At 44.4% G+C, this 144,179-nt stretch overlaps 2 protein-coding genes across 4 annotated transcripts in view; one reads left to right on the top strand and one right to left on the bottom strand.

The window, feature by feature from the left end:
* Positions 1-7,266, bottom strand: part of pipox (pipecolic acid oxidase) — a 16,728-nt gene extending 9,462 nt beyond the window's left edge. The window contains exons 1-4 of the mRNA XM_021582866.2: positions 7,036-7,266; positions 5,250-5,398; positions 3,173-3,383; positions 583-765 (exon numbers count right to left, since the gene is read on the bottom strand). Coding sequence (XP_021438541.1) covers positions 583-765; positions 3,173-3,383; positions 5,250-5,398; positions 7,036-7,143 — 651 coding nt within the window. The 5' untranslated portion in view covers positions 7,144-7,266. The remainder of the gene's footprint in view (positions 1-582; positions 766-3,172; positions 3,384-5,249; positions 5,399-7,035) is intronic.
* An 18,296-nt stretch (positions 7,267-25,562) lies between these two features.
* Positions 25,563-141,694, top strand: LOC110504052 (seizure protein 6 homolog). Of its 3 annotated transcripts, XM_036961260.1 has the most exons (18): positions 25,564-25,950; positions 83,777-84,547; positions 86,356-86,489; positions 102,126-102,318; positions 120,176-120,361; positions 122,016-122,184; positions 123,212-123,378; positions 125,961-126,155; positions 126,446-126,584; positions 130,123-130,319; positions 131,074-131,268; positions 131,964-132,155; positions 136,745-136,939; positions 137,072-137,110; positions 137,302-137,410; positions 139,226-139,331; positions 139,795-139,803; positions 140,472-141,694. In XM_036961260.1, exons 1-18 carry the CDS (start codon positions 25,878-25,880, stop codon positions 140,499-140,501), a joined length of 3,099 nt encoding a protein of 1,032 aa, XP_036817155.1. In that variant the 5' UTR covers positions 25,564-25,877; the 3' UTR covers positions 140,502-141,694. The 3 variants fall into 3 exon arrangements, with proteins under 3 accessions (XP_021438539.2, XP_036817154.1, XP_036817155.1); XM_021582864.2 differs by lacking the exon at positions 139,795-139,803 and having other exon boundaries at positions 25,563-25,950; XM_036961259.1 differs by having other exon boundaries at positions 25,563-25,950; positions 139,795-141,694.
* Positions 141,695-144,179: the final 2,485 nt, after the last annotated feature.

The raw sequence follows: 144,179 nt of genomic DNA, 5'->3' as shown, positions 1-144,179 counted from the left end.
GCTTGGCTGGCTCCCTCCCTACCGCCCTCTGTAAAAGATAGTCTATGAATGGGTTTGTTTAGTTTATTCCTCATAGCAGACTGAGTGTTCCGCCAGCACTGGGCTGCAGACTCTTCCTCTTGGTTTGCCTTGAACCAAACAGAGCTATGACGGGTCATCACTCCCTGCTTATAATCTGGGGGAGGGAGGCCTATATTGAGGGAGATTGGACTTGTTTTTCGACCTGGGGTTGGACAAAATGTTGCCCTTATCTACTGACATTAATGATGTGATGGGGTATGGGTTTTATGGTTGCGTGCTGAACTTTGGAATAGAGCTTTAAATCCTTTATGCTTTAAATCCTTTCTTAAATCTTGTGTTGTCAAATACATGCTCCATAAAGCTCAATTGCAACTGCCTTATTGTCTATTTGTGTTTGAGTGTATAACATTTGTGACACTGCGGTTTGACAATATCAAAGATATGGAGCATCTCATAGTATGCCTTGTGTGACAGTAGTGGACTGGATTCCACTGGAGTGCTTTGGAGTGTGAGCTCATGTTAGAGGTAGTGAGTTGGCTGGTTCTACAGTGAGTAGCCTACCTGCAGTGGTAGCTGAAGGCCTGTGTGGGACAGCAGGGTGTTGGCCCAGGGTCCAGCTGTGATCACCAAGCGCTTAGCTCTGTACACCCCACTGACTGTCGTCACGGTTACCACAGAGCCCGGTGTGATGTCAATCACCTTCTGTCCGTCCTTGATCACGCCCCCCAGTTTCTGGAACTGTCCCTGGTGATGGAGAGAAAGAACACCTTAGTGTAAGGTGTGTTCAAAATGAATGAGACCAAACTGACACAGAGGAACCTTAGTAACTGAAGTGGAATAGTATCAAGCAGGTAACATGTAAATAAACCTAACACAATGCAAGTGAAGTTTACAGTCCATGTAAGCATCCCAGTCACAACAAATCCTGAGGTGAACTTCTCCTCCATTGAGGGTTAATTCAACTTTAACAGGAAGTGAAATGTGGATGTCTAGGCAGGTATAAGACAGACAACCAAGGGGCAGGGCAGCTGAAACCGTATTAAAGCAGTCTTAATATCTAGTAGATTAGAGTGCAGGTAAGAGACCTGGATGCCTATGTGAGCCTGAGAGATACAACCTATCTGCTGATTGTGATGAATTGTCTATAGAGCTCCAAGACAGGATTGTGTTGAGGCACAGATCTGGGGAAGATACCAAAAATGTCTGTAGCATTAAAGGTCCCCAAAATCACAGTGGCCTCCATCATTCTTACATGGAAGAAGTTTGGAATCACCAAGTAGTAGTAGCTGGTAAGTTGTAATAAGCTGTAATAAGTAGCCCATGTGCCTAACCCTAATAATTGGGTCCCTTTCCCCCTCATAACTTGGTGGTGCACATGTAGCCTATAGTCTGTTTTAGAAAAATGTAATAATCGAATATTATAAGAGCTTTCATTGTCTGCTTATATGCCCCCTTATTTATCCTATGGTTTTGACTTGGTGTACAGGGAAAATATTGTAAGAACGACCCATGTTATGAATTCTGTCGCTGTACATTTTGAAATTGCTGAACAGTTATATTGACTACGTCTGTCCTAGCTAGCTCATTAATGTCTTCATCGAAATGACGTATTGCCTCTTGTGCGCTCATTGTTCCCTTATGTCATAGTTTCCACATCTCAATTGTCAGTAGTAACCACATTTGTTTAAGCAAGTCAGCCATATCAGCTATGTTTTTAAAAAAGCACTAAATATTGCTGAATTAACTATTTCGCTGCCAGACAAGGCCCCACTGATAGCCAGGTGTAGTGGTGGTAAGGATTCACTCCATGGTGCTGAAAAGAAAACTCTGCTGTTGGGACAGCTTTATGTAAGCCCTAACAGTTTGTGGTTACCGTTTTGCTGGCATGCATCAACAACAAAAAAACATTGAGTTTGCCCCACCAAGATTTACATGCTAAAATCACCACTGCCCGATTAGTGGAAAAACACTCATGGTTATGCACATGTGCAAACTCTCAAAGACACAGACACCCCACCCCTTCACAAAACATCAATGAATCACGATCGACGCTGGCAGATTGTGAGACAGAATGTTGATAGGAGGTTATGAAACTAGACAGACAGAATGAGAATACATGGTGGTAATCTTGGCGGCTGTAGAAACATCTATTATCACGACTAATGACAAGTTGTAATGTATGCTTTATGCCTGATCTGAACAGCCGAGAGGAAAAATCTGTTCAATCAATACAAGACAGGATAATTGTTCCGAGGTAGCAGTAAAATAATGAAGCATTTCACTTGGTGTTTTCAGGCTGTTTCTCTCCAATGCTTTGTTTCCCCCTGCCAATGTCTGAATAAACTCAATTCAATGCTATAAAAAGTTCCTATGTCGGTAGTTATCGTTGTAAAAAAAAATACTACTTTTGTCATTGTAGTATGTGTACCTAGGCATATGAATTAAATATGGTATATGAGAGCTATTTGTCATTGTTCAGTTCATATTTTCTTGGTCTATCTGTCTCCCTCACGCCATATACAGTATTCCCAAATTGTGTGTACAAGCCATCATGTATTTCCTAATTAGTGGTCAAAACACAATTACCTAGGTGCTGATAAACACTAATGAATGATCATTACAGAGTCAGACACTCATTGGGGTAATGTAAAGGACAAACAGGACACCACTAAAGGAAAGGGAGAGCTGTACTTTATGGAGGTCTTATCACACCCTAGAAGAGGCACTGAGACAATGTGGGTTAAAGGTACATGGCCAATCAATTAACTGCATCTGGTAATAATGACCTCTAGGATGCAAACATAATGCAGAATGCCTTTTACAGATTTGTAAGCAATACATACCAAACTGTTTGCCACTTTTACCTGGACCGTTTTGGGTGTGCGGTCAGCGTACAGCATCTTACCTGTACCGTTTTGAGTGTGCGGTCAGCGTACAGCATCTTACCTGTACCGTTTTGAGTGTGCGGTCAGCGTACAGCATCTTACCTGTACAGTTTTGAGTGTGCGGTCAGCGTACAGCATCTTACCTGTACCGTTTTGAGTGTGCGGTCAGTGTACAGCATCTTACCTGTACAGTTTTGAGTGTGCGGTCAGCGTACAGCATCTTACCTGTACAGTTTTGAGTGTGCGGTCAGCGTACAGCATCTTACCTGTACAGTTTTGAGTGTGCGGTCAGCGTACAGCACTCCGGCAGTGGTGTCCACCAGGGCTGCGTTTCCCTGGGACAGGTTAACATGGGGGATGTGTTGGCTGAACTCCTCTCTCGGCAGGATCACTATGGGAACCTTGTTCCTCTCCAGGGTGGACTTGAACACCTGGTAGTCCCCCTGCTCTGGACCCATCACTAGCAGACCTGTACGTCTGGGAGAGGAGGTCCTAATCATCATGTAGTGAATGTCCTGTTTTCATTTGTGGAAATAAATAAACTAAGATAAACTAATTCCTAGATTTAATCCGTATCACGGAAGATCCGCACAATAGCACAATTAAAATGTAGAATCAAGTTTCCGGAGACTGAATTCACGGTATACGTTATGTTGGCTCAACCGGAAATTACCTTTAAATTACAATTGCACTATAATGTGGATCTTCCGTGATGCGGAATTGATCTAGCGCTAAACTAAAATCATTGGGGTTCAGAGAACCATGCTCACATGATGAATAACCATGTCTGAGACCTGAAGACATGCGTTGGCCCCCCGAGCTAAGGGTTTTAGCTCAGCAGACTAACACAGTCTTGTGATACCACCGGAGGCTGCTAAGGGGAGGATGGCTCATAATAATGGCTGGAACGGAGCGAATGGAATGGCATTTGAAACCATTCTAACAATTCTGCTCCAGCCATTACCGTCCTCCCAAATTAAGGTGCCAACCAACCTTCTGTGTGTGATACATAGAAGACCCTGGTGAAAACCCAGTCGTCACATTTGCAAGTGGTTTGAACCACACAATCAATCAACAGCTTACCTGTAAGTACACTGTAAATCACAGATGGCCTCTTACAATCTAATCTAATGAAGGCAATCTGATGAAACAACAGTTTGTAAACCGAGTACACTGAGAATATTTTATGTTGTAAAATCCTAGCCTGTGGTAAGTTATAAGATCTCAGAGTGAAAGGTTATGAAAAACAGGGGGCCCTAATGCAGCAGTCTGGTTGATGGATGGCTGGCCTGCCCTATGAGAACAGTGCTTTCTAAAGGCTGCTCCAACATCTGTCAACCGACATGATGCATCAGCCAGCACCTGCTAACGGCCTTACCCGTTCATCAGAGAATTTTAGGAGTGTGTGTGACTGTGTGTGTGTGTGTGTTTGTGTGTCCACATGTGTGTGAGAATGAAGGAGAGAGTGAAGCGTGAGTGCATGTAAGGTCCTAAACATGATGCATGCTTCCATGCCACCTATGTCACGCTGTGTGATGACTGAGTGAGACTGGTTTGCTGGTTGCAATGTATGTGTGGCCATACCACTATGCATAATGGTCTGTGGTCAAAGGGCATTTGGTTATCGTCCAACCCATCTCAAAGTCTATCCTCAGGGCTGAGAAATACAAATAAAAATTGCTCAGAAAGATTCACGCAGCCATAGCTTCAACATTTCTCATTGTGCTGTAGTTTTAGCTAGCCCAAGGGCACAGGTGGCCTTAGTGTGGGGACCGATCAGTCATCTGCCGTGGATGGCTGCTCCGAGGGAGGGAGATCTATAGCTATTGTGTGCTTGCCTTGGGAACATAACATGGGTGCGGTAGAAGACTGGTGATTGATCCATCAGTCATCTAACAGTATAATGACCAATTTGTTATGCAGCTGACTGATACTGACAACCAAAATGGGTTTCAAACTAAGACAATGGTTCAGGGAAGCTTTAGGTGGGGAGGCACAGGTTGAAGGCTCTGACTGTTTGACTCTAACTTTGATTCTGCTGTAGTATTTACAAGAACAAACCCTCCTCGCTCTGGGAATGAGAATTGGGGTTTATTGAGATGAAAAATCCTTGTTCCACATTCAAAGGCAGACAGGGAGCTGTCTGGGGTGATTCAGTGACGTGTGAGGTAATGAGAAAGTCATCCATCTATAGCTCACACAGATTGAGTTGCTGCTTGAACACTGGTGAAACAGATTGAATGTGACAAATCTCAGTGTTCTGGTATAAAGCTTTCACAATGTTCTTCTAACGCTGCTTCCCCCTATTGAGACAGACCTTGTACTTTTTCTTAAGGTCCTCACCTGTACAGCTTGACGTTGGCCTCTTTCTCCAGCTGAGACCAGAGCTGATAGCACTCCTCCATCATGTGGGTGTAGTAGTCCTCGTCATAGGCCTTGCGGATGATGCGTGTCTGGCCATGAGAGCTGCCACGAGAGTGCGGCAGGACAAACTGAGGAACAAGGCATTCAGAAACAGAGTTGGAGTTGCCATTGTCATATTCACAGGACCTTTTTCCCTAGCCTTTTGGGGCCCTAAGCAAAACTTTGTCATGGAGCAAAGAGAAAACGTTGCTGTTTTAAAGCAAGTTTGCACAATTTTACACATTATACCATGGGGTGGAGAGAAGATTTAGCAGTTTTATAAATCATGCAATTCTACTCATTATACCATGGGGTGGAGAGAAGATTTAGCAGTTTTATAAATCATGCAATTCTACTCATTTTGCCATGGGGTGGAGAGAAGATTTAGCAGTTTTATAAATCATGCAATTCTACTCATTTTGCCATGGGGTGGAGAGACGATTTAGCAGTTTTATAAATCATGCAATTCTACTCATTATGCCATGGGGTGGAGAGAAGATTTAGCAGTTTCATAAATCATGCAATTCTACTCATTTTGCCATGGGGTGGAGAGAAGATTTAGCAGTTTTATAAATCATGCAATTCTACTCATTATGCCATGGGGTGGAGAGAAGATTTAGCAGTTTTATAAATCATGCAATTCTACTCATTTTGCCATGGGGTGGAGAGACGATTTAGCAGTTTTATAAATCATGCAATTCTACTCATTTTGCCATGGGGTGGAGAGAAGATTTAGCAGTTTTATAAATCATGCAATTCTACTCATTTTGCCATGGGGTGGAGAGAAGATTTAGCAGTTTTATAAATCATGCAATTCTACTCATTTTGCCATGGGGTGGAGAGAAGATTTAGCAGTTTTATAAATCATGCAATTCTACTCATTTTGCCATGGGGTGGAGAGAAGATTTAGCAGTTCTATAAATCATGCAATTCTACACATTATACCATGGGGTGGAGAGAAACGTTTGCAGTTTCACAGCAAATTTTCTGCAATTCTACACATTTTGCCATGTTCATATGATTTCTGAGTGAGTGACTAAGAAAATCAATGGGGCCCCCCTGGAGGTCAGGGCCGCTGGCTGTCAGTAATTGTAACATGATTACTATATTACTAAGGGGTGGCAGGTAGCCTAGTAGCCTAGATCGAATCCTGGAGCTGATAAGGTTCAAATCTGTCATTCTGCCCCTGAACAAGGCAGTTAACCCACTGTTCCCCAGTAGGCCTTCATTGTAAATAAGAATTTGTTCTGAACTGACTTGCCTAGTTAAATAAAGGTACAAATAAATAAAAAATACTACAAGTTTAGAAAGCTGACTAGACTGATTTACCAATCTAAAAAATGTTAGCTGACATGGTCTGATTTAGACATAACATTTCGAAATTGCCGCATATTCACATGGAAGTTTGAAACATGCTGAAACTATACCTAGGCCAGTCCAAATATGAAAATACAAAGAAAAACGTTATCACTTCTAAATAAATAATAACCCCGTCAATCGTGCAATTATGCGATGTAGGCTCAGTTGGTAGACAGGTCGATTCCCTCGAGTTACCATCACGACGATGTATGTACTCACTACTGTAAATCATTTTGGATAAAAGCGTCTGCTAAATTACAAAAATGTAGTCTACCAACAAGTCGTTGCATTGGAGTTGACACCATATAAATTATGTTGTTGGTTGACACGTTGTAACTGTTGCCAAATTGCTTTATAAATTACAAACCTGTTCAAGTAGAAGTGTTTTCTTGTTATTTTTCGCAAGGTTATAGGCAGTGAAAGAGCCCTGAACCCCGGCTCCTATCACTATGCAGTCGTAGTCTTGGGAAGACATGTCTTGAGTCTGATGTAGCCTGTATTCACAGGGCACCGCGACTCCTCATTTGACCCGTGTTAGGTTACTCCAGTTCAGCTCCCTGGCCAAACTTTCCGTTATGTAACAACGACTGACAGCAGGCTCAAGTCTACACTACATTTGCGGCGTTCAGAACAACTGTGGACTCGAATAATACGAGGTTAAATCATGACTTCAGTGATCTTCACGTCGGAAAGACGGAGCTCTAGAAAGATTTGGAATTCCGAGTTGGATGACTATTCAGATCAATTTTTCCCAGTAGGAGCTCATTTTTTTCCGACTTCCCAGTTATTTTAAAAGCACTGAAGTCGGAGATTTCCGATTTCCCAGTTCTGAGTTCCCAGTTGTTTTGAACGCGGCAACTCTCCCCACAGCGTGCATGCTAAATATGGCCGTATTTAAATTACACATAAGATTACTGAATTAAAAGCTCTTGTTCTTACATGATCTACATTCAGAAGAAATGTTGGCGAAGAAATCAGCTGTAGGCCTACAAAACTGTTTCTTTGGTCAGTCCTGCATACAATTGCGGTGCGCTTGTGAACATGGAGAACCAAGCGGGTCTAGGAATTCAAAATGATGTTATTTGACCAAAAAAAACGAATATTTAAAATAAAATTAAAGCTCATAATTTCATACAATTTCCAATCTGTATAACTTCAAAAAGCAAGAGGAAAAAATGTTATACAACATTAGTAGAGATGTCAAGTTTGCAACCCTCTTGCCTTGAACATTTTGAGAGGGTCAGTCTTGTTGGCCAAATAGATGGTGAAATAGTGTATTCTCACTCATTTTACACGGCAGCAAAGTCAAATATATCAAGGGTTAGTTAGCTCAGACAGAGCCATGGATAGCTAGGCCTATTTAAGATGATTGATCCTGTTCCTGTTGCCATGGTTATACGAGGTCCCCCCCTTCCCAATTTGCTATGAGGACATCTCCATGCTCCAATTGTTCTTATGGTTACAATAATTGCACACCATTTATGGGTTAGTGTAAAAGTAAAGATAGTATCTTCCAACTCAACCAACAACCAGGCACAAACAAATTGTGATAATTTATTTTTTCATTAGCTTACTTAATTTCCAGAATTCACAACTCTAGTGTTTTACATAGAGTCACATCCTGACCAAATTGGCATCCTAAAAAATAAGAACAACAAAATAACAACAGTGAAATGTGTTGTTTTACAGGGTCAGACTTTTTATTTATTTTTGACTTAACCTTTATTTAACTAGGCAAGTCAGTTAAGAACAAATTCTTATTTACAATGACAGCCTACCTCGGCCAAATCCAGTTGTTGCTCGGCCAATTGTGCACCACACTATGGGACTCCTAATCACAGCTGGATGTGATAAAGTATGGATTTGAACCATATTGACAGATTGTTCACCTTGTCAGCTCGGGTATTCAAACCAGCAACCTTTCGGTTACTAGTTCAACGCTCTAACCACTAGGCTACCTGCCACCTGCTATCTGAGAATCATATTTGCAAATGCACACAACCTTCCATTCTGCAGCTTAGAATTGGTCTGGCTGTGACATATATTGAGAGAACAGCACATTGATTTTCCTTCCTTCCCTCCCTCTCTCTCTCTCTCTCTCTCTCTCTCTCCCTCTCTCTCTCTCTCCCTCTCTCTCTCTCTCTCACTCCGTGGACAGACAACTCATTTCTCTGAATGGCTCTCATTTGCAATCGATCAGCACACAGATAGCTCATCCCCATCGACCCCCAGACAGACAGACAGACAGGCAGACAGACAGAAGAATAGAGGGGCCATGGCGTCGAGGTGAGGCATAATCTCCTTTAAAAACACACAACAGCAACCAGCACATTCTCCCCTGCAAACTCACACCCTGACACTTTTGACCAAAAGTATCTTCTTTTCAACACACTTTTTGAGACGAAGAGTGTCATTTCAAAGATACCAATCTCCTACACTGTGACATGATAAGACCTGATGAAACTGATATTGAGCCCCTCTAATTTTTAAGCACATGAAGTAGTTAACCTACTGGTAATGAAATGGTCAGCAACCCGGTCATGATTTGGAGGGAATTAGAGATATTGATATTATTACCATATATCTGCAACCCATCATAGCTGTGGGTCTGTGTGGTTGGGGATGTGGGTGGAGGAGGGTGGAGGGCAGACCATAGTGGTGGCTCTGTGTGTAGCGCTCTCTTTTGATGACTTCTGTAACCGTAATAGCCTTGGTTTCATGCATGTTAACATTAGAAGCCTCCTCCCTAAGTTTGTTTTATTCAATGCTTTAGCACACTCTGCCACCCCGGATGTTCTAGCCGTGTCTGAATCCTGGCTTAGGAAGACCACCAAAAATTCTGAAATCTTCATCCCTAACTACAACATTTTCAGACAAGATAGAACGGTCAAAGGGGGCGGTGTTGCAATCTACTGCAAAGATAACCTGCAGAGTTCTATCCTACTATCCAGGTCTGTACCCAAACAATTTGAACTTCTACTTTTAAAAATCCACCTCTCTAAAAACAAGTCTCTCACCGATACCGCCTGCTATAGACCACCCTCTGCCCCCAGCTGTGCTCTGGACACCATATGTGAACTGATTGCCCCCCATCTATCTTCAGAGCTCGTGCTGCTAGGTGACCTAAACTGGAACATGCTTAACACCCCAGCCATCCTACGATCTAAGCTTGATGCCCTCAATCTCATACAAATGATCAATGAACCTACCAGGTACCACCCCAAAGCCGTAAACACGGTAACCCTCATAGATATCATCCTAACCAACTTGCCCTCTAAATACACCTCTGCTGTTTTCAACCAAGATCTCAGCGATCACTGCCTCATTGACCTGCATCCGTAATGGGTCAGCGGTCAAACAACCTCCTCTCATCACTGTCAAACGCTCCCCTAAACACTTCAGCGAGCAGGCCTTTCTAATCGACCTGGCCGGGGTATCCTGGAAGGATATTGATCTCATCCCATCAGTAGAGGATGCCTGTTTTTTTTTTTAAATGCCTTCCTCACCATCTTAAATATCCATGCCCCATTCAAGAAATTTAGAACCTTAACCAACACAAAAACATCCTATGGTGTTCTGCATTAGCGTCGAACAGCCCCTGTGAAATGCAACTTTTCAGGGAAGCTAGAAACCAATATACACAGGCAGTTAGAAAAGCCAAGGCTAGCTTTTTCAAACAGAAATTTGCTTCCTGCAACACAAACTCAAAAACGTTTTGGGACACTGTAAAGTCCATGGAGAATAAAAACACATCCTCCCAGCTGCCCACTGCACTGAGGATAGAAAACACTGTCACCACCGATAAATCCACTATAATTGAGAATTTCAATAAGCATTTTTCTATGGCTGGCCATGCTTTCCACCTGGCTACTCCTACCCCGGTCAACAGCACTGCACCCCCACAGCAACTCACTCAAGCCTTCCCCATTTCTCCTTCTCCCAAATCCAGTCAGCTGATGTTCTGAAAGACCCCTACAAATCAGCCGGGCTAGACAATCTGGACCCTTTCTTTCTAAAATTATCTGCCAAAATTGTTACCACCCCTATTACTAGCCTGTTCAACCTCTCTTTTGTGTCGTCTGAGATTCCCAAAGATTGGAAAGCAGCTGCGGTCGTCCCCCTCTTCAAAGGGGGAGACACTCTAGACCCAAACTGCTACAGACCTATATCTATCCTACCCTGGCTTTCTAAGGTCTTCGAAAGCCAAGTCAACAAACAGATTACCGACCATTTCGAATCCCACTGTACCTTCTCCGCTATGCAATCTGGTTTCAGAGCTGGTCATGGGTGCACCTCAGCCATGCTCAAGGTCCTAAACGATATCTTAACCGCCATCGATAAGAAACAATACTGTGCAGCTGTATTCATTGATCTGGCCAAGGCTTTCGACTCTGTCAATCACCACATCCTCATCGGCAGACTAGCCTTGGTTTCTCAAATGATTGCCTCGCCTGGTTCACCAACTACTTCTCTGATAGAGTTCAGTGTGTCAAATCGGAGGGCCTGTTGTCCGGGCCTCTGGCAGTCTCTATGGGAGTGCCACAGGGTTCAATTCTTGGACCGACTCTTTTCTCTGTATACATCAATGATGTCGCTCTTGCTGCTGGTGAGTCTCTGATCCACCTCTACGCAGACGACACCATTCTGTATACTTCTGGCCCTTCTTTGGACACTGTGTTAACAACCCTCCAGGCGAGCTTCAATACCATACAACTCTCCTTCCGTGGCCTCCAATTGCTCTTAAATGCAAGTAAAACTAAATGCATGCTCTTCAACCAATCGCTGCCAGCATCTGCCTGCCTGTCCAACATCACTACTCTGGACGGTTCTGACTTTGAATATGAGGACAACTACAAATACCTAGGTGTCTGGTTAGACTGTAAACTCTCCATCCAGACTCACATCAAACATCTCCAATCCAAAGTAAAATCTAGAATTGGCTTCCTATTTCGCAACAAAGCATCCTTCACTCATGCTGCCAAACATACCCTTGTAAAACTGACCATCCTACCGATCCTCGACTTCGGCGATGTCATTTACAAAATAGCCTCCAATACCCTACTCAATAAATTGGATGCAGTCTATCACAGTGCCATCCGTTTTGTCACCAAAGCCCCATATACTACCCACCACTGCGACCTGTACGCTCTCGTTGGCTGGCCCTCGCTTCATACTCGTCGCCAAACCCACTGGCTCCAGGTCATCTACAAGACCCTGCTAGGTAAAGTCCCCCCTTATCTCAGCTCGCTGGTCACCATGGCAGCACGCACCTGTAGCACGCGTACCAGCAGGTGCTGGTCTCTGGTCACCCCCAAAACCAATTCTTCCTTTGGCTGCCTCTCCTTCCAGTTCTCTGCTGCCAATGACTGGAACGAACTACAAAAATCTCTGAAACTGGAAACACTTATCTCCCTCACTAGCTTTAAGCATCAGCTGTCAGAGCAGCTCACATATTACTGCACCTGTACATAGCCCATCTATAATTTAGCCCAAACAACTACCTCTCCCCCTACTGTATTTATTTATTTTGCTCCTTTGCACCCCATTTTTTCTATCTCTACCTTGCACATTCTTCCACTGCAAAGCTACCATTCCAGTGTTTTACTTGTTATATTGTATTTACTTAGCCACCATGGCCTTTTTTTTGTTGCCTTTACCTCCCTTATCTCACCTCATTTGCTCACATTGTATATAGACTTATTTTTCTACTGTATTATTGACTGTATGTTTGTTTTACTCCATGTGTAACTCTGTGTTGTTGTATGTGTCGAACTGCTTTGCTTTATCTTGGCCAGGTCGCAATTGTAAATGAGAACTTGTTCTCAACTTGCCTACCTGGTTAAATAAAGGTGAATAAAATAAGTAAAAAACAGGGTTATGGTCTGTGGCATGGACAGTGGGCAGGACAGCAGGCTGAGCAGATGGGTCCTGTGGTACATCAGGCCTGCAGAGGGTCAGCTGGTCACGCCCCACTGTTCTGCCCCGTCATGCACAGCTGAAGGGTGAGCGCCCCCCGCAGACTCTGGGCTGCCATATCACACCTAATTAACCAAGCAGAGAGCACATCCTTCCTCTTTATGTCTGTCACACCCCCACTGAATTGTTTCTAGAATGATTAAAAGAGTGACTAAAAATCTTTCCTGTTTTTTGATGAGACTTTCTGACATTACAGTATATTTAGACATACAAGGTTTTCATGAGCCATCTGCATTTAACCCTATTTACACTCTAATCCTTTAACCATATGGTTAATGTACAATTCCAGATTACCTGTGTCTGCTATTATTTAATTTTGAGGCATGTGTGTCCTGATCATGTGTCCATCGCCTGCTCATAGTGGCATCGCTGGTCGTCATGATTGTTCCCAGCCAAGCCTTATTCCCCAGCCAGAGACCAGCTATACTGCTAAACTCTGTGGAGAGATGAAATGAGACATTGTGTTGTTTACGACTGGAAAGCCTTATTGAGACACTGAAATCCCCATCTGCCGGCAGTGAAAGTTTACTCCCTGCGAGTGCATGGCAGAAGAGTGCCGCTGAGACACCAGCGAAACACCCCCTGCTGTAATATGATGAACGGCATTTACCTCTTTACTTTGTAAAGTCTGCTCCCCTTTCTGCTCTGCCTGCAGCTAGCAGCACATAAAACTGCAGTGTCAGGACATTCTAGGGAACATTACCATGTCTCAACATCAGGAACTGTTTGAATGGATAAGAATGATGTTGTTGCAAAAGTTTTAGTGACTCAAGGGAAAAAGATTTGCATTCAACATTTCTTTGATGTTGGGAGCTACTCTATTACGTAAGCTCTGTTTACATTTTCCACTTAGAAGTTTCCAGAGAAGATTTGCAGGCTTTTTGCGACCTTTACAGTTTAGACAAAAAAATATCAATGCTTGGTAGACTTTTGGTGCTAGGTCTAAATGTTTAATGTATGGCTACTGTCATGCTTCTAGACTTCTCCTCATTTTCGCTCTTTGGTCACCTGGATAGATTGTCACCCAGAAAACAAGATGTAGGACAGCTCCATATTGGAAAAGGTCAAGCTTGAAAATAAGATTCCGTACAAGGCAGAACCTTTTAGTACCATTCTAGTGCTATTTACCTGGCATTTACGGCCAGCTATTTATACCAAGTCATGTTTAAATATAAAGTACCTGGTGTAAATATTCATGATTGCCAATGCCATTACAGGAGGAGGCTCAGGTCTGTCTAATGAATAACTGAAGTCCATGAATAATAAATAGTTTGCGCTTACCCCCCTCTGCCTCACAGACTGAGTATCTTTCAGCTGGGAGCTGTGCCAGTAGAGGCAAGAGAATGTAAACACAAAACTGGGGTCTTATAGGCTATGTGATGGTGCACCATAAGAGCAAATGTTTTACAATTCTCCCAAAATAAATCTGTTCTGTTTGACCCAAATCATTCCCCCTTCCCCCTACTGTATGTCTCCGTTGGGCTAATGATTCCACTGGATTGCCCCTCTCCTCTGTACATGGATGGGTTTAGGATTAGATGGCGGACGTTCCGTCTCTCCATGGCCCTATTTCTAACAATTTAATGGCTGGTCTTTGATGCACATCTAGTGAGGGAGGGAGAATGGGATTACCTTCACTTCTGGAGTGCACTCTTGGATAAGTGGTAATATGTGTGTGTGTGTGTGTGTGTGTGTGTGTGTGTGTGTGTGTGTGTGTGTGTGTGTGTGTGTGTGTGTGTGTGTGCGTGTGCATGCGTGCGTGTGTGTGTGCAAGCGTGCGTGTGGGTATGTACATTTCCATGTGTGTGTGTGCATGTGTGTGTATGTGGGTGCATTTATGAGTCCACGTGTTAATGTGTAACCTTGAATTATAAAACCAGTGATCTGCCATATACAGTTGAAGTCGGAAGTTTACATACACTTAGGTTGGAGTCATTAAAACTCATTTTTTAAACACAAATTTCTTGTTAACAAACTATAGTTTTGGCAAGTCGGTTAGGACATCTACTTTGTGCATGACACAAGTCATTTTTCCAACAATTGTTTACAGACAGATTATTTCACTTATTATTCACTGTATCACAATTCCAGTGGATCAGAAGTTTACATACACTAAGTACACTGTGCCTTTAAACAGCTTTGAACATTTCTGAAAAGTATATAATGGCTTTAGAAGCTTCTGATAGGCTAATTGACATAATTTGAGTCAATTGGAAGTGCACCTGTGGATGTATTTCAAGGTCTACCTTCAAACTCAGTGCCTCTTTGCTTGACATCATGGGAAAATCAAAAGAAATCAGAAAATAAATTGTAGACCTCCACAAGTCTGGTTCATCCTTGGGAGCAATTTCCAAATGCCTGAAGGTACCACGTTCATCTGTACAAACAATAGTACGCAAGTATAAACACCATGGAACCATGCAGCCGTCAGGAAGGAGACACGTTCGGTCTCCTAGAGATGAACGTACTTTGGTGGCAAAAGTGCAAATCATTCCCAGAACAACAGCAAAGGACCCTGTGAAGATGCTGGAGGAAACAGGTACAAAAGTATCTATATCCACAGTAAAACGAGTCCTATATCGACATAACCTGAAATGCCGCTTAGCAAGGAAGAAGCCACTGCTCCAAAACCGCCATTAAAAAAATCTACGGTTTGCTACTGCACATGGGGACAAAGATTGTACTTTTTGGAGAAATGTCCTCTGGTCTGATTAAACAAATATAGAACTGTTTGGAGGAAAAAGGGGGAGGCTTGCAAGCCGAAGAACACCATCCCAACTGTGAAGCAGGGTGGTGGCAGCATCATGTTGTGGCGGTGCTTTGCTGCAGGAGGGACTGGTGCACTTCACAAAATAGATGGCAACATGAGGGAGGAAAATTACGTGGATATACTGAAGCAACATCTCATGACATCAGTCAGGTATTTAAAGCTTGGTCGCAAATGGGTCTTCCAAATGGACAATGGCCCAAAGCATACTTCCAAAGTTGTGGCCAAATGGCTTAAGGACAACAAAGTCAAGGTATTGGAGTGACCATCACAAAGCCCTGACCTCAATCCTATAGAAAATGTCTGGGCAGAACTGAAAAAGCTTGTTTGAGCAAGAAGGCCTACAAACCTGACTCAGTTACACCAGCTCTGTCAGGAGGAATGGGCTAAAATTCACCCAACTTATTGTCGGAAGCTTGTGGAAGGCTACCCGAAACGTTTGACCCAAGTTAAAAGGCAATGTTACCAAATACTAATTGAGTGTATGTAAACTTCTGACCCACTGGGAATGTGATGAAATAAATAAAAGCGGAAATAAATCATTATTTTGACTATTATTCTGACATTTCACATTCTTAAAATAAAGTGGTGATCCTAACTGGCCTAGGACAGGGAATTTTACTCTGATTAAATGTCAGGAATTGTGAAAAACTGAGTTTAAATGTATTAGGCTAAGGTGTATGTAAACTTCAGACTTCAAATGTAGCTATTTGGTGGAATATGTTGTTTACAAATATTTGTAATATTTATTAAGCCAGGCGTTTCAACCCTGCATTTATGACATTTCTTCCAGGAATAGTGCACACGCCATCATTAAATAACACATCTCTGGGTAGCCTGTGTCTCAACGTGGGAGGTAGGGACAGCTGTCGATATCTCTCCCTCTGGAGCTGCCAGACATGCATAGATTCACTAATGAAAAACACAGGGGGACCAAGGCTAGAATCAACCTACAAAGGATTGTTTTATATTTAGTAACTTACATAGGTAACTTCTACTGTTCAATGGAATTTGGTGTCAAGAATGGTACGACTATGTTCATGTTACACACATTGTATTGAAATCCATCCATTTTGTACAACCTTAAATCTCATAGAAAGTTACATAATAACACTTGTTATAGTGAATGCCTGTGAGCTGCTTCTTCTTCTGTAGTGGACTTGATCTGAGGATCCACTGGGTCCACTTCAAATCAAATCAAATCAAATTTTATTTGTCACATACACATGGTTAGCAGATGTTAATGCGAGTGTAGCGAAATGCTTGTGCTTCTAGTTCCGACAATGCAGTAATAACCAACAAGTAATCTAACTAACAATTCCAAAACTACTGTCTTGTACACAGTGTAAGGGGATAAAGAATATGTACATAAGGATATATGAATGAGTGATGGTACAGAGCAGCATAGGCAAGATACAGTAGATGGTATCGAGTACAGTATGTACAAATGAGATGAGTATGTAAACAAAGTGGCATAGTTTAAAGTGGCTAGTGATACATGTATTACATAAGGATACAGTCGATGATATAGAGTACAGTATATACGTATGCATATGAGATGAATAATGTAGGGTAAGGAACATTATATAAGGTAGCTTTGTTTAAAGTGGCTAGTGATATATTTACATCATTTCCCATCAATTCCCATTATTAAAGTGGCTGGAGTTGAGTCAGTGTCAGTGTGTTGGCAGCAGCCACTCAATGTTAGTGGTGGCTGTTTAACAGTCTGATGGCCTTGAGATAGAAGCTGTTTTTCAGTCTCTCGGTCCCAGCTTTGATGCACCTGTACTGACCTCGCCTTCTGGATGATAGCGGGGTGAACAGGCAGTGGCTCGGGTGGTTGATGTCCTTGATGATCTTTATGGCCTTCCTGTGACATCGGGTGGTGTAGGTGTCCTGGAGGGCAGGTAGTTTGCCCCCGGTGATGCGTTGTGCAGACCTCACCACCCTCTGGAGAGCCTTACGGTTGAGGGCGGAGCAGTTGCCGTACCAGGCGGTGATACAGCCCGCCAGGATGCTCTCGATTGTGCATCTGTAGAAGTTTGTGAGTGCTTTTGGTGACAAGCCAAATTTCTTCAGCCTCCTGAGGTTGAAGAGGCGCTGCTGCGCCTTCTTCACAATGCTGTCTGTGTGAGTGGACCAATTCAGTTTGTCTGTGATGTGTATGCCGAGGAACTTAAAACTTGCTACCCTCTCCACTACTGTTCCATCGATGTGGATAGGGGGGTGTTCCCTCTGCTGTTTCCTGAAGTCCACAATCATCTCCTTAGTTTTGTTGACGTTGAGTGTGAGGTTATTTTCCTGACACCACACTCCGAGGGCCCTCACCTCCTCCCTGTAGGCTGTCTCGTCGTTGTTGGTAATCAAGCCTACCACTGTTGTGTCGTCCGCAAACTTGATGATTGAGTTGGAGGCGTGCGTGGCCACGCAGTCGTGGGTGAACAGGGAGTACAGGAGAGGGCTCAGAACGCACCCTTGTGGGGCCCCAGTGTTGAGGATCAGCGGGGAGGAGATGTTGTTGCCTACCCTCACCACCTGGGGGCGGCCCGTCAGGAAGTCCAGTACCCACTTGCACAGGGCGGGGTCGAGACCCAGGGTCTCGAGCTTGATGACGAGCTTGGAGGGTACTATGGTGTTGAATGCCGAGCTGTAGTCAATGAACAGCATTCTCACATAGGTATTCCTCTTGTCCAGATGGGTTAGGGCGGTGTGCAGTGTGGTTGAGATTGCATCGTCTGTGGACCTATTTGGGCGGTAAGCAAATTGGAGTGGGTCTAGGGTGTCAGGTAGGGTGGAGGTGATATGGTCCTTGACTAGTCTCTCAAAGCACTTCATGATGACGGAAGTGAGTGCTACGGGGCGGTAGTCGTTTAGCTCAGTTACCTTAGCTTTCTTGGGAACAGGAACAATGGTGGTCCTCTTGAAGCATGTGGGAACAGCAGACTGGTATAGGGATTGATTGAATATGTCCGTAAACACACCGGCCAGCTGGTCTGCGCATGCTCTGAGGGCGCGGCTGGGGATGCCGTCTGGGCCTGCAGCCTTGCGAGGGTTAACACGTTTAAATGTCTTACTCACCTCGGCTGCAGTGAAGGAGAGACCGCATGTTTTCGTTGCCGGCCGTGTCAGTGGCACTGTATTGTCCTCAAAGCGGGCAAAAAAGTTGTTTAGTCTGCCTGGGAGCAGGACATCCTGGTCCGTGACTGGGCTGGATTTCTTCCTGTAGTCCGTGATTGACTGTAGACCCTGCCACATGCCTCTTGTGTCTGAGCCGTTGAATTGAGATTCTACTTTGTCTCTGTACTGACGCTTAGCTTGTTTGATAGCCTTGCGGAGGGAATAGCTGCACTGTTTGTATTCGGTCATGTTACCAGACACCTTCCCCTGATTAAAAGCAGTGGTTCGCGCTTTCAGTTTCACGCGAATGCTGCCATCAATCCACGGTTTCTGGTTAGGGAATGTTTTAATCGTTGCTATGGGAACGACATCTTCAACGCACGTTCTAATGAACTCACACACCGAATCAGCGTATTCGTCAATGTTGTTGTCTGACGCAATACGAAACATGTCCCAGTCCACGTGGTGGAAGCAGTCTTGGAGTGTGGAGTCAGCTTGGTCGGACCAGCGTTGGACAGACCTCAGCGTGGGAGCCTCTTGTTTTAGTTTCTGTCTGTAGGCAGGGATCAACAAAATGGAGTCGTGGTCAGCTTTTCCGAAAGGGGGGCGGGGCAGGGCCTTATATGCGTCGCGGAAGTTAGAGTAACAATGATCCAAGGTCTTTCCACCCCTGGTTGCGCAATCGATATGCTGATAAAATCTAGGGAGTCTTGTTTTCAGATTAGCCTTGTTAAAATCCCCAGCTACAATGAATGCAGCCTCCGGATGAATGGTTTCCAGTTTGCAAAGAGTTAAATAAAGTTCGTTCAGAGCCATCGATGTGTCTGCTTGGGGGGGGATGTATACGGCTGTGATTATAATCGAAGAGAATTCTCTTGGTAGATAATGCAGTCTACATTTGATTGTGAGGAATTCTAAATCAGGTGAACAGAAGGATTTGAGTTCCTGTATGTTTCTTTCATCACACCATGTCACGTTAGTCATAAGGCATACGCCCCCGCCCCTCTTCTTACCAGAAAGTTGTTTGTTTCTGTCTGCGCGATGTGTGGAGAAACCCGTTGGCTGCACCGCTTCGGATAGAGTCTCTCCAGTGAGCCACGTTTCCGTGAAGCAAAGAACGTTACAGTCTCTGATGTCCCTCTGGAATGCTACCCTTGCTCGGATTTCATCAACCTTGTTGTCAAGAGACTGGACATTGGCAAGAAGAATGCTAGGGAGTGGTGCACGATGTGCCCGTCTCCGGAGTCTGACCAGAAGACCGCCTCGTTTCCCTCTTTTTCGGAGTTGTTTTTTTTTTGGGTCGCTGCATGGAATCCACTCAGTTGTCCTGTTTGTAAGGCAGAACACAGGATCCGCGTCGCGAAAAACATATTCTTGGTAGTACTGATGGTGAGTTGATGCTGATCTTATATTCAGTAGTTCTTCTCGACTGTATGTAATGAAACCTAAGATGAGCTGGGGTACTAATGTAAGAAATAACACGTAAAAAAACAAAAAACTGCATAGTTTCCTAGGAACGCGAAGCGAGGCGGCCATCTCTGTCGGCGCCGGAAGTCAAAAAAGTCCCCTTGAACACTGTTCTCCAAAATGAGTGAAACTGTACTCAGTGACTTCTCTGTGTGGTGGTTTTACCCCCAGGCTGTGTCCAGGACAGTACAGATGAACTTTGCCCTTTAGCTTTTATTTGGAGATGAGGAATGTCAGTGCAGATCAGATTTGCTGTAGGCTCTGCAGCGCACAGTGACAATACAACTGCTGGTCTGAGAAAGCAGGAAGATGTGTAGAGCAATGAGTCTGTTGACAACTGTCAGGACTTTACCTGGTAGAGTGCCCTATGCCTTGACAAGATGTGCAACAGTTTGTGCATCATTTTAAGGAAGTCATATTATATGATGTGTTATGCTGTTTGAAACACCAGTCAGCTAAAGCAGAGGGTTTTGTTAGACTTTTTCGTCACATCATAGTGAGACTTTTTTGGCGTCTGGGATGCTTTCAGTTCAAGGAGATTACCGGCTCACCTGAAGAGATTGTCAAAACTGGCGGGCATGCAAAATAAAACGCAACAAATTAGTTTTGAGCACAGAAGTTGCAAGTTCAGTGGTTTTCATCCTCTCCCAACTAATTCAAAAAAAGTATTCTACTTTTTTTGTTGAACCAGTCAGAATACACAGAAGCGCCATGTGAAACAATTATTCTTTGGGACAGGTGTCGCCATGGTGCAAGGCTCTCCATTCCTCCAAGCTAAATGTTTTCTGCTTCCTCTTGCATTTATCTGGGAGACCAAGCACACGGACGTCGGCATAACAAATATCTGGCCAGTGGAGATGAATGTATCCCTGGGGAAGGAGGGTGGAGGTGGGGGTGGAGGTGGGGGTGGGGGAGAGTAATGTGTCCCCAGGGAAGGAGGGTGGAGGTGGGGGTGGAGGTGGGGGTGGGGGAGAGTAATGTATCCCTGGGGAAGGAGGGTGGGGGTGGAGGTGGGGGTGGGGGAGAGTAATGTGTCCCCAGGGAAAGAGGGTGGAGGTGGGGGTGGTGGAGAAGAATGTGTCCCCAGAGAAGGAGGGTGGCGGTTTAGTTTAGTTTATGAGGATCCCCATTAGCTACTGCACATGCAGCAGCTACTCTTCCTGGGGTGCACATAAAACATACAAATGCATGACAAACTACAGAACAGTAACAGAAAAGAGCAACATCAAATATTACATTACATTACATTCAAAATAAAACATGTAATAATCCAAGTAATCCTGGCACCAAATGGTGGGGGAGGTGGAGATGAATGTGTGCCTGGGGAAGGAGGGTGGAGGTGGGGGAGGTGGAGATGAATGTGTGCCTGGGGAAGGAGGGTGGAGGTGGGGGAGGTGGAGATGAATGTGTGCCTGGGGAAGGAGGGTGGAGGTGGGGGTGGTGGAGAGGAATGTGTGCCCAGGGAAGGAGGGTGGAGGTGGGGGTGGTGGAGATGAATGTGTCCCTGGGGAAGGAGGGTGGAGGTGGGGGTGGTGGAGATGAATGTGTGCCTGGGGAAGGAGGGTGGAGGTAGTGTTGGTGGAGATGAATGTGTCCCCAGGGAAGGAGGGTGGAGGTGGGGGTGGTGGAGAGGAATGTGTGCCTGGGGAAGGAGGGTGGAGGTGGGTGTGGTGGAGAGGAATGTGTCCCCAGGGAAGGAGGGTGGAGGTGGGGGTGGTGGAGATTAATGTGTGCCTGGGGAAGGAGGGTGGAGGTGGGGGTGGTGGAGAGGAATGTGTCCCCAGGGAAGGAGGGTGGAGGTGGTGGTGGTGGAGATGAATGTGTCCCCAGGGAAGGAGGGTGGAGGTGGTGGTGGTGGTGGTGCAGATGAATGTGTGCCTGGGGAAGGAGGGTGGGGGTGGAGGTGGGGGTGGGGGAGAGGAATGTGTCCCCAGGGAAGGAGGGTGAAGGTGGGGGTGGTGGAGAGTAATGTGTCCCCAGGGAAGGAGGGTGGAGGTGGGGGTGGTGGAGATGAATGTGTCCCCAGGGAAGGAGGGTGGAGGTGGTGTTGGTGGAGATGAATGTGTCCCTGGGGAAGGAGGGTGGAGGTGGGGGTGGTGGCAGGAGGAGAGCCAGAGGATGAGGATCTGTATCTGGGGCCTTGTGTCTTTTCCTTCTTTTTCCAACACTAGATCAGAGACAGGGGACTCCAGACAGCTCCTCTCTCTTGAGTAATAGCAGTGTGACAACAAGGTTGATGAGGGGAGTCTTGGGTATGCAGGTCACACCTGGTCAAGGTGCAGTCAGTCTACCTCGCACTGAGAGAGGGGAAAATTACCAGGGCACTCTCCACTGAGCAGAGCATAGTTGGAATTTTCAAACAGCAGAAATTCTTAATGGATTAAAAACTAGCTGTGGATATAGCATACAAATTGTTGGATTATGTCCCTTTAAAGTTGTTATTTTATAATCTATTTCTAGCTAATGGATGAACAACATAACAAAAGCAATTGGTACATGATATTCTATGACCAGAAACATCGATATCTCAAAACCCTAATGATTCCCTCTGTCTCACCTTGATATATTGTGTACAGACTTCGTATTCCATTTAGCAAGCAGGCCGTGTCTGTATTGAGGCATAAAGAAAACTAGTTATGTATACCACATAGCATATCATGCTGAATAAAACCTTGATTAGATTGCTTTTTATCTCTTTTTCCCTTATTCCCTTGTTGTACCAGACAGGCCGTGCAGCCAGAATATCTTCATCAGGAAGGAAGTGCCTGGGGATCTATCCTTGGGGCAGAATGGAAATGAATTCAGGGGATGGATGTCTAATAGAGCTGGCAAGGACACTTTTCCTTATTAAGACAAATAAGCCCCTGAAGGTGGAGAGATGCTTTAATATAGGAGGAAGGGATGAGGGGGAGGGAAGGAGCGGGGAGGGGAGAAGTGGTGGTGGAGTGGAGTGGAGGAAGGGAGGGAGGGGAGGAGTGGGGGAGGCTAGGGGGAGAGGAGGAAGGGAGTGGGAGTGGGGGGGGTGGGGGAGGTTAGGGGGAGAGTAGGGGGAGAGGAGGAAGGGAGGGGAGGAGAGTGGGAGGGTAGGGGGAGAGGAGGTATTTTGTGCCAGTATTACTTAGATTACTCTCATTTTGCATTTAATTAAATAATGTGTAGCCAATGAGGTGAGATAATTAGTGTTTCTTGCAGGAGGGAGTATAAGGATCTGATTTATTTATTGGATAATATAACACAAGGCCTACTTTTGTAGTTGGTCACCCAGTCGTAGGTCAACCCTATGATCTAAAAAGCAATCAAGTCCAAAACCTTGGATATGTACGGTTTCTCACTCCTAGCCTTTTGCAGCCTTTCATCACAGAACACAATGAAGAGCTTACAGTGTATGTATTTGACTGATTTGATTTGCTGTTCCAATAGCTGCTGTCTACGCTGGGACAGTAAGTGACAGTGTGATTGGCAGACTCTGAATGGAGAGGAAATGAGGGAGAGCGTAGGATTTCAGCAGAACCAGAGCACAGCAACATCTAAAGACAGCTAACTCCCTGAGCACAGAGCTAAACCATAACTGGCACAATGCGATCTTGGGCTTATTAGATTCCTCAAGACATTACACAAATTGACAAAGAGACAACTCTTTTTGTGGAAGAAGCCTCATACAGGAAAGGATTGTAGAACCTGAGTATTTAAATGTATCAGATGCTATGAAATAAGATATCACTCTTGTGCATAATTTTAAGGCAGTATGAATGCAATTATTCATGGAGTCGTCTTTTGATTCGAAACATATTCGTAATATTTGAGTATGCATGACCATATTTGTTTACAGTGTGTGTGCGTGTGCATGTGCGTGTGCGAGCGTGCGCGCGTGTGTGTGTGTGAATCCTTATAGTTTATTTTGTATACAAGGCCAGCATTGAGAATTTAAGCCTAGTTTCTATGCCAGAGGCTACTTTGAGACACAGCATACATTTGTTTGTTTGGATTCTAATGTTGTTTCAGTAAAAACACCATACCACACAATGTTGTTGACATCATTCGAATGGTGAGACAATCGATAGCTGAGGGTCAACATGCTGGGAGGACGGAACCAGAACTAAGGTGCATCAGAGCTGCAAACTAAGACAGTAGTTGTGACTGAAATGGCACCCTATTCCCTATCTAGTGTACTCCTTTGGACATAACCCTATGGGCTCTGGATTAAAGTAGTGCATTATATAGTGAGTAAGGTACCGTTCAGATACAGCCATTGATGTAGCCAGTGAGACCAGTTACCCAGAGTCTGCTCTGTGTCAGCACAGTGGGACCACTCTTGTTCAGTGCTCATCACTCTCAGTTGTAGTAAAGCAAGGCATACCTATTTTACATTAATGTCTTCTGTCAGACACTTATCCAGGGCGACTTACAGGAGCAATCAGGGTTAATTGCCTTGCTCATGGGCACATCACCATATTATTTTCACTTAGTGAGCTTGGGGATTTGAACCAGCGACCTTTCAGTTATTGGCCAAGTTCTCTTTCGCAAGGGAGCCCTGCATACACAAAATCTACAAAATACAACACACACACACACACACACACACACACACACACACACACACACACACACACACACACACACACACACACACACACACACACACACACACACAAGCTAACACACAAAAAAAGCCTGGAAAAACAAATCCGATGTGAGGCAAGACTCTACTACACATCAAGAGTTTTAGAGATTAAAGTCTTCAAACGATTTCCCTCTATTTAGCCATAATTACCAGTTTCATGAACAGGCTTTGAATGGTCATGAATCTGAGCCAGTGCACCCAGTGTGTGGTCCCACAAACAGCCAAGAGGTTTCAGGAGAAAGAAAGCACGTCCCCTCAGAAACCGATACACTCCAAGAGGAAACGCACAGTGGAGAGACGACCTGCGTTACCATTCAATCAATACCATTCCCAATATCTTAGCACTAGCAGCATCACGTAACAATTATACATTATGTCCATAAACCCCTCTGTCTACTGCCATGTTTGATTTGAAAGTGTTGCTCTCTCTCTTGTGCAGATTTAGCTATTTCCAGAGTGCAACATGCTAATGAGAAATAACTCACTGTATAGGTAACATCTGTAAAATATGTTTTTCAAGACTTTATATTTTCTTCTCCAACATGTTTTTGCATTTTGGTATAATAATCCAGATATAAAAGTGTTAAAGGAGTGATTATAGTGAAATGTTTATTTTTCGAGTTGTTTGTCTTGAAACTCCAAATACTTTTTCACTAATAACATAAGCAACCTATTTACAGTTCTACGTGTAGGAGCAATATGATGTTTTCATTGCAATGCTAGTGCTGCATCGTGCCTGTTAACAAGACTGTTAGCGTTCACAATAATTGTTAGTGAGTTTGTAATGGATTGGAAACGGCTGTAATCGATGTGTCTATTGATGTTGTTATCAAAGTTAAGGAACTAAGCACAGCCATTGTCATACGAAGGTCATTTACATGAGGGCAGTATTACATTATATACGGTAACGATACAAACTTTCCACAGTGCTGAATTCAGTTGTTCCAGTTGCTGTCGCTAGGAGCTGTCCGCGGTGCTGAAACGACGATGGTGAGCTGACTTGAGAAAGAGAACGGCATACCCAACGAGAAATCGACTTAGCGAGCGTTGGAATTGAACAGTCTCTGTCTATCAGCTGATAACGACACCAGGACAAAGCTCTCATAAGTGTGGAGCGCCTGTGCTGCGCAGTGTGCGATCCCGAGGTCTCACGGCAAGTGGCTTTTGCAGAGCACGAGCAGTCTCTATTTCGTTTTAAGGAAAAGTGTTGATCCCAAGGACATTATTTTCTGTTAGCAGAGGACCGCTACTGAAAGGAAGCATGAGTGCGGCACGAGATTACAAAGTCGTTATGATGGTTCTATTTGCAATGATGACGGACATAGGCGCTGAAGGTAAGATGCTCAATCATATAACGGAAGGCTATTTGGTCGCTTGTGCACATGTGTATTGCAAGCAATTCTGTTTCCGACCCGCCGGTGTTATCTTGCCACTGTATCCAATTATGTGTGACTCTTTTTTGTTGGTAGGCCATCTGGGAAACTACAGATTAAGATATGTTTGTGGGAGGTCAGTCACAGTTGGCTATCGGTTGTGTTTTCTCCTATACTGAGGTTTAAATGGTCCCCTTACGGCAATTCTTCTCAAAGAACTCATGTGGAGAAGAGGATATATCGTTATATTAACGGCAGATGTTGTAGCCTACTATTATAATTGTTAGGCTACATTATAGTGTTAGGCGATACAGTAGCCTATGTGTTGCCTGCAATGAAGAATTCACCACAAGCCATACTAATTGCAATTGGCTATCCGGTTAGTTAAACACATTCATTTAAATAAGTTATACATTAACAACTGATGGTAATTTAGAAATCGTTTAAGCAAATTCCAAATCCAAACTTTAAATAATTGTAAGTATTGTAACAACTTAAACAATCGTAGACTAATAAAGTGTGGTAAACTTATCTTAATTTGTGTCAAATATCATGTCATTTGAAGTGTATTTTAATCGGTAATCATTATAGGCCCATATAGAACCTACATGGATGGAAAATGCAATTAATTCTTGCTTGGCCGTGGGCCAATCATTTTTAATAATTCATGAATATCGTGTCAATGTCTATCTCATATTTTAAGAAATGTGTTCAAAGGAGATCTAATCATGAAATAAGATGTATATTAGTTCTAAGAACGTTGGAATGACCTACATTGGTTTTACAGCTGGCTGCACTATTCCTGCCTTTGATTTGACAACATTACTGAATAAAGTACAGAGCTGCGCACTGTAGGGGTTAGGATAGTTTGGAATAAATAAACCTATAAAGACAACCAGGCAATATTTTCTTGGCCTGCATCTGATAATTCTACCCACATAAATATTTGTTAAAAGGTTGGTCTTGACTTGCACCCACGGTGTACTTCACACGATGCTCACGTAAACATGCATGCCACACAACGTCGATCATGGCAGACCCATCATACATGTACAGTATATCCAATCTGCAGAATATGTTTGGTTCTGTTTTTTCCTCCATATTTGAGTGCCCCTGTGCGTCAGTTTGTGTCACATCAGGAAGGATTGAAATTCCAATGAAACAATTCAAATCCTAATTGAAGATAAATACGGTACAATATTTAAATAATTGGTCTTTCAATTCATATCCTGAATTTACTGAGATAAAAAAATGATTTTGAGGAGATGTTTAATAGAATAGAATGGTATGAACAAAGGAAGAAAAAAAGGAGGGTATCTATGTTGTGGGAAAAGACGTCAGACTTTGGCAGAATCATGTACATATTTATCTGATAAAGTAATACATAAACCTATTATAACCACAATTTAAACAGATGTTTAGATCCACGAATACATGTCCGATATTATAAAGAATAGCTATTAAACGGCTCCTTCACGCCTGCAGCTGGGAAAACCTGGCCCCAGAGGGAATGTTCATATTCTGCATTGATCCCACATCACTGTATCAGCCTGACCTTTTGACCTCAGAAGTCCATGGGCCTCCCTGTCCTTATCAGTCACCTTCTTTCTATTGAACCTCTGAAGCTGCAATTTACTGCAGAACAGAAGCACCTGTAAAAGCACTCTAGCTAATGTGAGGCTCCATCAATCCAGTTTGAGCACTGAGCGAGAGGCTCAGTGAGCTAAAAGCTGGAGCCCATATTAAATTGATAGCATTGTGCTGTGCTAAAAATGGGTGACAAATTGATGAAGAATGGGTGAGGGTAAATATAGGTTGACTTTAGGTTGGTCAGTAATACCCCATCTTTTTGTTGTTGTTGAATCAATGTACTGTCCACTGAGTGTACAACATATTAACAACACCTGCTCTTTCCATGACAGACTGACCAGGTGAATCCAGGTGAAAGCTACGATCCCTTATTGATGTCACTTGCTAAATCCACTTCAATCAGTGTAGATGAAGGGGAGGAGACAGGCTAAATAAGGATTTTTAAACCTTGAGACAATTGAGACATGGATTGTGCCATTCAGAGGGTGAATGGGCAAGACAAAATATTTAAGTGCCTTTGAACGGGGTATAGTAGTAGGTGCCAGGCGCACCGGTTTGAGTGTGTCAAGAACTGCAACACTGCTGGGTTTTTCATGCTCAACAGTTTCTTGTGTGTATCAACAATGGTCCACCACCCAATGGACATCCAGCCAACTTGACACAAATGTGGGAATCATTGGTGTCAACATGGGTCAGCATCCCTGTGGAACGCTTTCAAGACCTTGTAGAGTCTATGCCTCAATGAATTGAGGCTGTTCTGAGGGCAAATGTTTTTTTTTGTACCCTGAGTGTATTTACAATCTGTCCATAGATATAGTTAATCTCATAGGCTGCATTAATTGAGGGCAGGATGCAAAAGCCTGCGTAGTTGTGTGTCAGGGGCTCTAATGTCAACATGCTGTTTCACAGCACATTGTGTGTTTCTACTGGTTTCATGTTGTGTTTGTGAGAATCATAGGGGAGGAAGAAGTTTGTGTCTGCTCACAGCGAGAAGGCATAACCCCTGCTACTCCTCCCTAATTATAATGAAAATTACAATACAATCTCAGCACTATCATTGATAGTGCAGAGTGCTGTGTCTTTATTGGCCGATAGGAGGCACATGAGGCCAGTGATGCTGCCGCTTTTGAGCGTCCCCTCTTGATATGGTCCTCGGGGTGGACTGTAATCATAATGGGAACAGGAGAGAATCAGTTCCCTCTCCCGGGAACATCCTATTCCTCTCTGCCCCTTATACTGTCCCTGTGCAACGGATCCCTGTGCTCGGACACTTCCCACAACTATCCGGCACCACCATGAACTATGAGTGGGAGGACAGTGGACTGGAAAGGGGAGTTTTGATCTTATTTTATTAGGATCGTTTACTCCTCATTTGGACTAATCTTCCAAGAGTCCTTAAACATGAAAATACAATTTTCACATATAACACTGTTACAAGCATACATAACACACTGTTACAAGCATACATAACACACTGTTACAAACAAACATAAAACACTGACATATTGACCAGATAAATACTCTAACAGTCTGAAAAGATAGATTTGTTCCTTCATCTACCATAGCCCTGCACAACCTTCCAATGTATTATATTTAAATGATTCTAAAGTATTGTTTGAATTTATATATTGAAAGGTTTCTGGTTTGCTCAGATACATTATTCAATTTCTTTATTGCTCTAAATCAAAATGTTATTTTGCCTATTTCTCTTTTCTGTCTGGATAACACAGAATGTGGACAATCTATTCCTAGTATTTACTGAATGTCTGCCTCTTACCAACTGAATACTGTTGTGACTAGAGTTTGACCGTTTTAAATGAAATAAGCCTGTTCTTTTCAATTATCTTGTTGCTTGATGACCAACCAAGAGCATTGAGCATGACTACAACAGAACAACCATATCTCCACCTTAAAACAATCCTTGTTGCTTTGTTCTGTTCAATCTGCAGCCTCCTAATTGAACTTGCTGATGTCCCCAGACCACAGAACAGTAGTTCACCTGACTCTCAATTAATGATTGGGTTGTTTGCTTAAGAATCTTTCCCAGTAAATATTTAGCTATCCTTCTGATCATGCATTAATTTTTGTATTTTTTATTTTTTACATAGATTAATTATTTGAGACAACCATGATAAGCAGTTGTCTAGCTGCACACCAAGTAGTTTGGTTTCTTCCACTTCCTCAATTTGTACTCCCCCCATACTTAATTGCATTCCCATGCTGTGTTGACCTTTTCCTGGTGGAACAGACCAACATAACCTTGGTTTTCTTAGTGTTCAAAACAAGTTTGTTCTGGCAAACCCACTCCCTGATATTTGCAAGATGTACTTGTAGAGCTTGTTGTACCTGTTAAACTGATTGTCTTGCTGTATAAATTGTAGTATAATCTGCAAATATAGTAGCTTGAGTTTCAGATAAGGCATAAGGAAGGTTGTTGGTATATATTAAGTAAAGAAGATGTCCAAGGCAGCTGCCCTGCGGTATTCCACAGTTTAAAAGGGGAACAAAATGAACCATTGATATAAGTGGACTGTTTCCTGTCAGTTAGATATGACTGTACCCAATTCAATGCTGTTCCTTAACAGAATGCAATAATCTTGTCAAAATGATTTCAGGGTCCACTAAATCAAATACTGCACTAAAATCTAAAAATAGTACACCCACAAACCTTCCATTATTCATAGCATTGAGGTACTGGTCAGTCATATCAACCAATGCAGTGGTAGTGGAATGGTTGTTGCGATAAGCATACTGATTGGCTGTAATCAGACCATTCTTTTCCACCTACTCCTATATTTGTCTACTCACAATACCCTCCAATATCTTACTGAGTGAAGGGAGCAGACTGATTGGTCGCCTATTGGCAAGAGTAATGGGTTCTTTGCTGTCTTTCAGGATTGGACACAGTTTAGCATGCTTCCATACATTTGCAAATATCCCCTTTTCCAGTGACCAATTAAATCTGTATTTCAGTGGAGCTGAATTCTGGGGAGCATTATGGCAAAGTAAAAAGCAACAAAATGATTGACAATATCAGCTGTTTTTGTTATTGTTCTCCCGTCAACATCCACACTAGATGGGCATGATGAAATAGATGTACCAAGTAATGTCTGTGAGCTTTGGGGTGCGGCTCTGTGTCTGTTTTCTCCATATTGATGCCCTGATAAAAAACCTAGCCTAGCGCTGAGCTGAGCTAGAGGGCTGGAGGGCTGGTGGTCTGGAGGGCTGGTGGTCTGGCGGTGTGGAGAGCCGGGGGACTGGAGGGCTGGGGGTCTGGGGGTCTGGAGGGCTGGTGGTCTGGCGGTGTGGAGAGCCAGGGGACTGGAGGGCTGGGGGGCTGGGGGTCTGGAGGTTTGGAGGGCTGAAGGGCTGGGGATCTGGAGGGCTGGCGGTCTGGAGGGCTGGTGGTGTGGGGGTCTGGAGGGCTGGCGGTCTGGAGGGCTGGAGGGCTGGAGAGCTGGTGGTCTGGAGGGCTGGTGGTCTGGGGGTCTGGTGGGCTGGTGGTCTGGAGGGCTGGTGGTGTGGAGGTCTGGAGGGCTGGTGGTGTGGAGGTCTGGAGGGCTGGTGGTGTGGAGGTCTGGAGGGCTGGGGGGTCTGGAGGGGTGGTGGTCTGGAGGGGACTCCCTGCACTGCCACCTCTGTCATCTACTGACACAGGTCTGATAGGAGATTAGTACGGCTAGCTGAGGGAGAGAGAGAGAGAGAGAGAGAGAGAGAGAGAGAGAGAGAGATAGAGAGAGAGAGAGAGCTGAGACAAATGGCTGGTGCAGGAAAGACTGGCTACAGCTAGAACAACATCAAACACATGCATACACACACACACACACATGCACACCCTTGGAGTCCACACACACACATGGAAACACACATGCATGTACACAGAAATGGATCCTCCTGTTTTAAATTATTGAATCGAGTAGATCTGGACACAGAAAAATGTTCATGTGATGTAGTGGATTGAACAAAAGCGCCCGCCCAAATTCCCCGTTGGTGTCTGTGTGGGCGCAGAGCACAGCTTTTCATTTTCAATAATCAATTACCCCAGACAACCATACGTGTGCTGAAGGGTAGGTTTGAGAACAAGCTTTTGTGTGTGTGTGTGTGTGTGTGTGTGTGTGTGTGTGTGTGTGTGTGTGTGTGTGTGTGTGTGTGTGTGTGTGTGTGTGTGTGTGTGTGTGTGTGTGTGTGTGTGTGTGTGTGTGTGTGTAAAAGCAAGAATAATCCGTTTGAGAGATGTTACATTTTCCAGATTTGAAGTTGTCATCAATCACTCTGTATTGCAATATTAGAACAAGTGTCATCAAGTCCAATTACGAAGGCCTCATTTTTGATGTCTTTTATGTTTTATTAAGTTAAGCTTTCCATGTTGGAGCTCTGAGCTTGACCTGAATATGCCACTATCACTACTTTCTTCTAATTGTAGCGGTTGTTTTTCACCCTATAGCACGCAAACACTGCATCTGTGTGTGTGTGTGTGTGTGTGTGTGTGTGTGTGTGTGTGTGTGTGTGTGTGTGTGTGTGTGTGTATGCATGCAAACACACACACACACACACAAACGCTTGCAAGGAGAAATCATAATCGAGCTCTGCTCAGCTTTTTTAGTTCCCCCCTAATTACTGGCTATTAAAAATGTATACAACCATCTTCTAAGCTTGTCTTTAAGAGTAACATTTTACTGCCATTCATGTTATATAAAAGAGTACGATAGATCTTGGAGGTTGTGATGAGAGGTGATGTTCTAGAAAGAGTATTTCTCATCGTCCGAGAGGATGTCACATTCCTTGACACGCTGCAGCAGGTGTAGATATTGCAGTGAAGATGACAGACCTTTTATGAAAATGATCAAGGCACAAGGCGAGTCCCAGATGCAGACAAAGGAGGCAGATGGTTGGAGTCTTACATTGTTTATTAATCCAGAAAGTGGTAGGCAAGAGAATGGTCATGTACAGGTTAAAGGTCAAAGCCAGTTCAGTGTCCAATAGGTACCTAAGGGCAGGCAGATTCAAGATCAGGGCAGACAGGATGATCAGGCAGGTGGGAAAGTAGTCCAGAGTCAGGCAGTGGTCAAAACCGGGAGGACTAGCAAAAGAGAATAGAAAAAGAGTACAGGGAAAAACACTCTGGTTGACGTGACTAAACATACCAGATGAACTGGCACAGAGAGACAGGAAACACAGGGATAAATACACTAGGGAAAATAAATGACACCTAGAGGGGGTGGAGACAATCACAGGGACAGGTGAAACAGATCAGGGGCGTGACAGAAAACAAGGATATTGAATATAGGCTAAACAGGCTGAACTTCCACCCAGCTTCCTTACTTCCATCCTCTCTCTCTCTCTCTCTCTCTCTCTCTCTCTCTCTCTCTCTCTCTCTCTCTCTCTCTCTCTCTCTCTCTCTTCTCATTCCTCTCTCCTTGTCCCCGCCGCAGAGAAAAAGCAATTTGCTCTGTGTGTCAGTGATCTGACGCAATCAGCATTACTTCACGGCATGTTGGGGGGGGAAAAAAAGCTGGAAAGAGGGGACATCTCCTTTAATTAAACACCATAGATGCTTCGAGATTTGATGAAGATTATATCATTTGGAGGATTTAAAATGTTCAACACATGCTTTTCTATTACCGGTGATTAACCTGTCCCAGTGAGCTCCTCCTTGTGCCATCAGAGTCTATTCAGACCATGAATACCCTTCAAATTGTTTCAGAGTTTCCCTTTTGACACACTCAATTGGAAATGAGTGTTATTGTAAAGCAGCTGTTGGTTCCCGTCTCCCGGGGAAGGAAGGAAGAGGGCTCAGTCTGATCCCGTCTCCCGGGGAAGGAAGAAAGAGGGCTCAGTCTGATCCCGTCTCCCGGGGAAGGAAGAAAGAGGGCTCAGTCTGATCCCGTCTCCCGGGGAAGGAAGAAAGAGGGCTCAGTCTGATCCCGTCTCCCGGGGAAGGAAGGAAGAGGGCTCAGTCTGATCCTGTCTCCCGGGGAAGGAAGGAAGAGGGCTCAGTCTGATCTCGTCTCCCGGGGAAGGATGGAAGAGGGCTCAGTCTGATCTCGTCTCCCGGGGAAGGAAGGAAGAGGGCTCAGTCTGATCCCGTCTCCCGGGGAAGGAAGGAAGAGGGCTCAGTCTGATCCCGTTTCCCGGGGAAGGAAGGAAGAGGGCTCAATCTCATCCCGTTTCCCGGGGAAGGAAGGAAGAGGGCTCAGTCTGATCCTGTCTCCCGGGGAAGGAAGGAAGAGGGCTCAGTCTGATCCCGTTTCCCGGGGAAGGAAGGAAGAGGGCTCAGTCTGATCCTGTCTCCCGGGGAAGGAAGGAAGAGGGCTCAGTCTGATCCCGTCTCCCGGGGAAGGAAGGAAGAGGGCTCAGTCTGATCCCGTCTCCCGGGGAAGGAAGGAAGAGGGCTCAGTCTGATCCCGTCTCCCGGGGAAGGAAGGAAGAGGGCTCAGTCTGAATAGATCTTTTGACACATCCCAGGCGGTGCGGCGAGGCACTGGGATGACGGTGGAACTGAATGCTGTCATTCTCTTCTCCTCCGTCTTCTCCCCTCTGCATGCGTGTCTCTCTGAATCAAGCCACTGCCCCTGAGAAATGTTTACCCCAGCTGCTGTCAGTCAAAGCAGGTTTCCTGAAGGCTGTGTTCATCAGGTTTACTATATCTCCATCACTGAATGGAACAATACGTCTCCTTTGTGACAAAAGTCCTCGAGTTATATTATATAACTCACAAATCTGAGTAAACATCAGAGTAAACATCAGAGTAAACATCAGAGTAAACACACAAGTTAACATCAGAGTAAACATCAGAGTAAACACGCACGTTAACATCAGAGTAAACATCAGAGTAAACATTCAAGTTAACACCAGAGTAAACATCCGAGTAAACATCTGAGTAAATATCCGAGTAAACATCAGAGTAAACATCCGAGTAAACATCCGAGTAAACATCAGAGTAAACATCTGAGTAAACATCAGAGTAAACACCCAAGTTAACATCACAGTAAACATCAGAGTAAACACGCAAGTTAACATCAGAGTAAACATCAGAGTAAACACGCACGTTAACATCAGAGTAAACATCAGAGTAAACATTCAAGTTAACACCAGAGTAAATATCCGAGTAAACATCCGAGTAAACATCCGAGTAAACATCCGAGTAAACATCCGAGTAAACATCTGAGTTAACATCCGAGTAAACATCCGAGTTAACATCCGAGTAAACATCCGAGTAAACATCTGAGTAAACATCCGAGTAAACATCCGAGTAAACATCCGAGTAAACATCCGAGTAAACATCCGAGTAAACATCCGAGTAAACATCCGAGTAAACATCTGAGTTAACATCCGAGTAAACATCCGAGTAAACATCTGAGTAAACATCCGAGTAAACACCCAAGTTAACATCACAGTAAACATCTGAGTAAACATCTGAGTAGTTCTACCTGTTTACGCTCCATTACTGGGAATGCAGCCCCCTGTCATCTTCAAACGTAATTTATGCTCCAGTCTATTTCTGCATGGCTTGTACCGTTCCAAACAAGAAACAAACCTGTTCCTCTCTTGTCCTGCCTCTTTGTTACATACTGCACAGTACCATCCTGTGGCTCTCCAGTTATTTCTCCTGTTCTACTTGAACACTCAGTACCGTGGGTCTGGTCTGAAAGCAGAGCTATAGAACATTAACACTATTCATGTGTGAATGACTGGTGATGTCACATAGCAGCCTTTGGTTTCTCTCCCGGCTAGCTGTCTGCTGAGAGGCTTGGGGACGTTCATTACAAATCAATGGCCAATTTGGTCTGCACTCTGGCCATATGTCCCCATGCATTACTCTCCAGGCTGTCTCCGCCTGGCTCTACTCCATAATGTAAATAAATCCTGCCTCTCATTTATATTGTGTTGCTTGGGCCAATGACCTGACGTACACAGTCAGTAAGAGACATAACATCATGCTTGAATTGAAATCCACTAGAAAAGTTTCCGGAGCTAGACAGTTTTCTTTTTTCTTATGTGTTCTTATTAAGATGAAGTTTGGTGTTTCTTTTTTCTCACACTCCTCATCTGCTTTTCTATTCCCTCCTCCATCGCTACCTCATCCGTCCTCACCATGAAGCTCAGTCAGTCTATCGATCTGACCACTGAGGAGGAGAGCAAACGTTAGTGCAGGGAATCAGTACCAACCCATCCTCTCCTCTCCTCTCATGGATTGGGAAACTGTGTACACCTGGCTAATTGGGGCTGGCGTGTGGTATACATGCAGAGCTGAGGGCCTCTCTGGAACCATTAGGCCCTTGGACAGCTCTCTTTCTTTCCCCCACGTTTGGTTCACACTGCCAGGTCGTGTCTGGAGGGCTCTTCATCTAGACGGGCGAACCAGGATCAGACCAGACCAGACCTGAGGGAAATCAGCTGTGGTCGTGTGCACAGGCAGCAGGTAAGAACTTTCACAGGAAGCAGGTCAACACTTCCACAGGCAGCAGGTCAACACTTCCACAGGCAGCAGGTCAACACTTCCACAGGCAGCAGGCCAACACTTCCACAGGGAGGAGATCAACACTTCCACAGGCAGCAGGTCAACACTTCCACAGGCAGCAGACCAACACTTCCACTGGCAGCAGGTCAACACTTCCACAGGCAGCAGGCCAACACGTCCACAGGCAGCAGGTCAACACTTCCACAGGCAGCAGACCAACACTTCCACAGGCAGCAGATCAACACTTCCACAGGCAGCAGGTCAACACTTCCACAGGCAGCAGACCAACACTTCCACAGGCAGCAGACCAACACTTCCACAGGCAGCAGACCAACACTTCCACAGGCAGCAGATCAACACTTCCACAGGCAGCAGGTCAACACTTCCACAGGCAGCAGACCAACACTTCCACAGGCAGCAGACCAACACTTCCACATGCAGCAGACCAACACTTCCACAGGCAGCAGATCAACACTTCCACAGGCAGCAGACCAACACTTCCACAGGCAGCAGACCAACACTTCCACAGGCAGCAGGCCAACACTTCCACAGGCAGCAGATCAACACTTCCACAGGCAGCAGGCCAACACTTCCACAGGCAGCAGGCCAACACTTCCACAGGCAGCAGATCAACACTTCCACAGGCAGCAGACCAACACTTCCACAGGCAGCAGACCAACACTTCCACAGGCAGCAGACCAACACTTCCACAGGCAGCAGGCCAACACTTCCACAGGCAGCAGATCAACACTTCCACAGGCAGCAGGTCAACACTTGCTTAACTCATCTGAAAGTAAACAACACACTTTTTTTCTTCTCATCAGACATGTTTTGGACCTTCGTGTTTTATGCAGGAGGGGTCAAGTAGATAGGGGTGACAGTGCTGTTTGTTTGTTCTTAGTTGGTCAACTTTTTTATTTACCATGATGACAACCACAAGACTGACTGTCCTGAATCCATTTGGTGAAATATGGGCCCTATACCACTTGTACTGTAATTGTTATTTCCCACCATCACACCCATCTCACACTTGGCTTTTACCATAAAGTCTCTCAGTCCCCATAAAGATGTGATTAATGTGTTGCTGTGGATTTTCCTCACTTCACTCTATATACTTTAAGGCAGTCCTACGGGACTCTTGCTCGGAGTACAACTCAGATGTCCATGGTTTACGTCAAGGACATCACATTGTTACTAGCAATAGGCCGAAACGCAAAAAGATTGTTAGTTAAAGCTGTTACTAGATAACAAGAGACCTTCCTCCCTCTCCATTCTCTCTCTTTCTGAATGAGCATTTTTAGTGAGCGTTATTTGCCAGCTCTGTTCATGCCCTTCGTAGTGGGGATGTATTCAGCACTGACAGACTCAAGCTATGATGTGGAACAGTTCTAGTAGTTCTGTTGGGGTTATTCTCAGTATCCCTCCGTTCATTGCCACATATGTACATACTTTGTAGTCAAGCTGTTTCCCAGCTTTTGCTTATTAACAGTTAGCCAACCCATCATGCTCTCCTTGAGGATGATATGAAAGCAGAGACTGTCATGCAAGCTGCTGTGGGGAGATGTTGCCATATGAATACTATAGAGCCCCCCCCCCCCCCCCCCCCTTCTGTTTTCAAATATGTACATCACAGTTCTAAAACAGGTTTTTTATTGTACATGGTTGTAAATGGTGGAGTGTAAGACATGGTAAGTTTAAATGGATGCTTTGCGCCTGTGAATTTGATTCTTCAAAACTGATTTAGGGAACATAACACAGAGGTTGTGAGTGAATGTTGGTCCTGAACCTTTTGAAGGATATTATTTTAGGAGGAATCACTCTGGGCTTATCAAGGTTGGCATTGGCAATTATATGAGTAGAAAGGGAGACTAAATGTCCCTTCTCCCATGACTGTGGAGCAGAACAGTCTGTCTGTCATGAACTGACCATATGAAGCACTCGTGTCAGATATCCTTGGAGCCCTAGTCTCTACGGTAATAAAGATGAATAATGCAAATCCTTAGAAACGGCGGCGGATCCCATCGGAAGGAATCAGCATCGTCGTTATTTACCTTGCTGTCAGGCTGGCTCTAGCTCGGCACAGAGAGGTAAACAGATGGCCACTGAAGGCCCCAAGAATGGAGATGCATAAGTAAGACAAATGCTGCAGCTCAGGGTTTAGGTGTTAATCTTACGACATACACTTTCAGTTCAGGTTGTATACAGAATAGTGGGGTTTTACACAGAGGGATTCATAGAGACACCTGAGGCTGGACTTTTAGCCTGTTCATTGAGCATAGCTTACCTAATTTAGATAATGTGAAGAATATTTCAATGGCTAAAGTTTATTCATTTTAATCTTCCTTTTCAATGTTGACACAAAAGCTGGCACTGCTAGTTATGTTGGGAAGACTGCTGCATTCCACATCAATAATAGTTGAATTTCAAACAAGTTTTTTTTCATAGGACATTTCTGAAAGTCAATGAAAAGAGGTTATTTACCCAGTATGCAGGACACATTAACTCTGCAGGGAAAATGCTATGTCTTGAGTGGTTAGAGGATGTGAATGAGCCACACGCAGAGGGAGAGGGAGAGGGAGAGGGAGAGGGAGAGGGAGAGGGAGAGGGAGAGCGATAGAGAGAGAGAGAGAGGGAGAGAGAGAGACAGAGAGAGAGAGGGAGAGAGAGAGACAGAGAGAGAGAGGGAGAGAGAGAGAGAGACAGAGAGAGAGAGAGAGAGAGAGAGACCCTACTACAGAGAGAGAGAGAGAGGCCCTACTACAGTGACAACCACCTGCATTCATCCACAGAGCATCGAGTTCTATTCCAATGTTGAAAATTACCAGCTGTCTTCTCTCAACATAAAGACACTCAAGCAGCCTTTTCAATCAATCCTCCATTTCCTCTGCACCACCTGGGCATGGATGGAGGAGAAAGGCAAAGGAAAAGCACTTAGTTCAATCCGTTCCCCAAACACTTATTTATTTAGAATTATTCAACAGGTGGGTCTAATCCTGAATGCTGATTGGTTAGGGTAATTTGCTTAATATTTGTAGAAAGCAGGCAGGCCTGTGGGACTGTACATGGTTATTTGGACATTGGTCTTTGTGTCTTTCTGCCATGGTCAAACATCCTGTCTCTATTGGTCTCTCAGAAACCTGAATAAAATACAGGGAATCTCTGTTTTAGAGATATTTCCCTTCCCTGAAAGTAGTAATTTGAGGGATACAATTAATCTAGTACTATAATTGAACATAAGGTTGCCTGTTTGGTGGTTTATCCAACCCCCTCAGCAATAGTGTTTCTCTTAAATCTTCAATCTGAAGCTCTTCAGGGATTTTCATGGATCTCTCTCTGTAGCCTGGTTCCTTTCCTCGCTGACTATACACATCTATCCCATAGGAGACAGCTATTGACATACACTATGCTGTCTGAGATATTGATTACTTACCAGGGGACACATTGCTGTGCCCCTGTTGACCTCAGACTTCTGGATGTCTCTGTGAAACCTGTATTTCAGAGAACTGCTCACCCAGAAGAAGTGCTATATTTCCTCCAGCTCAGTCACCATCAAACTGGAAGAAACATTTCCTTTGACGTGACAAGCCAGTTCAAGGTACATAAGTTGCTATTGGGGTATATAACTGTCAAAGCACACAACCTTCCATTTGAGATAATATCTGAACTAAAATACACAAATCAATTTGTGGTTAGAAGGCAAAGCCATAAACTAGCAGTGCTCTGGGTCTTGAGGACCAGTGAAGCTTGCCACCCCTGATGAAGGACAAATAAATGTTAGAATCCATAATTGTTAGATCCATTAGAATACACAGTTTGAAAACACAACTAAATGAGGGCTCAACTCTGGAAACTCAGGGTCTGAACTGTGCAGCTCCCAGGGAAATTGACCAGCTGCTCACTGTGGCCCTGCAGCTCTGCAACCCTGCCCCCGGTGGAACCTCCATTAAACAACGTGTCGTCCTCAATCCCCAGCCGGCTCCACAGAGTCACAGAGCCACCATGGCTGCCGCAATGCAATCTACTGCCACCGCAGTCAGTTGACCGTGCTGAAACTGGCCCTAACCTCTGTCATAAAAGATTGGAGGTGTGTACGAGGGCCCTCTGTACTCTGATTTAAAGGGTTCTCGAGTGGAAAAGATGGAGAGCGCTGGAGAGATCGGTCCTCTTTTGTGAAGGCCATGGCTATCGATCTTGAATGGGTCCACTGCATTCATTGTGCGGAGGCTAGGGTTTAGCAAGTGAATGCATTTTTATTCCCGTAGCTCATAGAAGTGGGCTGACCAGAACTTTTAGATTGAGATACTTGAAATCTGTGCTTGAAATGTTATTCTAGTGCACAGTCATTTCCCGATAGAAGATGCAGCTTCAGCTGTCAGTGTTTCATTGTTTTGTGGTGATGGTGGCCCCCATCGTCCACCCTGTGATTAAAAGGCAATCTGATTGTCAAACTTACAACATCGTATGACCTTGTATGACAGGGTGAATTGCCAAATCGTATTGCTTTGACTTTAGTCCCCATGACAACACAGCCAGGTACAGTTAAAAGACTGAGGGCGGATACTATTGTACAGAGGGATAGAAACACCTTTGAAATGACTGACAGGCACCCTCATGCCATGGAGAGAATGAAACAAGGATGCTATTACTCTAAGGACAAATCAAATCAAATTATATTTATCACATGCGCCAAGTACAACTGGTGTAAACCTTACAGTGAAATGCTTGCTTACGAACCTTTTCCAACGATGCAGTTTAAAACATTATTATATATTTTTTTATAGTAACTAACATAAAAAAAACTAGAATGGAGCTATATAGAGGCAGTAGCAGTACCAGATCAACAACCCTGTGAAAAGGAAGGATGTGCCAATTAAATGTGTTGTTGCTAAGGGACTCTGTGTCTAGTCCTTCAGCCTTATTTAATTTTGTGTGGAATTAATAACAGTCTTGCTTTATGTTTGTTGTATGGAAAGAGTTGAGACAAAATGTGTTGTGACAAAATATAATATGCACCGCATCCACAAGACGGTAGCTGCTAATTGGTAGGACCTGATCAAAAAAGGCAGGATCTCTACCATGAGTAACACTTAGAAAGTCTTGTGCTGTCATGCAGGAAATCTGTGCATCAGTCCTTTGAAAAAGGCACGTTTTCATTCATGAGTGAAGGGCTATAGCAATCTCCCTGTTGCAGGAGCCCTCTGTAAGGAAGAAAGGACAAGGGGGTGAATAGAAAATGAAAAAGAGAGAGTGGAATGTGGTGTTTGAAGGAGAAGAGTTCCAGCCAGGAATTGCTTCATTCCATCTATGTAATTGTCCTTGGTTCCATTGCTGGTAGTGCTGATGGAGGACTGTGACACGCGAATGCACGCACGCAGGCACGCACGCACACACACACACACAAACACACACACACACACACACACACACACACACACACACACACACACACACACACACACACACACACACACACACACACACACACACAGACAAGTGTTTAGAATTCCAAAACAGCCTTTGCCTTCGACCTCCCTCCAACCCACTCTGGGAGCAGGCAGATTACATTGATAGTGGTATATTGTTTTCATTGATTTGCTTTAATTTGCAATATGTCACTCATCTGTGTTTAACTGGGCGCACTGAAAGCTGTCCAGGGAGTACAGTGGTGGACCAGTGGCCCTCAGCAACAACACAGCCTGGCTTCAGCTCAATTACCCACAGTTAATTAACAGTCACTCTGCTGTTGGAACTACTGTGAACACAAATGACGAATGCACTCTTTATGTACTGTACTGGATGAATGTTTAGGACTTATTATGGATGTGGAATTGCTGAAAACATAATATTTCTGGACTATTAAACATCATCGATATGCGGCATTAATGTACATCAGTGTACATTAGGCTGGAAATGAAATTAGAATCTGTATGTCTGAGGCATACCTATTTGAACAGTATATGGTCTGTCGGTAATTGTATTGATTTAAAAAGTAAGCATAGCAAGCCATCCTTTCCCCTCCATCCCTTTTACCTCCTTTCCTTTTCATGTATAGCAGCTGGTCCTCTCTGCCCCTTCTCTTCTCTGCCTCCATTACATAACCTCTTCACCTCTCTCTTCTCTGCCTCCATTACATGACCTCCTCACCTCTCTCTTCTCTGCCTCCGTTACATGACCTTCTCACCTCTCTCTTCTCTCCTCTGCCTCCATTACATGACCTCCTCACCTCTCTTCTCTCCTCTGCCTCCATTACATGACCTCCTCATCTCTCTCTCCTTCTCTCCTCTCCCTCATTACATGACCTCCTCATCGCTCTCTTCTCTCCTCTGCCTCCATTACATGACCTCCCCATCTCCTCTGCCTCAAATACATGACCTCCTCATCTCTCTCTCCTCTGCCTCCATTACATGACCTCCTCATCTCTCTCTCCTCTGCCTCCATTACATGACCTCCTCATCTCTCTCTCCTCTAGCTGCAGTGCATGACTTCCTCATCTCTTCTCTCCTCTGCCTCCATTACATGACCTCCTCATCTCTTCTCACCTTCTCTTCTCTGCCTCCATTACATGACCTCCTCACCTCTCTCTTCTCTGCCTCCGTTACATGACCTTCTCACCTCTCTCTTCTCTCCTCTGCCTCCATTACATGACCTCCTCACCTCTCTCTTCTCTCCTCTGCCTCCATTACATGACCTCCTCATCTCTCTCTCCTTCTCTCCTCTCCCTCATTACATGACCTCCTCATCTCTCTTTTCTCTCCTCTGCCTCCATTACATGACCTCCCCATCTCCTCTGCCTCAAATACATGACCTCCTCATCTCTCTCTCCTCTGCCTCCATTACATGACCTCCTCATCTCTCTCTCCTCTGCCTCCATTACATGACCTCCTCATCTCTCTCTCCTCTAGCTGCAGTGCATGACCTCCTCATCTCTTCTCTCCTCTGCCTCCATTACATGACCTCCTCATCTCTTCTCTCCTTCTCTCATCTGCCTCCATTACATGACCTCCTCATCTCTTCTCTCCTCTGCCTACATCACATGACCTCCTCGTCTCTTCTCTCCTTCTCTCCTCTGCCTCCATTACATGACCTCCTCATCGCTCTCTCCTTCTCTCATCTGCCTCCATTACATGACCTCCTCATCTCTTCTCCCATCTGCCGCCATTACATGACCTCCTCATCTCTCTCTCCACTGCCTCCATTACATGACCTCCTCATGCCTCTCTCCTCTGCCTCCATTACATTACCTCCTCATCTTTTCCCTCCTCTGCCTCCATTACATGACCTCCTCACCTCTCTCTCTAGCCTTGATAAGAGAAAATCTATAAGGAAAGGCAATTTGGAGCAGCATTAACCGTGGCTTGACCTCTGATCCTGCTCCATGTTGTTAAGCATCCTACAGTAAAGTGCTGTGCTGTTGTCCAACACACACACACACACACACACACACAAACTAACCCTGTGGAGTTCTTCACCTGCTATCCTCACGCAGAGACAGGGATTATCCCTTCCCTTGCTGTAAAACTTTTCTCTTTCTCTATTCTGTTTCCCCCTAAAACATGACCTTTTACCTGTTCAACAAACGCTGACCACTGTATGTAGTTCATGTGATTGGGCTCCAGTTGATACCCCTTTCTTAATAAAATGTTGTGCAATGTCTCTTTGAATTACAGCAGTTAGGGTGTGTCTACATTGGCAACTACTGTGTAGACGGTAGCTATAGAATCGTTTGGAAGACAAAAGTAAATCTCAATATGCAATATAAAGTAATTTCTCTAAGCCTAATTTCTCAATGTTCACCTTATTTGAAAGATGGAGTGTGTTGAAAGCAGTGGTGGAAAAAGTACCCAATTGTCATACTTGAGTAAAAGTATAGATACCTTAATAGAAAGTTACTCAAGTAAAAGTGAAAGTCACCCAGTAAAATACTACTTGAGTGAAAGTCTAAAAGTATTTGGTTGTAAAAGTAAATGGAATTGCTGAAATATACTTAAGTATCAAAAGTAAAAGTATAAATCATTTAAAATTCTTTATATTAAGGAAAGCAGACTTGTCTTGTTTTTAAAATGTATGGATAGCCAGGGGCACACTCCAACACTCAGACATAATTTACAAAAGAAGCATTTGTGTTTAGTGAGTCTGCCAGATCAGAGGCAGTAGGGATGACCAGGGATGTTCTCTTGATAAGTGCATGTATTGGACCATTTTCCTGTCCTGCTAAGGACATTTGTCATGTAACGAGTACTTTTGGGTGTCAGGGAAATGTTTGGAGTAGAAAGTACATTATTGTCTTTAGGAATGTGGTGAAGTAGAAGTTAAAGTTGTCAAAAACATAAACAGTAAAGTAAAGTACAGATTCCCCAAAAAACGAGAGTACTTAAATAGTACTGTGAAGTATTTTTACTTAAGTACTTTATGTTACGCACGCCTCTATGAAGAGAGAACCACTTCTACAACCACTTCTTACAACTGGTTGTAAGATTGTCCCTGCAGTAGTTACCTTCAAAAGCGGTTGCAGTAGGTAAACTGACGGGGGCAAGAAAGTATGTTTAACAGAAAACAAAGTGCGCTGACAATAACCTCTGGGTTTTCACCTTGTTATGAGCTCCAACTTCTTTCACTGATGCTCAGCTATCTGGAGGATTCTTCCTCAGAGAGTTCCGACTCGCGGTGACAGCTTATTTTAACCAAATGCAATCTTTGTCAGTGTAGGCATTAAAGCCACTGAAAAGAGAGAAACTCTTACTCCTTTAGTTCAGTGCACCAGCCTTGGCCTCAAAATGTCTCCTATATTATTAATGGCCTAGCACTGAATTAAGGTAGAAATGTCAAGAGGAACCACCCATTGCTGGAGCATGTTTTTTTCAGGCTGTTCTTTAGTTTTTAATAAAAGACTACCAGCTTGCTTCAAGCAACTACTAACTGTAAATAAACAAAGCTGTGCTTCAGAATGAGTCACACTGTGTGGTGATTCACAACATGCTGGTGCAAACACATACCATCTATGATTACTCCTCATTAATCTACACTTCACTACTAACTGTAAATAAATGTCCTAACCTGCTCATCCTGTCCACCATCATGGTAGATGGTACGCCATAGTTGCGTCTCGTCATAAAGTGTATAGCAGAGGTCCCAGTCAGCCCCGTGCTGAAGAGAAGGCAACACTGTGTAATAATGACTGTTTTCACACTCAGACCATATGAAGTAGAAACTGCAATTAGCGTGTTTCTCATGGCTCATTGAGTCCATTCTCACTCTGAGGTGGACTCCATAGAAACACAGACTGAATCCACTGAGGTTTGTCTCCAACAGTCCCCATCAGTTCCCCATTAAAGTGTCGTTAAGCCCAGGTCATGTTCGCTATCTCTGTCTTACTTGGTTCACTATGGCTGTTACCACCTACACGCCATGAGGACGATGCCACGGACACTACAGCAGTATGAGTAAATGTAATTCTTTGCCACGTTGTTTAATGACACTGCCAACACACTGGGGCTGTAGCCAACATCTGACTGACTTTTATACATATTAGGCCTACATATTTGACACTCAAACCCCTCCATTTGCCCAGAATTCTATGAAGCACACTATGTTGTTTCCTTGAAAAAGATGCATTTCACCTCAATAGGACAACCTGGTATTGTAAGAAATCATATTGTTTCCATGGAGTTTTAGGGTGATGAAATGTAATGGAAAGCAATAGGGAGGTACAACTTTGCACAGACTTCAAAGGGAAGTGAAGCTCTGACCCGTGCTTTCAAAGTGATACCGCTGTTATAGGCTCAGGCTCTCTCTTTCTCTCTAGCTGTTGCATCTGGTGGTTCTCCAGCTAAACCATGCTCCTTGATCTCGGTTTACAGAGAGGAGTGGAGGAGTGGACTCCTAACAGGAGAGAGCCAGGTGGCTGGGAGATCAAAGAATTGCTCTGCCTCAGAGCAGAGGTGAGCTGGGGAGGCTGCTGTTTCACTCTGGGGCTGGTCCAGCTGGTGGGCTGGCGAGGCGGGGCTAGCTAGGGAAGATGGTGTGTACACATTCATTACAGACACACATCCAGTACTACACGTTTTCTCACCAACTTGGAATACAAATCTATTTCTGTGTGTTGAAGTCACTGTTGATCCCAGGCCAAGCAGCCTCCTTGCTGTGAGGGAGACTGCCTTCTCTGCTCCTACTAATTCAATCCGCTCCAGTTGAATGGACTGTGTAGACCGTTCTCTCAGAACATGATCAGTTTCTCCAGCAGAACGGGGGGGGGGGGGGGGGGGGGGGGGGGGGGGTGAACGCTCTGCTGGGCTGATTCTACCATCACCTTCTGGCATGACATGTTTTCACTGCTTTATTGGTGTGAATTTGCTTTGCTCTGTTTCTGTGTTTGTCATCCTTCTTAGGGGCTTTCACACCAAATTGGTTTGGACCGGTTTTTCATAAATCTGGCTCATTTTCCTCCTTAATTCGGTTATATCTCCACTCGGGAGCACACTAAACAACGCTCCGTGGTTCCTTCAGAAAGGATGGTCTCAGTCCGATTCCATTCCTACTGTGGTGCGTTTTTTATGTTATTTTTTATAATACTTTTTTTATTGTCTCACAAACTGTGTTGTTTTATAGTGTGAACCATAGTAGTATGGCACCCCTGGAGCAAATTAGAGTTAAGTGCTGTCGTGTCTTTGGCTATGCCAGATTAAGTGATATGACATGCTATTCTATAAAATCATTTCTCTGAATAAATATTGCCTGCTTAAGCTAATCAGGTAAATGTAATTAACTAGAAAGTCGGGGCACCACGAAATAATGTTTATAGAGCTGTTATCTTCCGAATAAACTCTTAAAGACCTAGTAATCTTTTACATCAGTAGCAGTCAATATTTAATCATCACTTTATTCAGTCTCATCTGAAAGTTATACATTCTTGGTTATCTTCACTAACCCTGGCTAACAAGTTGAATCAGCAATACAAAATTTGGTTTAATTATTTATTTACTAAATACTCAGAATCAGAATCAGAACAGAATTACATCTACACAGAATGGATCATACATTGATTAAAAATGATGTCATAAAGGAAAACGTCACAAGCGGACGGAACAGATATGACGGCTGGTTACACAAAGAAAGGGGGTTGGGTTTTGAATGAAAGAGCGGGAAGGCTGAGTAACAAAGAGATTTTGTGTCTCTATCGGGCCTTAGGCAGCTATGCTATCGTAAATACAGTATCTTATGCATTCTAAATAACAACCCATTTGAAATAGGAAAATGCAATAAATATTTACTCTAAGCTGGGCTTTGGTAGATTGGTCGTTGACAGACGGTCGGGTTGTCCAGCATGGATCTCTTGTCCTCTGAAGTGGTGAACTGGAGCGCGGTAGAATGGATACTCTGTCCGTCCTCTCCTAGCCCACGTTTACAGCTGTGGTTGCTAACGCAACGGCTAGGAGGTATCCCTTCTTTAGTGAATAAGAGTTCAAAGTTCATACCAAGTTGCCGTACTTCAAGCTCATGCTATATTCTGGCTGGTTTAGTCGAAATTCATCCATTCAGCGTGTTGATCGTCATCTTCACGTTGAAATTCGATGCTAATTTCGTTAGGTTCTTGTCGTTCAACCAGAGCTCACACTGAGGTTGGCTTAGTTCTATTGGTGATCTTTGTCTTTTTAACGTGGGGACCGCCGTCCTCTCGTCCTTGGAACTGAAAGTTGAATTTTCGTCAATGGGTTTATATAGTGGTGAAAGAAGGGCGTGCGTCATAGTTTACAACCAAAGTCTGTTCACTTGGGCGGGGCCTCTGAGTGAGCAGAGTTTCTCTATGACAAACCATTCTCTCATTTAAGAAGCTAAAATTACATTTAATCTTTTCACAAATAGTTTCATATTTAAACATTTAAATTAAACAACAATTCCATGTGAATCGGATAACTAGAATGTGTCGACTTTCCAAGATACAGTTTATGTCATCCTGTCATTAGTATTAATGTCTCAGACAACAACTGATCTGAGATCATATTCATTAAGTATCAACGCATATTTTCAACTGGTTGGATTAACGAAATATGGTTTGGTTTCCCACCTTTCGATGTTACCAGACTCTCTATGTTACAAAGGCATTTTCAGTAGTCACATTGGTAGAGTGGAGAGAGGAAAAATGGGGAAAGGTCAACGTCATGACAGTGCCTTGCTCAAGGGCACATTGGTAGATTATTCACCGGCTCGGGTAATCAAACTTTTCGGTTACTGGCCCAACACTCTAAACGCTAGGCTCCCTGCCCCCCTACCAGAACCAGAGCTGCGCAGTATAAGGCCTATTGGTTGCCTGACTGCCAGCGTGTGATTAAATGCACAAAGTACCATACCTTGATTTCTCTGAAACATTATGTGAGTAACACTAGCAGCGCATTTATGAGTGCATCTGATGCAGATTAGAGGAGACAAGGGCTATACCGGGGATATAGGCTAATGAATATCTTCTATTCCCGTTGCAGTCAGAACGGCTATTTCCTCCCGCATGTTGTTGGAAGACCAAAGAGAAAGTAATATAAGGTTTGGGACACAAGCTATGCTTCATGATAATCATAGATGGATTTAACGTGAGGATATACAAATGACTTGGATGAACACGTGGTTTTGTTTAGGCATTTTAGTTTGGCAATGTGAAACCAACCCGGACCAAAGAAAAAAAATACAAAGTAACAAATAACCAAACTTCAGCTCAAAGCCATGTGTGAAAATGCTCTTAGTTACAAAGAGGACATGGACTGATAAGTAAAATGTCCGGAGAAGCATTACATTCTGCCAATCAGCTAGTGAACCTACCCTAGTCCATGCATATGAAAGGGGGAGAGGAGTGAGAGGAGAGGAACTGGGAAGGAAAGGAGTGAGGGGAGAGAGGAGGAAGAAGGAGAATGGAGGAGAGGAAAGGAGAAGTGAGGGAGAGAAGAGGAGTTAGGGGAGAGGAGGAGGTGGGAAGAAGAGTCTCCTGTAGAGGGGAGAGAAGGTGCCCGCTGTGATAAAACAGGAAAGGAACATTCCTTCATTTGTCGAGACCATTATCTATGTGTAATTATCTATGTTTAACATGCTGTCAGTGGTTTAGGCAGCACTGCTTTCACTCTGCACTTACGCAGAGCTACTGTATTAGTAGGGCACAGTAGTCAACTACTTTTTTAGATTAGCTTCTATTGAAGTCTCTGGTTTGAAGAGTTGTTTGTATAGACATCTGGCGTTAGAGTAAGCATTAAGCTCACTAAAGACGTTTTTGTTCTGAACCTCTTGTGGTGTTTAGTTTATTTGTGTCTCAGATTGTGACAAGAGTGATGTGAGCCATATGATCTCAAAGCTCCTGCTTCCCACAATAGCAGAATGTGGAGATGGTTTCATAATCAGTTCATTATGATGAGTCCTTGGTTGCACTGTGGTGTTTTAAGCTCTATATGTTTGACCAGTGAAGCAAGTCCAGACTGTGGTTTTCTCACAACTGCTGTCTAATGGCTGCATGTTTTCACAGACGTCATTAGACGCAGCAGCCCAAATAAATCATAACAAACATAATTGGGTTTTAATGTGCGTCTCTGGTTGTTTTTACCCAACGTTGCAAGAGCCTGTTTTTAAATGAGCACTACATGTTAATCAGTAGCATCTTGATTATGATTAGTTGAGCCTCAGTAATGGTGCTCCCAGTCACGAGTCATTTCATTATTAATTAAGAAACACTTCCAAATTCTCTGGAAAGCAGAAGGATGTTGGGTGATAGCATCAGTTCTCATCACCCACCCTCCCCTCCCCGACACTTTGATGATGCATATTGAGCCGTCTACTAGGCAGAAGCCAAAACAAAACACCCACATCACAATATCAACACAAAAGGATGCATCCCCAGATGTATACATTCATTTAAGTTTTTGTATCAAATAATCTATACCAAATGATTAAACCCTATCACATTAACCCTAATAATCAGCAAAAAAAATGATCAATGAAGTGTTGCTTTAATTTGTAATTTATATTCCCTTCAAAAGAGCTAGACTAGAGAATAGGCCTACAGCTCAGTCATCTCCAATCTGATTTAGACCACATTTTCTCCAAAGTTTTGACTGGTGTCTAATGGCCTAATGCAGATTACATAAATAAAACGGATTCTTCCTGGAGATGTCAGGAGCTCCAGTATTAATACGAGGGAGACGAGGAGGGAAACCTCTCTTTGCTCCAGGCCGTTCCACTCCCATTCATTTAACAGCCTCTCTTATAACGTGCTCATACTGTACAGTGATATTGATTAGTCCAGTCAAGCACATTAGCAGTGAAAGAGGATTGCTGTACCTGTCATGGGGACCCAGCTCTGTGTCAGTCAGTCTATAGGGACCAGACTTCTCTGCATCAGTATCTATGTCTCTACTTCCAATGGGGTGTTAGATAGCAACCTTGACTCCAAAGACTAACGGGGACTAACGTTGGCTCGTCTGTTAGTTTGGGAGCATTAAGTCCCAGCTGTAGGGAATCCAGCCCTGAACACGAGCCAACTTGTACACAACGTATACTGTGTGTACTACAGTGTGTGTGTATGTGTGTCTATACAGTGTGTGTGTGGGCAAAGTTATTGACTATTTTCTAACGTCTTCCAGGTTTATGGGTACAGATGGGAGGCTCTTTGACACTGAGCCATCACTCACTCACCGTTCCTTGGAAAGCATTCCATTAGGCTGCGGTACGGTGGTGAAATCCCCTCTGCTGGCATGTTAGTTCAATCTGCTCTCTTGCTCAAGGTCAGACCATTTCATTGGCCTCCTGAGAGCGGGCCTTGACAGCTGATCAGGAAGTGTATTGACACACAGGCACATAGCCAGGTTGAAGAAGAGAGCATAGCAGGTGTCTATAGCTCCAGTACAGGCAAATCTGATCTGTGGTCCATTTCCTCCAGGGGTCATGTGCTTTACGGCTTTGACTACCTGCCCGATCTATAATGTTGCCCCCTTGGGTCTTCTTCTCCCAATCTCATCGCTGGCTGCCTCTACATCTCTACATGTTGTTGCACTTCCTACTATATCTCCAACCCCAATTGGATTTCAGCATTTCAAACAGAAGAGATGTTTGTCAACATCTCCTGAGGACGCTCTCCACAGAACAAAGCAGGAAGATCCTCCATTAAGACACTCAGAATCACCCCACTGCAAGTGTCATCATTGTTTTTGCTAGTTATGGAGATCTGTATGACGCTCTTACCCTCAAACACACAGAGAGAGGAAATCTGTGAGGAAGGCCTACAGGGGTAAAACTGAGGTCACGGGAGGCTCTCTCTACTGGGCTATAGGTGTGAGGTTGAGTATTTCCTTAGAAAATGGTGGCCTTGCTAAACCCCACATCCCTCCAGGGAGCTGGTGGGGTCGCTGGGCGGTATTCATTACATTTAAAGGGCTCCGTGGCTTCTGCCTCTGTCCCGGTGTGGCTGGACTCCTCCTGGAGAGACCAATGCTACATACTCCTCCTGGAGAGACCAATGCTACATACTCCTCCTGGAGAGACCAATGCTACATACTCCTCCTGAGAGATCAATGCTACATACTCCTCCTGAAGAGACCAATGCTACACACTCCTCCTGGAGAGACCAATGCTACATACTCCTCCTGGAGAGACCAATGCTACATACTCCTCCTGGAGAGACCAATGCTACATACTCCTCCTGGAGAGACCAATGCTACATACTCCTCATGGAGAGACCAATGCTACATACTCCTCCTGAGAGATCAATGCTACATACTCCTCCTGAAGAGACCAATGCTACACACTCCTCCTGGAGAGACCAATGCTACATACTCCTCCTGGAGAGGCCAATGCTACATACTCCTCCTGAGAGACCAATGCTACAAACTCCTCCTGAGACACCAATGCTACATACTCCTCCTGGAGAGACCAATGCTACATACTCCTCCTGGAGAGACCAATGCTACATACTCCTCCTGGACAGAACAATGCTACATACTCCTCCTGGAGAGACCAATGCTACATGCTTGGCTCCACACACTCTTTAATTATGTGAAATCATGGCACTGCAGACAGATCTAGAGGACTTTTCGTAATGCAGACAGATCTAGAGGGCTTTACATCATGCAGACAGATAAGGAGGGCTTTACGTAATGCAGACAGATCTAAAGGACTTTACGTAATGGAGGCTTTACATAAGTGCCTTAAACACAGCTCAATAGATTAGATTAGTCTTTCACCTAGAGCTGTCTTTGGACCTGAAAAACCCTGCAAACGATGTGTGTGTGTGAGTGTGTGTGTGTGTGTGAGTGTGTGCAGTGGTGTAAAGTACTCAAGTAAAAATACTTAAGTAATTCTTAAGTTGTTTTCTTGGTTGTCTGTACTTTACTATTCACTTTACTAACTTTTACTTTTACTTTCCAATATTCCAAAATAAAATATTGTACTTTTTACATTTTCCCTGACACTCAAAAGTACTCATTACATTTTCAATGCAATTCACACACTTATCAAGAGAATATCCTTGGTCATCTCTTCTGCCTCTGATCTGGTGGACTCACTAAACACAAATGTGTTGTATGTAAATTATTTCTGAGTGTTGGAGTGTGCCCCTAGCCAGCCGTAAAAAAAAACATAAAAGTTGTGCCTTCTGGTTTGCTTATATAAGGAATTTGAAATTATTTATATACTTATATACTTAAGTATATTTGACTAATTTCATGTACTTTTGATACTTAAGTATATTTAAAACCTAATACTTTTAGACTTTTACTCAAGTTGTATTTTACTGGGTGACTTCCACTTTTACTTGAGTCATTTTATGTTAAGGTATCTTGACTTTTACGCAAGTATGACAATTGGGTACTTTTTACAGCACTGTGTGTGTGAGTGGCTTTCACTGGTAGAAATCAGAGGAAGCTTAGGAAGAAAGAATGAAGAACCTCTGGGACCTGACTGAGACGTGATAAATAATTGTTTGTGGAAAGGCCTTGGCGAGTGGCGTGCGGCATGGAGGGAGGGTGGTGGTAAGGGGGTGGATAGCGGGCAGCCAATTGAAATGTCAGCAGGATTATGTATTGGTGGCAGCCTAGAGGCCATGGAGCACAGCCTGCTCTTCAGGAGCAGTTTACTACCACTCACCTGGCTGTGAGGAGGAAAGGTCAGCAACACAGGGAGGGAGCTCTGCCTCCTCCTCCATCTCCTAGCTAACTCCTTATTCCTTCTGAGGAACACATCACTGCCCATGTATGAATATTTAAATTCCTCATTACTTTGGAATGATTACTTTAGCATTCACGCCATCTGAATACATATGAGTTCCTGGTTCGGGGTTGTGTGTTCAGGCGGATTCTTTAAATTCATAAAATGCACCCCCTATTAAATAATATGACTTCCAGGTTTGGGCTGATTTGTATTCAGGCAGAGCAGGAGAGGCTTGGTGATTTCCAGGCATGCTAAGCACACAGGCCCAGGGTGAGGAAGAGTGCTCTCAGAGCAGTATAATGAGATGATGATGTTCCACTGGAGAGGACGCGCTCAAGCCATGGAATGATTAGCACGGCCAAGTACAGAAGAGGCTCAATAAGTTACTGCTCAGTGAAGCAAGCACAGGTTATTTCCAGGCTGGTCTTACGGCTGTATAGTGTACATCATAGGGGCCAATTTAGGAACTGTTTGCACCTGTACAATGTCTGCTTTTTTCAGAGAGGACTGAAGAAAAAAATCAAAGAGAAAACTTGATACTTTTTCCGTTATTTCATTTGCACCCTTTCCTTGTAATTTTCATCAGACCTACACCATTTTGACTGCAAGTCTCCCTTGGTCTTGTATCAACGACTGGGGGCCTATCCATCTGACACTGAAGCATGAATCAGCATTTCTCCTCTAGTTTGTGTCATCCTGTTTTTTCCGCTTGAACAGCAGCAGCTAGTGTCTTAAATATAACTGGTCATTATCATTCAGGTCCTAACCATGGGGATGTGGAGGGGATTTGCACTATCTGGCCCTGGATGACAACGGTGAAATCCCATTAAACCTCCTGCACTTCCTGAGACAAAATACTCTCCTTCCTAACCGCTTTCCTTTCCGTTTGGACTTGATATCAGCTTCCCAGAGCCCCCTGCTGCTGTGGAGAGATACTTTGCTGTTGACATTCTGCTCTATTTCCATGCTCCCTGGTTTTTTGTTTGAACAGTATCATAGTAATGATCTGATTCAGCACAAACATCTGTCATCATACCATAGATCTCAGGGACGGCATCTTCTGTCTGCAAAATAGTCCCAACAATCTACTAAAAGAAGAAAAAAGTTGTCTTTAAAGTTGTCTTGCCATAAATGTCACTTTAATGGGCAGTATTTGTCTCTCTCCTACCTGACCACCACAGGGTTGATGCTGGCTAATGCTATAGATCCCATTTTTGCCCAAGGGAGGGTAGATTTACTCGCTCCACTTTTAACCTTTTAGCTGTTTTGTTAGTATGACTATTACAGATGTATACACCACTGCCACCCACCATATTGGTTTAGTATGGAAATTGGCACCCAATCTTAAGAGAAACACTTGCTCAGTTGTCAGCTTTTTTCCTCCAATCTATCCTCCAGTGTTTAATGAAGATACTATGGCATGGTGTGGGAAGTGAGATTCTGATGAGTACTACTACCCACAGTCACTTTTAAATAGTACAGATCACAGCCTTGAGGGTATTTGTATATCAGCCTTCCCTCTCTGTTTTATCTCTGGCAGATACTTTTGTGTCGGCAGCATCAGTTTTTCAGATAAATCCTGCAATGTCCTGGATAAACATCTGAAGAGAAGCTTTGTAGTTCTAATTAGAATAGCGCAGTGAGCTACAGGCTAAGGGGCAGGCAGACATGTTTCCTGCTTTCTTCTTCTGGAGTTTGACACCTCAAACAACAGCAGTTATCTTGTCGGCTACTGGCTGCAATACACCGTTTTGATCTTAAATGGTGCTCCAACAAAAGAGTGAAACAGCTAGTTATGTGAAAACGACACCTTCCTGTACCTGTGCTTGTATCATTAAGAATGATTGTCAGGATTGAGAGAGCCACAACTCCAGATAGTCTATCTGACAGTGTTTGGCTTCACATCTCTGTAGATAAAGCCAGTGTAGTTGTGGTACCTTCTCCCAATGATCTGATCCCACAGTAAATACAGCAACATACTACAGTGTACCAAATCTAACCTGATGTTCATGTCTGGCTCTGGAAGGCTAGGACTTTTTGATGCTCTGAGAGAATAGTGCTACCAGTAGTAGGCTACCTATGCCCAATTTTTGTCCTTCGAAATTCACATTGAAGGATGAAATTAAAATTACATTTAAGCTGTTCTTCAAATCCATTCTTGGGAGGAGATATTCACAAGTATTGCAGTGCTTCAAATAATACTTTCCATATCTCCATGTCACTGTGGCTGTAGGCTGTTTACAGGGTTTCTGATAAACAGATGACCTTCTCTCTGTGCTTGCGGTAAACCTTTGAGTTTAGCTCTATCTGTTAAAGGTCAGTGTTTCTGTGAACAGAGTAACAGGCTGCAGAGGATGATTACAACCTGGCGGACAGTACTCATAACTCTACAACACACACATACACACTCCTCTTTCTCTCAACTCCTCCACTCAGCACAGGAAGAACCCACTCACGCTACCTCACAGAAGAGCTGAGGAGAGAGGGAGAAAAGTAGATGGATTGAGTGGCAAGAGGAGGGCCAAGATAGATAGGCAAAAAGGAGCGCAGGAAGAAATGAAATCGAAAAGGAATTGAAAGACAGGTATTGGACACTGTGAGCGTTGGAGGAGGGGGTGGAGTGGTGGATGCATCTGTGGCTAGTCTACACATCAGGAGAAACAAAACTGAAGCTGGAGTGGTTGTGAATAAGAGAGGGAGAGATGAGAGAGGGTGGAGGAACAACAGTTAGTGAACAGCATGGGAGAGCCCAGAGGCTGCAAATGAGAAAACCCTGTAAGGATGTGAGGAGTACTCAGCTCTGAGAGGACCCTTTAAGAATGTGAGGAGTACTCAGCTCTGATAGGACCCTGTAAGGATGTGAGGAGTACTCAGCTCTGAAACACTGACCTGTGTGTCTTTTTATGTGTGTGTCTTTCAATTTGCTCTGTTTATTAAAAAGAGAGCACAAATTAGGGAGTGGGGAGGGAGAGGAGTAAAGATGAGGGATGGTCTTGTTGTGCAGCAGGATCTCCACAACCAGACTGCCTGTTGGGGAGTATCTACAACCCATAGATGTTACCTAAGGGCCTTTAACTCAGACCCAGACTATACCTACTCCTACACTAAAATTCATCTAATTTTAAAGTGCTTTTGTGACCGTTATTATGCGTCATCTGGGTCCAGGAAACCAGCCCCTAAAATATTTCTTTTGTGGTGAGATTCCAGTCGGCTGAATCCTCAGTCTGCCTTCAACAATGATGTCTGCAATGTCCTCTCACTAGGGCTATAGACAGCACTTATCAACATAATGGAATTCTCCATACTGTGAAGGCAGATCTGCTCCCACCAGACGTATTACCTGCGTGTTATATTCTTTAGACCATTACTGCAGTCTTGTCACTAGGCTTATTATTCAAGGTGCAGGCTTTTGAAAGCGCTGTCAAACTGTGAAAATATTCGATTCAGTGCCTTTGTCAAAAGACCTCTCCTTAATATGAGTGTCAACCCAAAGCCTTTGTTTGAACCAAGCAGGTAGAGATGTGCAGTCCTCAGATGACAGAAAAGGAAGGTGTTTAAAGTATCTGTCTCTGTTTGACTTTAACTAATGGAAAAGCCTGACTGACCCAGAGACCTTGAACTGGGTATCAGTGACAGTCTATTAAAGAGGAAATGGCAAGGATTCTGCTTTCATATTCTCGTTCTCATATATTATTCTCATCCATGAGCTCATATGTTGGAGTGAATGTAGGAGCCCCCATCCTGCCCTCATATCTGGCAGCAGAACTGGATTGACTATAGAGACACTGGATTGACTGAGTTTGTTAGGTTGTGTTTTTCACTCCAGTGTAGACAAATCCAACAGTTTTTTTTATCAGTTTCTCATCACTCAAGGGCAATCCCGGTCAGTCTGTCTCCCAAATCAATAAGTTTATCAGCTCACTTGCCTCCCAGATCTCTTCTCCTTTAGGCTGGAGAGATCTGGAGAGATCTGGAGAGATCTCCACTCCACCTCAGAATGTTTGATCTCCATCACAAGTAGAGCTGTTCCCATGTTCTCCACATGACTGATCTATCCATTTTATGGATCCTTTATTCATACAGGTGAAACCATTGAGATTGCTTGTGTTTAAAATCAAAGAAAATGTTATTTGTCACATGCTTCGTAAACAACAGGTGTAGACTAACAGTGAAATGCTTACTTACGGGCCCTTCCCAACTATGCAGACAGAAAGAAAATAAATAAATAATAGAAAAGGAATAACACATAATAATAAATACACAATGAGTAACGATAACTTGGCTCTATACACATGGTACCAGTACCAAGTTGATTTGTACAATTTGTACAGGCATACAAGGTAATTGAGGTAGATATCTAAGAATAAAGTGACTAGGTAACAGGATAGATAACAAACAGTAGCAGCAGCGTATGTGAGTCAAAGTTAGTACAAAAAGGGTCAATGCAAATAGTTAGATAGTTAACCAATAGCTACACGGACTAACTATTTAGCAGTTGAATTACTTGATGGTAGAATTCTTCAGAGTCCTGTTGGTTCCAGATTTGGTGCATCGGTACTGCTTGTCGTTTGGAAGCAGAGAGAACAGTCTATGACTTTCGGTGGCTGGAGTTTTTGACAATTTTTTGTGTCTTCCTCTGATACCACCTGGTATAGAGGTCCTGGATAGCAGGGAGCTCGGCCCCAGTGATGTACTGGGCTGTGTGCACTACCAGCCTTGCAGTTGGATGCCAAGCAGTCGCCATACCAAACGGTGATGCAGCCAGTCAAGATGCTCTCGATGGTGCAGCCGTATAATTTTTGGTGGATCTGAGGTCCCATGCCAAGTCTTTTTAGCCTCCTGAGGGGAAAGAATTGTTGCCGTGCCGTCCTCACGACTGTGTTGATGTGTTTGGATCATGATAGATTCTTAGTGATGTTGACACAGAGGAACATGGTGTTTAAATGGGAGTGTGTCAGTTCCAGTGAGTTTAGGGGGTACAGTATGTTGTGGTGCTAGAAATAGGAGCCTGATGGAACATCTTTGAGGACGTGCACCACCTGCACAGCCATCACCCAGCTGCAAATAAACAGCTGCAATCCACTGTCACCGCCATGCACAAACAAGCTTATTGAATTAAGGCTAAAAGCCGACCGGCCTGCAAGCTCCATAATTATAAGCCAAGAGTAATCAGAGGAGAATAATTTATGCTTTCTTAGAGCCAGAAACTAAAGTTGGGTGGCAGAAGTGGTTGCTTTCTGTTGTCACAACAGACCCACTGGCCACTGACGTCAGTTTAACGTCTAGTTTTGATTTACAATTGGTTGAGTTGTCAACTAACGTGAATTCAGAGTGAAATCAACAAAAAATGTCATAATGTCTTTGTATTTTGGTTAAAAGTTGGATGAAAATAATAATAATGCCATATGTTGAAGACTTTTTGCAAATCCAATCAGTTTTCCACATTGATTCAAGGTCATCACATAGATTATTTTGGTGGAAATGACGTGGAAACAACGTTGATTCAACCAATTTTTGCCCAGTGGGAATCATGCTATGCTGCAATGGGTAGATAGCTAGGTGCTAAACAGCAGCAATCTGGAATCTTGACGTTTGCTAATTTTCCAAATCAAACATTTGTCCCATAACAATTGTAAATGATTATTTAGAGATGTTTCTCTGTGCTAGTTCACAGCACATGGCAACATTGGAGAAAGCTCCCCCAGTATTTCCAGTTATGGTATACAGTCTATCTCTCATCTCTCATCCCTCAGTCGATGAAGGTGTCACGCCTGCTCCCGCTCTTACTCCCCCTCTCCCAGCCTGCTTGCCCAGCGCCCATGTCTCGGCCGGCTCGCCCAGGTGGGACGCCCCTAGAGGGGGTGGGGGTACTGTCATGCCTGTTCCCGCTCTTCCTCCCCCTCTCCCAGCCTGCTTGCCCAGCGCCCATGTCTCGGCCGGCTCGCCCAGCTGGGACGCCCCTAGAGGGGGTGGGGGTACTGTCATGCCTGCTCCCGCTCTTCCTCCCCCTGACGCTCGAGGGCGCCAGGCTCTCCAGGATTACGCAATCAAGCCACCATCAGTACGCACACCTGCCTTTCCCCATCACTCGCATCTGCTCTCATTGGACTCAGCTGAACTCTATTACTTGTGTTATTGCCTTCCCTATATCTGTCTGTTCCCTATCTCTGTTCCCTGCTTCGGGATTGATGTTTGTTATATGTCCTTGTTTACCCGTGTGCTGACGCTGTTCCTGTCGTGTTCTATGTCTGTTCCTGATTAAATGTTTGACTCCCCGTACCTGCTTCTCATGTCCGGCATCACTCCTTACAGAAGGTGGGTATTTGTTTTGGAAGATGAGGAGCTTGAGGGGGCAGGCAGGAGTGGTTGTGTGCCCATCTGTGATTGAATCACTGTGTGTGTGTCTGGTCTCAGTTATCTAGATGTGTCAGACAGACAGCCAGGTGGTGGTGGTGCTGTGGCATGTCTGTCTGGCAGGCTGCTCTGATAAGACTGCCACATCTGTCTGGCACAGGATGCTATCACACAACACACAGTTTGATCCCAACATAGATGTTATCCTACCAGATCACAGGGCACCTTCTCTCTTGTGATCCTGTAAAGGACACAAACAATGAGAGAGCGCGAGAGAGAGAGAACGAGCGACAGAGTGAAAGTGAGTGAGACAGAAAGAGAGAGACAGTGAGAGAAACAGAGAGCACACAGATCCTGTGTTGTGGAACAAATTAGCCTTGACAGTTGCATTTAATGCCATTAATTATATGGGAATGGCTCCATTTACAGGGACACTAGTCCTGGAGCCTCACCAAATGTGAACAGTGCAGTGCATGGTTGGTCGGCAGAGCCAGTGGATGTGTTAATTCATTTGGTTCACTGTAACAGCCCTCTGCTCTGAGACTATAGGCCTACAGTAAACATCTGAAAGCAAGCTTTTTATCAGATTGAACAAAGAACAATAGTGTGTTTAGATCCCCAACAGATCAGTTTTGAAGCCTTCCAATTGATATTGCAGAGCTCTCTAGTCTACACCCACTGGTGAAGTCGATATTTTGCCATGTCAAATCTTCAGTAAAAACCACATTTCTATTTCAGTCTCCCTCAGTCACTCTGCCCTCAACAATGATACCTGCTGTATACACTGAATTATTTATTTGAATATGACAAGTGGTGAAATACAATTCAATTGATTTGAACTGGGCCTTTGGTTGCAATATCTTCTTTACCATATAGGATTTATAATTTAACATAAGCCATGATTCATATTGCATATGATAACTTTCTGTCTTTTCAGCTTTCTGTTGGAACAGTGAATCATATATATATATATATATATATATATATATATATAAGATGAATAATGAAAACATGTTGTGGTATCGTACATCGAACCCACATTAATGCAAAACTCTGGGTGCATTCAGGGTCAGCCTGAGAGTGTTCTGCTCTGCAGACCTGTCCGTAGCCCGGGGCTTTGTGAGTTCTGTGTCTACTGCCTTCCCTCCCTCTGTCCTTGTCCATTGAATCTCATTCTGCTTTTTATGCTGATATGCAGAAAGCTTTGGTGGTGGAATTTGAAAGTCATTATCAGCATCTAATACTTCCCTTTTTATTTAGCTCCAATTCTAACTTTTCTAATCACGAAAACCCCCAAAGAACATAGCCCCTAGACAAACAGACTGCAATGTTTGTTTATTTTTCTAATGTTTTATCCCTTCAGTCAACTTCCCTCCCACACTGCCGTGATTACAGCTTGCACTTGGGAAATCAAGAAAAAAACTTGCACTCAGGCAAGTCAGACAAACCACACGAAATAACACAGGTGACTTGATTGCCTATTTTCCTGTTGAGTGCTCTTGCAGTGGACAGACACCACGTCTAGTTCATTAGTCATTCCTAGCCACAGTGTTTCCTCTAGGTCTGTCCCCTGTGTCAGACAGATCCTTGATGCCTCCTCTGTTTCATACCACTGAACACACACACCCACTGCTGCACGCACACACACGTTATCACACCAGCTAGTCCGCCTCATTGCTCACAAGGCCTGAATGTCTACCAACACCACATTTCAGTAGGTCCCGCCATGTTGTGCTTACTGGGCCACGATCAAATCAAATCAAATGTATTTATATAGCCCTTTGTACATCAGCTGATATCTCAAAGTGCTGTACAGAAACCCAGCCTAAAACCCCAAACAGCAAGCAATGCAGGTGTAGAAGCACGGTGGCTAGGAAAAACTCCCTAGAAAGGCCAAAACCTAGGAAGAAACCTAGAGAGGAACCAGGGGGGTGGCCAGTCCAATGTGGGGTGGCCAGTCCTCTTCTGGCTGTGCCGGGTGGAGATTATAACAGAACATGGCCAAGATGTTCAAATATTCATAAATGACCAGCATGGTCAAATAATAATAATCACAGGCAGAGCAGTTGAAACTGGAGCAGCAGCACGGCCAGGTGGACTGGGGACAGCAAGGAGTCATCATGCCCGGTAGTCCTGAGGCATGGTCTTAGGGCTCAGGTCCTCCGAGAAAGAGAGAAGGACAGAATTAGAGAGAGCATACTTAAATTCACACAGGACACCGGATAGGACGGGAGAAGTACTCCAGATATAACAAACTGACCCTAGCCCCTCGACACATAAACTACTGCAGCATAAATACTGAAGGCTGAGACAGGAGGGGTCAGGAGACACTGTGGCCCCATCCGATGACACCCCTGGACAGGGCCAAACAGGAAGGATATAACCCCACCCACTTTGCCAAAGCACAGCCCCTACACCACTAGAGGGATATCTTCAACCACCAACTTACCATCCTGAGACAAGGCCGAGTATAGCCCACCAAGATCTCCGCCACGGCACAACCCAAGGGGGGCGTCAACGGTGAAATAGATTGACACGATAAGCCCTCACATTTTCTGAACAACTTTACACACTGAAGGCTGGTTAACAGATTAGACATATCACAGGTATAGGATCTTAATTTCATCACCCTGTCGTTGCAGGAAATTCCTTGCAAACTGTAACAGGTGCACGGTGTTTCCTACGACACATTGGTGCGGCTGGCTTCCGGGTTGGATGCGCGCTGTGTTAAGAAGCAGTGCGGCTTGGTTGGGTTGTGTATCGGAGGACGCATGACTTTCAACCTTCGTCTCTCCCGAGCCCGTACGTACGGGAGATGTAGCGATGAGACAAGATGGTAACTACTAAACAATTGGATACCACGAAATTGGGGAGAAAATGGGGTAAAATAAAAAAAAAACACAAAAACAACAACAACAAAAAAACATGTCAGACTTGATTTGCCCGACAAGAAATCTATCAACCCCTACAAAGAAAGTCCATTAATTATAATGCACACAATAAATCACATTTCCTGTTGCTGCAGGATAATATTCTTGCTGTGAGAAACTGTTCAAATAAAGATCCTACATCCTATGTGTATGGAGCATACTGTACAGTATCTTTCAGATGAAGATCCTACATCCTATGTGTATGGAGCGTACTGTATAGTATCTTTCAGATGAAGATCCTACATCCTATGTGTATGGAGCGTACTGTACAGTATCTTTCAGATGAAGATCCTACATCCTATGTGTATGGAGCGTACTGTACAGTATCTTTCAGATGAAGATCCTACATCCTATGTGTATGGAGCGTACTGTACAGTATCTTTCAGATGAAGATCCTACATCCTATGTGTATGGAGCGTACTGTACAGTATCTTTCAGATGAAGATCCTTCATCCTACGTGTATGGAACGTACTGTACAGTATCTTTCAGATGAAGATCCTACATCCTATGTTTATGGAACGTACTGTACAGTATCTTTCAGACGTCAGTAGAGCTAGTGTAGTGCGCCCACTAAAGGGTAAGCTATGGTCAAGGTAACTGCACTAAGGAGACTTAACCTGCCAGATTGTAACTCATTAAAACCATATTTTTCCTCTGTCTCTCCTCTCCGTCTTTACTTTACTTCACTTCCCTTATTCTTATTTGTCACTTTCATCATCCCTCCTCCTGTCCATACTCTGCTGTCACGGCTGTTGAAGGAAGAGGACCAAGGTGCAGCGTGGTGAGCCAACATATTCCTTTATTTTAGAAAAGACGCTGAACAAAACAATAAACACTACAAAACAAACCGTGAAGCTCAAGGCTATGTGCCATAAACAAAGTCAACTTCCCACAAACACAGGTGGGAAAAAGGGCAGCCTAAATATGGTTCTCAATCAGAGACAACAATAGACAGCTGTCCCTGATTGAGAACCCTACCCGGCCAAAACATAGAACTACACAACATAGAACATAGAATACCCACCCCAACTCACGCCCTGACCAAACCAAAATAGAGACATAAAAAGGATCTCTAAGGTCAGGGCATGACAGTACCCCCCCCCCCCCCCCCAAAGGTGCGGACTCCGACCGCAAAAACTAAACCAATAGGGGAGGGTCTGGGTGGGAATCCACGGTGGTGGCTCAGGTGCGGGACACAGACCCCGCTCCACCACTGGCTCACCCCACTTTGGTGGCACCTCTGGTGTGGGGACCCTCGTCGCCGAGCCCGGACTGGGTATCCTCGTAGCGGGCCCCGGACTGGGCACCCTCGTTGCGGGCCCCGGACTGGGCACCCTCGTTGCGGGCCCCGGACTGGGCACCCTCGTTGCGGGCCCCGGACTGGGCACCATCGTTGCGGGCCCCAGACTGGGCACCCTCGCTGGGGGCTCCGGACTGGAGACTGTTGCTAGAAGCTCCGGACAGGAGAACGTCGCTGGAGGCTCCGGACTGGAGAACGTCGCTGGAGGCTCCGGACTGGAGAACGTCGCTGGAGGCTCCGGACTGGAGAACGTCGCTGGAGGCTCCGGACTGGAGACCTTTGCTGGAGGCTCCGGACTGGAGGCCTTCGCTGGAGGCTCCGGACTGGAGGCCTTCGCTGGAGGCTCCGGACTGGAGGCCTTCGCTGGAGGCTCCGGATTGGAGGCCTTCGCTGGAGGCTCTGGACTAGAGGCCTTCGTTGGAGGTTTCGTGCAATGACTCCTCACTGGAGGCTTCGTGCCATGGATCATCACTGGAGGCTTCTTGCCATGGGTCATCACTGGAGGCTTCGTGCCATGGGTCATCACTGGAGGCTTCGTGCCATGGATCATCACTGGAGGCTTCTTGCCATGGATCATCACTGGAGGGAGGAGACGTATGGGCAGTCTGGTACGTTGAGCTGCCACAGGGCTCACCAGGCTGGGGAAACATACAGGAGTCCCTGTCCTTCTGGGGACAAGCACAGGATACACTGGGCCGTGGAGACGCACTGGAGGTCTTGAGCGTAGAGCCTGCACAACCCGTCCTGGCTGGATGGTTATTTTCACCCTGCAGATGCGGGGCGCAGGCACAGGACGCACTGGGCTGTGCAGACGCACCGGAGACACAGTGCGCAGAGCCGGCGCAGGATTTCCCGGGCCGTAGAGACGTACTGGTGGCCAGATGCGCTGAGCCGGCATCCTCTGACCTGGCTGGATGCCCACTCTAGCCCTGCCAATTCGGGGAGCTGGAAGGTTGCGCACCGGGCTGTGCCTGGGGCAGGCGATCTTTCCCGGCCAGGATCTCCTCCCAAGTCCAGGATCCCTTGCCATTCAAAATGTCCTCCCACATCCATTCCTCCTTACCACGCTGCTTGGTCAAAACATAGAACTACACAACATAGAACATAGAATACCCACCCCAACTCACGCCCTGACCAAACCAAAATAGAGACATAAAAAGTATCTCTAAGGTCAGGGCGTGACATCTGCTCTATCTATTTCCCCCCTCTCTCACTCTCATTTGTGCTGTGATCTGAGACCTCTCTCATCCTGTTGGAATAGAGAGGCCCATCTCTAGGCTCATCTTGCTGTGCCTGAAAGCAGTAAACTCTCATGTTTGCGTATGTTAGTACACTGAAGACAGGCAGCCATGTGGAACACCATTACACCAGTGACACTCTGTCTCAGCAGTGAGAATAGAGTTGGCTCCAAGGGTTTTGAAGCAGCATGCTCCACCCAGAGAACAATGTTATTCCTGTTTACGCTATTCTGTCATATATTGATATCAAATCAAACTTTATTTGCCACATGCGCCGAATACAACAAGTGTAGACTTTACCGTGAAATGCTTACTTTCAAACCCTTAACCAACAGTGCAGTTCAAGAAGAAGAAAATATTTACCAAGTAGGCTAAAATAAAAAGTAACACAATAAGAATAACAATAACGAGGCTACAGTATATACAGGAGGCACCGGTACTGAGTCAGTGTGCAGGGGTACAGGCTAGTTGAGGTAATCTGTACGTATAGGTGGGGGCGAAGTGACTATGCATAGGTAACAAACAAACAGTGAGTAGCAGCAGTGTACAAGGGGGGGTGTCAATGTAAATTGTCCGGTGGCAATTTTTATGAATTGTTCAGCAGTCTAATGGCTTGGGGGTAGAAGCTGTTGAGGAGCCTTTTGGTCTTAGACTTGGCGCTCCGGTACCGCTTGCTGTGCGGTAGCAGATAAAACAGTCTATAACTTGGGTGACTGGAGTCTCTGACAATTTTATGGTCTTTCCTCTGACACCGCCTATACCAGGCAATGATGCAACTGGTCAGGATGCTCTCAATGGTGCAGCTGTAGAACTTTATTGAGAATCTGGGGACCCATGCAAAATCTTTTCAGTCTCCTGAGGGGGAAAAGGTTTTGTTGTGACCTCTTCACGACTGTCTTGGTATGTTTGGACCATAATAGTTTGTTGGTGATGTGGACACCAAGGAACTTGAAACTCTCGACCCGCTCCACTGCAGCCCCATCGATGTTAATGGGGGCCTGTTCGGCCCGCCTTTTCCTGTAGTCCACGATCAGCTCCTTTGTTTTGCTCAAAATGTGTTGTCCTGGCACCACACTGCCAGTTCTCTGACCTCCTCCCTATAGGCAGCCTTATTGTTGTCGGTGATCAGGCCTACCACTGTTGTGTTGTCAGCAAACTTAATGAGTCATGGGTGAATAGGGATTACAGGAGGGAACTAAGTACACACCCCGGAGGGGCCCCGGTGTTAAGGATCAGCGTGGCAGACGTATTGTTGCCTACTCTTACCACCTGGGGGTGGTCCGTCAGGAAGTCCAGGATCCAGTTGCGGAGGGAGGGGAGAGTCCTTAGCTTAGTGATGAGCTTCGTGGGCACTATGGTGTTGAACAATGAGCTGTAGTCGATGAACAGCATTCTCACATAGGTGTTCCTTTTGTCCAGGTGAGAAAGGGCAGTGTGGAGTGCAATTGAGATTGCGTCATCTGTGGATCTGTTGGGTCAATGCTGTGTGTTTTCTGTCTTGAAATGTGAGAAATTGATGTGTACTTTTGACGGGTAACCTTAGATTTTATTCAATGTTATTCAAACTATACCTGTATCCCTTTTCTTTCCTAAACACTTGAGCATGCTGTCTCTGATCAACTTTTTTCATCATCTCTCTCAGAATGATCTAACCAGTCAGGCTTCAAGACGGCCGGGACCGTTCTTCTGTCCTGGCACCCCAATGGTGGAACCAGCTTCCCCCTGAAGCTAGGACAGCAGAGTTCCTGCCCATCTTCCAAAGCCCTACCTCTTCAAACACTATCTTAATAATCCTCCTCACCTCAACCCCCCCCCCCCCCCCCCCCAACAAAAACACTTAACCAGCGCTTGACCCCCCCCCCCCCCCCCCCAGCTCTGATTCTACTGACAACTACATTATTGAGGAACACTTTTACATTCTATGCCTGTGATATGAGGTTGTTCCACCAAGCTATGCACTAACTGTAAGTTGCTCTGGATAAGAGTGTCTGCTAAATTACCAAAGTGTAAACAAATGCTTGGAGACAGACAGGAGTAGAGACAGTACAGGTGCTGAAGCTTCTATTACAATTAAGGGCTCAGGACAGGTGCATCTGCTCCTGGCTCCAGATATCCCACTGCAGTGCACCTGAGGGACAGGGCTTCAGAATGGTGAGACTGTATTTGATAGCAATATAAATAGTGAAATTGAGTGACTGTGACAGTCAGGCTCCAGGCTGGTTTACTTAGGGGGTCAACTAAAGTATATTGTCAAGAAAAGGCTTACAGGTTCAATAACATTTTCTGTCCAGCTATGTATCTAAATAGAAACATACTTATACTCTTATCTCAGTCTCTGCAGCAGGGCTCTCCAACCCTGCTCCTCTGCAGCAGGGCTCTCCAACCCTGCTCATTCTCCAGGAACTGGGTTGGAGAGAACCTACACCACGGTAGCTCTCCAGGAACAAGGTTGGAGAGCGCTGTTGTACGGTATGTATTCACGGAACCAGACGACAACCATGACTGTGCTGAGGAGATGTTGATACATTTCACAGCACGTTAGTTCTTCCATTACATACCAGGCAGCCAATGTCTCAAACAGTGATGAAGCCAGATGCGGCAGCTGTTGCAAGTGGCTACGGTGCCATTATGTTATGAGAATTTTGTTATCAATGTTCATAAACTTCAATTAATCTACTCAGCCTGCAACCCAGAGTTTGTAAGGTTATAGTTAAATGAAACAGACAAGAGTTCCCAGCTTACAATAGTCAAAACGTTTATTCACAAGAGCACTCTGAAGTCCATTATACAAAGACATCCATTTTCATTTTATACTTGCTCCCTACTTACGCACATACTTCCACACAAACAGTAGGTATCCTACACACATACAGTGCCTTGCGAAAGTATTTGGCCCCCTTGAACTTTGCGACCTTTTGCCTCATTTCAGGCTTCAAACATAAAGATATAAAACTGTATTTTTTTGTGAAGAATCAACAACAAGTGGGACACAATCATGAAGTGGAACGACATTTATTGGATATTTCAAACTTTTTTAACAAATCAAAAACTGAAAAATTGGGCGTGCAAAATTATTCAGCCCCTTTACTTTCAGTGCAGCAAACTCTCTCCAGAAGTTCAGTGAGGATCTCTGAATGATCCAATGTTGACCTAAATGACTAATGATGATAAATACAATCCACCTGTATGTAATCAAGTCTCCGTATAAATGCACCTACACTGTGATAGTCTCAGAGGTCCGTCAAAAGCGCAGAGAGCATCATGAAGAACAAGGAACACACCAGGCAGGTCCGAGATACTGTTGTGAAGAAGTTTAAAGCCGGATTTGGATACAAAAAGATTTCCCAAGCTTTAAACATACCAAGGAGCACTGTGCAAGCGATAATATTGAAATGGAAGGAGTATCAGACCACTGCAAATCTACCAAGACCTGGCCGTCCCTCTAAACTTTCAGCTCATACAAGGAGAAGACTGATCAGAGATGCAGCCAAGAGGCCCATGATCACTCTGGATGAACTGCAGAGATCTACAGCTGAGGTGGGAGACTCTGTCCATAGGACAACAATCAGTCGTATATTGCACAAATCTGGCCTTTAAGGAAGAGTGGCAAAAAGAAAGCCATTTCTTAAAGATATCCATAAAAAGTGTTGTTTAAAGTTTGCCACGAGCCACCTGGGAGACACACCAAACATGTGGAAGAAGGTGCTCTGGTCAGATGAAACCAAAATGTAACTTTTTGGCAACAATGCAAAACGTTATGTTTGGCGTAAAAGCAACACAGCTCATCACCCTGAACACACCATCCCCACTGTCAAACATGGTGGTGGCAGCATCATGGTTTGGGCCTGCTTTTCTTCAGCAGGGACAGGGAAGATGGTTAAAATTGATGGGAAGATGGATGGAGCCAAATACAGGACCATTCTGGAAGAAAACCTGATGGAGTCTGCAAAAGACCTGAGACTGGGATGGAGATTTGTCTTCCAACAAGACAATGATCCAAAACATAAAGCAAAATCTACAATGGAATGGTTCAAAAATAAACATATCCAGGTGTTAGAATGGCCAAGTCAAAGTCCAGACCTGAATCCAATCGAGAATCTGTGGAAAGAACTGAAAACTGCTGTTCACAAATGCTCTCCATCCAACCTCACTGAGCTCGAGCTGTTTTGCAAGGAGGAATGGGAAAAAATGTCAGTCTCTCGATGTGCAAAACTGATAGAGACATACCCCAAGCGACTTACAGCTGTAATCGCAGCAAAAGGTGGCGCTACAAAGTATTAACTTAAGGGGGCTGAATAATTTTGCACGCCCAATTTTTCAGTTTTTGATTTGTTAAAAAAGTTAGAAATATCCAATAAATGTCGTTCCACTTCATGATTGTGTCCCACTTGTTGTTGATTCTTCACAAAAAAATACAGTTTTATATCTTTATGTTTGAAGCATGAAATGTGGCAAAAGGTCGCAAAGTTCAAGGGGGCCGAATACTTTCGCAAGGCACTGTAATCATTATCTTTAAACGTTTAAATTATTTTATCACATTCAAACTCTCAACAGCTACAATAATCATCAGCATAATTATTGTAGCTGTTGAGAGTTTTTCTTCCTCTCCTTCACTAGTGCTGTGGTTTACTTTTTTGCGCGGTGACACCGTTTACTTTACCTTTGTTTTAAAGACGTAATGAGTATTTATTCAGGCAGACAAGCAAACCCATTCCCAAAGAAACCTTTGGCATTTCTGTCTTTGTTGCCAGTGGGGTACAATTGGCTGTGTTGTATGTTTAGCGAGAGGGGCCTCTGACGTGTGATGTGGGGGATACGTGGAGCTGTATTGACAGACAGCTGCATTATGGTGTTGTTACCCTAAAGCATTCTCTTCCTACACTGACTTTCCATCTGTTGGCTGCTTGGCTTCCTTTCAACTCCACTCATCCTTCAACCAGTTTAGCTCCACACAAACAGGTTTATCAGCAGATTTGGCTATCACGCTAATTTGCACCTGTGGTCCCTCATCTGGAATTTTTAGAGTACAGCACCCTGTGTGTGTGTGTGTGTGTGTGTGTGTGTGTGTGTGTGTGTGTGTGTGTGTGTGTGTGTGTGTGTGTGTGTGTGTGTGTGTGTGTGTGTGTGTGTGTGTGTGTGTGTGTGTGTGTGTGTGTGTGTGTGTGTGTGTGTGTGTGCGCGCGCGTGTGTGTGTGTGTGCGCGCGCGCGCGCACTGCTGACATGGCCTTGCCATAAATCCACTCTGATCCCAGCCCTGGCTGATGGAGTAATCACTCTACCCCACAGTCCTGTTTCCTGAACCTGTCAGGCTCTTGGCATCAAACAAACTGCAGTGATGGACTAAGTGGTTTTTATGAGCCACAAAAGCCCATCTGAGCTAATTGCCTCATTGACCACATAATGGTTTGGACCACTTCTATGGTATTTAACACCAGCTAATCAGCATTGGCTTTGAATCAGATGCTAATTGATCATGTGGCTATAATTGTTTAAATTATGTATTTTTTTAACGTATGTCCTCAAGCAAGAAGAATATCAAACCAGATAATTTAACTGTGCCTACAGATGTAGGATCTTAATTTGATCATCAGTTTGCGATAGAACTTTCTTGAAATGGTGAAAATGTAAAACTTGTAGAGTGTTTGAGGTTGTACACTCAACAGTCCACATTTTCATTATAGCCCTGGACAAACACACCTCATTCAGATCAAAGGCTTCATGATTAGTTGGCAAGTTGAATCAGCTGTGCTTGTCCAGTGTTACAATTAATAAAATATGTACTGTTGTGGGGTACTCGGGGACCAGGTTTGGGAAACACTGGGATAGATGAATCTCCAATCTCCCCAACACACTAACTCTTGAGGGACGTTTTGAGTTCCAGTGGCAGGCAGACAGTTGTTGGCTGTAGAAGTGACTGAGCTTAGTTGAGTATGAATTCTCCTAGATTGCTCCACTGTGAGCACTAGCCTAGCAGGCCCGTTCTGTCGTTCTCTGTGTTTTGGCACAACCAGGCAGCGAGGGGAAATTTAAATGAAATGAAAGCGTGTCTGGATTAGAGCTTGTTAAGGCAGAGAAGAGCCTTTAATTGCCCTGGCTTTGTGCAGCTTCACAAAGAGCCAGCATCGCTAATCTGGAGCTCAGGGGTGAATGTTTGCAGCAAACAAAACAAAGACGTACACTAGACAGGCCTATCTAGAAGAAGAAAAATAACGTTTCCTGGAAGACGATTTAGAAGGAATTGGCATAAAACTGCAGGATTTCAATTAGAGAAGCTGCTGATAGCAGAATTTTTTTTTCTTTTAAGGATTCCAGGAGGGTCTGGTTTTATAATGATATAAAAGCACCTGGTTCTTTGAGGAGTGGAAATGTGTTGTTTGAACGTCATTAATTTCGGGAATAGGTTAATTGAACGTCTTATATTTTGCTCTTTGGACATAGCGTATATCTCTCTGCAGTATTTTCTTAGTGTATACTGGTAATCTGAGATGATTTTTCATAATACATTATTACCTTATGTTCCCAGCCTCTCCAGTTGTGATGTGGTGGTCTGGTCATCCAGTTTCTCTGAGTTCTTAGAGGCTGCATCACAAGAACAGTAATCCAGCTTGACATGCCCTGGTGGTGTATCTTCTCTGTCTGTATGCCTGGAAAGCAAAGTAATTGCTCAACTTTCCAACTCAACACCAAGCTGAGCAAATCGGTCCAACACAGAAGGAAGAGGGACTTGATCGGGCGGCAGACACAAAAAAAACTTGGTTTTGATGAACCACTTTTTTAAGAGTAAGCATTTGACCAATGGGTCCACTTTACAACCGTGTCCTGGCTATCACAGGGTTCAATATGATGCCTTCTCTGATATACTGTCACGTTCTGACCTTAGTTCCTTTGTTTGTCTTTGTTTTCGTATGGTCAGGGCGTGAGTTGGGGTGGGCAGTCTATGTTAGTTTTTCTATGATTTGCTATTTCTGTGTTTGGCCTGGTATGGTTCTCAATCAGAGGCAGCTGTCAATCGTTGTCCCTGATTGAGAACCATATTTAGGTAGCCTGTTCTCTATTGTGTTTCGTGGGTGATTATTTTCTGTTTTCTGTTGTGTGTCTGCACCAGCCAGAACTGTTTTTGGTCGTTCTCTTTGTTAGTTTTGTTATTTCCGTGTTCATTTAATAAATTTGGACACATACCATGCTGCACCTTGGTCCTCACCTTCTTCCACCAACAACGGCCGTTACAGAATCACCCACCACCAAAGGACCAAGCAGCGTGGTAACAGGCAGCAGCAGCAGGAGCAGCGCTATAAGGAGGAATGGACATGGGAGGACATTCTGGACGGCAAGGGTTGCTACACATGGGAGGAGATCCTGGCTGGAAGGGATCGCCTCCCATGGGAACAGGTGGAGGCAACCAGGAGAGCGGAGGCAGTAGTTAAAGGGTGCCAGCGCTTTGAGGGAACACGGCTGGCAAGGAAGCCCGAAAGGCAGCCCCAAAAATGTATTGATGGGGAACACACGGGGAGTGTGGCTAAGTCAGGTAGGAGACTCCCCATGCCAACTCCCCATGCTTACCGTGGAGAGAGAGGGACGGGCAGGCACCGTGTTATGCCGTGAGGCGTACAGTGTCCCCGGTGCACAGGCATAGCCCGGTGCGGTACATAGCAGCGCCTCGTATCGGCCGGGCTAGAGTGGGCATCGAGCCAGGTGCCATGAAGCCGGCTCAGCGCATCTGGTCTCCAGTGCGTCTCCTCGGGCCGGGGTACATGGCACCAGCCCTACGCATGGTGTCCCCGGTTCGCCAGCATAGGCCAGTGTGGGCTATTCCACCTCGCCGCACTGGCCTGGCTACGGGGAGCATTCAGCCAGGTAGGGTTGGCAGGCTCGGTGCTTGAGATCTGCAGTGTGCCTCCAAGGTCCGGTCTATCGGTGCCGCCTCCACGCACCAGCCCTCCGGTGGAAGCCCCCCGCACCAGGCTGTCTCACCGTCTCCTCCCTACAGGTGCTCCCGCCTGTCCTGAGCTGCCAGAGTCTCCCGTCTGTCCTGAGCTGCCAGAGTCTCCCGGTCTGTCCTGAGCTGCCAGAGTCTCCCGGTCTGTCCTGAGCTGCCAGAGTCTCCCGGTCTGTCCTGAGCTGCCAGAGTCTCCCGGTCTGTCCTGAGCTGCCAGAGTCTCCCGGTCTGTCCTGAGCTGCCAGAGTCTCCCGGTCTGTCCTGAGCTGCCAGAGTCTCCCGGTCTGTCCTGAGCTGCCAGAGTCTCCCGGTCTGTCCTGAGCTGCCAGAGTCTCCCGGTCTGTCCTGAGCTGCCAGAGTCTCCCGGTCTGTCCTGAGCTACCAGAGTCTCCCGGTCTGTCCTGAGCTGCCAGAGTCGCCGGTCACCCAGGAGCTGCCAGAACCGCCCGTCAGCCAGGAGCTGCCGGAATCGCCCTTCACTCCGGTGCTGCCGGAGTCTCCCGCCTGTCCGGTGCTGCTAGGGTCCCCAGTCCGAGGTCGGTGGCGAGGGTCGCCGCTCTAAAGAGGCCACGGTGGCTGCTAAAGAGGCGGACAAAAACTATGGTGGAGTGGGGTCCACATCCGGCTCCAGAGCGGCCACCGCGGACAGACGCCCACTCAGACCCTCCCCTATAGGTTCAGGTTTTGCGGCCGGAGTCCGCACCTTTGGGGGGGTTGGGTCCTGTCACGTTCCGACCTTAGTTCCTTTGTTTTGTCTTTGTTTTAGTATGGTCAGGGCGTGCGTTGGGGTGGGCAGTCTATGTTAGTTTTTCTATGATTTGCTATTTCTGTGTTTGGCCTGGTATGGTTCTCAATCAGAGGCAGCTGTCAATCGTCGTCCCTGATTGAGAACCATATTTAGGTAGCCTGTTTTCTATTGTGTTTCGTGGGTGATTATTTTCTGTTTCTGTTGTGTGTCTGCACCAGCCAGAACTGTTTTTGGTCATTCTCTTTGTTAGTTTTGTTATTTCCGTGTTCATTTAATAAATATGGACACATACCACGCTGCACCTTGGTCCTCACCTTCTTCCACCAACAACGGCCGTTACATATACAAACATCACATTGTGTCTTCTCAGTCAATTGGATTGTGTTTTGTGGTACATTTTCCCTGATAGAGATGTTTCAACATACAGTAACAAAAATATAACAAAAATATAAAAGCAACATGTGTTGGTCCTATGTTTCATGAGCTGAAATAAAAGATCCCAGTAATTGTCCATATGCACAAAAAGCTTATTGCTCTCAAGTTGTGTGCACATATTTGTTTAAATCCCTGTTAGTGAGCATTTTGTCCTTCACAAAGATAATCCATAAACCTTACAGGTGTGGCATATCAAGAAGCTGATTAAACAGCATGATCATTACACAGGTGCAAGTTGTGCTGGGGACAATACAAGGCCAACCAATGCCACAGATGTCTCAAGTTGAGAGGGAGCGTATATTTGGCATGCTGACTACAGCACTGTCCAACAGACCTGTTGCCAGATAATTAAATGTTAATTTCTCTACCATAAGCCTCCTCCAACATCATTTTATCAGACACGTGTGACCATGCCAGCCCAGGACCTTCACATCCGGCTTCTTCACCTGTGGGATCATCTGAGGAGGGGAAGAGGGGGTGCTGAGGAGAATTTCTGTCTGTAATAAAGCCCTTTTGTGGGTGTCTTGCCTGCTCGCGCTCCCCCTCTCTGGCGCTCAAGGGTGCCAGTCTGCCCTTCATTATGCACACCTGTGCACACCTGAATAGTTATGCACGCTCAAGTTTTCTGTTATTTTTTTGTCTTATTTCTTGTTTGCTTCACAATGAAAAATATTTTGCATCTTCAAAGTGGTAGGCATGTTGTGTAACTCAAATGATACAAACGCCCCAAAATGTATTTTAATTCCAGGTTGTAAGGCAACAAAAAAGGAAACATGTCAAGGGGGTGAATACCTTCGCAAGCCACTGTACTCAGAACATTAGAAGGAAGCAAAGAATATTGCTGCATTCTTGGAGCTAGAAACATAAGCATTTTGCTGCACCTGACATAACATCTGCAAAACTGTGTATGAGACCAGTCAACTTTGATTTGATGATTTCAGATCGAAACATTGAAACAATCCTGCAAGCAAGCTCTTGTATGATATTTTTGAAACGGTTCAGAACTTTATATTGCTGGTCGGAACAGTGGAACGGTTCCAAACCCTGTTCCAGACAGTGGTTTCTCTCTCGCACCTCCTTCTGAACCGCACAGTTTTCCTCCTTATCAATCACCCCACAAAGTCACACACGCACGCACACTTATCGTGAGGAGCATCTTGACCAATGACATTCCTATTATGGAGGACATATTAAAAGTGCACTAGAGATATAAAACCAGTAAGAATGAAGAGGAAAATGGAAAACTCTGACTGTGCCTCAAATGTAATGTCTTTGATTTGTGTCCTGCTAGATTGTTTCGCCCACTTAAGTATAACACACACAGGGCCTGATAATGAATCTTTTGAGATGGTACAGCGATAACGATGTGCTGCTAGTCTACTCTAATTATGTGGGCAGAGAAATCAGAGAGACGCTATGCTTTAGCCCAGTTATCATTTACATTACACAGACCAAGGATTTCCACACAGCGCAGAGCTACAGACAGCATGCATAACAGGGCACTAGACTCACACACACAACAGTGCCGTACCCTAGTTTCGCGAGGCAATAATTCAAATACATTTTAAGATTTCAGAATAGCAGAGACATTTTCTCTCCAGCCTTACTTCGTCAAAGTATGATCATCTGTTGTTTTGGAAGCACATAGAACATATTTGACATGTTACAGTTTATCACAAACAACAAAAGGTCATAAACAGCACCGGCATGAGATACTGATTCAACATGCAAACAGGAAGTGAGAAGGCAATGATGGGAAGCTTCCAAGCTTTGAGCAAGTTAATCAAGTGGAGTGTGAAAATAAATATCAACCAAAGATGTCAAAATAGTGTGTTCTGCATGGCAACATGCACAATAAGACCGTCTGATTAGATTTCTCTCTGTCTTTGGAGCTCAATTCAAATCAAATTGTCCGTTATCCTGTCTGAACAGGTTCTGCTTCCCTCCCTCAGAATATGAGGAGTAGGTAGATAATATCGTATCAACCATCAATTTCACAGTTGCATGTCTGAAATGTAATATTGACTTAACAAAAGTCAGACAATATAGGGCTAGGGGATAGCTCATATTGATTAGTTATGGTAGCACACAAACTAATAGAGACCCACAGTGGAGGTGTCATAATACCCTTAAACCGCTAGGTTTTATGGGTATTATGACTCATACTGTGCTACTCTACAGGAGAGAATAGAGGCTGAGGCCAGAACACATTCACTTCACTTGCCATTTTCCCTCTGGTCCTGTAAAACCACGTCCTTTACACTCACCCAATTACACCCAGCCAGGCACCTTTGGAAAAGGTCATTCTCTCATCTCCATAATGACCGGGGACAAAGCCCAAGCAGGTTATCTCTCATCTCCATAATGACCAGGGACAAAGCCCAAGCAAGTTAGATCAATGCAAGGACACCCACTATCAGTGGAGCTGTATTGATTTGTGGATCTGAGAGGAGAACACTGATGAACACTGCTGAGGTGAACTGAGCCTGCTACTTTACCTAGGCAGGAGAGGAGAGGGCAAGGACATGCTCCTTTCTTACGTACAGTTTGTCGTTCCTTTCTGCTCCTTTTTAAACTTCTGAAATCATAATTGTTTTACATTTAGCTCTTCATTAAATGACTTCACAAATCAGGCTGTGTGGATAAAGCAGCTTGCTATGGAGCTACAGCTAAGCTATATCTCAGTGAGTTGTTTACATGCGTGATGGAAAGACAAGTGTAGGGCGTGACAGACATTTTGCGGGTAGGGAGAGAGCGAGAGAGGGTGAAGGACGAGGCTTGGCTTGAAACGCTGGACATCTTGGAAGGACATGCATTATCTAAATTAAAGGCGCTACATGTTCAATCTTCTGCAGAAGTCAGAGCATTCATACTTCTTGCGTTTCACGGAGCAGGGCAGGGCTGTTGTGAAGGAAGATATCAAGGAAGGCGAGTTTGTGTTTATAAAGGACCCCTCCCCCCTACTGTCAACCAATCATGTCAATGCGGAGCTATACAGAGCCCTCCGCATTGTTACAAAATTTGTGCGCCGCACGGCCTCTGCATGCCTCCGGAGGCATCACACCACCCATACAGCGCCTCCCACCACATTTTCAGATAAAGCATAAATTGGCTTTTAGGCACACATAATACCTACTTAGTGCCGGCTTCTGTGGAGGAACTTTAAATGTCTTTGAACTTCAGAGTTGGCTTAACATTGGACCAGAGAAGCTAGCTTCACCAGGATTAAAAAAACAACAACCTTTTTTGTAGTTAAAAACCTCTTTGGGCAAGGTGGGACTCTAGCGACCCACCTCGATAACATCCGTTGAAATTGCAGAGTGGGAAATTCAAAAATGGTCATATTAAACATTCATGAAAATACAAATGTCTTACATTGTTTAAAAGCTTAATGTCTTGTTAATCCAACCGCGTTGTCAGATTTCAAAAGGCTTTACCATGCGATTATCTGAGGACGGCGCTCCGCAACACCAGCATTTTAAAAATTTTCCAAACCAGCAGAGGCGTCACAAAAATCAGAAATAGCAATAAAATAAATCACTTACCTTTGAAGATCTTCCTCTGTTTGCAATCCCAAGGGTCCCAGCTACACAACAAATAGTTGTTTTGTTCGATAAAGTCCTTCTTTATATCCCCAAAAAATCAGTTTAGTTGGTGCGTTTGATTCAGTAATCCACCCGTTCCACTCATGCAGACAAAGGAATCTGGTAAACTTCGTCCAAACAAGTCAAACAACATTTCTAATCAATCCTCAGGTACCCTAATATGTAAATAAATGATACAATTTAAGACGGAATGTAGTATGTTCAATAACGGAGATAAATAGCGAAGTGCGCGCCCTCATCCACGCGTGCCTCAAGACTACAGTCCAAATGAGTCACCTTGAAATACTACAACTACTAGCTAATTTTTCAAAAAACAAGCCTGAGACCTTTCTAAAGACTGTTGACATCTAGTGGAAGCCATAGGAACTGCAATCTGGGAGGAATTCCTTTGAATATCCCATAGACAAGCATTGGAATGGCCTGTGACCTCAAAAACAAAAAGATCTGGATGGATTCTCCTCGGGTCTTCACCTGCCATATCAGTTCTGTTATACTCGCAGAGATTATTTTAACAGTTTTAGAAACTGGCCTGAGTAACAGGCAGTTTACTTTGGGCACGTCAGTCATCCGAACTTCCGAATACTGCCCCTTAGCCTTAATTAAGAAGTTTTAAAAATCCAATCTGGAATGTGAACTATAGTATCTCTAACTAGCATTGAAAAAGTTAATCCATTAATCTCTAATAAAAATCTCTCTCCCTATCTTCTGAATCATTCTTGTAACTTCAGGCTACAGCTATGCTTCTGAGGGGGAGGGGCAGGTAGCCTACATGCACACACTGGCAAAGATTTTCAGCTGGTAGGTAGACGCTGGAAGAAGTTCTAGTCGACACTGGGGGGGCTTTGCATAGGTGCTTTGTTGCTTTTTTTGTGGGACTGAAAAAAAATGCCCAGAACGTAAAATAACGTTATTAACCGGTTCCCATGCTTTTAAAATAACAGTTCTGTTCCTGGAGCCATATACAGTGGGGAGAACAAGTATTTGACACACAGCCGATTTAGCAGGTTTTCCTACTTACAAAGCATGTAGAGGTCTGTAATTTTTGTCATAGGTACACTTCAACTGTGAGAGACAGAATCTTAAACACAAATCCAGAAATTCACATTGTATGATTTTTAAGTAATTAATTAGCATTTTATTGCATGACATAAGTATTTGATCACCTACCAACCAGTAAGAATTCCGGCTCTCACCGACCTGTTAGTTTTTCTTTAATAAGCCCTCCTGTTCTCCACTCATTACCTGTATTAACTGCACCTGTTTGAACTCGTTACCTGTATAAAAGACACCTGTCCACACACTCAATCAAACAGACTCCAACCTCTCCACAATGGCCAAGACCAGAGAGCTGTGTAAGGACATAAGAGATAAAATTGTAGACCTGCACAAGGCTGGGATGGGCTACAGGACAATAGGCAAGCAACTTTGTGAGAAGGCAACAACTGTTGGCGCAATTATTAGAAAATGGAAGAAGTTCAAGATGATGGTCAATCACCCTCGGTCTGGGGCTCCATGCAAGATCTCACCTCGTGGGGCATCAATGATCATGAGGAAGTTGAGGGATCAGCCCAGAACTACATGGCAGGACCTGGTCAATATCCTGAAGAGAGCTGGCACCACAGTCTCAAAGAAAACCATTAGTAACACACTACGCCGTCATGGATTAAAATACTGCAGCACATGCAAGGTCCCCCTGCTCAAGTCAGCGCATGTCCAGGCCCGTCTGAAGTTTGCCAACTTCTGGATGATCCAGAGGAGGTATGGGAGAACGTCATGTGGTCTGATGAGACAAACATATAGCTTTTTGGTCTAAACTCCATTCGCCGTGTTTGGAGGAAGAAGAAGGATGAGTACAACCCCAAGAACACCATCCCAACCGTGAAGCATGGAGGTGGAAACATCATTCTTTGGGGATGCTTTTCTGCAAAGAGGACAGGACGACTGCACCGTATTGAGGGGAGGATGGATGAGGCCATGTATTGCGACATCTTGGCCAACAACTTCCTTCCCTCAGTAAGAGTATTGAAGATGGATCGTGGCTGGATCTTCCAGCATGACAACGACCCGAAACACACAGCCAGGGCAACTAAGGAGTGGCTCCGTAAGAAGCATCTCAAGGTCCTGGAGTGGCCTAGCCAGTCTCCAGACTGAACCCAATAGAAAATCTTTGGAGGGAGCTGAAAGTCCGTATTGCCCAGCAACAGCCCCAAATTTTTTATTTTTTTTTAACTAGGCAAGTCAGTTAAGAACAAATTCTTATTTTCAATGACAGCCTAGGAACAGTGGGTTAACTGCCTGTTCAGGGGCAGAACGACAGATTTGTACCTTGTCAGCTCGGGGATTTGAATTTGCAACCTTCCGGTTACTAGTCCAACGCTCTAACCACTAGGCTACCCTGCCGCCCAGAACCTGAACGATCTGGAGAAGGTCTGTATGGAGGAGTGGGCCAAAATCCCTGCTGCAGTGTGTTTAAACCTGGTCAAGAACTACAGGAAACGTATGATCTCTGTAATTGCAAACAAAGGTTTCTGTACCAAATATTAACTTCTGCTTTTCTGATGTATCAAATACTTATATCATGCAATAAAATGCTAATTAATTACTTAAAAATCATACAATGTGATTTTCTGGATTTTTGTTTTAGATTCCGTCTCTCACTGTTGAAGTGTACCTATGATAAAAAATTACAGACCTCTACATGCTTTGTAAATAGGAAAACCTGCAAAATCGGCAGTGTATCAAACAAATACTTGTTCTCCCCACTGTAGATCACTTTCTTTCCCTCTTCTGAAAATCTCGTTATTTTCCGGTTTTCGGTTCTGTTCCCTGATCCGGTTCCAACCTCTAGTCTGAACACATGCCCCTGTGTACTACTGTTGATTCAAGAGCGAGAGCACCACTCATCTTTAAGATCCTCACCCAGGCCCAGACCCAAGGGAGACCCAGGCTACTCAGATTAAAATAACACCATGGTGTTCAATTATTCATGGTACAGCGTAGAGATGATGTAGCCAACTTTCAGTCAGTGAGTGTGTGTGTGTGTGTGTGTGTGTGTGTGTGTGTGTGTGTGTGTGTGTGTGTGTGTGTGTGTGTGTGTGTGTGTGTGTGTGTGTGTGTGTGTGTGTGTGTGCATAATGTAGTTTCAAAATAAAATGCAAGAGTATTGGTCTTTTCTTTCAAAAGGAATCTACTGGATTTCTTTCAACTGGATTGACTGTGCTTCCCTAAGAAGGAGTTTTGCTTCCGTGTTTTGTGAAGCCTTGAGCCCAGACCTCATAGCCATGATGTTAAGGTTTCTCAGAACTTTAATCAATGGAGTTTATATTGAATTCATGGATTATTCAAGATAAACCTACTTTTTTCTGGTGGTGCCTTTAGAAAACTAAAATGATGAACATCAAAGTACTGCTGAAGCTTATTCCCTTCTCTGTGAATCTCTCTGTGCATGTGTCTCCTGAAGTGTTGGCTTCTGACAAAGGAACGGAGAAAGGGGGAGAGAGGGGGATGTGCAGAGGGTTTATAACAAATACCCTGTGGTTATACAGTTATTCCATATATATCTATGGTAATACCATTTGATACTTACAGTATGCTGTTTGCTACCTCTTCAAATACATTTGTCTTTGATAGTACTACTGTAAATTCTTATTGTAGATCTGATTCTGAGACCCTATTATCAGTCAGACATTTGATGTAAAGCCTCAAATACTAATTTAATTTTAACAATACTATTAGTATTTGAAATGCAGTATTGTTTAATAAGATATTTTACTTTTACCAGCAAGGATCTACAGTACCTACAACCTCTGTGTCTGTATTTTCAGTCTTCTCTCCCCTGGCAACAGCTTTCACATGTCATTGCCATACCGAGTGTGGATTTGATTTAATACCAGCCAAGGAGTGGATTATTTTACAAAACTCATGCTGCTCCTGTAAGAAGAAATGTGTACATTGTGCTTTTTATTTTACACGTCATAGAAAGGACTGTATATAAATATAGTCAGTTCAGTTCAATTTGTGGTTTGCATTTGTTGTGGTTGTGTTTCAGATGATTTTGTGCCCAATAGAAATGGTAAATAATGTATTGTGTCATTTCAAATTAGAATATGTTTCTAAACACATGGATTCTCCCATGATTACTAGTCCTGAATGAATCGGGAAACATTATGAGTGAGAAAGTTACAGATGCACAAATGTCATACCCCCAAGACATGCTAACCTTTCACCTTTACAATAACAGGAGGAGGGGATGGTGTTTCTGCCTCTGTAACTTTCTCACTCATCACTACTCAGGATTATCCGTAATCATGGTAGCATCCACATTAATGTAGAATGGTTTAGAAACATTTTTGGCCTTTTGTGTGCAGCTATGGACAGCTGCCCAATCAGTCATAGCTGGGTAATGTTCTTTGTTACGGTTAAGTCAGTTGCGTCTGATAGGTTCCATTCTCACCCCAGCGGTGGTTCTCATCGAATCTTCCTTCCACGTCTGCCCATCACAGTCCCATCTTGATGCGGCAGATGTGGACAACCTCAGCTGTAGATGGTTTGTACACCTTGACCAGATTAAGCAGCTGTGTGGTGAAATCACTTGCGTCCTTGGTGGGGTGATGGAGGTCCTTGGCAATCTCCTTCATCTTGTCTTGTCTTCTGGATGTTGACCTCTGGGTGCCAATCAGCATGACCAGGATCATCAGGAGCTGGTCGAGGTTGTGGATTTGGGAATGTTACCAGGGGTGCCTGAATGAGAAAGGTTATGTCGGGTCCCCTTTTGGGCCAGTTCTTGTTGTTACGGTTGAGGGGGATGGAGAGCAAATCAGACCTCTGAGCCCATCAACATCAGACATGGGAGTCAATGTGGGTGGTGTGTAAAATGGATTCTGGCTCCTCATGGGGGGGTTTGTTGGGAACTGGCCCCTCCCCCCAAGTCAATCAGGTTCAGGTCAGGATAGATAGATAGGCAGTTGGACTGTTGGAGCTGGGGCCGGAGCAGGAACGGGAGGCGTGGAATATGTGGGTGGAAAATCATTGTCGTCATCCCAATTTCTTATTTTTCTCTTATCTTCTTCCATCTATTCTTCTTTCTTACTTTCTTGTACAATTATGCCTTTAACTCTCCTATTAGTCCTGTGTTCTGCTTCTCTTTCCCATTTCCTGAAATCATCCCAATCTATCCTATTTGCTTTGCCATTCTTGGTTGTCTCAAAATCTTGCAACTTCTTCCTACATTCTGCTGATAAGGCTTCACTTAATGCACCTTTCAAGGGAAAATCTTCTACCTTGTGCCTGAGCGGTAGCTGTTCCAGAATGTCCCTGCCCCACTTACCTGCCATTACCTCCAGTCAGCAGGTCAGACAGGCAAGGCTCTCCCTTGCTGCTCTTGACTCCCATTGTGGAAAACTCTGTCTACACACACATGCTCAGAAACCAAAATAAACAATATTTCATTAGGAACTACTTCCTTTTCTAAGAATTGATTAATTAAAAAACAGGCACTTGACCTGAAAAATATGTTTTTGCTTGTCTATGGGTTTTGTTCCCAATAATCCGCATTTACACGGCAATATCTCTGCTATAAAACCGGGAGGTCCGTGGGAGAGTTGGGTCTCCGCTTTTATAACCTTTGTGGCAGTTTAGCAGGTGTGTGAGATCAAGATGGGAACATAGTGTACAAACAAATAAGAACGTCAGTTTTATTACCCCTTTCTGCTGATAGAATTGTCGCTGCAGCTCAAGCTAGCCTCTGATCTCTTCATGTCTCCACGCAGCTGTGCCCTTGAAAGATACGAAAATAACAAGATGGACTCAAAAACTGTGGTCACTCTCAGATGCTCTTTGTCTTTGGTCACGTGACCAAGTTACTTAAAAACGAGAGAGGAAAAACACTGGCTTCTTGTTACATGAGAGAAACAGACAGTGGAACTGTACAGGCTCATACAGCGCATGTGCATAACAACGTTTGTCATTTCTACCACCATACTGTCCCAATACTGTATGTGTTCTGTCTGTGTTGTTCCAGGTTCCTATTCTGAGGATGGGACGTCCGTCACACAGAGGGGACAGTCTGAAGGTGGAGGGCCCAGCCCGTACCCCAACACACGGGACACTGACAGAAGGATCCCCCTGGTGACAACCGCCCCTCCCCTGAATGTCCCCAACCATCACACTCTCTACAAGGGCTTCCTCCTTCAGGAGTCCCTCCAAGGACAGCGGCATTTCTTTGAGGACAGTGGGGGTGTGGATACCCACCCCACTATGCCACCCTCAGGTCCCCACTTTGCCAGAGACCCCTCCTCCACTCACACGGTGCCACACAAGGAAGAGCTGGCTTTCTCCGATGTTGCCTCAACCACTACCATTGTGGCAACAGCCACGTCACCGTTGGCAACACAGGGTAGCTCTGTTCCAGGGGGGCGTGTCTCTGTGACTCAGAGAGGGGCGTTGACCAATAGCAGGGGGAGGAGGACAGAGGAAGAAGCTGATGCCATGGATACCCTGACCACTCCTGTCATGCACACCTCTGCCCTCCCTCCCCACTCAAACACTCACAACCTGTCTGCTCCTATGGGTGACAGGCACTCTGAGGTCCCTTCCCCATCCACCATGACTCTCCCAGTCTTGACCACTCTAGTGGAGAAGGATAAAGGGAAGTCAGCAGAACACAACATGAGCCATGCCAGTGATGGTGTAGCGATGGACACTTCTGCAGTATCTGGTGATGTGGATGATGAGACCACTACGACTACTATAACCACAACCACCATCATCACCACCAGCCTGCCCAACCCAGGTAATGTTACACAGCCAGGCTATGTAGCTACACACTTCTAATGATCACCTACTCTTAACCAGAGACATACGGTGTACGAATTACTGTCAAATACAATATCCTGCACCACACCCAACACCAGTTTCCACGATTCTGTCTTCATTGAGAAGATACTGTATAATGAATAGCATGCTCAGATTGTCATTATACATTTCTAGAGATAATCCTGGGCCTTGGTGGGTTGTAAAGTGGCTGAATTTCACCCTCTCTAACACAGCAGCTCTGTGTCTGTCTTTCTGAGACACCAGTGTGCTCACAATCTCAATCCTCTCTGTTTGCAGCTCACATATCTAAACAGCCAAGGGGCTTAAATTAATTACAACATCAGTATTCCTGCTCCTCTCACACTCAATCAAGAGCTCCTGAAATGGAGTGGAAACCAGATTGCAACCATGAGATATTGAGACACATTTGTATTATGGTGGGAGTGAAGGAGAATTTTCAGCCTGGTCTCATAGACTAGATAGCCGTAACATAGTAAACGTAAATACAGGACACTCAAATTATTATGATATGTTATGTTTGGTATGGTTAAAGGCAAGGCAAGGCAAAAAACAAAAGGAGGGTGTTTGGTTGGAGTGGATGCATTGAAGGATAACATGAACTTCTAGCAACCCAAAGGTTGCGTGTTCAAATCTCATCACTGACAACTTTAATATTTTAGGAAATTAGCAACTTTGCAACTTTTTACTTACCACTTTTTAGCTATTTTGCAACTACTTAGCATGTTAGTCAACCCTTCCCCTAACCTTAACCTTTTAACCTAACCCTAACCCTTAAACTATAACCCTAACCCCAGCCTAGCTAACGTTAGCCACCTAGCTAAAGTACGCATTAGCCATCTAGCTAATATTTGCCAAGTATTGCAAATTCATAACATTATTGTACGAATTGCAATTAGTAACATATCATACGTATTGTAATTTGCAACATGTCATACATATTGGATGATGGACATCCCCAAATTAATACATACCATACGAAACGTAACATATCATAACCACTGGAGAGAGACAGACTTACGTTTACTATGTTACGTCTATTCCTAAGTCCAGGTTGGAATGTTAGAGTGGAACGCTCCAAACACAGGCTTTGCTTCATTTGTGCTTTACCCACGGGGACCCCTTCACAACTAATGAAGGGCAGGATGGGGAAATCTGCCAATATGTCTGACACACACACACACACACACACACACACACACACACACACACACACACACACACACACACACACACACACACACACACACACACACACACAGGTACACACATGAATATACCAGCACCTACACACACCTACATACGAAGCACGCACATACAAGCACACAGTAACTTCCTGTTGTCAGCCCTATCTCTGGAGGAAACTCAGAAAGACAGAAATCAAATAAAACGGTCGAGCAGAAACACCTCATGGCGACCAGAAAATTGTCTGTGGTTATTCCCTCCACCTGATCTGTCCCTCGAGCCACACAACCAAAGAGGATAGAGTGAGACGGCCTCTGTTGATTCGGGCAGAAAATTTGAAAACCTTGAAACACTATTAATGTAGGGGGGCTGGTGTGAGTGAGTGAGAGAATGGGACCAGGGAGGGATCAGGAAGGGTTAGTCTTACTTACTTAGGCCAATCGCTCCTCTGGGAGCGTAGGCCATCGACGACTCCTCTCCATCAAACTCTGTTCTGGGCAGTCTTCTCCAGCTTGCTCCACCCCATGCCAGTTAGTGAAGGGGTGTCATTGGTCTTCAATGTTTTTCCTTCTGTCCTTGCAGTTCCCTGTATCTTCAACCTGACAGCACCAGAGGGCTACATAGAGACGCCCCAGCCGTCCAGCTCTCATTACTACTCCTCTGTGGACTGCACCTACACCGTCACGGTCTACACGGGCTATGGAGTAGAGATACAGGTCAGACCGCCACTATTATTGCTAGAAGCGTGTTCATTTTGTACATCAACAACAGTGATTGTCTATAAAAAATATGGTGGATTAAACATAGGAACACACAAGACTGACACATCCTGTCGAGAAATTACATCAGATACCCAAATGCAACATCCAAAATTGCAATTTTGGCTCGCGGGCAAAACCACACTAGTGCTTCAAAATGATGATGATGACCACTCAGTTCCAAGGTATTTACTGTTATAGTGCAGCGACTGACCTTTGGAAGCTGACACAGTGATTTAAACAGGGAATCTACCTCCACCTGAAGCCTCTCATCCACATGATTACTTCTCCAGCTCAGCTTCTTTCTCTCATAAGATATACAATAGCCATTACCTCTCTGACCTTCCAGATGCTTGATCTAATATATTTTGGATGAAATTAATATGTACCGCAAATCATTCTCAATGATGCATCCCAGCTGCTTCATGTCTTCTGTGAAAGAACAGAAAATGAGGAGGTGGAGGGTGGAGAGAGGTGAACGTTCTTCCTCTCCACTGTTCTTCCTATCATCGCCTGCCTGCGCTTGCTAACACCCGGGACAGCAGCACATGTATACCCTGAGTGTACATACAATTTGTGTAAAAACATTCCTAATATTAAGTTACAACCAGTTTTGCCCTCAGAACAGCCTCAATTATTTGGGGCATGGACTCTACAAGGTGTATAAAACATTCCACAGGGATGCTGGCCCATGTTGACTCCAATGCTTCCCACAGTTGTGCCAAGTTGTCTGGATGTCCTTTGGGTGATGGACCATTCTTGTTAGACAAGGGAAATCTATTGAGTGTGGAAAACCCAGCAGCGTTGCAGTTCTTGACACACTAAAATCGGTGCGCCTGGTACCTACTACCATACCCCGTTCAGAGACACTTAAATCTTTTGTTCCTAATGTTTTGTCCACTCAGTATACGTCTCTCTTCTCTTATCTCCTCATCTTGAATTATTCAATGTGATTTAGATGTAAGGAAGCTTCTTCTCTTAATGAATTACTTATGGATTATGTGTCCAGTCTTTTTGCTTGTTTACGGGACTCTTTTATTGTCTTCCTGTTAAAATGTCTCCGCAGCTCCTCTTAACTTCATTAAAGATACCTTACCCTCAGGTTGATTGACTAAATAATGTGGCATTCAGACAATGTGTGGATCACACCTCTACGCCCCACCATGATCCACTACGCCCCCCCCTACGCCCCCTACGCCCCTCTACAACCCTCTACACCCCTTTACACCCCACTACACTCAGTCTACACCCTTTTACACTCAGTCTACACCCCTCTACACCCCTTTACACCCCACTACACTCAGTCTACACCCCTCTACACCCCTTTACACCCCACTACACTCAGTCTACAACCCTCTACACCCCTTTACACCCCACTACACTCAGTCTACACCCCTTTACACCCCACTACACTCAGTCTACACCCCTCTACACCCCTTTACACCCCTCTACACTCAGTCTACACCCCTCTACACCCCTTTACACCCCACTACACTCAGTCTACACCCCTTTACACCCCACTGCACTCAGTCTACACCCCTCTACACCCCTTTACACCCCACTACACTCCAGGTGGTGTCATCCTGTTTCTAAAAGACTGGGTTGATAATTCCTTTTATCTGGAAATCTTATGGATTAATCTACTTCAAAGGACTTCTCTAGACCAGGGGGCTTTGTAGAATGTGGGTCTTAACAACTCCAGTTTATCATTCATTTTAGCGTAAGCTGGATTTAAATGGTTGCCTTGATGTAGGCAAGAAGATAAAGACTGATGTGGACTATTCCTTGGGCAGCATTTGTTTATTTGCCCTGCTTTGAGGTTTACGGCCCACACCTGCTTAGTGCACTGCTTCATCAGACCATAGGGTCCCAAGTATTTCCTGCTCCGGCCCTGCCTCAGGGCGGAGGGAGGGAGGGATGGAGAGAGACATTTGCTTGAAAAGTGTTTCTAGCTCTCAAACTCCTGAAGTCTATATAGTATATAGTACCACCCTCACAACTCCACACAAAGGCAACACCCATCAGGTTTACCATGTGCCGTTATATACAGTGTGTTTAAACTGCAGTCTGGGAGGAGGAGTGGAAGTTGGTTGGAAGTCAGAGACCCTCTGTTAACCACCCAACAGTGTTGTCATGTGAAAGTAGGAGGATTGATTCACTTTCCGCTGTAGTCCCACATGTCTGTGTCAGTTCATAGATCAGTGCACTGCAGGCCAAGCTAAGACATGTCCAGCCCAGTAGTTCTGTCCACTCCAGAAGTGTGCAGGTGGTGGGAGAGGACCTTTCAGCAGCTCACTGAAGCCATGGTGGGTAGTACTGAAGAGTATCGACTGATGGGTCAATATTCCCAACTACTCTGGCTTAAGTGGACCTCGGCACGGTTCAATAAAGTACAGTTCTATCTGCAGTCTCTGTCTGGGTTGATGGCAGAGATTGATTGGGATGCATTGGTCACTGCTTGGACAATATAATAAAGGGTGCCAATTCAATATTCTGTAAGAAGTGTCACCCTGATTCTTTTTGGAGGACTGAGGAAGAGTGCTTCACTAAAGACTGACTGTCTGGGATGATATGGCATATTTAAATATACCCTGCTCAAAAAAATAAAGGGAACACTAAAATAACACATCCTAGATCTGAATGAATGAAATATTCTTATTAAATACTTTTTTCTTTACATAGTTGAATGTGCTGACAACAAAATCACACAAATATTATCAATGGAAATCAAATGTATCAACCCATGGAGGTCTGGATTTGGAGTCACACTCAAAATTAAAGTAGAAAACCACACTACAGGCTGATCCAACTTTGATGTAATGTCCTTAAAACAAGTCACAATGAGGCTCAGTAGTGTGTGTAGCCTCCACGTGCCTGTATGACCTCCCTACAATGCCTGGGCATGCTCCTGATGAGGTGGCGGATGGTCTACTGAGGGATCTCCTCCCAGACCTGGACTAAAGCATCCTCCTGGACAGTCTGTGTTGTAACGTGGCGTTGGTGGATGGAGCAAGACATGATGTCCTAGATGTGCTCAATTGGATTCAGGTCTGGGGAACGGGCGGGCCAGTCCATAGCATCAATGCCTTCCTCTTGCAGGAACTGCTGACACACTCCGGCCGCATGAGGTCTAGCATTGTCTTGCATTAGGAGGAGCCCAGGGCCAACCGCACCAGCATATGGTCTCACAAGGGGTCTGAGGATCTCATCTCGGTACCTAATGGCAGTCAGGCTACCTCTGGCGAGCACATGGAGGGCTGTCTGGCTCCCCAAAGAAATGCCACCCCACACCATGACTGACCCACCGCCACCACCGAACGTTCTCCACGGCGTCTCCAGACTGTCACGTCTGTCACATGTGCTCGGTGTGAACCTGCTTTTATCTGTGAAGAGCACAGGGCGCCAGTGGCGAATTTGCCGATCTTGGTGTTCTCTGGCAAATGCCAAACGTCCTGCACGGTGTTGGGCTGTAAGCACAACCCCCACCTGTGGACGTCGGGCCCTCATACCACCCTCATGGAGTCTGTTTCTGACCGTTTGAGCAGACCCATGCACATTTGTGGCCTGCTGGAGGTCATTTTGCAGGGTTCTGGCAGTGCTCCTCCTGCTCCTCCTTGCACAAAGGCGGAGGTAGCGGTCCTGCTGCTGGGTTGTTGCCCTCCTACGGCCTCCTCCACGTCTCCTGATGTACTGGCCTGTCTCCTGGTAGCGCCTCCATGCTCTGGACACTACGCTGACAGACACAGCAAACCTTCTTGCCACAGCTCGCATTGATGTGCCATCCTGGATGAGCTGCACTACCTGAGCCACTTGTGTGGGTTGTAGACTCCGTCTCATGCTACCACTAGAGTGAAAGCACTCAAAAGTGACCAAAACATCAGCCAGGAAGCATAGGAACTGAGAAGTGGTCTGTGGTTATCACCTGCAGAACCACTCCTTTATTGGGGGTGTCTTTCTAATTGCCTATAATTTCCACCTGTTGTCTATTCCATTTGCACAACAGCATGTGAAATTTATTGTCAATCAGTGTTGCTTCCTAAGTGGACAGTTTGATTTCACAGAAGTGTGATTGACTTGGAGTTACATTGTGTTGTTTAAGTGTTCCCTTTATTTTTTTGAGCAGTGTATATATATAACTATTGACATCTTGACATACTTTACAACTAGAGCTACAACAAATATGCTAGAAAATATATACATGTTCAAACACATTTGTTTCTCCATTTTCTCTCTGTGTGAGTCGAGGATTTGTTTCTCTCTTTTGCAAATAATTATCCACTCTGCACACACTTCGTAGTGAAATGACATACGTCCGCCAAAGACTGCAGAAGATGACATAAACCTGGGAGCAGAGGATAATTGATTAATCAACCTCAGCCATGAGCCACGCACAACTGGAACATGTAGGCTACATATTGCATGTAGATCCCTATTACCATAAACATGATGTGTGTCCCGAACCTTTGACTATTTTTTTAGGTTACGGTGTGTCAGAGGGGAAGAGGAGGCATGCAGCGTTCAGTCGCCTGCAACGTGCTATTTGCACATTGGCTCCCTCCCTGACTGAACAGCAGTAGAGTTCAGGCTCTAGCCTACAGGGCCAGACGCACTGACTCTCAGTACACTAAAGCACACTAAAGCACACGGCTCAGACCTTTAACTGCTGGAGGGACAAGAATCAATACCCTGGCCCAATCCACTCTCATCTCCTGATAGATAGTCCACAACTCAATCATAACTAGGGACCTGGAGGTAAGTAAAAACAAGGGCCTGTTAATGACCAGTCATCATCTGTGGGAGAGAGCTGTATTTTCAGCACTGAGAGCTCACCAGTAATATGTACTGTACAATAACCCAGTCTTAGGAGTAGCATGTGTGGTGTGTGTCAAACCAATATCTCTATCCCTGAAATTTCTGCTCCACAATGGCTCTGGTGTTTCAGCTCAGGCAGAAGAAGCTGTCAAACAGCTGCCTCCACACCTCCACATCCTATAAAACATAATTTCTACTTCTATCCAGCTTTTGGAGAAGCTGGTGTCACAGAGGCCTCTCCTCTTCTCTCCTCTCGCCCCTCCTCTCTCTGGACCAGGCCTCTCCTCCCCTCCCCTCTTCTCTCCCCTCCTCTCTCTGGACCAGGCCTCTCCTCTCCTCCCCTCCCCTCGCCTCTCCCCTCCTCTCTCTGGGCCAGGCCTCTCCTCCCCTCCCCTCGCCTCTCCCCTCCTCTCTCTGGACCAGGCCTCTCCTCTCCTCCCCTCACCTCTCTCCTCCTCTCTCTGGACCAGGCCTCTCCTCTCCTCCCCTCGCCTCTCCCCTCCTCTCTCTGGACCAGGCCTCTCCTCTCCTCCCCTCGCCTCTCCCCTCCTCTCTCTGGACCAGGCCTCTCCTCTCCTCTCCTCGCCTCTCCCCTCCTCTCTCTGGACCAGGCCTCTCCTCTCCTCCCCTCGCCTCTCCCCTCCTCTCTCTGGACCAGGCCTCTCCTCTCCTCTCCTCCCCTCTCCCCTCCTCTCTCTGGACCAGGCCTCTCCTCTCCTCCCCTCGCCTCTCCCCTCCTCTCTCTGGACCAGGCCTCTCCTCTCCTCCCCTCGCCTCTCCCCTCCTCTCTCTGGACTAGGCCCCTTGTATTTTTCCTTCGTCACAGTGTATGTTCTCCTCCTGTTGTGGGCTGACTGATGCCTGTTAGGAACCATGGAGGGGCCACAGAGGAGCTGGGAGAAGTGCAATTAGCAGATTCCACATGGGCTCTGTGAATACAACACTGGAGGAAAGAGAAACAAGGAGATGCACTTAGTGGCAGTGAGAGAGCCCAGCTCTCAGTGATCTCACTGTGCTTGTTTGTCTTGTCAGCACTACTGAGCACCGGTACTTTGCACCACCTGGGTGACGGTGTGAATAACTCGCTGTGACTACGTTGACTGTTGTTCTCTCACTGCTCTTTCCTCACTGAGACAAGAGGGGATTTGAATCACAATCTATAGTCTGTTTCAGCCCAACAGCAGCCCAGATACTTAAAAAGTCTCTCAGACACCTGGTTTGTGAATGTGGGCTTTCCAGCTAAGCCAACAAAGGTCCTTACAAGACTGTAATGTCCTCTGACTCAGAGTGAAGTGCTGGTTATTTTCAGCGTTATTTATTTCTATCCCTAACACTTAACTCAGCGGGACAAGTGGCAGTGATGGCAGCCATGTTAGTTCACATACTGAGTTTCCTCTCAGTTTGTGATGTACACCTGCTGTCTCCAGGCAGACACTGACAGGATCAGGCAGTAGATGAGATGACTGACCGGTGACTGCTCCCACATGGTGACACTCACGACACCACAGCCACTCTCTGGAGGTGGCTATAGTCACAGTCACACCTGCTGCCACACAGGCCAATCTCCAGTGCCATGGCTGATAGTCAGAGAGTCATAGAGGGAGTGTGAGACGAAGAAAAGAAGAGAGGGAAGGAGGGAAAGTCCATTACTCATCTCTCCTTCTGCACTCTGTTTGCCTCTTTTGTACTTTGCTATTGTTGGTAGAGGATTTGAAGTTTACCAATGTGACCGAGGCAGGGCTTTTAGATGTGGAAAGTGCTGTACAGCACTTTAGAATCCTTTCTGGTGAGTTTTTTTAAGATGCATTTTTTCCTGGTCAAGGAGTCGGTGTTGGTGGGTATCATCAGCCTGCTCACCTGTCTTGGATTCAGTCTGCTGTAAGTCTGTAGGCTGTAAGGCAGCTCCCCTCACTCTCCTGTCCCTACCTCTCCCACATCACCGTGTTGGAGACTTAACAGAGAGAGGACATAATGACAAAGGGACAGAGTCAATGAATTAAGAGATCAGAAAGGTCTTCTGCGATTTAGAGACAGAACAAGGAGGACATAGAGACAGAAAGGAAAGAAATAAGGGAGAGAGAGAGAGAGAGAAAAATGGAGAATTGTGAAGCAGAGTTGGCTTCCAGAGTGTTTCAGTTGGATAACTAACAGGATCAATATAACACAATGTAATAAATACTGCCGTTGGCTCCTTCCTCACTATTAGGAGTTGTTCTAATGTTCCATCAGAATGTGGTCCTCTTAGTTCAGCTCATTTGGACAATGAGATCTGGATACAGCAACTATTAACATCAGGAAAACAGGCCAACAATGAGAATAAGTGGACAGCTAATGCTTTTCTGATGCTCTACTCTCCACCTTCTAAATAATAGTGTAGAGGAGATGTACTTCATACAGAAAAAGCAACTTTTAATGAAACGTTTCTGTGTGGAACAGAGGTGGATTACTGGACATCTATTACATGAATCAACACTTGCCACTGAAATGCTGTCACATGGAATATAAAGTATTCCATATTTATTAGGTACACGTGTTCTTTCCATGACATAGACTGACCAGGTGAATCAAGGTGAAAGATATGATCCCTTATTGATGGCACCTGTTATATCCATTTCAATCAGTTTAGATGAAGGGTAGGAGAGGATTAAGGATTTTTAAGACTTAAGACAATTGAGACATGGATTGTGTATGTGTGTATGTGTGCAACTTAATATTAGGAAGGTGTTCTTAATGTTTGGTATACTATGTTTATTATGATAGGCCTCTCACAGCATGGCTACAAATTATTTCCATTCACTCCATATAACCTAACTCTTATTTTCACGTTGTTGCTGGCTTTTCCTTGCCCTACGACTTATTGTCCCTTGTCTACAATTTCCCTGCTTAATTCAGGCGTGCTGCATAAAACCAATTTTCCGACAGGCATGTAGGAATTGTGGTGATAATGAGATCGAAACGGCTGAGGTGAATGTTAAAATGAGATAAGTGCAGACGCGGAAAGCGTGCGAATGTTCCATCTCTTAGGAGGATGAGTGAAGCTTAGCCTGTGGGTTTTTTACCCTCGTTGCTCTTATACCCTCTGTGGGATGGGAAAGCTAGCTGATAGGATACATTCAGTAGGAGTTGTCTGAGCCTGGACCTGAGTCTTTCGAGGCCACTGAATTTTCCCCCCCGAAATGTTCCATATGCAAAAAAATCTGCTTATCTCTCAGATTTTGTGCAAACATGTTATTTCTGTGAGCATTTCTCATTTGCCAAGATAATCTATCCACTTGACAGGTGTGGCATATCAAGAAGCGATTAAACAGCATGATCATTACAAAGATTCACCTTGTGCTGGGGAAATTAAAGGTCACTCTAAAATGTCCAGTTTTGTCACACAACACAATGCCACAGATGTCTCAAGTTTTGAGGGAGTATGCAAATTGGCATGCTGACTGCAGGAATGTCAACCAGAGCTGTTGCCAGAGAATTAAATGTTAATTTCTCTACCATAAGCCGCCTACACTGTTGTTTCGAGAATTTGGCAGTACGTCCAACCGGCCTCACAACCACAGACCGCATGTAACCACGCCAGCCCAGGACCCCCGCATCCGGCTTCTTCACCTGTGGGATCATCTGAAACTGAGGAGTATTTCTGTCTGTAATAAAGCTTTTTTGTGGGGGGAAACTCATTGTGCTTGGCTGGGCCTTGCTCCTCAGTGGCCCTGCCCAGTCATGTGAAATCCATAGATTACTAATGAATTTATTTCAGATTTTTTATATGAACTGTAACTTAGTGAAATAGTTTAAATTGTTGCATATTTTTTTTGTTCAGTATAGTTTAGTCCCTGTTGTCCAGTTTGTTTCCACATTCTGTAATCTCTTCTCTCTGTAGACAACTACTCAGCTCTTCACCTTCAGCCGACCTTGGCTCAGCAGGAACAACCTCAACAGATCTGCATTCAACCAGCCCCCTCGAACCAGGATTACACAGGCGATCAAATAGAAACAGGCTTTCAGGAAGAAAGACTCAGCTCAGGGTGACACTGTGTTCAATTTCCTCTGGAAGAGCTTAACTAATCACTGCTTCTCTCTTACCATTCAATGGCCTCAGGTCTCATGTAATAGCAACTGTTGTCTGTGACAGCCTTGCCAGACCATTTCAAGGACAGGCATATGAATGCACACAGGAAATCCCACAAAGTCTCCCTTTTTCAGTGTGTGTGCCAGGATTTGTACCTTGTGATTTACACAAATCTTAGTTTTTTTTGTGTATGGTATTATGTGTGTAGCAGTGTGTGTTGTGTCCAGTGTTGGACCAGGTGTCACTGTGTCAAGTGGCCCAGACAGAAATACCTCAATATTAACCAGCAGAACCATGACTCTCCATGGCCCTGACTGTCTCTTTATCTCCCCATCCCTCCCATCTCCTCCTCCCTCTCTTCTCTTCTCTCTCCCCTTTTCTCTCTCGTCTCCCTTCTCTTCTCTCTCCTCTCCTCCTCATGGCCCAGTTCTCCTGTCTGGAACAGATGTTAGTGCTGGTGCTCTATCCCTTCCCTACCCCCTACTTAATCATAGTCTATAATTAGCTAGCAGCCCACATACTCTAGTACCCTCACAGACACTCACACAACGTGGGACCATTTGAAGGAGGGAACAGAGAAACGTAATTAGAGGAGCTTTCTCCTTTATTCTCTTTCTTTTATTCCTCCCTCCTCCCTCTGTTCCTTCTTACCTCTGTAGAGATAGAAGGGCAATCTCTGGAGAGGGGGAGTGGTTTGCTGCAGGGAGAGATACAGAAAGCATACATCTCCTCCCCCACATGCTCTACAAAATCTGGTGTTTATTTTATTGGAACGTGTCACTTGAATTATTTAGAGTTATTTCATTTTCATGTGTTGCTTTTAAATATATAGTGAGCAACACAGATTGTGGTGATTGGGACATAGTTGTTTACTCTGGGGGAGGAGCCTAATTAATATTGTAGTAATTTGACTTTAATGGATTATGATGCTTTTAACCTAAACGTGCTGTTGACCTCCTGTTTGCATATCAACAAAACAAACCATGTCCGTGTTGTCAGACAGACGTGTGTTGATCCAGGATTAGATCAGTGTGAGGTAGACAGTCAGGACTAATGCCAACGCAAACTGGATTATCCCAACAGTATTCTGGAAGTATTTCATTGACATGGGGATTTCTGGATAATGTGATTAGGTTGTGATGACCTTTGTTTCATGGGACTTTTATCCAATGCTGTAGCCATGAGTTAATTAAAACTACATCAACTTGTTGTTGTGCATTATTCAGTGCATTCGGAAAGTATTCAGACCCCTTGACTTTTTCCACATTTTGTTACGTTACAACCTTATTCTAAAATTGATTAAATGGTTCCCCCCACACTCATCAATCTACACACAATACCACATAATTACAAAACTAAAACAGGTTTTAGACATTTTTGCAAATTTATTAAAAAAAACAACTGAAATAGCACATTTAGATTATTATCCAGAACCTTTACTCAGTACTTTGTTGAAGCACCTTTGGCAGTGATTACAGCCTTGAGTCTTCTTGGGTATGATGCTACAAGCTTGGCGCACCTGTATTTGGGGAGTTTATTCCATACTTCTCTGCAGATCCCCTCAAGCTCTATCAGGTTAGATGGGGATTGTCACTGCACAGCATTTTTAGGTCTCTCCAGAGATGTTCGATCGGGTTCAAGTCCGGGGCTCTGGCTGGGCCACTCAAGGACATTCAGAGACTTGTCCCCAAGCCACTCCTGCGTTGTCTTGAACATGTGCTTAGGGTCGTTGTTAGGTTTAGGTTTCCTTCAGACGTAAAGCTTGGCATTCAGGCCAAAGAGTTCAAACTTGGTTTCATTAGATGAGAGAATCTTGTTTCTCATGGTCCGAGTCCTTTAGGTGTTTTTTTTGCTAATTTCAAGCAGGCTATCGGGTGCCTGTCTGGCCATTGGTGATTGGAGTGACCATTGGTTTCTTGGTCACCTCCCTGACCAAGGCCCTTCTCCCCCAATTGCTCAGTTTGGCCGGGCGGCCAATCCTGTCTCGGAGCTCTATGGACAATTCCTTTGACCTCATGGCTTGGTTTCTGCTCAGACATGCACTGTCACTGTGGGACCTTATATAGACAGGTGTGTGCCTTTCCAAATCATGTCCAATCAATTGAATTTACCACAGGTGGACTCCAAGTTGTAGAAACATCAAGGATGATCATTGGAAACAGGATGCACCTGAACTCAATTTCGAGTCTCATAGCAAAGGGTCTGGATACTTATGTAAATAAGGTATTTTAAATGAGAAAACATAAAAAAAAAACTGTTTTTGCTTTGTCATTATGGGGTGTTGTGTGTGGAAAATGTTGACAATTGTTGCTATAGCAGCACTGTCCTCATAAGAGCACAATCACAGAGACTTTATATAGTTACGTGTTTAATAAACACGTCAGACGACCACTCATCGTTTCGTGCTAGCTTAGAGGCTTAGAGGCACACAGTTTCTTTTTATCTGGTCTCTCATTCACGTCAGGGCAGTTTGGTGTTTTTTGCTCTGCTATTTTTTATTTTGCTCCTTCTATCTGACACCTTTTGGAACAGAGCTTTCACAGGTCAAGGCCTGGAACCATCTTCTGTGACCCAAGGTTCACCAATTATACTCTGGAGTTCCAGCTGATGGATTCTGACATATATTGGACTCTGTGTTAATTGTCTGTAATTTAATATATACAGTCTTTCCTTTTTCCATGTTAGATTAACAGCCCGGAAAACTGTTTCTTCCCTTCCTGGGGGAAGGTACTGTAGTTGATAAGATTTTGTGTGGAGGGACATGGAGGCATATCTCTTAGGTGTTTTTATATTAGTAAACTCAGTGAAGTGACATGGAGGCATATCTCTTAGGTGTTTTTATATTAGTAAACTCAGTGAAGTGACATGGAGGCATATCTCTTAGGTGTTTTTATATTAGTAAACTCAGTGAAGTGACATGGAGGCATATCTCTTAGGTGTTTTTATATTAGTAAACTCAGTGAAGTGACATGGAGGCATATCTCTTAGGTGTTTTTATATGAGAGTAAACTCAGTGAAGTGACATTGAGACATATCTCTTATGTGGTTTTATATGAGCGTAAACTCAGTGAAGTGACATTGAGACATATCTCTTATGTGGTTTTATATGAGCGTAAACTCAGTGAAGTGACATTGAGACATATCTCTGGGTTTTATATGAGAGTAAACTCAGTGAAGTGACATGGAGGCATATCTCTTAGGTGTTTTTATATGAGAGTAAACTCAGTGAAGTGACATTGAGACATATCTCTTATGTGGTTTTATATGAGCGTAAACTCAGTGAAGTGACATTGAGACATATCTCTGGGTTTTATTTGAGAGTAAACTCAGTGAAGTGACATGGAGACATATCTCTTAGATGTTTTTATATGAGAGTAAACTCAGTGAAGTGACATTGAGACATATCTCTTAGGTGTTTTTATATGAGAGTAAACTCAGTGAAGTGACATTGAGACATATCTCTTATGTGGTTTTATATGAGAGTAAACTCAGTGAAGTGACATTGAGACATATCTCTGGGTTTTATATGAGAGTAAACTCAGTGAAGTGACATGGAGGCATATCTCTGGGTTTTATATGAGAGTAAACTCAGTGAAGTGACATGGAGGCATATCTCTGGGTTTTATATGAGAGTAAACTCAGTGAAGTGACTTGGAGGCATATCTCTGGGTTTTATATGAGAGTAAACACAGTGAAGTGACATGGAGGCATATCTCTGGGTTTTATATGAGAGTAAACAAGGTGAAGTGACATTGAGACATATCTCTGGGTTTTATATGAGAGTAAACTCAGTGAAGTGACATGGAGGCATATCTCTGGGTTTAATATGTGAGTAAACTCAGTGAAGTGACATGGAGGCATATCTCTTAAGTGTTTTTATATGAGTAAACTCAGTGAAGTGACATGGAGGCATATATCTGGGTTTTATATGAGAGTAAACTCAGTGAAGTGACATGGAGGCATATCTCTGGGTTTAATATGTGAGTAAACTCAGTGAAGTGACATGGAGGCATATCTCTTAAGTGTTTTTATATGAGTAAACTCAGTGAAGTGACATGGAGGCATATCTCTGGGTTTTATATGAGAGTAAACTCAGTGAAGTGACTTGGAGGCATATCTCTGGGTTTTTATATGAGAGTAAACAAGGTGAAGTGACATTGAGACATATCTCTGGGTTTTATATGAGAGTAAACTCAGTGAAGTGACATGGAGGCATATCTCTGGGTTTAATATGTGAGTAAACTCAGTGAAGTGACATGGAGGCATATCTCTTAAGTGTTTTTATATGAGTAAACTCAGTGAAGTGACATGGAGGCATATATCTGGGTTTTATATGAGAGTAAACTCAGTGAAGTGACTTGGAGGCATATCTCTGGGTTTAATATGTGAGTAAACTCAGTGAAGTGACATGGAGGCATATCTCTTAAGTGTTTTTATATGAGTAAACTCAGTGAAGTGACATGGAGGCATATCTCTGGGTTTTATATGAGAGTAAACTCAATGAAGTGACATGGAGGCATATCTCTGGGTTTTTATATGAGAGTAAACAAGGTGAAGTGACATTGAGACATATCTCTGGGTTTTATATGAGAGTAAACTCAGTGAAGTGACATGGAGGCATATCTCTGGGTTTTATATGAGAGTAAACTCAGTGAAGTGACATGGAGTCATATCTCTGGGTTTTATATGAGAGTAAACTCAGTGAAGTGACATTGAGGCATATCTCTTAGGTGTTTTTATATGAGAGTAAACTCAGTGAAGTGACATTGAGACATACAGTGCCTTGCGAAAGTATTCGGCCCCCTGAACTTTGCGACCTTTTGCCACATTTCAGGCTTCAAACATAAAGATATAAAACTGTATTTTTTTGTGAAGAATCAACAACAAGTGGGACACAATCATGAAGTGGAACGACATTTATTGGATATTTCAAACTTTTTTAACAAATCAAAAACTGAAAAATTGGGCGTGCAAAATTATTCAGCCCCTTTACTTTCAGTGCAGCAAACTCTCTCCAGAAGTTCAGTGAGGATCTCTGAATGATCCAATGTTGACCTAAATGACTAATGATGATAAATACAATCCACCTGTGTGTAATCAAGTCTCCGTATAAATGCACCTGCACTGTGATAGTCTCAGAGGTCCGTTAAAAGCGCAGAGAGCATCATGAAGAACAAGGAACACACCAGGCAGGTCCGAGATACTGTTGTGAAGAAGTTTAAAGCCGGATTTGGATACAAAAAGATTTCCCAAGCTTTAAACATCCCAAGGAGCACTGTGCAAGCGATAATATTGAAATGGAAGGAGTATCAGACCACTGCAAATCTACCAAGACCTGGCCGTCCCTCTAAACTTTCAGCTCATACAAGGAGAAGACTGATCAGAGATGCAGCCAGAGGCCCATGATCACTCTGGATGAACTGCAGAGATCTACAGCTGAGGTGGGAGACTCTGTCCATAGGACAACAATCAGTCGTATATTGCACAAATCTGGCCTTTATGGAAGAGTGGCAAGCCATTTCTTAAAGATATCCATAAAAAGTGTCGTTTAAAGTTTGCCACAAGCCACCTGGGAGACACACCAAACATGTGGAAGAAGGTGCTCTGGTCAGATGAAACCAAAATTGAACTTTTTGGCAACAATGCAAAACGTTATGTTTGGCGTAAAAGCAACACAGCTCATCACCCTGAACACACCATCCCCACTGTCAAACATGGTGGTGGCAGCATCATGGTTTGGGCCTGCTTTTCTTCAGCAGGGACAGGGAAGATGGTTAAAATTGATGGGAAGATGGATGGAGCCAAATACAGGACCATTCTGGAAGAAAACCTGATGGAGTCTGCAAAAGACCTGAGACTGGGACGGAGATTTGTCTTCCAACAAGACAATGATCCAAAACATAAAGCAAAATCTACAATGGAATGGTTAAAAAATGAACATATCCAGGTGTTAGAATGGCCAAGTCAAAGTCCAGACCTGAATCCAATCGAGAATCTGTGGAAAGAACTGAAAACTGCTGTTCACAAATGCTCTCCATCCAACCTCACTGAGCTCGAGCTGTTTTGCAAGGAGGAATGGGAAAAAATTTCAGTCTCTCGATGTGCAAAACTGATAGAGACATAACCCAAGCGACTTACAGCTGTAATCGCAGCAAAAGGTGGCGCTACAAAGTATTAACTTAAGGGGGCTGAATAACTTTGCACGCCCAATTTTTCAGTTTTTGATTTGTTAAAAAAGTTTGAAATATCCAATAAATGTCGTTCCACTTCATGATTGTGTCCCACTTGTTGTTGATTCTTCACAAAAAAATACAGTTTTATATCTTTATGTTTGAAGCCTGAAATGTGGCAAAAGGTCGCAAAGTTCAAGGGGGCCGAATACTTTCGCAAGGCACTGTATCTCTGGGTTTTATATGAGAGTACACTCAGTGAAGTGACATTGAGACATATCTCTTAGGTGTTTTTATATGAGAGTAAACTCAGTGAAGTGACATGGAGGCATATCTCTGGGTTTTATATGAGAGTAAACTCAATGAAGTGACATGGAGGCATATCTCTTAGGTGCCATCGTATGATGGTAAAACCTCAGTGAAGGAGGCAGGCGGCTTCATCTGACCACATTTCTCTGTCACCCTGTTTACAAGTCTATGTACTTGTATGTATTGATGTGTGTCCTTTATTGAACTGGTCTCCTCTGTGTGTGTTTGCCCATGCAGGTGATGAATGTGAGCCTTTGGGAGGGGGAGCGGGTGACGTTTGAGGATGTGGGGGGAGGGGAGCCCTCTGTTCTGGCCAACGAGTCTATCCTGTTGAAGGGCCTGGTGGTACGCAGCTGGAGCAACCAGATCACCATCCACTTCCACAGCCAGAGACAGACCCAGCCTGGGTCCTTCCTGCTCAGATACCAAGGTAAGACCCGAGGGCAACCAAACGCTAAGCACTAGCACAACCACCAACCAAGCACCACACCACAGCACAGCACTAGACCATCAACCTAATCAAATACTACACAACAACAAACCAAGTTTCAGAATGTGAGTTGTAACCAATGTGAAGTGACAATATAGACAAGGCCTGAGAGGTTGATTTATCCTCTCCTCCAGCAGCCTCCTCCTGTACACTGGGGCTCACTCTCCTGTATACTGGGGCTCACTCTCCTGTACACTGGGGCTCACCCTTCTGTACACTGGGGCTCACCCTTCTGTACACTGGGGCTCACCCTTCTGAACACTGGGGCTCACCCTTCTGTACACTGGGGCTCAATCTCCTGTACACTGGGGCTCACTCTCCTGTACACTGGGGCTCACTCTCCTGTACACTGGGGCTCACTCTCCTGTACACTGGGGCTCACTCTCCTGTACACTGGGGCTCACCCTTCTGAACACTGGGGCTCACTCTCCTGTACACTGGGGCTCACTCTCCTGTACACTGGGGCTCACTCTCCTGTACACTGGGGCTCACTCTCCTGTACACTGGGGCTCACTCTCCTGTACACTGGGGCTCACTCTCCTGTACACTGGGGCTCACCCTTCTGTACACTGGGGCTCACTCTCCTGTACACTGGGGCTCACTCTCCTGTACACTGGGGCTCACTCTCCTGTATACTGGGGCTCACCCTTCTGAACACTGGGGCTCACTCTCCTGTACACTGGGGCTCACCCTTCTGAACACTGGGGCTCAATCTCCTGTACACTGGGGCTCAATCTCCTGTACACTGGGGCTCAATCTCCTGTACACTGGGGCTCACTCTCCTGTACACTGGGGCTCAATCTCCTGTACACTGGGGCTCACTCTCCTGTACACTGGGGCTCACCCTTCTGTACACTGGGGCTCACCCTTCTGTACACTGGGGCTCACCCTTCTGTACACTGGGGCTCACCCTTCTGAACACTGGGGCTCACCCTTCTGTACACTGGGGCTCACTCTCCTGTACACTGGGGCTCACTCTCCTGTACACTGGGGCTCACTCTCCTGTACACTGGGGCTCACCCTTCTGAACACTGGGGCTCACCCTTCTGTACCCTGGGGCTCACCCTTCTGTACACTGGGGCTCACCCTTCTGTACACTGGGGCTCACCCTTCTGTACACTGGGGCTCAATCTCCTGTACACTGGGGCTCACCCTTCTGTACACTGGGGCTCACCCTTCTGTACACTGGGGCTCACTCTCCTGTACACTGGGGCTCACCCTTCTGTACACTGGGGCTCACCCTTCTGTACACTGGGGCTCAATCTCCTGTACACTGGGGCTCACCCTTCTGTACACTGGGGCTCACCCTTCTGTACACTGGGGCTCACCCTTCTGTACACTGGGGCTCACCCTTCTGTACACTAGGGCTCACCCTTCTGTACACTGGGGCTCACTCTCCTGTACACTGGGGCTCAACCTTCTGTACACTGGGGCTCACCCTTCTGTACACTGGGGCTCACCCTTCTGTACACTGGGGCTCACTCTCCTGTACACTGGGGCTCACTCTCCTGTACACTGGGGCTCACTCTCCTGTACACTGGGGTTCACCCTTCTGTACACTAGGGCTCACTCTCCTGTACACTGGGGCTCACCCTTCTGTACACTAGGGCTCACTCTCCTGTACACTGGGGCTCACCCTTCTGTACACTGGGGCTCACCCTTCTTTCTGTACACTGGGGCTCACTCTCCTGTACACTGGGGCTCACTCTCCTGTACACTGGGGCTCACTCTCCTGTACACTGGGGCTCACCCTTCTGTACACTGGGGCTCACCCTTCTGAACACTGGGGCTCACTCTCCTGTACACTGGGGCTCACCCTTCTGTACACTGGGGCTCACTCTCCTGTACACTGGGGCTCACCCTTCTGTACACTGGGGCTCACCCTCCTGTTATCCCTTGTCAACATAATGTGCTCATGTTAGCCACAAAATAACACCGCTGTCAATTGGCAGTATAATCAGTTGGGGAAATTGCTGTGATGATGCTCTTCTAATTGTCATTGTCAGAAGGAGACTGCATGCAGTTATGAGCCCTGTTGCTTACACATTGTGGTGAAATAGAAAAGCAACTTTACAAATATTTTTTTTCAGATTCTTTTGTTTTTGTGAGTTAATGAACTGCGGCAGGTTTGTAAATGAGTAGTGCCATTCCGAACAATGCCTAGATTACCGGTTGAATAAGAATTGCATTTCCCGCTCACCCATTCCTCTCTGAATCATGCTATGCCCCCCCCCCCTCTTCTCTCTCTCCTTCTCTCATTTCCTCTCTCTCTCTCCTTTGCGAGTTGTGTGGGTGGTATTCACCACCCAGTGAGGGGGACCTTCATGGCTTTCTGTGGCAGGCTTCTGCTGCTCTATTAAATAGCATGGCAATCATATGGCAGGGCACGGCGCAGCGCCACCGATAATAACTTTCTGCTTCTTTACAAAACTTCCAATTACCTGACACAGTGGTCCCACCCACCCCATCCCCCCACACCCTCCTCTGCTCGACCTGTTTGATATTCCCTGAGCAGCACATCGTGCTGATCTGGGCTGGCTATATGAGGGTGGCCTCTAACTATTTCCCCTGTCTGTGACATACAGTATGGTGCATTCTGTAGCAGACAGAAATAAAATAACTTAGGGGAGAGTAATTTGATGACATCTGGTATGTTCAGAGAGGGAATCTCTCTTTCTTTTTCTTTTTCTCTGACTCTTTATCTCCCTCTCGCTCTTTTCCGCTCTCTCACTCCCTCCCTTCCTCGCTCTCGCTCAATGTTAATAATAAAAAAATTGGTTCTCGGGGCATGCTGAGTAATTAGCATATAATGGGGTCACCTTAATCACAAGTGCATTAAATCTCAATGAAACACTGCCTGGAAACAAATTGACTTCCCATTAGAATACATCAAATTTAAGTTATGGATCCATAAATCAAGTAGTCAGCCATCTTTCTGCGTGCCTCTGGCAGAATGAGAGTTATCCTACACTAAGACAGTGCTTGGTTAGGGGAATTGTTTGCTCAAATACCAATATTCATGATTTTCCACTTACTTTGGCCTTTGCAGTTTTTTTATTTTGGTATAGGCTGCCTATACAAGCTCTGAAAGCAAAACATTGCTCTTCTAATGGCTTTGGAGTCACTTTGAGGACATCGTCATGCTTTTAAGAGCATACTACAATGTTCCCTGTTCGTTTCCATACATTTCTAATCCAAGGAGGCTCTTGATTTGTACAGAAAGATATGTAATTTGATATTTAACACTTAAACACCAACGTCTATGTTAATAACATTTCATCTCAAAGTAAGATAAAGTCTGAATATCTGCCAGGTGACATAAGCAGGAGAGGGAGAGTGGTAGTAACATGTTCATTTATACACCATGACAGTTTTACGTGTATTGAGATGATTGCTCTGATATTACAATCTCTTTGCTCTGCAAAGCACCTTGTCTTATAATGAGGTGTGGAGAATGTGATCAGACAACCAGTGAGCAGGAGACTGATTTGTTTTAAAGATGGAAACCAGGCTAGTGTCTGTGATTAAATCATGAATCATCATCATCTCCTCTGCCTGAGGTGACCGGTAATGAATTCAATACTGTCTTACTAGATCATTCCTGGAGGAAGATTGATCAAACAGTGAATTTGAGGGAACTAAAGAGCGAGTTATGTTGATCATTGTGGGTGCTATGAACATTTGCTCAGTATTTATGAAGCACGCATATGTAAATTAGTTCTGTATTGGTATTTTTCAATTAAATCAACTGGCCTAGGATAATTGTAATGCTTGCTCTCCTGTCTTGTCTTGTCTATTTGCTATCACCATTTTGAGTACCTTAAATACTTCTCTCTCTGTCTCTCTCGCTCTCTTCATGTAGTTTGCTCTACATCATCATACATCGTTGGAGCTGTATGTTAGTCATCTAGTGTAGCAGGCCAGTTCTGAGCACCCATTACTGGCACAGTGTACTGTGGCTCTATTGGCATGGAAACACTGATGGTTATCAAAGCTTCAGCTACCATCTCCCATTTGGCCAGCAGTCATAAGAGCAGTAATTACCTGTGGATACATTTTAAGCAGCAGGTAATATCACCATCATCTATCAGTAGAGATAGTCTTTATTTACCAGCTGCTCTGGGAGAAAGATCAATGAAACAAGAGGAAAACAAGAATCAAGTGGAGGAAAACACTCTCCTCACAGATTTGGGATAAAAGTTGGTGATCAAGACCTTGTTCCAACACCTCCGCTTGGCAGCTGTTTAGTAACAGCCTTTCAAGGACTTGGGAGAAAGTGTGAAACTCAGCACGAAACCTTCCCAACACTTGTTTCCCTTCTTTGTCTCCTTTTATTCATAACCACTATCTGAGAGTATTGGGGCATTATCATCATCATTGACATCAAGTTACTTGCCTGGTATTTAGAAGTTAGACACCTAAGAAAGTTAGAGAGGGAGAGAGAGAGATGGAGAAGAGCGAGAGGGAGAGAGAGAGAGTGAGTGTGTGTGTGAGTGCCATGCGTGTATACACATACACAAGTTAAAGTGGAGGGCAGTCGGCAGAAACATGTCCCTTCCCAGGCTCCCCTCACATCTGGTGAAGTCTCACTACTGACAGTCACATCTGTCTGTGTCGTCCCCTCGACCCAGAGCTCCACAGGCTTCCTGCCCCCTGGGGTACCACTCCAGCTCCAAGGGCTTCCTGCCCCCTCAATACAACTCCAGCTCCACGGACTTCCTGCCCCCTGGGGTACCACTCCAGCTCCAAGGGCTTCCTGCCCCCTCAATACAACTCCAGCTCCAAGGGCTTCCTGCCCCCTCAATACCACTCCAGCTCCAAGGGCTTCCTGCCCCCTTAATACCACTCCAGCTCCAAGGGCTTCCTACCCCCTCAATACAACTCCAGCACCACAGGCTTCCTGCCACCTGGGGTACCACTTCAGCTCCAAGGGCTTCCTAACCCCTCAATACAACTCCAGCATCACAGGTTTCCTGCCCCCTGGGGTACAACTCCAGCTCCACGGTGCTCTCTGTCCCCTGGGGTACAACTCTATTTTCACGCCGCTGTCGGTCTCTCACACAATTGTTTATCAGCCCCTCCATCGCTTCCCCACTGAGACAGTCCCTCTGATGGTGCAAAGACTAGGCCAGATCAGGGCCAACCCAAGACCCATCCACACAGATATTACATATACAGTAGACCCATCCACACACATATTACATATACAGTAGAACCATCCACACAAATATTACATATACAGTAGACCCATCCACACACATATTACATATACAGTAGAACCATCCACACAAATATTACATATACAGTAGACCCATCCACACACATATTACATATACAGTAGACCTATCCACACACATATTACATATACAGTAGACCTATCCACACCCATATTACATATACAGTAGACCTATCCACACACATATTACATATACAGTAGACCTATCCACACACATATTACATATACAGTAGACCCATCCACACACATATTACATATACAGTAGACCCATCCACACACATATTACATATACAGTAGACCTATCCACACACATATTACATATACAGTAGACCCATCCACACACATATTACATATACAGTAGACCCATCCACACACATATTACATATACAGTAGACCTATCCACACACATATTACATATACAGTAGACCTATCCACACACTTATTACATTTACAGTAGTTTTGTTTAGAATACAAATAACACACTTCTCATTTTATGACTGAACATTCATGAGACTGTAGCCCACACAGATCAGATCAGTATTATCTGCATAGTTCTTGTAATTTAATGTGGAAAACAATATTCACCCTTCACTCTCCCCTACACCACATTTCCCAGTGTTCCTCAGTCTCCTGCCAAATGCTGCTGTTAGCCTGCCTACCAGGCATTAGGTCTCTACTGCCTCTCCTGTCAACAAATACATCTCAATTAATCCACTGATGAAATATGGAGAAGGGCGGAGTGGTTGCCGAAACGATCAATAGTGACGTAACTCAGTTTAGAAATTCCTGCCCAATTTCAGCGATACAGCGGTTATAGTTTTGGCACGCCCTCTAAGGTCATGTAAGACTAGATGACACTGGTTTTCATAAATAGTGTCATTGGCTTGAACCCACTATCTCTACTGACAGATAAATGTCAAAACAATTCACTGTAATTCAGAACAAACCATGAAGCTTCCAACAATTGACAAGAAGGTCACAGCAATCTTCTATAGACAATTTGGGTCCCGAGACAAAACCAGTTGAGAACTACTGCTCTAGAAGATCATTTGAGGTTAAAAACAGACCCTTTTCCATAAGACAAAGGCCTTCAGGTCCAGCCTCCATTGCCATTGAACCCTGAATGGCAGTGATAATGCAGAACCATAATGATTGGGCTAATGATTACTTGTGGTGGACTAAGGTGTCCATTGTAGTGTACGGTGCCTTGCGAAAGTATTCGGCCCCCTTGAACTTTGCGACCTTTTGCCACATTTCAGGCTTCAAACATAAATATATAAAACTGTATTTTTTTGTGAAGAATCAACAACAAGTGGGACACAATCATGAAGTGGAATTTATTGGATATTTATTGGATATTTCAAACTTTTTTAACAAATCAAAAACTGAAAAATTGGGGTGCAAAATTATTCAACCCCTTTACTTTCAGTGCAGCAAACTCTCTCCAGAAGTTTAGTGAGGATCTCTGAATGATCCAATGTTGACCTAAATGACTAATGATGATAAATACAATCCACCTGTGTGTAATCAAGTCTCCGTATAAATGCACCTGCACTGTGATAGTCTCAGAGGTCCGTTAAAAGCGCAGAGAGCATCATGAAGAACAAGGAACACACCAGGCAGGTCCGAGATACTGTTGTGAAGAAGTTTAAAGCCGGATTTGGATACAAAAAGATTTCCCAAGCTTTAAACATCCCAAGGAGCACTGTGCAAGCGATAATATTGAAATGGAAGGAGTATCAGACCACTGCAAATCTACCAAGACCTGGCCGTCCCTCTAAACTTTCAGCTCATACAAGGAGAAGACTGATCAGAGATGCAGCCAAGAGGCCCATGATCACTCTGGATGAACTGCAGAGATCTACAGCTGAGGTGGGAGACTCTGTCCATAGGACAACAATCAGTCGTATATTGCACAAATCTGGCCTTTATGGAAGAGTGGCAAGAAGAAAGCCATTTCTTAAAGATATCCATAAAAAGTGTCGTTTAAAGTTTGCCACGAGCCACCTGGGAGACACACCAAACATGTGGAAGAAGGTGCTCTGGTCAGATGAAACCAAAATTGAACTTTTTGGCAACAATGCAAAATGTTATGTTTGGCGTAAAAGCAACACAGCTGAACACACCATCCCCACTGTCAAACATGGTGGTGGCAGCATCATGGTTTGGGCCTGCTTTTCTTCAGCAGGGACAGGGAAGATGGTTAAAATTGATGGGAAGATGGATGGAGCCAAATACAGGACCATTCTGGAAGAAAACCTGATGGAGTCTGCAAAAGACCTGAGACTGGGACGGAGATTTGTCTTCCAACAAGACAATGATCCAAAACATAAAGCAAAATCTACAATGGAATGGTTCAAAAATAAACATATCCAGGTGTTAGAATGGCCAAGTCAAAGTCCAGACCTGAATCCAATCGAGAATCTGTGGAAAGAACTGAAAACTGCTGTTCACAAATGCTCTCCATCCAACCTCACTGAGCTCGAGCTGTTTTGCAAGGAGGAATGGGAAAAAATGTCAGTCTCTCGATGTGCAAAACTGATAGAGACATACCCCAAGCGACTTACAGCTGTAATCGCTGCAAAAGGTGGCGCTACAAAGTATTAACTTAAGGGGGCTGAATAATTTTGCACGCCCAATTTTTCAGTTTTTGATTTGTTAAAAAAGTTTGAAATATGCAATAAATGTAGTTCCACTTCATGATTGTGTCCCACTTGTTGTTGATTCTTCACAAAAAAATACAGTTTTCTGTCTTTATGTTTGAAGCCTGAAATGTGGCAAAAGGTCGCAAAGTTCAAGGGGGCCGAATACTTTCGCAAGGCACTGTATATGCAGTGAGTGATTAGAAATACATAGTTAGACAAAAGGCCAACGGTGTCCTCCCATATACCATTTATGCATTTGATTATTGCAATCACACATAGGCCTATGTGGGCACATACACACATATACACTGAATTAAAGATAAAGACACAACTGCTTTCAGACAGCGACAAAAGGGATGCTAGAAGCTCAAAACATGAATCCTATCTCCACCCACACATGTACCTCTTCAAAGTTTAGTCTGCTCTTTCCTTAATTATATCCTAAACTCTCCTGGACACATCAATTAAACATTTTGGATTTGTAAAACCTGCATTTACAAAACCAGGGAATCAGGCAGGAAAATCTGTTTTTGAGATGGAATTGGAGTCTTTTCACCTGCAGTTGAAGTCAGAAGATTACATAGATTTATGTTGGAGTCATTAAAACTCTTTTCAACCACTCCACAAATGTATTGTTAACAAACTATAGTTTTGGCAAGTCGGTTAGGACATCTACTTTGTGCATAACACAAGTAATTTTTACAACAATTGTTTACAGACTGATTATTTCACTTATAATTCACTGTATCACAATTCCAGTGGGTCAGAAGTTTACATACACTAAGTTGACTGTGCCTTTCAACCGCTTGGGAAATTCCAGAACTTTATGTCATGGCTTTAGAAGCTTCTGATAGGCTAATTGACATAATTTGAGTCAATTGGAGGTGTACCTGTGGCTGTATTTCAAGGCCTACCTTCAAACTCAGTGCCTCCTTACTTGACATCATGGGAAAATCAAAAAAATCAGCTAATACCTCAGAAAAAAATTATAGACCTCCACAAGTCTGGTTCATCCTTGGGAGCAATTTCCAAATGCCTGAAGGTACCTCGTTCATCTGTACAAACAATAGTACACAAGTATAAACACCATGGGACCACGCAGCTGTCATACCGCTCAGGAGGAGACGCGTCTGAATGAACGTACTTTGGTGCGAAAAGTGCAAATCAATCCCAGAACAACAGCAAAGGACCTTGTGAAGATGCTGGAGGATACAGGTACAAAAGTATCTATATTCACAGTAAAATGAGTCCTATATCAACATAACCTGAAAGGCCGCTCAGCAAGGAAGAAGCCAATGCTCCAAAACTGCCATAAAAAGCCAGACTATGGTTTGCAACTGCACATGGGGACAAAGATCGTACTTTTTGGAGAAATGTCCTTTGGTCTGATGAAACAAAAATATAACTGTTTGGCCATAATGAACATCGTTATGTCTGGAGGAAAAAGGGGGAGGCTTGCAAGCCGAAGAACACCATCCCAACCGTGAAGCACAGCATCATGTTGTGGGGGTGCTTTGCTGCAGAAGGGACTGGTACACTTCACAAAATAGATGGCATCATGAGGATGGAAAATTATGTGGATATATTGAAGCAACATCTCAAGACATCAGTTAAAGCTTGGTCGCAAATGCATCTTCCAAATGGACATTGACCCCAAGCATACTACCAAAGTTGTGGCAAAATGGTATAAGGACAACAAAGTCAAGGTATTGGAGTGGCCATCACAAAGCCCTGACCTCAATCCTATAGAACATTTGTGGGCAGAACTGAAAAAGCGTGTGCGAACAAGGAGGCCTACAAACCTGACTCAGTTACACCAGCTCTGCCAGGAGGAATGGGCCCAACCTATTGTGGGAAGCTTGTGGAAGGCTACCCGAAATGTTTGACCCAAGTTAAACAATTTCAAGGCAATGCTACCAAATACTAATTGAGTGTATGTAAACTTCTGTGTGATGACCTGACCTGAGATATCTCTGTTTTCTTTATATTTTGGTTAGGTCAGGGTGTGACTAGGGTGGATACGCTAGTTTTTGTATTGTTTACGGTTTTTGTATGTCTACGGTTTTGTAGGTCTAGGTATTTGTATATTTATGGTGGCCTGATATGGTTCCCAATCAGAGGCAGCTGTTTATCGTTGTCTCTGATTGGGGATCATATTTAGGTAGCCATTTCCCCTTTGGTATTTGTGAGTTCTTGTTCTATGTTTAGTTGCCTGTCTGTACTATTCATATAACTTCACGGTTAATTTTGTTATTTTGGTTAGTTTGTTCAGTGTTCATTCTTATAATAATAAAGACTGTACGCATACCACGCTGCGCCTTGGTCCGATTCATATGACGAACGTGACATTCTGACTCACTGGGAATGTGATGAAAGAAGCAAAATCTGAAATAAATTAATCTCTCTGCTATTATTCTGACATTTTACATTCTTAAAATAAAGTGGCGATCCTAACTGAGAGCATTTTAGACTGACATGAATTAGTGTGGCTGATGTGTGTGTGGTGGCAGAGGGAGCAGTGGGATTGAAGTGGAGTGTATCTCTGTCAAACTCTTTCAAACGTGGCCTTGGTCCCTTGTGGCCTTCTTCAGACACACTTCACATCACAGCCACCAGGCAGTATGTTAGACAAGCGTCCCCCGACACCCTGTCAGACACACGTCAGAAATGCTGCCAATGGACAACGCAAGATTAAGACCCACTGACCCTCAACACCAACCTTTGTTCTCTCGTCTAGTCCTCTCTCTCTCTCTCTCTCTCTCTCTCTCTCTCTCTCTCTTTCCTCTCCTCTCCGTGTTGCTCTCTCCCTCTCTCTCTCTCCCTTTCTCCCTCTGTCTCTCCTCTCCGTATCGCTCCCCCTCTCTCTCTCTCCCTCTCTCCCTCTCTCCCTCTGTCTCTCCTCTCCGTATCGCTCTTTCTCTCTCTCTCCCTCTGTCTCTCCTCTCTGTATCGCTCTCTCTCTCTCTCTCTCTCTCCCTTTCTCCCTCTGTCTCTCCTCTCCGTATCGCTCTTTCTCTCTCTCTCCCTCTGTCTCTCCTCTCCGTATCGCTCCCCCTCTCTCTCTCTCCCTCTCTCTCTCTCTCCCTCTGTCTCTCCTCTCTGTATCGCTCTCTCTCTCTCTCTCTCTCTCCCTCTCTCCCTCTGTCTCTCCTCTCCGTATCGCTCTTTCTCTCTCTCTCCCTCTGTCTCTCCTCTCTGTATCGCTCTCTCTCTCTCTCTCTCTCTCCCTCTCTCCCTCTCTCCCTCTCTCCCTCTGTCTCTCCTCTCCGTATCGCTCTCTCTCTCTCTCTCTCTCTCTCTCTCTCTCTCTCTCTCTCTCTCTCTCTCTCTCTCTCTCTCTCTGTCTCTCCTCTCTGTATCGCTCCCTCTCTCCCTCTCTCCCTCTCTCCCTCTCTCCCTCTCTCCCTCTCTCCCTCTCTCCCTCTGTCTCTCCTCTCCGTATCGCTCTCTCTCTCTCTCCCTCTCTCCCTCTCTCCCTCTGTCTTCTCTCCGTATCGCTCTCTCTCTCTCTCTCTCTCTCTCTCTCTCTCTCTCTCTCTCTCTCTCTCTCTCTCTCTCTCTCTCTCTCTCTCTCTCTCTCTCTCTCTCTCTCTGTCTCTCCTCTCTGTATCGCTCTCTCTCTCTCTCTCTCTCTCTCTCTCTCTGTCTCTCCTCTCTGTATCGCTCTCTCTCTCCCTCTCTCCCTCTCTCCCTCTCTCCCTCTGTCTCTCCTCTCTGTATCGCTCTCTCTCTCCCTCTCTCCCTCTCTCCCTCTCTCCCTCTCTCCCTCTCTCCCTCTCTCCGTCTCTCCCTCTGTCTCTCCCTCTCTCCCTCTCTCCCTCTCTCCCTCTGTCTCTCCTCTCCCTCTCTCCCTCTGTCTTCTCTCCGTATCGCTCTCTCCGTATCGCTCTCTCCGTATCGCTCTCTCTCTCTCTCCGTATCGCTCTCTCCGTATCGCTCTCTCTCTCTCTCTCCGTATCGCTCTCTCTCTCTCTCTCCGTATCGCTCTCTCCGTATCGCTCTCTCTCTCTCTCTCTCTCTCTCTCTCCGTATCGCTCTCTCTCTCTCTCTCTCTCTCTCTCTCTCTCTCCGTATCGCTCTCTCTCTCTCCGTATCGCTCTCTCTCTCTCCGTATCGCTCTCTCTCTCTCTCCGTATCGCTCTCTCTCCGTATCGCTCTCTCTCTCTCCGTATCGCTCTCTCTCTCTCCATATCGCTCTCTCTCTCTCTCTCTCTCCGTATCGCTCTCTCTCTCTCTCTCTCCGTATCGCTCTCTCTCTCTCTCTCTCTCTCTCCGTATCGCTCTCTCTCTCTCTCTCTCTCCGTATCGCTCTCTCTCTCTCTCTCTCTCCGTATCGCTCTCTCTCTCTCTCTCTCTCCGTATCGCTCTCTCTCTCTCTCTCTCTCCGTATCGCTCTCTCTCTCTCTCTCTCTCCGTATCTCTCTCTCTCTCCGTATCTCTCTCTCTCCGTATCGCTCTCTCTCTCTCTCTCTCTCCGTATCGCTCTCTCTCTCTCTCTCTCTCCGTATCGCTCTCTCTCCGTATCTCTCTCTCTCTCTCTCCGTATCGCTCTCTCTCCGTATCTCTCTCTCTCTCTCTCCGTATCGCTCTCTCTCCGTATCTCTCTCTCCGTATCTCTCTCCGTATCTCTCTCCGTATCTCTCTCCGTATCTCTCTCTCTCTCTCTCTCTCTCTCTCTCTCTCTCTCTCTCTCTCTCTCTCTCTCTCTCTCTCTCTCTCTCTCTCTCTCTCTTCACTGTTTGGTAACCTACAAGTCTGGTTGCTTATCATTTCCTTGTAGCGAGAAGCCCACGTTTACTGTAACTTAATCCTTTTTTAATGAAAACCATTAAAATGGTGGCAAATTGATTTCAAACTTACACTGATATAATGATATTTTTAAAATTCACTTTGTCCTCGCCCAGTTAATAGTGATCCATCTCCTTATTATTCAACTATCGTTGAGAAGTAATTACAGCCAGAGGATTTCACGTTAACTTAATAGTAGAACAGAATAGATTCTTACTGAATTCAATTACCACCATATTAAATGTTTAATAAGAAGGGAAATAGCATGAAATCTAACGGCAGCAAACAGAATTAGGTATTCAAAAGAGCCGGTCAAGCATAAACAAGGCATGGACTGACTGATAAGAACCAAACCCTGCTTAACGTCAATAAACGGGGCTTGTCAATGAACACACAGCAGTGTAATTATGAATTAACTACCGTTAGGATTAGAGTCATTTAATTTTGTAAGGTAAAGGTAATAAAATACACCAAATTCCAAAGTACCGCCAAACTGCTGACTCCAAGGCTCTAATGTGTAAGGCACCTATAAAATAGAACAAAAATAAGCAGAGGAGTCACAGAGGAAAGTTCATGAGAATGTTTGTCATTGCAGTTCCTTGTCAGGGTTGATTAACAGGCCATCTGTGCATCCTGATTCTGGTCTACATATTTCCACAGCAGAGCAGAAGTGAAGACATTAACATGTCCGCCACGCATTATTATGTCTAGCAATCATCATCCCACTCAGAGCGGTAGCATGACCGATTCTCCTCTACTGCCTTTCATGTGTTTGCATCCTAATGATTCTGTCCCCACAGGTTAGTCTGTGATGATGGGATGTTTTAAGTCTCTTGGTGATAGTGATCCATCCAGGTCAGCTCAGAATAACCCAAACCTAAGGCATCCAGATAACCATGAAATAAACTAAATATAGGGTTCATTTGGTGACTTTTTCTGTGTGAGACTTGAGCTCTGCTCGATTCCCAGTGAACGTGGAACAGACATCAATCAAACCCCAACATTTCACAGACCCACACCATCTGTGTGTCCAGTCAGTCTGTCTTTCAGTCATTCGATGTGAACCTCTGAAGTTCTGCTGTATTTCAGCCCCTCCTCTCTCTCTTCGGTTCTTTTCTTTATAGACCCCACATCACAATCTCATTAGCATTAGCAAAGACATATAAAAACAGAGGACCGTGGATTTTTTACTGCAACGGCAACCGATAGTCTATTCACTTTTAATTAAGTTATTATATTTGCTGGCAGTTAGCTCCTATAGCAACTCCATGGTGATCTGCTGTAGTGAGACATTTCATGGATTCACATTATTACACCATACGCCCATTACCGAAAGAGCATGAAAGCATGCTGTAAATTTAATGAAGCAAGAGCTTTTTATTGCCTTTATGCTTTTGGCACCTGAGGTTTGAGTAGGATTGAGAGGTGTGTTGCTACTGCAGTATTTCCATGGGAACGAGGTAGACTTGTGTGTCTATGACCAGGGTACAAAGTAAGAGTTTGAAGCTATGCAATCAGAAAAAATATATATTTCTGTTCGTGTCTAAAACCTTCTGTCCACTCTTTTTTACCATATTTTAAGTGTACAGCATAAATATGGTTCCCTATTTCCCAACATGGGGATATGGCAGAGAGATGCATGCTTGTTGCCAGGTAGATTCAATGTCATTCTCGCATGTGTCTTCTCCCTTCTATGATGGGCAAAAGGACACCCCTTCCACACCACCACATCATTCATATCCCTTAGGGGCCTTCAGACTCACAGGTCGGTAAGGTCATTTTACCCTTCCTTTGCTCTCGCTGTTCCGTGGAGGTTAATGTGAGGCAGCGTTTAATCCAATCTAAACACAGAAACAGATTTCCCAGATGCCCCTGTCCTCTCTCCTCAGTGAGCCTGTCACACACGGTTATTCTCAATAAGGCCTGATGAGCCTGGCTGCAAATGAATCCCCTCTGTGTTTCATAATTAATGCTTGTGGATGTTGTGGAGGAGGATACATCTTCCATTAGGTCATGTAAAATACAGGAGTCTTAATAGACCATTCGTCTCTGTTAGCAAGCTAGTGCTGCTGCGTTATGAGGACAGGCCTCTCTCTGATTGCAGGCAGAGAAGAGTCAAATGGCTGAGGGGACTGAGGTGACCGCTGTGACGGCAAACTGCCACCCATTCTACATGTCTTCTTCTGTGCTAAGAGATGACAACGTGTCTGGAATTAGTCATGAGACTGGGTGCTTAGCAGCATCTTCAACGTTTGGTTTGGGAGGGTTGTGAATGCATAAATTGTGAACATGTTTAAGTTCTGGCAGAGCAGGTACATGAGGAGGAAAAACTAGCCTGAAAATCCTGCTAACATTTCATTATAAATAAGTTGTGAAAAGGTTGGTAATGTCTTTACCTAGTGGATAGCTTGGGACAATAAAGTTCTATCTGCGTTTCTGTCTAAATGTAGTTATCGACATAGCCTTGTTCTGTTCAATGTTCTCTACCTATATAGTACTCTAAATATCTCAGTTCATGTTGTTAAGTTCAAAATAACACAATATAACAATTGTTGACACCATTCAAACCAATGAGGGTTCATAGCTTTACAGTCAACTTTTTGTAGATAGAACCTTATAGTCCGAAGCTCTCGTAGTGACAAAGTGTTACAGACAACACTGTAAAGTCACAATTTTGGTAAAAACGTGGTGATATTTTGTAGGCTATATTTGGTTCCGCTGTCCCTGTGTGGTGGCCTGAATGTGGACTGAGCATGTGACTGAGCTCTATGGCCCAGTGTGCACCCTATCATACCTCTCCGGGTGTTGAGGGCTACTCAGAATATAAAGATGGCCATTGAATCTGCTAGTGTTACTTAGCCGCCAGCTAATCTCCCAAGCCAGTTGTTCCAACGGTATCGTTACCAGCCATAGTGAACCCATCTCATTTTATGGCCTCTATAACACAGTGGGAGGAGAAAGCTGTGGAGACAGTGGAGAGGAGGAGGCTGGCTGCCAGTGTGATTTAGTACCTGGTTGGGAGCAGCTCCACGTTAGGCCAGCCTCCAGTGCCCCCTCTGTATTAGTCTAATTGAAACAGAAACAGCAGGGTGATGATGCTATAACAACACCCCCACGCCTTCACCCCTAAGCCAGGCCCTGCTGTGCTGATACACCGCACCCCACAATAAACCATAAATAAAATGGATAGCCGAGGGGAGTGTCTGGGCCCTGCTTATTGGCTCATTGACTCAGAGGAGCGCTTTTAGCTTTCATATTGCATGCACTAGAAAGATTAGACAGCCATCAGCAGCAGGCCTCTCCTCTATCTCTGCACGACCCTCTCCTTCTGGCCTTTTATCGCTGTTGGTTTTTAAGTGGGGGAGGACGGAGGGGAGGAGGCGGTATCATTTAGCCTAGGTCCAACAGGCTGTCCTCAGGACAGACAGGCTCTTACCCAGCCAGTAAGGCCCAGGGAGATAGTCCTGGACCCAGGTTTTACTCTCAGAGGAGCTCCTGTGAAGCGTACTTTGACTTGAACTGAATGGTCTGAACTGTACAATATGTGCCATCACTTCCTCTATGGGTTCCCTGTTACTGTCATCATATCCTATATGGGTTCCCTGTTAATGTCATCATATCCTCTATGGGTTCCCTGTTACTGTCATCATATCCTCTATGGGTACCCTGTTACTGTCATCATATCCTCTATGGGTTCCCTGTTACTGTCATCATATCCTCTATGGGTTCCCTGTTACTGTCATCATATCCTCTATGGGTTCCCTGTTACTGTCATCATATCCTCTATGGGTTCCCTGTTACTGTCATCATATCCTCTATGGGTTCCCTGTTACTGTCATTATATCATCTATGGGTTCCCTGTTACTGTCATCATATCCTCTATGGGTTCCCTGTTACTGTCATCATATCCTCTATGGGTTCCCTGTTACTGTCATCATATCCTCTATGGGTACCCTGTTACTGTCATCATATCCTCTATGTGTTCCCTGTTACTGTCATCATATCCTCTATGGGTTCCCTGTTACTGTCATCATATCCTCTATGGGTACCCTGTTACTGTCATCATATCCTCTATGGGTACCCTGTTACTGTCATCATATCCTCTATGGGTTCCCTGTTACTGTCATCATATCCTCTATGGGTACCCTGTTACTGTCATCATATCCTCTATGGGTACCCTGTTACTGTCATCATATCCTCTATGGGTTCCCTGTTACTGTCATCATATCCTCTATGGGTTCCCTGTTACCGTCATCATATCCTCTATGGGTTCCCTGTTACTGTCATCATATCCTCTATGGGTACCCTGTTACTGTCATCACATCCTCTATGGGTACCCTGTTACTGTCATCATATCCTCTATGGGTACCCTGTTACTGTCATCAACTCCTTGGCAATGTATCCTTGAGACAGAATCAATGTTGGAGTGCTGCACTGCCTTCCAACAGGATAACAGTGAAGCTGCAACAATTACAGTCAGACAGACAGCCTGGAGCGAGAACCACACATATATCTGTTAAAAATAGCTGGGGATGAGGGGAAAACACTACCAGTTGTTTGTTAAAGATCCACTTGTGGGTCATTCTTGATATACAGACAGTACTCCAGGTCCCTATTACATGTTCACAGTTTGAGTAAAAAACAGTACTGTTATTGATCTAGGTCCCTCAGTGGGTATTCAGCCAAGCAATGCATTCTGTTGAGCATGATATGCATTAGGAAGCCATACTGTATGTGTGTGTAGTGTGTCATGAATGTACCTGTATGGAGAGGCAGGAGGAAGGCAAAAATGCCAGTTTCATGGCCTCCATTAGGTATATGGCCAGACCAATCCATCATCCTGAGACACTAAGGTTATTCTCTGGAATAGCACAGGTCCTATAGACATGTACTGTCTATAGACGTGTACTCTGGTAGGATAGGGTCTATGACCTGTCAGTGTTCATCCTCACACTTCTCTCTCTATATTCTTTAGGTTTGGTTCCCCTCCCTCTAAAAGGCTTTATGATGAGCAAGAAAGTATTTTTCTGTTGTTACACTTTTATTTTGAGTCAGCTTGGATGCTGTTAGTCGCCGTTTGTGTCCAACTCTCATTCTCTCTCTCTCTTCCCTCTCTCTCATCCCACAGCCTTTGTGTTGAGCTGTACCTTTCCCCAGCGGCCGGTCTGTGGCGATGTGTCTGTGAGCAGCCTCCACTCTGGGGGAGAGGCCTACTTCTACTGTCTGACTGGGTACCATCTGCAGGGAACCAACACACTGACCTGTCTCAACGCCAGCACCCCCTACTGGAGCGGCACGGAGCCGCAGTGCCATGGTGAGGGCTGAGGGTAGCTAGCTACACACCTCTCACATCCATTTACCCCAACGGGACCAGTACACCTTGCTATGCACACAGACTTTCTCCACAGTTGTTGAACATATTAATAGACAAAAACACTCTTCCCCTCTCAATCCTTATCACAGTCTTTCAAAATGAATTTACATTCCCTGTGATTTGTCCTGTAACTATTCCTACCAGAGCATCAACACAGTTCTTCCCTTTGCAACAAGTGAGGCGTATAAGTACATAAACACGTTGTCCTCGCTGGAGCAATTAATTCCACTAGAATGATCTCACACTTACTCAGCTTGGTGTTGCTCAAAAGTTAATTGGGGTTTATTAATCATTGATTTGGGCCTTAATGGTGTGAGCTGCAGTGTATGTTGTACTGGGGTGGTGAATGTTAAACAGACAATCCTATTCAGTCAGACCTCTCCTAGGAAGTAAAGAACTAAACAAAACAAGCCACGAGCACCAGAGGCTCCATCATATTTTCTCTTACAGGAAGTTCACCTCTTGAGTCTACTTGTATTTCATCTTGCATAACAAGCCAGATTCAGACAGGGTTCAATCCCCAGTGCAGGACAGTTCAGAAGCAGACAGTTTAGATGTAGGAGCTCATTTTTCTGCTCAGATGAGCACCAGTGATGAATAGTAAGTGAATGTTTTAGCCCTAGTCAGATAAGATAAACATTTGGAACAGTGGGTCTCTCCATTGTTTTAACAGTGAATGGACAGCAGGGAGGCTCCCTCTGAGCATTGGGCATCTTAAAGGCATAGTTTAGATAGTATAAGGATTCTTTCTCCTTATATTGGGTGACCAAACAAACCATTTAAACTGTATGTGTGTGTGTGTGTGTGTGCGTGCATGCCTGCCTGCCTGCCCCAGACCGTGGTCCCACAGCATGGTGTCTGCAGGGTGTGATTACTGATGGCAGGGCAGAGTGCCACAGGGAAGGTTAGGGCTGAGGCTGCTGCTCTGCTTTAATTAAGCTTTGTGTCTACCTAGCTGACCTTCACCTCATCTGTTGTGATACACTGATATCAATACCAGACCCACTCTCTCTTTTATTCCCTTTACACAAACTCAGAGCTTGCTCTTACTCCTCCACTCATTGTGTTCTCGTGGTTTATCTCTAGCCATTGTTTCCCAAGGTATTCTTTGTCGTTACACATTCTGTTTGACTGGGATTTTAAGCAAATGTTTTTCCCCAGACTAAAATACCTCTCTCTACTTCTTCTTCCTCCTCCAATCCCATCCTCCTTCTCTCCTCTCCTCCCATCTTCCTCATTCTCTCCATCCTATCCTCCTTATCTCCTCCTCCTCCCGTCCTCCTTCTCTCCTCCTCCTTCTCTCCTCTCCTCCCATCCTCCTTCTCTTCTCATCCTCCTTCTCTCCTCCTCCCCCATCTTCCTTCACTCCTCTCCTCCCATCCTCCTTCTCTCCTCTCCTCCCATCTTCCTTCACTCCTCTTCTCCCATCCCTTCCTCCTTCTCTCCATCCCATCCTCATTCTCTCCTCCTCCCATCTTCTTTCTCTCCTCATCCCATCTTCTTTCTCTCCTCCTCCCATCTTCTTTCTCTCCACTTCCCATCTTCTTTATTTCCTCTCCTCCCATTCCTACTTCATTCTCCATGGGCATCCCAGCTGCTTGTGGTGGCATTGTCCGGAATGCCACGGTTGGACGCATTGTGTCACCCGGTTTCCCTAGCAACTACAGCAACAACCTGACATGCCATTGGCTGCTGGAGGCCCCAGAGGGACAGCGAGTGCACGTCCACTTTGAGAAGGTGGCCCTGGCAGAGGACGATGACAGGTGTGGTGTCAGTCAGGGGGTTTACTTCACTAGAGTGGTCAGTCAGACCTGGGTTCAAATAGTGTTCATTTTCTTCCAAATATTTTGACCTTGGGTGCCAGATGAGTGGGGTTTGCACTTAGATGGCTATTCCATTGGTTGTATTGCACCAGTCTAACTCAATAAAGTACATAACTTTAAAATAAAGAAAATACTGTCTGAACCCAAGTCTGCTACAGTGTTCTGACCTTAGTGCTCTACTCCAGTACACTATCCAGTTCTAAGTGTTCACTTGAGTTTAATAATCATTCAACAAGCAGCCAACAGAGTCCTACTGCTGGCTCTGTGACAGTTGGACATGATTCTCACTGCAGGCTCATGGTTCTGTTGTCACACATGTCATATTACCAGTCCATTCCTCTGCTACACTTCAGGGCATCGCCTCATCATCTGAGATTGAGATTCAGTGGAACATCTGTGTCTCTGTGTCAGAATGGAAATCCAATTTTGAGAAAATGGTGAGAGAGGAAAGGAGAAAGAGAGAGAGAGAAATACTGAAATAATCGGATACATTTCACTTCAATCACCTTCCTACTTTGTTTTTTGACTGTCTATTCATGTTCCTTATTGGAGTCTTAATGCTCTATGATTGCATCTATAAGCTGTTGTGAATGTTTGTAAGGCAATATAACACTTCACAAGAAGGTGCTTCAAGTGAATGAATTGAATTGACAAGGACACACATATTTGAGTTAAGATAATGTTGTTTTTATGAGCGGTAGCAGCTGTGTCTGGTAACAATAACAAATATACTTTTAATCAGGTCAGTAGGCTAGCTGCTCAACTGTACTGAATGATATCACTGGCCATTTGTGCAGAACAGTCCAGCCCAATGCTTTAATGCTGTATAATTTTCCTTCCTGTTACGTCATCTCATTAGGGGCTTCCGTCCAGTTAGCTGAGTTAACTCTGAAAATGTGCCCACAATACATATTACAAAGTCTTAGAAACCCAACCAGGTACTAATGTGTTTTAATTTCTCTTTCAGGCTTCTGATCAAAAATGGGAAGAACATTGACTCTCCTCCGATGTATGACTCATATGAGGTAGAGTACCTGCCCAACGAGGGCCTAGTGAGCACCTCCAGACCCCTCTTCATAGAGCTCACCACTGATGGAACAGGCACCTCCACCGGCATCGCCATCAGATACCAAGGTAGACACATCCCCATGGGAGCTAACGCAACTCTTCAGGTCTCGGTTACACCTGACCCCCCTTTGACCTTCTCCATCTCCATCTCACAGAGACCCTTCCAGGTCATGGCACCAATGTTTCTGACTGGGTTAGAACCAACGTTCACTTTAAACTGCGTCCGTGCACTCCCACGCACTTCCTCCACGACTGCCACGCAGAGATTGAACTTCATTGAGTTTGCAACATATAGATGAATGTTTTTTTCTGTGATCGAATCAACATTATATAAGCCCCAAAAGAAATGTACCTAATTTTACCAGGCAAGTCAGTTAAGAACAAATTCTTATTTTCAATGATGGCCTAGGAACAGTGGGTTAACTGCCTGTTCAGGGGCAGAACAACAGCTCGGGGGTTTGAACTTGCAACCTTCCGGTTACAAGTCCAATGCTCTAACCACTAGGCTACCCTGCCGCCCCCTTTATAAGATTGAGTCTGTGATTTTGTTATAGACAGAGTTAGGGCGCAACGGAGTAAAATACTATTGGCGGGGGTAGCCCACGAGTGGTCTTTCAGTCAACCGCATGTGAAAACGCTTTCCAGATCAGTTTAACATCAGAGTCTCACGTGTGCACATTTGTAGATATTCTTTGCTAGTTATTGAGTTATCAGCCCAGTTATAGATAAGTATAGGTCAGCAATGGGGAGTTACTGATTAAGAGATTCCTGCAAGACCACAAAATGTGTCGGCTACATTTCAAGCTGGTTTTGAAAAGCTAGTCAGGTAAAACGCTTATGTCTTAATTAATTGAAGGGGCAGTGTTGTATTTTGAGACATGCAAATACATTTTGAGATATGCAAATAAACCAATAGGCAGAGGGGTAGTCTACAGTGTCTAATTCTCTGTATGGTAATAATTGTATATTTTATTTTGTAAAGTGGTTTCTTGCATCATACAGCATCATACAATGCAATTTACAGTCACCTATTTGGCCCATGGTGTTACAGACCAAGTCAAATCATTAATTAATTTCAAGCCCTTCATAATATAAATCCGTTTTTAAAAGTCTCATGCAATGTAGGTCTGCATTGAACACATATCTTCTTCTTCTACTTCTTCTACTTCTTCTACTGTAGTCTATGTCATAGAAATCAAAAGCTATTTCCATGTGAAAATGTTATGGGATTTGCTCCATTGGTTTTGTTGGTAGTCCTACATTATGCTCAATTAGCCACAATAGCCTATTGGCTACTGTCTAAAACTGTAAGGGTACAGCCTCAGTGTTCACTGTAAACTCGCGCCGGAAGTTGGACAAAATTCTCCCAACATTCAAGTTTCCGCTCACAAGACCTCAGATTTGCTCAGTGCCCCCAAAATGAGAAAGAACAGTGGTTAGAACACAGGTTCCCTGTGTGCCACAAGACCAGGCATGGGGATCTAACACAAGTGGTTAGAACATAGGTTCCCTGTGTGCCACAAGACCAGGCATGGGGATCTAACACAAGTGGTTAGAACATAGGTTCCCTGTGTGCCACAAGACCAGGCATGGGGATCTAACACAAGGCTTCAGGTCTCTGGAAAGTGTACTCAAGGGCACTCAAACTTCCCTCACACACTCCAGCAATGTAAAATGAGTGGAGCTAAAACCTGTTGTTTATGAAACGCATCATGCCCTGCAGACTAGTATAACCAAAAGACACTGCCTCAGGCCCTCTCCTCATCTTTCCCTCCTCTAAAGAATTGGAATGGAAAGAAGTCAAACATAAGAATCAATTAAAGTCCTCTGCTCTCACTAGTTTAGCTAGGAACTCTCTCACTAGTTTAGCTAGGAACTCTCTCACTAGTTTAGCTAGGAACTCTCTCACTAGTTGAGCTAGGAACTCTCTCACTAGTTTAGCTATGAACTCTCTCACTAGTTTAGCTAGGAACTCTCTCACTAGTTTAGCTAGGAACTCTCTCACTAGTTTAGCTAGGAACTCTCTCACTAGTTTAGCTAGGAACTCTCTCACTAGTTTAGCTAGGAACTCTCTCACTAGTTTAGCTAGGAACTCTCTCACTAGTTTAGCTAGGAACTCTCTCACTAGTTTAGCTAGGAACTCTCAAATGCTTTATTGTTCTCCATGCTCATGCCCAGTCATCCTCTCTACGTGTGGCAACTCATTCTTATAGGTGCCTTTTCAAAGGGCTGTTCAGAGCTTGGAGTCAGAGCCACATCACCGGTCCTGGAGTCATTATCCAATCAGATCAATTTAATCTGATTAGGGCTTCAATTTACTGTAGCAAATGGGATTACGCTGTGAGAGAGCAGCGCTGCTTATTCTAATGGACCGTGTGTGGGTTGTCTTTAACAGCATTACCCTCATCAATCTGACACAGGGTGGAACTGATTTAATAGTGCTCCTCTCACCCTGATTTGAACCATTACATGTCAGTCAGTGGGTTGAATCAACAGACCTCCAATAAAATTAACCTCTGGGTCTGCTCCGTCCCTGATAGGAGGCGAGCTCTGGCAAAGTCAATGGCCCACTGCATGGCAGACATGGGGCTCAGTGTCACAGTCTGGCCTTTTTTCTGTGACTGATCCACATATCCTCTCCTTCATAGCATTTGCAGTGGGCCACTGCTATGAGCCGTTCGTCAAGTACGGTAACTTCACCAGTAATGACAGCACGTGGGCAGTGGGGACGGTGGTAGAGTTCACCTGTGACCCTGGCTACACCCTGGAGCAGGGCTCTGTCATCATTGAGTGCATGGACCACAACAACCCCCAGTGGAACGAGACTGAGCCTGCCTGCAGAGGTATGCTGTGTGTTTTTGTTCTGTGTAGGAAATGAGCTGTATGATATTGTTGAACAGAGTATTTTTGCTTAGTGTGTGTGTGTGTGTGTGTGTGTGTGTGTGTGTGTGTGTGTGTGTGTGTGTGTGTGTGTGTGTGTGTGTGTGTGTGTGTGTGTGCGTGCGTGCGTGCGTGCGTGCGTGCGTGCGTGCGTGCGTGCGTGCGTGCGTGCGTGCGTGCGTGCGTGCGTGCGTGCGTGCGTGCGTGCGTGCGTGCGTGCGTGCGTGCGTGCGTGCGTGCGTGCGTGTTACAGCTGTATGCAGTGGAGAGATGACTGACTCTGCTGGAGTGGTCCTGTCTCCTAACTGGCCAGAGGCCTACGATAGCGGCCAGGACTGCATCTGGGGGATTCACGTGGAGGAGGACAGGAGGATCATGCTAGACATCCAAGTGTACGTATCTTAACTATCTCTTACGTTCTTCACTACAGATTCTCCTGAACATAAGATATAACATGTTATACAGATGCAGAAGAAGGATGTTAGCTATGGGAACCCTTTTAGTAACGTCCTGGCGTTCCCCTCCCCATAGCAGTTCAAGTGGAGAACGCCCCACCACAGAGTAGCTCTAACCTTTCTAAGAATCTTCACCCGTGCATGAGCTCTGCAGCACGTCTCTGCACTCAGATCATTAGGAGAAGCTTTACAGCGGATGTACAAACACAGGCCTGACTTCAAACAGATACTGCCAGTGCAAAGAACTACCCCATTGTGACTGGTTAAACAAATGAAAGAGAAAAGGGCTGAAGATAAAATAATATCTTGCTCTTGGATGGGACACATAAGTACCAGCAGACAAAGGTTAATTACCAACTGGAGCGGAAACTAATTATTTAACGGGGGTTCGGACAGAGGTGGTGTGTGTTCTGCTGAATCAGATAGGTTGAGTTGAGCAGGGGAGAGGAGTGAGTGTTTTCCGTGATAGTGATGTCAGGTGAAGGCTGGGAACAGAAGACCCTGCTGTGTCAGACCCTGATAGATTAACCATGCGTACAATCATTTGGCTTCCTTAATTAAGAACTGGCTCATTTGCATATGTTGTCTCTCTTGCTCTTCTCTCTCTCTTCGGAACGCCTCAGCTGTGGTTGTACATTCTGAAGCATTGTATTAAATGGCATCCCCCATGTTTGGTACAAGAAGCTGTCAACATAATTAATTTCCTATTCATATAGAGGGGAAGCGATTTGGGCAGATATGACTTTCAGGGACAACGGTGAAGCACGTTTAGCTCAACCTCGGTGCGTTGATGAGAATTCAGCTTGAGTGTGCATGGGAGTGAGACAGAGAGATCATCTACAGGATTTCCTCGCCATTTCCTTCAGTTTTGATGTGAACATCAATATCAGCATATGCTGAACAAGGAGAAATATTAGAACCTAACATCTGAAATCTCAGTTTAAAGGCATCACTCAAACCACTGTTATCCTTCACTACATCCTCAGGGATCCTCTGATCACAGTGATGAAACCAGTGCTGCACAAGGAGTGATAATCTGAACACACAGACTCTCGTGCCATGAACTCGCATGTTCCATGTCTGATGCCTCCCTCCCGGCCCACTAGTCACGCCAGTGTTCTGGAACACAATTGCACGGTGTGCCTTCCTAAAGCTCATTACCAGGGTTTAGGAACACTTTACCACAGTAATGAGAACACTCTCATTCCTCTATAATCATTCATCACTGCCCAGCGTCCTGTTCACCACTCCCACAATCACACAGGACCAGGGGCCCTAATGACGGCTGGGACACTCATTCAAGGGCCCTTCTAATGACGACTGGTTCATCCCAACCAACCAGGAGGGCTAGCTAGGTGCCTGTTAAGGGCTCAGGTGCAGGATGAGGGGCTGTGAATGACATGCAGGTGTGGAGGATGGTACACCTGGGGTGTAGTTCAGCAGCCTAAGTTCAGATGCTCCAAATGTTGACGAAGTGCTCCAACGCCTAAATGGTGTTTAGGAGTGTATGGGAATGGGATTTAGCTGTGTCTCTGCCTTGATGATTATCAGAAATACACAAACACCCATGCATATGACTTTTGGCAGTTCTAGTTCATGTAAATAATTTGTACACATGCATGCATACATTCACGTACATACCAATATACACACACTGTATATACCACCCCAGTAGTCCATTGGCGTTAATAAGGGTGGAAATAGTTTGCAAGTCAAATATGATGTGAAAGACAGACAGTGATTTTGGTAGTTTCCATTTTGGCTTCCATTATAGTGTACTTTGCCTTTGGTGAGAATTTAGTGAGAAGAGCGACAGGATATTTCATGCATTGATGCATCAAATATTAGTTATAGCACTTATACCTTGATTAGGTTTGTCTCCCAGGGCAGGAAGTTGGCAGTCATTGACTTATTTCATCACTAGTATCACTGATAACTGTGTTGACTCTGAGCCTGCTTGTCTGGATATGTTAGCCTAGTTGAGGCGGAGTGAAGGGCAGTGGATCTGGATCCCTGTCCAGTCAAGATCTCACAAGCCAGAGAGGAGTGGATTAGAAATGGGATATTCCATCAGAACATTCATTCAGGTTAGTCTGTGGGAATTAAGAGGTGCAGGGGTGAGATGAAAGGAGAAGATTCTAATGATCATTGAGCAGCCATCATGACTCACAAATGACTGCGTTTAATCGAATTGTGATTTGTATTGAGGGGTATTAATTTTGCTCAAACTAGCTAGAAACGGGCAGGTGGTATTTATGTTTTACTTGTCCTGGACATGAATGTCAAGTTCTCTCAGAGGTGGAGAATAGAGAATGCCATTGCAGATGAGGAGTTGTCTGAGATAATGCATTCTGAAGGAACATGGTGGCAGGCAGCTGGGCCTGTGGGCTGACTCAATCTGAGCCTGTGTTTAAATTACACTAAATCAAATCACTGCCACACAATAGAAAGCATGATTAATTTTCGCTGCAGATACGGCAGCACAGCTATGCAAAGGCTTGTTTAACTTCATCACAACAAATTTAATGCAAGCTGATACAATTTCTCAATCTGTCCCGCTCTGTTGAGGTGAGATGTATTTTCAGGTGTCAATTAATTACTGCAGGTTTAGCATTTTCTTTAGGGGTAATACAGATGCATCAGCAGAAAATTCTCACTGGGCACACAATGGTTGAATCAATGTTGTTTCTACATCATTTCAATGAAATTAAGTTGAACCAAAGTGGAATAGACGTTGAATTCAAGTCTGTGCCCAGTGGGTAGGCTAAGCTGTCCTGACATTTAATTAGTCTGATACACCTGATCTTTGCCAAGTCGTATGTGCATCATATTTTTAATGTCTTGATTCTTAACTCAGTTTACAGAGTGCAAACGGGTCGATGAGATTGAGACATTTTTACACTCTCTCTGTTATTCATGTCATACAATACACTACTGATACACGACTGTATTACAGAACCAAATCTCTTTATCGTTCAAATCTTTCCGTTTTTTTTTCTTCTGTTAGGCTCCAAAGTGATTAATAGTTCAATTGCTTGCGTTGTAATGAGTTTTATCAGGAGCCACTTGTGATTAATTTGAGACAGGAAAGAGTAACAGGTCACTTCCCGATTCTGGCGGAGTGTGATTTCCTCCCTACTTTACATCCTGTCCTGGTTCTTATTAAGCAGAGGGCTCTGTCTCAGGTGACACATTTAAAACAGGAGATTTGTTTTGAAAGTGATAAATTACCTCATGGTTTTGTCACTTTCTTTTCAGTAGAGCTGTGGTGCTCCAAAGTAAACGGAACATTTAAACGGAGCGGCTCAAAGCAACAAACGTATTTTAGTGAGGATGCTTTCACGTTTTTAAAACAGATACAGAAAACAATGACAAAGGAACTATATGACAAATGAGCTAGTAATGTGAGAGTGTGCATGAAAACCAATTCATTGTGCACGGTGAAATATATTTAATATATATCTTTGTGCTCCAGCCTCAACATAGGGAAGAACGATCTGCTGACGTTCTATGATGGAGATGACCTGACTGCTACGGTGCTGGGTCAGTACGGTGGCTCACGGCCACACTTCAAACTCTACACCTCCATGGCTGACGTCACCATCCAGTTCCAGTCTGACCCGGCCACCAACATCTACGGCTACGGCAACGGCTTTGTGGTGCACTTCTTCGGTAAGACTCCGGAGTGAGTTAGGAGAGAGTGTGAACAGAATTAAAGAGTTAAAGAGACAGAAGGGCAGTGAAGAGGGGAGATGAGTAAGGAGGAGGAGAGTTCTAGAGGGTTCAGGAGGAGGAGACTCTCTTAAACATAAAAAGGAAGGGGCCCCTTCCATCAGCACGGTCGTCACGACACCGGAGCGGAGCCAACCCATAAAGCAGACATCTGATAAGACGTAATGAATTCCATGTAGAGAGAGGGAGAAAGAGGAGGCAGCAGAATACTGATGACTGGGAGAGAGAAGAGTGAGTGAAAGAGAGAAGCGAGAGAGGGACAAAGGGAAGGCAGAGAGAGAGAGAGAAAAGGCAGAGAGAGACAGAGATTTATAGTCTGTTCATGCCTCTGACAGAGATGGAAAGCAAGGCCCAGCCAAGTGGTGCAGCTGTCTGGTATTGTGCCCGTCAGAGACCCAAACACAATTACTGCGTGTGTTTGTCCACATTAGCCTCGTCTGCAGGGTGCCCTGCCCTCTCTGGCTTCTGCTGTGGCTAGAACGGGCCCCGCCAGGCTCCCTGGCAGACAGACATCCTATTGCATGGCACTTGTCACACTAGATTGAAATTCCTACAAAATGGATGTCCTCTATTGTGTTTGTCCTGAGGTTCATTCATTTGAATGCAAAACCACACCACTCAAGCTCTGTGCGCTCTGTGAAGTCAGTGCCTTTTTCTCTGGCTTCCTTTCTCTCTCCCTCGTTCATGGATACAGAGGTGCCTCGTAACGACACGTGTCCAGAGCTCCCAGAGATCACCAACGGCTGGAAGAGCACCTCCCACCCTGAGCTGGTCCATGGCACGGTGGTCACCTACCAGTGCTACCCAGGTTTCCAGCTGGTGGGTACAGAGCTGCTCATGTGCCAGTGGGACCTGACCTGGAGTGGAGACCTGCCCAGCTGTGAGAGAGGTGACTACCACACACACACTGGCACACAGAAGGTGCATTTTAGGTGTGAGAAGCAGTTTCAGTTAAGGACAGGCTAAAGCAGAGGCTGATGGGTAAAAGCATTCACTGCTTTTCTGACAAAACAACCCTTTTTTCTGTATAGACCAACGTATCAGTGAGGTGAGTAGGCTCTGTGTTCCAGCTCCTCCACACATTACTCCTGTTCTATCCAGACGACCTGGATGCTGCGGAGTAGAGACAGGATAGTGTGACAAAGTCCTTGGTCTTGGTCACGTCCCACACAGTGACAGGCACAGCATCACTGACCGATAACAAGACACAGGGGTTTGGAGACTCATTTGGACGTCTGTCGCGTGAACATTATTGCCATACTGACCCTTATCCTACTAGACCCAGGATTGGGTTCAGGGTTTGCTGTTGTGTGGGACTGAGACACAGAGATAATCTCTTTATTTTCCAGCTCGGTGGGTTTGTGTCTGCAGGCTTTAATTAGAAAAAGGCCCAGGCACCACTCTGGCCCCATTGGTTAACCACAAATAAGCATTGACAACTGCTAATGATTTAAAAAAATAATAATAATTGTATTCCCTGCACATGAGTAAAACTCTGTTTTTTTCTGTGTGTGTGTGTGTGTCTGTGTGTGTGTCTGTGTCTGTGTGTGTGTGTGTGTGTGTCTGTGTCTGTGTGTGTGTCAGTGCTGTCGTGTACAGACCCAGGTACTGTGGAGCACAGTCGCAGGGTGATGTCCAGCCCGCGTTTCACTGTAGGCTCCACCATCCAATACATCTGTAACAAGGGCTACACTCTCTCTGGAAACAGCCTGCTCTCCTGCTACAACCACGGCTCCTCCGGACCTAAATGGAGCGAGAGGCTACCCAAATGTGACTGTACGTACCCCCTGGGCTTCAGCCTGCTAAAACATCTCCATCATACACACTTCCCAGCAAGCACATGGTTCCTTGGACATTGTGGGTATATTCGTTTTTGGTTTCCCATTGGTTCTGGGAACAAAGCTGGTAAAACTGAATTTTTTTAAACGTTCTGAGAACGGAAGTGAAAATTTCACCTGTCCTGGGAACATACATTTTTAGGTTGCAGGGAGGTTCTAAGAACGTTTTGCTACATTTCCCTGAATGTTTTCCTTGAAGATTTATTTCTGTTCTGAGAACAGAAATTATAGGTTATTTGAAGGTAATTAAATAACATTATGAGAATAGATTTCAATAAGACTTTTAACAACACAACTGGCTTAGTTTGGGTTAACTGTTTAACTCCAAGAAGATATGGGATTTGTTTAGGGAGTGATTGTTATTTATAATAAGGGTTACATGGAGAAAATCTGACTTCTTTGAATTGAAAATGGATGACCCTCCCTTCGGCAAAATATATTTGACCTAAACCCTCACTGAACTCTTGAAAAAAAATAACAAGTGACCCTCTTCTACAACCAAAATAATATTTAAAACAAAGTGGATAGCAGAGCACTGTCTACTGTTTACCCTCACTTCCTGGACAGAGCAAAGCCTTAGATATGCAGTTTTACAAACTGTTCTTCATCCTGTAAACAGTAGATGGCAACGCAGAAATGTTGATAGCACACAGGGATGCGGGCTAAAAGGTCATGGGTTCGTAGACCGCCATGGACAAGAGTAGGGTTAGAAAGATCTTATATATAGTTAAACCATTGCATGAGTCTATCATCGTATTTGCAGGTCTGAGAAAAAAAGTGGCCTTTTATAAACATGTCCTGCAATTCTACGTAATTTTACCCATTAGCGGAATATTTTTTAATACCACACAAATTACCGAAATTATAGGCTAAGAATGGACAGAGAAATAGGGCTATGTGTTCACCTTATCGTATTTCTCCAATGCCAAATCAGTGTGTCTTGTTTGCAAATAATTAAGTCAGTGACTTCATTAGGAGTCTGAGCATGGTAGGCTACTTTCATAATTTAGGCCCACCATTCCACCCCAGACAGAGTAGACCTACCATTCCACCCCAGACAGAGTAGACCTACCATTCAACCCCAGACAGAGTAGTCCTACCATTTCACCCCAGACAGAGTAGACCTACCATTCCACCCCAGACAGAGTAGACCTACCATTCCACCCCAGACAGAGTAGACCTACCATTCCACCCCAGACAGAGTAGACCTACCATTCCACCCCAGACAGAGTAGACCTACCATTCCACCCCAGACAGAGTAGACCTACCATTCCACCCCAGACAGAGTAGACCTACCATTCCACCCCAGACAGAGTAGACCTACCATTCCACCCCAGACAGAGTAGACCTACCATTCCACCCCAGACAGAGTAGACTTACCATTCCACCCCAGACAGAGTAGACCTACCATTCCACCCCAGACAGAGTAGACCTACCATTCCACCCCAGACAGAGTAGTCCTACCATTCCACCCCAGACAGAGTAGACCTACCGACGCAGAAAAATTTAAGCTTTAACTGCTGGCTACTTGTCTTCCGTGGCTTAACCCAACGAGAGAAGGTTTCCTTAAAAGCTCTCTGGGTTTAAACATATTCTATTGTACAGAAAGTGAATAGCTTAATCAATTGATAGTGACAGAATTAGATTACTTCCCAAGCAAAGTCTAGTCTTTCCCGGGTATTTTGCAGCTTGTTTCGAGCATAAAGCATTGCTGACCAAAGCGCTGTTATAGAGATTTTATATAATCAGATCCCTTTTATTTTCTTCAAAATCTTCAACTAACAAGGGGTGGGCCTATGCTTTTTTGCAAATTTCTTTAATAAAAATGTAGGCCTGTGGCATACCCGCTCAGTCTTGGTTTTAATTTAACAGCCCTTCACTAACACGGAGGTAGGCTACTTAAAGAGTGCATGGTAGGTGGAGGAATTGACCGACACAAAATAGCCTAATTGTCTGTCAAAGACATAGGCTTCAACACAAAGCCCTCTTGTTGTTAGTGAAGTCTAATTAAAATGAGCTTTCCATTTCTGATTGATTGTGCCGCGGGTACTGCTTCAAGTTTCAGCACCACAATGTACGTAACGTGAATCTGGATTATTGTGAGGTCAATAACTCTCATAAATGCATCATGGGCAAGAAACATTGTTTTTATTCAAATAAATTATAGTAGTAGCAAGCTATCAAATTTGACCCTCTGTCCTTCGCGCTCTGCTTCTCAAACTGAACAGAACATAGGCTATAGGCTAGTCTGTGCGCAAGATAGTGCATTTTTGGACTAGGCCTAATCAGAAGAAGCCATCGTCTCTCCTGTACTGTCACCATAGCCCTACACAACACAAAATGTTTTTTGATCAGCAAGAGCAGAGCAGGGCTCAGGGGTGGAACATCCATTGTAGTGTGTAATGCAGCCTGGTTTTATTTACACCGTCCCAGCAGCTATCTTAGAAATATAACTTTGCTCTGTGCTTCTCCAAACATGCACTTCGTAGCCTATAGGCTATGGATCATTTGATTGAGACCACACTAAATAGCCTATAGGCACAATTTAAATTGCATGCCCAGCGGATAATCAGAGATGAGGGGCAACATCGGGCACACATCGATTTTTATTTTTTTGTTTCACCTTTATTTAACCAGGTAGGCCAGTTGAGAACAAGTTCTCATTTACAACTATGACCTGACCAAGATGAAGCAAAGTAGTGCGACACAAACAACAACACAGAGTTACACATGGAATAAACAAACGTACAGTCAAAAACACCATATATAGCCTAATAAGCAGCTAATTTTACAACAATGAGGCATATTGAAATTTCATCAATTACAAATGACATGAGCCTTCCCTGGACTAGATTAAAAAAATACTAAACCCTCCCCTTGAGTGAAATTTAAAAAACATGACCCTCCCCCATTTCCCTCCAGGTAACCATTCTGTACATTTCAATCAGTCCCTTAGGCATTAATCATGAAAGCACATGTATTTTTTTTATTGTGGCACGGTGTCGGTTAGATTTGAACCTATGATCTTCTGTTCTCAATCCATGGAATTAGTCCACTATGTCACTTGGATGGAGCTAGCATGTCACGTTTTTTTAAACTCATACAAAGCTGCTCATTTTAGACTATTCAAACAGACTCCGTTAAAAAAAAAAAAAGCACTTAATTAAAGGTGCAATATGCAGGAATCGCTCCACCATTTCTTGGTTGCTAAAATTTGAATAGTTCTAATTCTAATCATTTCAGTATGTGACAAAACAAGCATTCAGAGTGTAGAGAATCACTGTACCATCTAAACCGCTGTGAGATAACTTTTCAATAACCAAAACTATTGTATTTTCAGCTGTTTGAAGCTGGTGTACAAAACTGAAAGTAAAAGATGCAAAAATGAAACGTTAGAATGAGAAGCATAGAAATACTGCACATAGAACTGATCTACCGCTTTTTAGACGTGCTTTCAATGGGAATGACAGATCTATAACTCACATTTCTATGTGAATTTGGTCAGGTAACCCAAAAAGTGACATATTGTACCTTTAAAATCAGTTAGTCAATTAGTGGGCAGCCCAGCAAACATATCAAGATAGAGGATAGAGAGTTTTGTTGACTGACACTGAGAATGGAATGTATATGTTTTTAAATAACATTCTTAGAGCTTTCTATTAACGTAAACACATTTTTCTTATTTTTTTTATGGAAAGTTCTTAATGTTCTGAGAACATGACTTTGAACAGAATCATGAGAGAACCTGCAGAAAACGATATGCTTAAGTACTGAAATTCCCATAGAAGAACGTTGTTTCTTAAAACTGCGATATGTAACTTTTTGGGGGCGACCTGACCAAATTCCCATAGAAATGGGAGATATGTCATTCTCATTAAACGCAAGTCTAAGAAGCTGTAGATATGTTCTATGTGCTTTATTTCTATGCCCATTCTTGCATTTTTGTTTTTATATTTGGTTTTGTACATCTGCTTCAATCAGTTGAAAATACAATAACTTTGGTTATTGAAAATATATTTCACACTGGTTTAGATGGTACAATGATTCTCTACATGATACAACGCTTGTTTTTTCACAGAAATTGAAATTAGGCAAACTATTATAACGTTCGGAGAACATGACTTTAAATAGAACCATGAGGAAACCGGCACAAAACGTTATCCTGAAGTACTACAAGTCTCATAGAAGAACGTTGTTTCTTAGCAATTCTGAACAATTTGAGAGCATTACTTTAAATAGAACCATGAGGAAACGCTGAAGTAGTACAATTTCCACCTGGTTTTCAGAAAGTTATGTGCTAGCTGGGTATCCTGCACCATTCACAGAATATTGTGGGAAGGTTGTATGCAAAATAACCATAGGACAACCACACTTTCACCAAGCTTTAAGAAACATACGGTTCTCAGAACAAGCTGGATTGGCAGTGTGTCCAATTCATACAATACACCAAGAGTTTTACTAGCTGTTTACAGAAATACATTATATGATGTTGACTGTGTGTGTGTGTCCTGTCCACTCCTCTCTCAGCGGTGACCTATGAGCCTTGCAGGAACCCTGGCAACCCATCTTACAGCACCCAGATCTCAGAGAAGCCTCTCTACCAGGCCGGGGAAACGCTGCGCTTCTCCTGCCTCAGAGGCCATGAGCTGCTGGGGGAGCCTGTCCTCCGCTGTGTCCCTGGACACCCTTCACAGTGGAGCAGCCTGCCTCCTGTCTGCGGAGGTAGGAACTGCAGACACATACTCCCCTGTGTGTGTAGTTCACTCTACCATTGTTCACAGTAGTTCATGATGAACAATATATCTGTCGGTATATTTTAACATATGTGTTCTGATGTTCTCCATTTCTTTACAGCCTCCTCAATGGAGTTTATGAATGAACGCAGGTTAGACGGTAAGTGCCGTCAAGTCTGCACAGTAATTGTTAGATCTTTCAAATTAAAACATCAAGTCAAGACCAAATTTTTTAAAACGAAATACAGCACTTCACAGCAACTTCAAGCGTGTTACATTGAAGTGTGCCTCTTTAGGTTATCATACCAATGAGTGTGTCCCTGTTGATTCCTCTACCTCTCTGCTCACCAGCTGCCAGTGCAGACTACATCATGGAGCGAGCCAACATAGCTCTAACAGTCTTTATACCAGTGGCCCTCATCATGGTCTTCATCATCGGGATCTACCTCTACTTCTCTAAGTAGGTCTTGTATTCCTACTTTATATAGATAAACAAAATACTTTGAAACTATGAAAGCTATCATCATCCATAGTACCTAGTAGTCTATCCAGGGGTTGACTTGGACTGAAAATAGGGGCCGGTACAGATTTTGGTTGCCGATACTGTTTATATTTAGGTGCAGGAGCTCCACAATAATTTTGAGCTCAAGCTGTAGAACATTTGAGGTGCTGGTACTCGGTGAGCTCCTGCCCAAGTCAAGCACTGAGTCTAACCAATAGCTATAGACCAGCTAGGTTCTGTAATCATGTTGTAAGTATACTATGCTGCCCTTGTGACACTACAGTGCCTTCGGAGAGTATTCAGACCCCTTGACTTTTTCCACATTTTGTTACGTTACAGCCTTATTCTAAAATGTATTAAATGTTTTTTTCCCTCATCAAGCTACACACAATAAACCATAATGACAAAGCAAAAACAGGTTTTTAGAAATGTTTGATAATTCATTACAAATAAAATAAATATTTAGACCCTTTACTCAGTATTTTGTTGAAGAACCTTTGGCAGCGATTACAGCATAGAGTTTTCTTGGGTATGACACTACAAGCATGGCACACCTGTATTTGTGGAGTTCCTCCCATTCTTCTCTGCAGATGCTCTCAAGCTCTGTCAGGTTGGATGGGGAGCTTTGCCGCACAGCTATTTTCAGGTCTCCAGAGACGTTAGCTCGGTTTCAAGTCCGGGTTCTGGCTGGGCCACTCAAGGACATTCAGAGACTTGTCCCAAAGCCACTCCTGCGTTGTCTTGGCTATGTGCTTAGGGTCGTTGTCCTGTTTGAATGTGAACCTTCGCCCCAGTCTGAGGTCCTGAGCGCTCTGGAGCAAGTTTTCATCAAGGATCTCTCTGTACTTTGCTCCATTCATCTTTTCCTTGATCCTGATTAGTCTCCCAGTCCCTGCCGCTGAAAACATCCCCACAACATGATGCTGCCACCACCATGCTTCACCATAGGGATGGTGCCAGGTTTCCTCTAGACTTGACACTTGGCAAGAGTACAATGTTGGTTTCATCAAAACAGAGAATTTTGTTCCTCATGATCTAAGATGTCTTTACTGTAGGTGCCTTTTGGCAAACCCCAAGCAGGCTGTCATGTGCCTTTTACTGAGGAGTGGCTTCTGTTTGGCCACTCTATCATAAAAGCCTGATTGGTGGAGTGCTGTAGAGATGGCTGTCCTTCTGGAAGGTTCTCCCATCTCCACAGAGGAACTCTCGAGCTCTGTTAGAGTGACCATCAGGTTCTTGGTCACCTCCCTGACCAAGGTCCTTCTCCCCCGATTGCTCAGTTTGGCTGGGCGGCCAGCTCTAGGAAGAGTCTTGATGGTTCCAAACTTCTTCCATTTAAGATTGATGGCCACTGTGTTCTTGGGGATCTTCAATGCTGCTGACATTTTTTGGTACACTTTCCCAGATCTATGCCTTGACACAATCCTGTCTCAGAGCTCTACGAACAATTCCTTCGACCTCATGGCTTGGTTTTTGCTCTGACATGCACTGTCAACTGTGGGACTTTATATAGACAGGTGTGTGCCTTTCCAAATCATGTCCAATGAATTTACCACAGGTGGACTCCAATTAAGTTGTAGAAACATCTCAAGGATGATCAATGGAAACAGGAAGCACCTGAGCTCAATTTCAAGTCTCATAGCAAATGATCTGAATACTTATGTAAATAAGGTTTTATCCATTTTATAATAAGGCTGTAACGTAACAATATTTTGAAAAAGTCAAAGGGTCTGAGTTTTTTCTGAAGTCACTGCATGTGTGTGTGTTCTCTAGGGTTCAGGGGAAGCCTCTGTGTCTTCCCATGTCCACCTCCTTACCATATGACCACATCCCAGGAGAGTCCACCTTCGACAACTCCCTCTACAAAACAGAGACTACGGTACGTTCTGATATAGAGATATTCACTGGTTCTTTAAGATGCCTGTTGGAATTAGTAAGCCCCCCAAAAGGTTGAAATCAGACGCTGTCATCCGTGTCTGAGAGGATGCACTTAAAGCACCATCTGGTTTGCCATATTGCAGGTTCATTCTCCAAATCGAATTTACCGTTAGGTGATATAGAAATAGGTTTGAGGGGTGTAAAGCTATACTCCGTTCACCTTCAGTCATTGACAAGGGCCATTTCATTACACCTGATGCAAACAAAAGGTTTCCTAGTTCATTTGACAAAGCATAGCTATATTTTTGTGCTATGACATTGTTCAGACATGGGTTCAAATGGTATTTGAAAGATGTCAAATATTTTACCCAGGTCTGATGCTTTCATGCTCATGCTTTCAGATAACTAACAATTGTCTCTCTGTCTGTTTGTTTCTCTATCCTTTCATGACTGCACTCCTGAAGAACAATGAGGTAGACCAAGCGCTAGGCTACAACCTGCTTATTTAGCCTCCACTCTGTCTGTCAGTCAGTCTTCATCAATTCCACATTCTGAACCTATTTCACACTGTGAGCTTATTGAACTAAAGCCCACAGTAGGTTGAGCACATTTAAATGGGTCAGAGGAGAGGTACAAACCTCTCAAATCAAATAAGAAATAGAGTCAAATTGGTCGCATACACAGTTTTGCAAATGTTATCGCAATTGCAGCAAAATGCTTATGTTTTTAGCTCCAACAATAATTATCAATATAATACAATACACACATAATCTAAAAGTTAAAAAGAAATATCAGAACGAGAAATGGAATATAAATAAATATACAGTATACTGTATGCATGTGAATGGTATGTATAGACAATGGTGTGTGTGTATAGACAATTTAAGGTCATTGTCCCCTCTCTCAGGTGAAAATGGAAAAGCCTCACAGTTTGGGCTGATCTCTTCCAGACACTAAACGTATCCCTGTGATATCCCTATCATAGTCTACAAACAGATGTCAGTTATCACATGGCTCATTCACAAAAAGAGGAATAGCCTTTGTGATCATAGTAGGAATATGATCTACTCTACTTCTGTCTCACTATACCTTATTGTGTACAAGCTTGTCCCTAATTCAGAACTATGTCCTCATTTCACAGGACACAAGAGAGTACGAGGTTTCCATCTAGAGGCACAACTACGTGTTTCAGCATTGACAGGTCTGGTCTCAAGATGGTTTGCCTTGTGGAAGTTTGTCTGCACTCCTCAGACCCCCCCCCCCCCCCCCACCCCCCCCCTTCACACCTCACTCCGCTTGCCTCCACCATCTTTCCCTCTGTCTACTGAACATGTCTCTGCCCAGCCCACATTGGCCATCACTGCAAAGACTGGAAAACATTATTCTTTTTGTAGAGCTTCAACAGCAATGGCCTAACAGCAGTGTTTGTACAGTTTTTATCCTGAGATGATCAAACCCTAAAGACGTCAGTCCAATGTCGAACCTCACAAATGGGAAAGCTGAGTTTGTATCTAGTCCAAAAAATGGAATGTGTCAATACAACACGATATATTTGTCACACAGCTTGTAGGGAATTTTTATTTTGAGGCAAGGCACACCACAAAAGAGCTAGATTGTGATGATTGGAGGGATATCATAATAACCTGGACTCTTAAACCTTTCAAATTCAATGGACAATTTAAACATCTTTTCATTTTTTTTTGTACAATAGCTGCAAATTGTAAAGTTGACCCTCTCAAAAACATGTAAACACACCTCTTTTTTTATGCAACCTCCTATGATTAAAAACATCTGAATGTGCCTTAAAATGAAGGCCCTTATTAAGCAATGTTCATATCATGTATATTTCTGATACTGCATTGGTTCATCTGAGATTATTACATTGTTGATTTCATATGGATCATAAAATAGAGATGTAGTAATACAAAGAAAATGTCATTTAATTTCTTCTCATACACAATTGTATGTGTGTCTTCAACATGCTGATTGAAAGGTATTCATGAATGATATTGGATTGGCAAATCTCTGAAAAAGTCTATGGCAAAGTGTATATAAGTTCTAGTGCCATTAGTTTTGAAAACCAGGGAAGGTTAAAGCTTAAGAAGTCACTGTTGTGGATTGGGGATTCTTAAAAACTGATGCAATGTATTTGCCTAAAATAATATAGCTTATTCTATAGGAGAATGCATCACCATTCAAACTCTCTTTTTATCATTGTCACTTGATAATATTTATTCACACAAACAGGTGTGATGACAATGATTATACTTCTATAATCTATTTTTGATTCATTGTATATACACTGATTAAGCCAGTTCATGAACAAAACGTCCTCAATAAAGTTATTATTCAGAAAAAAATTGACACACAATCTCATGAAATAATTTATTAAGGATTACTGGTTGACTTCGAGATGCATTTAGCCTTTTTGCCCTCTTAGTCGTTAGTCTGAATTTGCCCTGATATGTACAGTATACATGAATAAAGAAGAGCTGGAGGAAGCAAGAATGTCCTTTGAAGAAGTGAAGAAAACCGCATAACACCGAGCACACTGGAGGAAGCTTTTGTCAGATGACCCATGCTCCTCATTGAGTCAAAGTAAGTCAAGATTGTAGCTACCTCTGACAGTGTAGAGGTTTTGGGGTTGGAGGTGTAGCAGACTCATGTCCGGTGTAGTGTACTAGTTTGTAGTTCAGAGTAGCAGATTTACGGCCAGTGTAGCGGCGAAGGGGTGGTCTTCCCGTATAGGCTACATAAATGTATAAGGTTCGCCATACATTATCTTTATCCCTATAGAGCCTTATACCCACCGTGGGTAAGATTACCAGTGTAGACAAGACCAACAACACGCACTGTGGTCTGGTACCATCTATAGTTAGGTAATTTATGTTTGAATAATAGTCTAACATGTTCTGATATAAGTAGACATTTATAACAGACAGCGATGGGGAATAAGTGGCGTAAATATATTCCGAACTGCTGGGGAAACTGTGACTCGCTATACTTGTGCCTCACACTTTTGTCTTGTCATGTAGTATCAGCATCATCTACTGGTCACCAAAAATACTGCCACCAGGGAGGGGTTTAACTGGCTTTTCCTCAACGTCATTTTTTAAAAGATTGACAATGAGTCAGGTCCGTAACAAATTATTGTTTTGGGAACAGAACCCTGTATAGAGATTAGATGTTTCCTGATCTGTGAGAAAAATAAGCAGAATGTTGTTGACCCAGTTTTATCTTGCTCCATCGTTTTCCTCTGCCCTGCCAGTGAACTTTCACTTCTAACCAAATATGGTAAGGAGAGGAAGCATCGATATAGATAGAACATTTGACAACAGAGCAGACACACTGGCACCCAGTCTACTAAAATGGGGGGACTGAACAAAAAAATGCTTATGGTAAAATATTCTGACAAATACTCCCCAAATAAGACAACATATTGTTCAGTACTAGCTATCCTCATTCAAATTCAGTCCAACTTTTTCGAGTAGCCTAACAGCAAAAATAACTTTGATTGGGCACAACTAGCCACCAGATGGCGCCATTATTTATTTTACGGCGTTTACTCTAATAATACTGCCATCAGGCGAAGTGTTGGGCAAAACTTTGATCTGACAGCGGTTCTTAACTGGTTTTGCCTGGGGACCCAAATTTGACAATAACAATTGAGTCGCGACCCATTATTATGGACTGTTGATGATAACATTTTATAATGTTGTATTGCAGCTGCCTTATTGGGCAGGTTTCATTTGCAAAATAGACTCTGTTCTCAATTATGGTATTAAAGAAAGTAATTAGGCTACACAACCATATTAACTGAGAACACATGTATTATAAATTCAAGAGAATAAGCCATTTAATTAGGCGGTCGGTCCAGGAATGGGGTGTAATAAATGATCAGACTCAGAACATGACATCAAAACCAGTCCAATAATGTTAATGAACAGTAACACATACAAGTTCAATAATGTTAAACAAAAGCCAAACATGCCAGTCCTGTTCATTTATTGTGTGTGTGTGTGTGTGTGTGTGGCCTATCAGTGAGAAAGCAGGGGTGTTTCTTCAGTTAAATAAGTTTATTGAAGTCTGTTTGATAGGGCAACTCGGAGGTCATGCGGGCTGTCCAGTTAGTTTCTGCTTTTAGTTTTCAGCATGGCCATAGCAGAGAAGCCACTTTCACACAGATAGGTAGTGCTGAAGGGTAGCATGATTCTGAATGCATGACAGGATACTCTCCCATTACGCTGCTCCAGAACTTTGACAGTGTCATTTCCGGGTAGCGCATGCTCAGTCCGCGATCAAACGACAGCTCCACGAAAAGAGCCTATTCGTTGCTTGGCAACGTGACGCTTCCCATCTCAACTCGAAAGGGTCGCTTATCCAGGCGTCTTGTCTCCTGTTCTCCTCCGGGAAAGACTCGCAAAACTTTCCCAGCAGTTTGACAAGATGCTGTTTAACGTTTTTTCTCAGTGTGTCGCTGTGCGCTTTGTTGATTATATTCTGAATTTCGAAATCAGCATTGGGAAACATGTTAGTCCCCCGGTTAGAAACATGATTGCCCAAACGGTAAACTTAATTTTGAAGGCATCCACTTTGCCCCTCTGTTCAAATCGATTGTGCCCCCTCCCCTGTATATAGCATATTTATTGTTATGTACTGTAGCCACCCGCACAGACAGCTGTGTGTTATGTGTTAGGCTAGTAGGTGGTTGTGTTGTACTTATCAGTACCCAGTGTTCGCGGGGTCCGACATGCCAATCAACCTGCTATCTGCCAATCACGGGAATGCCAGGAATGTTCTGATGCCGGGCATCCTTGCGGTTTGCGGAGTGGAGGGGGTTTGGGCAGGG

Source organism: Oncorhynchus mykiss, chromosome 24 (assembly GCF_013265735.2).
Source record: "Oncorhynchus mykiss isolate Arlee chromosome 24, USDA_OmykA_1.1, whole genome shotgun sequence".
NCBI lineage: Eukaryota > Metazoa > Chordata > Actinopteri > Salmoniformes > Salmonidae > Oncorhynchus > Oncorhynchus mykiss.
This window is presented reverse-complemented; position numbering and strand designations above follow the sequence as displayed.

Excerpts from the sequence above, each read along its gene's own strand:
- LOC110504052 (XM_036961259.1), top strand. The coding sequence starts at position 25,878 with ATGAGTGCGGCACGAGATTACAAAGTCGTTATGATGGTTCTATTTGCA. Across the intron at positions 122,185-123,211 it reads CTGGCAGAGGACGATGACAG|GCTTCTGATCAAAAATGGGA; the intron begins GTGTGGTGTCAG and ends TTTCTCTTTCAG. Across the intron at positions 131,269-131,963 it reads CCTGCCCAGCTGTGAGAGAG|TGCTGTCGTGTACAGACCCA; the intron begins GTGACTACCACA and ends TGTGTGTGTCAG.